This window comes from Perognathus longimembris, chromosome 28, assembly GCF_023159225.1.
Source record: "Perognathus longimembris pacificus isolate PPM17 chromosome 28, ASM2315922v1, whole genome shotgun sequence".
Lineage (NCBI taxonomy): Eukaryota > Metazoa > Chordata > Mammalia > Rodentia > Heteromyidae > Perognathus > Perognathus longimembris.
Genome location: NC_063188.1, coordinates 39,112,519 through 39,256,697, shown reverse-complemented (window position 1 = coordinate 39,256,697; position 144,179 = coordinate 39,112,519). Strand labels below are relative to the sequence as shown.

Below are 144,179 nucleotides of genomic sequence, written 5' to 3'. Positions count from 1 at the left end.
AACACATTTATAAAAATGATTTAAATACAAATGAATTAATGAAGTATTATGGACATCTGGCCTTCCTTTCTATTCAAGGATATTACCATTCAATCGCTATAATTTATTTTTCTAGAAATGGAGAGGAATAATCAGAGGAAACAATAGACATACTTGTTGGGCAGGAAACCTCAAATGTCAGTTTAGTGAAATATATACATTTTGTGAAAAGCCTTCCCATTTTATACACACACACACACACACACACACACACATACACACACACACACACATCCTTATATGGAAAAATTGTTACCTATAGGAAATCAGAACAGAAATGAACACCAATAGTCTAGGTTTGTATGTTCCTTTATCCATACAGTGAGAACTAGCATTAAAATTTTATAATTAAACATTATACATGGTTTTGAAAGTGACAAAGCAAAAACAGCATTCTGCTTTCTTGAATCACATATGTAGGTTCATATTGCAATGTTTTATTTTATGAACATATTAGTCTGTATGTTGGAACACAAAATGTGTGATAAGATGTGGATGTCTCTTCTGAAGTGTAAACGCTTTGGGAGAAATTGAGTGTCAGACAAGTGTATGCCATGTCTATAGGAACAAGGTTGGATGGCAGGATCTGTTCTCTGTAATCCATCTCATCATTGTTGCCACAGCTTACAATCACAAGAAGCCATCAGTATGTTGTTATTGCAAAAAGTTCTGTTTTAATGACATTGAAGTAAAAGCACAAACTTTTCTGCTTGAACCTTTGCTTTAAACATATACCACAGAACAAGAAAACAGGAAAGTTCCATTGATAGGATCACACAGTTTCCCTGTGCTTTGAATAGACCTAGGACTAGTTCCTATAACATCCTGCCAGACTTCTGAGGTCTAAGGGAGAAACTATTGAAGAATGAAATGTATTGCCAGGCTTTCTACTCAGTTTTTACCCTCAAATTAGAAAGGCCTGACACAAATACATGGAAAGAATGCATATATTTTCAATCCATATACATTCTATAGTCCTATAAACACAGCAAGACAATCATCAATCAGAAAATATAACAGACATGCAAGTTTTAATATACTGCAAATGCAATTTATGCCACAACTACAGGAAGGAGGCTGGGCAGATTGGGTACTGTAAACATATGAGGAGTGGGCATAGCCTAAAAAATCCTATATAAAAGGCCTTTTAAAAGTATCAATAGTCCTCAACTTAAACAGAAAGTTTTCTCTGAAGCTTCACCTGTACCAGGTCCTGGAAGGGATTTTCATCATGAGCCTTAGAGAAATAAAATATTTCTGTGGCTGAAGCAAAAACATGGCTGAAGCAAAAACATAGCTAAAGCAAAAGCCACATTTTATTTCCAAGAATGTATTGACTTTCCTCCTCTCCCTTCCTCTCCACTCACAACACTACTTTGTTCGAACAACAGTCAGTGCCAAATTAAACCAAAGACAGACATAGAAATTAATATTCCTATGACCACAACACCTTGCATGCACCACTGCATCCCACCCTGCAACACCCCCTTATCCCTGCATGACACTGCTACTAAATTCTTCTTATGAGGTCACTACTATGACTATCCTGTTACATAGAAAGGTTTACATGTTGAGAAGTTAAGGAACTTACTTAGGACTAAGTCTGGCCAACTTCTGATGCCTTCATTAGAAACAGGACCCATTCTAAGAAGAGAGCTGCTACTGTGCAAACAGTATCTTGGCTTGAAATATGCTCAGCATAGATTGATGTTGTTCAGATTCTGACATCTTCTTCCCCTCTCCCACCATGCCACCAAACCCAGAAAAAAAGGGGCTTAGCTCAAGCATGGGCCCAGTAGCAACCAATGTTGCTAAGCACCTATTATTGGATCATAATCACTACTGTCCTCATTTTACAGATGAAGGTTTAAAGATTAAGAGACTGACTTACCAAGGAGGAATTCTAGCCTATTCCTGTTTCCTTCATCAGAAACAGGAACCTTTTTGCGATGAAACATGGCTGCTGTTGTATAAATGGTTATGTTGACTTGGAATAACCCCAGAAAAGATTGATATTGTTCAGACATTTAGTTAAAAAAAAAAAAAAAAAACAAGATCTCTCCAAAGTCCGTAAGCACCAGGAGTATAGTGATTGCCCAACTTAATCCTATTCATGGAGTTTTCTGTTGCATTCTACTTTTACTTTTACTTTGCTAACTGCCTGTTTCCAGGGGCAAGATGGAGAGTTCAAACAGTATTGTGTTTTTGTGTCCTAATCTGTCCCTGTAATGAGTACATAAAACACATTGGACAACAAAAATTTAGGAAAACACTTTCCTTAAAGTACTTACCCCCTGTTTTAGAATAAATAGTTAATAGCTATTTGTGTCTCAGTCATATTAACTTCCTATTTTCTTCAAAGTTAGGTATAAATGGTTTGTGGCAAACACTAGACAATAGAAAATAAAAAAGACAAAAGCTCTCCCAACACAATACCAGCCCATCTCCTACTACTCAATGTGAATTTCCAACTCAACACCAGGTAGGTATGATTATTCCCACCCTACCTCCTTCTCTTCCATCAGTGCTCCTAAGCTGAACATACCCTTACACCAATTCAGGTCTTTCCTCAATTTCCACAGTACCTACTTTGCCTTTCTACTTACATATTCCACATCCTGTCCTCTATTCAGAAACTACTGAAGGGCTAGTGAGGCATGGCCTCTGTGCCTGCTTTTAAACTCCCCTGAGCACCCTGCCACATAATGCTCAATTGATTACCTCAGGAGTACTCAGCCAATCCCTGTGTAGCTCACTACTTGTGAAGGCCATAGCTAGTCTGTAGGAAGTCACATCATAGGATTATCCTGAAAGATTAAACAAAACTTAAATGTTTAACCCTGTATCAGACAGTGGTGAACAGCAAATGAAGTAAAGCTGCTACAAAACTCCATGTGACCGTCTTACTGTATGACTTAGAAACCAGTAAGACATCAACAATCTCACTCAGAAGCTATTTCCCTATATTCATGTAATAAATTTACCATTTTCATTTTTAATCATTTACCTGGTTGCTTGTGACTTCTTTCCACTTATCTTTGGCTAAGTACCTATTATAAAATTAAAAAGGACTTCTTACTTGGTGCTGGGAATATGGCCTAGTGGTAAAAGTGCTTGCCTCGCATACATGAAGCCATGGGCTCCATTCCTCAGCACCACATATATAGAAAAAGCCGGAAGTGGCACTGTGGTTCAAGTAGTAGAGTGCTAGCTTTGAGCAAAAAGAAGCCAGGTACAGTGCTCAGGCCCTGAGTTCAAGCCCCAGGACTGGCAAAAACAAAACAAAAGAAAGGGCTTCTTACTTTTAAAATGTCATTTCATGTTGAATGCATCTAATAGTTTATAATTCATGGCTTAATTTTATCACAGTTTTAATACGAGCTTCTAATAAAAATACTTTTTCTCTCTATTATTGAATTTATTCCTGTGAAATTCTGTTCTGTATCTCCATTTCTTACTCACTTTTTTAATCCTCTGTAGGATTCTTCTCAAACCCTTCTAACCCTGATCTTGACTTCCTTAAAACTCACAATATACAGTTATTGGTAAAGAAATAAGAAAAACTTTCTAAATGGTATTAAGATTCACAACCGCAGCCAGGCACCTGAGGCTCATGTCTATAATCCTAGCTACTCAGGTGGCTGAGATCTGAGGATCACGGTTTGAAGCCAGCCTGGGCTGAAAAGTCACAGTGAGACTCATCTCCAATTAACCACCAGAAAACTGTAAGTGGCACTATGGCTCAAAGTGAGAGTGCTAGACTTGAGCAAGAGAGCTCAGGGACAGCATCCAGGCCTTGAGTTCAAGCCCCATGACCAACAAAAAAGATTCACAACCCCATTTCTGTTTTCTCAGGAGGTTCTTTCTAGCCTGCCTCTGTTTAACTTTACTGAGATTCCAGCTAGATAGTTTCCATATCTAACATTTTTCATAAGACCTATTGACTTTAGAGGCTTAACTGGTTTGGTCAAACATCAAGCAAACAAAGGCTTACTTTGACTCAGCCTTCCTTTCTGGTACCCCCATTCTCCAGCACTGCTACACCTCCCGACACAATATCTCCCCATGTCTCATGGCTTTCCAAATGGGAATTTTCAGCTTCACAACATGGGAATATTGATATTTTCACAATAAATAAAGCCTGGTAAGCCTTTGCTGCCCATCTACAGCTTCAGCATGTCTCCCACTGCTCACCTAGTTCTAGTGTAACTTAATGACAAAGATCTCTTTCCACACCCCTTCTCCTCTCCATCACTGCTCCTAGGCTGACCGTGTACTGACACTTCTTCAATTAGCACCATACTTGCTTTGCCTTGCTACTTACCTGTTCTGCATCCTGTCCTCTAGTTGTTCAAAAACTACTGAAGTGCTAGTACAGCCAGGCCCCCTATGCCTGCTTTTATCCTCTCTTGAGCACCCTGACACATAATACTCAATTGATGACCTCATGGGTGCTCAGCCAGTCACTGCTCATGAAAGTTATTGCTGGTCTCTAGAGGTTAACTGCATAGCATTTCTTCTACAGATTATTTAAATTAAATGAAATTCAATATCTAAGCTATACTACCATCAAACAAGTCATAAACAAAGAAGTGAAATATATCTCCTATACAAACTCACACAACATCCCCACTCTATGTCTCAGAAAACAGTAAAACCACATCTAATTCAAATTACATTTATCTCTTATTCATTCTGTTAGGAATGTCTTTGATTCTTTGTTGAATTTACATTTTGGCTAACTGCTTATCATGAGATTTAAAAGCATTTCCTATCTATTTTGTTTCACATGTTAAAACCATGTAATACCTTATAAATCCATCAGTTGATTTGTGTCCCAGTTTTAAGATTAGTCTAGCAAAATGAGTTCCTTTTTGCATTCTTGTTTCTTATATTTTCACCATATTCCTTATCTCAAATTCTGTCCTGGATATGCTTTTCAGTTATTTATTTATTTAATTTTGCCAGTCTTGGGGCTTGGACTCAGGGCCTGAGCACTGTCCCTGGCTTCTTTTTGCTCAAGGCTAGCACTCTACCACTTGAGCCACAACACCACTTCTCACCTTTTCTATGTATGTAGTAGCTCAGAGAGTCAATGAAGGGCTTATTTTAGAAAGAAAACAACCCTAGCACTCTGTCTCTGTCTCTGTCTCTGTCTCTCTCTCTCTGTCTCTCTCTTATCTCACTCTCTCACACACACACATTTCTGTACTAATGCCCAACATGAGTTTAGAATAAATGCCTGTTTGAGAACTTCTAACCCTAATCTATTTAATTTCATTTCCTATCACTCTTCTGAACCATTTTACCAACCAGTCTCACTCCACCCCCACTTCCAACCTCCTCACCCTTCTAACCTAGCAGTGAGCTCCTGTTTATATCATGTCCTTGGCCTAAGAGTAAACCAAAGCCTACTTCTTCTTGTGTCCCCTCCTTGGCTCCCTACTAGAGTCCACATAGACTATACTGTGGCTATTGGTTGTTTGGTTATTTATTATTTATTGCCAGTACTGAAGCTTGAACTCAAGCTGGATTTTTCCATTCAAGACCACTTAAGCCACATGTATAGTTTGGGGTTTTGCTAGTAAATTGAAGGAAAAGGTCTCAGAGTCTTCTCCGGGTGGAGTACAAATCTGGATTCTCAGATTTTGCTTAGTAGATGGAAATGTAGTCATTCATCAGACACCACTGGAAAAGAGCTCAGCAGTAATTATGACTTGCCATGCATATATCATTTACATTCACTTAAACAACCTCCCACAATTCTCTATACACATACTTTCCCTCCATTCTTAGTATGGGAAATCAGTCTTAATTCTTCAGCCAAGAAGTGCATGGGAATGATGGGGAGTAGCTCAGTGGTTGAGCACTTAATGGGTACATGCAAGGCTATAGGTCAGCACACATGCACCCACACACATGCAAAAGTACATGACACTTTTTTGTAAACCACACCATCTTATCACAAACTGAAATCTACAGAAGTTGTATCATTCATGGGAGTTTGTCAGAGTGTATCTAATCCTGTAGCCTATGGATTTCTAAGCAACTTGGAGTAAGGGAACTAACAAAATAGAAAATAAATCTCCAGGGAATGTCAATCAGATCTACTCTTTCCCTCTTTTTGAAGTTTGGGAGATTCCTTTTCCTTCACTCCTGATGTCATGCTGAGTCATAACAAGTAGTATTGTTCAGCAAGACACATCTCTGGAAGCACTTTAGCCAGCCTCTCTTAGTCATCACTATACTCATGGGCTCGAGGCCAATGCCGTTCATTCATACTTCCCCTCTTCTTCAGCAGACAGAGTTCCTCTAATCCTTCTGCTTCTTTTCCCCCACCTCTCACAAGACCCTTCTCTCAGAGAGGAACAACGATAGCTTTGAGGATAATATAGCTTTAAGGCAACTTTTGGCAGACGCGAATGTCCTGACATCTGGGAAGTGTTAAAAGAATCCCAGAATCCCGGAGGCCCGGACAGACCAGGAGCCACTCGTTCTAGGAATGTTAAAGAGGAAGGTTTTTTTTTCCCCCGACTGATGAGAGGAGCAGACAGCAAGGAGAAAAAGGAGCGAGAAAAAGAGCAAACACATACAAACAATAAAAGAGGTAAGATCTTCAATTAACCCCTCACACTGCACTACCCTGATTTCACAGCTGTGGAGGGGTAAAGAGACCTAGGACATAGATAACATGGCTATGGGGTAGAAGGGAGAAAGATGCTGTTTTATGAAATTGGAGCATAGGCTGTTTTCATTTATGGACCTGTCTGCAGACACATGTTCCCACTACCTCCTCGGCCCACACCTCAGAGTCAAGCTTTCAGTTTGAGACTGGGAGGGGTAGGGAGGTGAGCAGGTAAGAGGCCACAGATTCAGGCTATAGAATCTGGCAAATGAAACCCTTGCTCCAGAGAAAAGGAACTGGATTAAGATCGGATGTGAGAGAAGGGTCGGTGATTAATTATCTAGCTGTTAATTTTCCTAGTTCTTGCTTTCATCTCTTTATTTCTGTTTATGCTTCTTTTTGCTTTAATCTCTTTCCTTTAGCTATATCAGATTTTCTTTTCTTTCTAGCATTATTTCCACATCTTTTCACTTTACTGATCTTAGCTTTCCGACACAGTTTTCTCTATTCTATTTAATAGCCGCTGTCTCAATTAAAAAATTTAAAACCAAGTAGTGATTATTTGGAAAAAGAATGTTTGCCTTTCTTAGGCTTCTGATACCCCTTTAGTGACTTGAGCCATAATCTACCATCCTTTTGTTTCTCCTGTTTTGACACTGACTCCTCCTCTGAGCATGGCATTTCACTGAAATCACGTAGGTGAATGGTGTTTGCTCTAAGGTCCAGTAGCCCATTTATCCCAGTGGGCAGCAAATTTTAACATTGCCATTTATGAAGTACTTACCCACTGGGAACCCACCACAAAAAACTCTCCTCCCATTAGAGTACAGGCAAGATAGGAAGTGAGAAGGTAATTGAAGCCTGCTTACTCTCTCTTCACTTTTGTAGGTCCTCCCCAACCTCTCTGTCTTCTCACTGGCTTAGAAGTGTAAAACTGGGAGGTTAGACTGGATGTGGAAACCAGAAGCCACTACCAACCACTAAACCTCAAACCTCGAAGCTAGGAAAGGAACAAGGTATAGTTACTGCCTGGAAGACTAGGCAAGGGAAACATCCTCTCCTGACCAGTATAAAGTCAGTAGATATTGACTGCCCCCTTGTCTGCTAGGCAAGAATATATTACACAAAGTAGATACTCTTATTTCCATTTTTAGATTAAGATAGAGAGGCTCAAAGAAATTAAGGAATTTGTCAATTAAGGAATTGGTAATAGAAGTGGATTTGCATCCAAATTTTATAATTCCAGAGCTCAGGGTCTAGACTATCTATGCTAATGCTTTCCCAGATTAGTGGGTAGGAAATATGAGCTGAATGGCCAAACCCATTAACTAACAGCCTGTAGATTGTCAGATTCCCTCCTGGTTCTATGTGACCTTCCATTTGCCTTTTCCTAGTTTGTCTACTTAAGTGTCCCTCCTTGTAACTTGAACCATGCAACATTTGTATCTGATCCTTCAAGTCAGTTGAGGATGGATTATTTAGTGTTCCTCTCCTCTACCACCTTGGAAGAAAAGCAATCATACATTAAACAATCTTGTTATTCTGTAAAGTGGAAAACCTTTATGAGGGGGATGATTCAAGAAGCATTAATTAATTTTTTCTTCTTCCTCACAGATCCTGTATTTCTGCTTCCTCTCACTCACTTTTGGAAGTTCATAGATGGCTAATTTATGAATGTTACCTTCCTTTACCCTGATACTTCTGGCCACACACATCTATTCGTATCTCCCTAACCCTTCCTCTAGGATGGCTGCTCAACTAACTCCAAGAGGAGCCCTCTCTCTGCTACTCTTCCTAACTCCAGCAGTGACACCAACATGGTATGCAGGTAAGCTCTAGGAGTTGTTGTCTTTCAACTTCCAGAGAGGGAGGAGTTAGAATACATTGAGACATCCTTATTATAGACATGAAGAAAAGCTACTAAGCTTCCTGAAAACCATTTTCTAAGAACCTTTTATGAGACAAATCTTTATTAATATTAATTCTTTTATGAGTCAAATACTTTCATTAAGACCACAAAAATAGGATACATATCTCATTTGGGAAAAAATAAGGGAGAGAGGCAACCTATTTGGAATGAATAAGAATTTATCAGTGTTCCTTCCTTGCTCTTTCCCTCTCCTCCTCACTCCCTGTTTTTCCCTCCCAGACTTTGTGAAACTTGTATAGCCCCTTTATGCCAATGCTGTTACTGGCAATACAGATCATATTCTCTTAATCAGGAATTCCTCCAGTTTCTTCTGTCTCATTCTTTATTTCAGAAAGAAGCTTTCTGGATTCTTGAATGTTTTATCCTTCACCCCTGGAGACATAGGGAGTTGACAAGAATGGCCTCAGTGAGGAGAGGAAAAAGGGAAGGGGTGGGATGAGGAGAGGATATTGAGCTGGCATACAGATGTTTTTGATGGAGTGCCACTGGCTTTCCAAGTGCTAAGAATATTCTGTGGTCTTCAATGTCTGCCATCACAAGGTCTGGAAGAATGGAGGAATGAGACAGGCTCAACCAATGAGGTTAGGAAAATATCCAGAGATGAGTAAATAACAAACTGCTCCCATCACAGCCACAGTCTTTGCAGCTAAAATTTTCCACTTGCCCTTAGCTCCTAGTGCAAGCATTTGGCAATAGGTCTGTTTGTCTGGAACAGCTGCATCAAGCTTTCAAATATGCAAACTTCTTCCCCTCTTTGGCTTAACCTGGCTTTTTAGGGGGTAAGTCACAAGGGCTGACATTGAAATGAAGAAATTCCAATCAAGCCTTTGGCAAAGTCCACACTATTTGGGGTTTTAAAAAAAGCCCCAAGTCTTCAAGAGATGATTGTGCAGCTGTCCTCCCTAACCACTGCTCAGCTTCAGTTCAAGCACAGAAGACCAAAATCCAGGCAAATACCGCAGGAGTAAGGGAGTGGAGTGGAGATCAGATGTCCCAAAACCCAATTTTGAACACCTGTACGAAAACACACTGCATGCAGGATGAATACTTAAGCTATTGGAGTTCTGCAGTCAAGGCAGTTTTAACAAAAAAAGAACTTAAGATTTATTTGAGGTTCTCAAAGGGCTGTCTATATACTTCAGGAAGTCAACCCGTATTGGTCATCATATGCCCAGCATAAATGTCAATTTTAAAATAATCTTCAGCCATCAATTACATCTTCAGCTATATCGTTTATGCAAGGCAGTACTTAAAAGGTCCACTTTGCTAGATAAGTTGGAGGACTACTGTAGCACATCATATGATAACCAACCACTAACTGATGCAAAGAAACTGAGAAACTCAACTCCCCCTGACACCCCCCATCCTGCCTTCTTGTTGCTTAAGAGGCACAATAAAAAGGAATGAGGTGGCAAATCACCCCTCCGGTTTAATTCTTATACCACACCTCAGTATCCCAACATATGTATAAAATGATGGAAGGCAGGCAGAGAGCCGAAATGGAAAGGTTTAAAGTGGTAAGGTAGCTAGCTCAAGCTCATTCCTGGCCCAAAGGAGACTTGGCACAGATTTAACTACTCCATGGCCTGGTTGAAACTATAATTATCTGAATGGGTCTTCCCCTTCAGTTTTCCCACATCCTCTGTAATTCTGGAAAGATGTAAAATGTTTGGTGGCCTTCAATTCCCATCTGCCTTCCTATAAATACAAAGAATAAAAAAGGTGGGATTGCAAAAAAGACTTCATTATTTTATTTCTGTTGGGTATTATAAAAAAGATCCTGTATCACTATTTTAGGGTAATGGCAGAAATGTCTTCTCTGCTACTTACTAGCTAAGAGACCTTAGGCAACTCCTTTGATTCCTCTGGGCTGCCTTGGCATCTGTACATTGGAGAGCATTAATATTATCTACCCCATTGTGATATTCTGCTGGCATAATGAGATAGCATATGCTTCATACCCAGGAGGAGATGAGTGATGATAGCACTCCTTGCCAATACTGTTGTTGTTGTTGTTGTTAACCCAGCCCTAGGCTTCTGACACTCCTGTTTTCTCTTCTGGTAAACAGCTGTTTGCTCCCTGCTGAGCATTTCTTCACAAGCTAACACTGTAACAAACCTAGGGAGTCCTCATACTTTAGGGAATCACACACATATGGCCTCCTGTTTACAAGAGCTGTAAGGATAAATTTAAGGCTAACACTAAACTGAAACAGCTGGGAAGAATTCCTCCCATGTGGGAAAAGAGCAAGGCAAATGAGGTCTATGGAGAAATAAAGGGAAGTCAGAAGAACTGAAATGGGGAAAACAACAAAAGTGAGAATAAATGAACTCTTGCTTTTGGAATGAGAGTACACCAACAAGGACATGATTTTATAAGGCAAACTTTCAATTTGATTCATTGCCTTGTTCACCAAGTTGGAATGGTTTCCTGACCACCCCCCAACTCCCCCTACACACACAGCCTGAGTCTTTGGGGAGTAGAGGTGGTTTATCATCTACGCTTCTGCTCCACCTTTTATGCAGGGGCCCCTGTGCCTCTGCCTAATGAAAAAGCAACTAGCTTGTGATCTGATTGTTTACACAGGCTAAAGGGCTCCAGCATGAAAACCCAGCCTTGTCCTGGAATCACACCCTTTCCTGGACATGGAGAATTTTCAGACTCCAGCACTGCAGGCTGCCCTACTCCCGTGCGTGTATAGAACTGGAAGAAGGGCTTCCAGAAATTTTGCTCTGGAAAGCACCAACTTGTTTTCCAGTTGGCTGTATTCATGACCGACCTCCTGCTGTCTGGTGGAACATACTGTTTAGTTTCCCACACAGCCACAGTCTTGCAAGGGACTGGACCACTTAACTTAGTGGAAGTAGATAGGAATGTTCTTTAGCTCAGCAGCAAAGATCCCTGCTAAAGCTCCTCCTGTCCTCTAGACAGGAAATTTATAAAATGGCTCTGCCTTGGGCTGAGAATGTAGCTCAATGGCAGAGCACTTGACTAAACATAGGTAAATCTTGGAGTTTGTTTTCCAGCACCGGGGATTTTTTTCTTTAAAGACTGACTCCTGTTTTGCCAGGACAAAGTGTCAAGAGACTGTTCTTATTCCATTTTAAGTCTGCTGTCTCTGCCTTCGCATGCTACTCCCAGCCAGTAACAACAGTCTGGTGCCAAAAGTGCACATGACTTGTGGGTAGTGGGAGTTTGAGTTTTTGTTTCCCTCTGAGGCATTTGAACAAGCCTATTGCTAGAAGAAGACACTTAGATTCGATTTATTCCCTCTTATCTAGGATGACTGTTCATCCTCAGAGCTTGATCATCAGTATCTCACCCACCAAGACTCATGGGTTGGGTCAAATAAGCAGATTGACCACAATCCAGATTGACAGAAGTGATAGATGATCAAGAAATTCAATGATTTTTCATTTGCAAAAACTATTTAGTGCCATCCATGAGCCCCATCCCAGCCATGAGTTCACCCTCTATGCACTTCACATGCTGAGGTTCACCCATAGTAGTTCTGTAACTTTACAGGTCACTTGGTTCCCCTCCCCCCCACCCCGCCCAAGTACCATGGCTGCAGAAGACAAAGAGTTGCAGCTGAAATGACTTGAGTAAGAAACCGATATACAATATATCATTTTGATATAATCTTCTTCATTCTAGGTTCAGGATACTATCCAGATGAAAGCTACAATGAAGTATATGCAGAAGAGGTCCCACTGGCCTCTGCCCTAGACTACCGAGGTAACCCCCACTGTTTTTCAGGCTCATGAAGGCTCTTTCTGGCGTAAGGCCTATGCTCTTTCCCGAAGCAGCCTCAACCAGGCTTTGGTTCATATATACCAAAATGACAGTGTAGGTACTCAAAAGCTCTGATATTTTATTTTAATTTTGTTTGGGTATTTATTTTATGCTATTTTATTTATTGTTTGTTTATATGGTATCGAGAAATCAAACCCTGGGCCTCATGCATGCTATGCAAACACTCTACCACTAAACCACATTCTCGGCATGGATAATTCACTTTTTGTCAGTTATGGGGCTTGAACTCAGGGCCTGGGCACAGTTCCTGAGCCTCTTTGTGCTCAAGGCTAGCACTCTACCACTTGATGATAATATCTTTTATAAGACAAGTTCTCACCATGTAATTCAGGCTGGCCTCAACATCACAATTATCCTGCTGCAGTCTCCCCAGTACTGAGATTATAGGTAAGCACCTCCACACTTTACAGATGGCCAGTGATAACTGTAGCTATTGGCTTGCTATGTAACTTCACCTCCCTAGCCTGAAGGTTGTTCATTTGTGTTTTGTAGCTAAGTATTGCCTAATGCTGTGTAAGGCAAGTCTGTGATTGATAAAAAAAAATAGGCTTAGGGTTGAAAGGAGGATAAAATGAGCACACGTTACAGTCAAGTTCTGTGTCATGGGCCTATAATCCAAGCTGCTCTACTTGGGAGGTTGAGATAGAAGGATTGTAGTCCAAGGATGGCCTAGGCAAAATACAAGACTCTATCTTGAAACAGACTAAAAACAAAAAGATTGGATGTATGGCTCAAGTGGATCTCCTAGCAAACTCAAGGGTGTGAGCTCAATCCCCAGTACCTGAGTGGTGTTTTGACAGCTGGAAAGGGAAGGGAATGATATTTGTCAGAGAAAATGGCCAAGGACTCAGAGGTAAAAGAAAATCATTATAAGAGAGCAGGGTGCCTATGGCTCATGCCTGTGGTCCAAGCTATTCAAGAGGCTGTGATCTGAGGATTGTGGTTTGAAGCCAGGCAGGAAAATCCATGAGACTCCTATCTCCAATTAACCATCAAAATCCACAAAGGGGAACTGTGGCTCCAGTGGTAGAGTGCTAGCCTTGAGCACAAAAGCTCAGGCAGAAAGAACTAAGGAGAAACCACCTTGACTCCTGGAGATGATGGGAGATAGAAGTTGCAGCGAACAAAGTTGAATATAAAGAGATCGACTTAAGAAAGGCTCCATGATCTTCTAAGGAGAATCAGGAAGAATGTTGAATAACTTCTGCAATGAGTGGAATGTTAAACCAGGTGATGTCTCATATCCCTTCCATTTCAGATTCTGTGTTTTCTATGCTTTTGCAAGCCATGTGAAAGAGTTTAGCTGTTGTTCTTGGAGCTAAAAGGATCCATCATTTATTTTTGCACAGGAATATGAAACTAAATGTGCACTAACCTGGTTATTCTGTTCAGAAAATATGGGTTACAGTAGAGCCTGAGTCAGAAAAACTCTTCAAGTACAAGTTAAAGGAATGTTAGCCAGATATATTTAAGGGTAGTGGCAAATAAGTAGAGAGTTAGGATGCACCCCAAAGGGATTGGAAGTATAGCACTGTGGTAGAGTGCTTGCCCAGCATGATCCCCAGTGCTGATAACTAGGAAATTGAAAGGGAACACCAAAATCGAGAGACACAGGGTAAAAAAAGACAAACAAACTACAAAAGCAATACTTGTAAAACTGTTTGGTGTAAGTGAACTGAACACCTCATGGGGGGAAAGGGAAAGGGGGAGGAGGGAGGGAGGAATGAGGGACGAGGTAACAAACAGTACAAGAAATGTATCCAGTGCCTAACATATGAAACTGTAACCTCTCTGTACATCAGTTTGATAATAAAAATTTTAGAAACTAGATTCACACAAAAAAGCAAGTGCCCCATATATGTTTCAAATAGAGAGATGACAAGACAGATTTGATGTATCATGAAGCTAAGACACTGATATCTGAAAGCATTCTGTCTGAATACCTGAAGGGATTATAAAAACTCTCCAAGAAAGACAAGGCTAAAAAGAATTTGTTTGGTAAAGATAGCCCATAGGCAATTGAAAGAGGGTGAGTCTCAGCTTATATGGATGGGCTGTCTAAGAAACTAGAAGGCCAAGATCAAGGCCTGGGATTACATCCTTAGATGTGTGTAAGAGAATAGAAGTCAGTAGGGGAAGAAGACTTAGTGGCCAGACATATGCAAGGAGATTAGGGTAGTGCTTATCATATAACAAGAGACACTGAATAAAAGAATTCAGGAAACTTCAAAAGATAAGAAACTGAGTTTTTCAAGTTTTGCAAACATATCCTGTTATAGAGAAAGCTGACATTTTATGTGATAAGAAGGAAGTAAATGGTGACCTTTGAGAAAATAATTTCCACAGAGATACGATAAAAGCTCTTGGTTTTCCTGTGCTCCTATCTAATTGCCTTCTCACTGCCAGTGGTCCACACCCACTGCTCCTATCCCAGTGCTCATTAAATCCTAACCTCCCTGCAGTTTTTTTCCCACTTATCCACAAATCTCTACGCTGAGACCACATCTCTTTGAAGACCACAGTTCTCTCCCAGTGTGTCCTCACTCGCTCCAACAACAGTAAGCACACTTATTTCTTATTGACTCTTCTTTCTTGGGCTCCATGGCATTTCACTATTATGATTACACCTGAAGCCAAGAAGGGAGATGGCTATCTGGTTGAGGACAATAGAGAATGGGCCAGGGAGCAACTTTGGGCACACCTGACTTTTTGAGCTTCCAGATATCTCTATCTGCTCCTCAACACTTTCATTTGGAGATATCTAAAAAAAAATTGTTTTCATCTTGCTTGAAAAATGTTGGACTAGCTGAACTTCCTACTTCTTTTTTATCCCAGGCCTGAGGCTTGAACTCAAGGTCTGGGCACTGTCCCTGAGCCTCTTTGTGCTCTAGTACACGAGCCACAGCACCTCCCAGCTTTTGCTGTTTGTGTAGTACTGAGGAATCAAACCCAGGGCTTCATGCATGCTAGGCAAGCACTCTACCACTAAGTCACATTCCCAGTCCATGATTTTCCTACTTCTAACAATGGTATTGTCATTGTCTTATACTTACTTGGATTTCAGAATATTTCAGTGTCACTTCAAATAGCCCTCACCCCCTTTCCTCACCATTTCTCACACATCATTCATCAAGGCCTGTCATTTCTTTATTAATCCATGGTATTAAAATGATTGTTTCACCCATGCATAAAGGTAATTGTCTACTAACTGGATTGTCTGACTCATATTTCTCCATTCCCAAAGCCTAGTGACACACAACAAACATTTTGTCTTATTTTACTTTAATTGTTTTTCAGTTTTGGAGCTTGAATTCAGGGCCTGGATGCTATGCCAGAGCTCTTTTTGCTCAAGGCTAGTGTTATACCACTTTGAGCCAAACACCACTTCCAGTTTTCTGGTGGTTAGTTTGAGTCTCACAGACTTTCCTGCCTGGTCTGGCGTTGAACTGCAATCCTTAGATCTCAGCCTCTTGAGTAGCTAGGATTACAAGCGTGAGCCACCAGTGCCCAGCTACTACAAACATTTAAAATTAGAATCTAGCATCATTCTAGCTTCCCATCTGTTGGGGTTTTTTCTCTGCCCCTCCTGGCTCGGACTCTTTCTTCTTTCTTTCCACCCTCCTTATCGTCCTCTCCCCTAACCCTCGGCCTGCAGGTAAGTTAGAGTGGGACGTGGGGGTCGCTCCGACCTGACGAGCATGTGACCTGCCGTAGTTATGTGTCCGCCTCCTTTCCCTGGACGCTGGCGTACATATGCTACGGGGCTAGCTTCTTAGAGCGAACTAACTTTATTGAGAGAAGGACAAGGGGAGATGATTTCGAGGGAGGGGTTTGGCCAGGATGTCGATAGGCTGAAAGGTATCACCTGACCCCCAAGGGCTAACATCACTCGAGCGCGCCGGGCTGGCTAGAAGGTTGGGGGCTGTTTGCCCAACCGGTTCCTCTGGATTCCAATCTAGAGGGGGTAGAAGGGCCGCATTCCCCAGGGCTGGGGGAGGTGCATCAAGCCCCTTCCATCAAGGGGGAAGATGGATCCCAACACCCATCAGGGTGGTCTACTCTGTTTCCCAAATGCTCTAGCCCACATACAACTGTCCCTCTACCCACCCATTCTCCTATGTTAATCTGAAATCAATGTTTATTGTCTAGGCTACTCATTTGACCTTCATTGGGAGCTGCCTCTTTGGTCTATCATTTATTGCTCTCAACAAAATGATTGTATATTTGACAAAATAAGATCCATAAATGTCATTCTTGCATGTAAAAACTAGATGCTCAATATTTGATTATAGCCTATACAAATGCATACTTCCGAAGCAAAGGCTAAGGTTTATTATGTGCCACATTATATACACACAAGTGGGATTTCCTGTTCATTAATAAAGTCTAAAAACTTATCAAAAGAAAAAGTCGATGCTGACTTTTGACATCCTGGAAAGAGAAGTCAGACTATAGAGTATGGTAAACGGGAATCGTGGATAGTAAAAACCAGCAAATACAGAAGGTACTCTTTTTATTTTTTGCAGTGCTAGAGATTGAACCCAGGGCATTGCACATGCTAGGCTAGTGCTCTACCACTGAGCAAAACCCTGAAAGTACTTTTGAAGGATCTAACTGCCCTATGAGTAACATCAACCTGACTTGCAAGTTATTTTTTAATTAACATAGAGCTCTTTAGAAAATTGTAAGTTATGTAACAGCCTTGCGCCTTGAAAGTTAGTGTCTTATAAGTGTAACTGAACAAGGTTGTCAATGATGTATGGGAATGAGTGGTCAGGAAAAGTGCAACCTGAGATCACAGCCTCCCTGGCAAGGCCTTAGTGAGCTCATAACCATCAACTTTCCAACTGTCATGTTTAAGAACTTCCTGTAATTTGGAGATTGTGTCTCCAGATGGCAGTTGTGTCTCAGCCACATGAAGAAAAAGAAGCCACAGCATGTTGTTGCTTGACAACGGATGAGACAGTCACTCAAACCCAGACACTGATTTAGGGGCTAGCATCCATAGAACTAGAAATTTTCCACATGCAATTGCATTGGATTCTTACCATAGCCATTATTTTTTTAAATTTTTTTTGTCAAACTGATGTACAGAGAGGTTACAGTTTCGTACGTTATGCATTGGATACATTTCTTGTACTGTTTGTTACCTCCTCCCTCATTCCCCCCTCCCCCTCCCCCTTTCCCTTTCCCCCCATGAGTTGTTCAGTAGATTTACATTAAACAGTTTTGCAAGTATTGCTTTTGTAGTCGTTTGTCTTTTTACCCTGTGTCTCTCGATTTTGGTATTCCCTTTCAGTTTCCTAGTTCTAATACCAGTATACATGGTTTCCACGAGGTTTCCAATGTACTCAGATAAGATACAGAGATAGTGCAGGTACAACCACAGGAAGGGGATACAAGAGGGTCATCAATAATAGAAGCTACGGTTTCACATCACATGTTGAAAGTAATTACAACAGTGATATAACAGTCGTTTCCGTAACATGGAGTTCATTTCACTTAGCATCATCTTAGGTGTTCATAAGGGCATAGCTATTGGGCCTTGTGATCCTCTGCTGTGACTAGCCTAAACCTGTGCTAATTATTCCCTATGAGGGAGACCATAGAGTCCATGTTTCTTTGGGTCTAATAGCCACTATTATCTTTCATTTTACAGGTCAGGAAATTAAGCACAGGGAAGGTAAATTTAGGGTGACAGAGGAGGAATTTAACTCCAGGTGTGTGTGACTCCAGAACTGTGCCCGTCTCACCTCTTTCATTAAAAATGGAACTGCTTTTGAAATGATACAAAGTGGTAACAAGTAAAAAGCATTTTATTTGAGAGAAGACTGTCTCTGTGGTTTGCTAACATTTTTGTGAATTTTGTGCTTTCTATTAGAGTCAGAAACCCTTCTCAGAGATGGGCACTCATTGTCCTGGCAACTCTTTCCTTATGACTTGCCTCAGCACTGCACAGGTAGTCACTACCTGTGGAACTTTGACCCCATTGTCAGAACTTTGTTTTCTTTATATGCTCTAAAAAGAGAATGCTTCCAGTGCTTTGACTCTGGAAAACATCGACCTTGTGTTAGTCACTGTACTAAGTATTTTTAATGTTATTTCTTTTAAAATATATTATACGCTAGCTATAATATGATATGGAAAGATTTCTAAAATATGCCAGTTTATTTTTAGTGGTGGGGGCTTTAGCTCAGTAACAGAGCAATCACCTAGCATGAACAAGATCCCAGAACCACAAAAATAATTAAACAACAGTAGGCATCATATACTCTTCTCTGTGTTTAAAATGTCAAAAGTTTACATTATAAGGAAAATATTCGCAGTGGCTCTCTGGGGAGGCACTAAGTAAGGATGGGAATAGCAGTAGGATTGGGAGGGGATATTTTGCTGTGTAGCTTTTCTCTGGTGTAGTACTGTAGTTGGAACTAAGGACTTCATACTTGTTAGGCAAGCTCTCTGTAGTGGAGCCACATTCCAGCCCTTTTTACACTGTTGTTTTTGAGATTGGATCTTGCTTGTGCCCATATGTGCACATGGATCACAATCTTCCCAATTTTCATTGCCCATAGTAGCTGAGATGACAGGTCTGTGATATCACATTTAATTTCTTGCATTAAAGATGGAGTCTCATGGACTTTTGGACCCAGCTTGGTATACAGCTATGATCCTCTGAATCTTAGCCTCCGGCATAAAAAGTGCATGCCTCCATGCCTCACTATTGGTTGAAAAAGGATATATTTTATATATGCTCGAGTTGGCCTTAATTCTCCTTATTCCAACTTCCCTAGTAGCTACTATGTAATTGTGTATATTTGGGGGAGTTTTAACAATGTGGATTTATTGACTTATTTTAAAAGGTTGATATTTATTTCAAAATATCAGCTACAGTGGCAGATTTAGTGCTTAGAAAGAACATGGGTTTTAGAGCAGATACAACTTGGGTTCTAATCCTAGACTTGCTCCTACTTGTGGAGGGACTTGAAAAAGTACTTCTTTATCTGAAGAATGAGTATAAGCACCTACTTACCTCACAAGGTTGTCACGAAAGCTCTAGAAGATGATGTATCTGAACAGTCCTGATCACTCAATAGTAGCCCATTTTCTAGCAGATATTTTCTTTGTGCAGTATTTTCTTCATACAGCATATCTCTTGTTCAGTTATTTGTTGACATTCTTTGGGTATAGTCGTTCAGGCAGTTATGAATCTCTGATCGTATAACCTATCTTGTACTACTTCATGTCATCCTCATCACTGGCATGAAAAGCATTCTCTCATGCCTCACTTACTTCTCCATAATCTACCTACCTTCCTCTTGTTCTACCAGTCTAGCAGCCCTACTAAAAATGAAAATGAGGTTAGTCTGGAATGACTCATTCTTGAGACCTCCTAGGGATCATCACTTGTCTGTCAAGCTGTTTGTAAGCCTTACTTTTTGTTTTGTTTTGTTTTTGTTGCCAGTCCTGGGGCCTGGAGTCAGGGCCTGAGCACTGTTCCTGGCTTCTTTTTGCTCAAGGCTAGCACTCTACCTCTTGAGCCACAGAGCCACTTCCAGCTTTTTTCTATGTATGTGGTGCTGAGGAATCGAACCCAGAGCTTCATGTATACGAGGTGAACACTTTACCACTAGGCCCATATTCCCAGCCCTGTAAGCCTTACTTTTAAGTATTCCAGAACACCATGCTCTGTGCTGTCAGTGTCACTGTAATGTCCCCAAACTACTTTCCTCATTATTTAAAAATTACATTTGTGTTTGACCTTTACAGCCTTCCAACATTTTTGTCTTTATCCCAGGATTTCCCTGGGCCACCAAATTTGAATGTATTGATAATAATTGCTCATCTGCTAGTGTCTCAGCATTTGCCGTGAGCTTTAATTTCCTTTTACCATTGCAGCTTCTTTTTCCCATCAGTTTCAATCTGATGGATATTTTACTTGACAGAATGTGAGAAAGAAACAGAACTGATGTGATTGTTAAGGTCCCAATCTCCCATGTTAGGTCTTGGTGATATGTTCTGTGGCCTTATCATCCATAGCCCAACTATAGTGCCTAAGAGACTCTGTAATTTGGAGATGATGTCTCCAGATATCAGCCCTGTCTGTGTCACAGGTGTAAAACTAACACTAGAATTCCCTGGATGAAAAATCATTTTCTCGCTGTCACCTGTTTTCATTTTCCAGCTGCACCCAAGCAAAGGCTCTAACCTTTTTTAGTTCCTTTAGCTCCTGACATGATCTGCTCTTGTTAAAAGTTCCCCCTTTTGTCACCAAATTCGGGATTCAAATCAGCTCACACAGCATTCTGACTTCCCAGCCCTAAACAACCAGATCTGTACTATAACTGTGTAAACATCCTTAGGCAGGTGGCCCTCCATTTGTTTATATGTGTCTCTTTCAGATCTGAACCAGATGAAAGATGATTTATTTTGTATCACCAATGAGGCATCTTTACCAGAGCTTTATAATTTAACAGCCTTATTTTCTTTTTATTGTTTCTTTCTTTTTGAACTCAAGGCCTTATGGTTGCTCAGCTTGCATGTTCAGTTGACTTTCTACCACTTGAACCACGCACACAGCTCTTTTTGCTGATCATTTTGGAGAGAATCTAGTGAACTTTTGACCTTGGGCCTCCAGACCTCTGTTTTTGGAATAGTTAGGATTATATTCACAAGCACATGGCACCTAACACTAGCTTATATTTCAATGTTTTAAATTTACAGACCAAAGTCACTTTTTGGTATACCATTTTGTGAGTTTAACAAATGCTTAGGGTGAGAGAACTACCACCACAATGCAAAACTGTAACCATTGTTACATCACCTCAAAAATTGGCCCTGTGCTGCCCCTTTGAGGTTACTTCCTATTTCTACCCTCAATATCTGGCAATAACTTAACTGTACTCTGTCACTACCTTTTGCCTTTATGTGTTCCTATATATCTATCATATATATAATATAATATAAATGGAATCTTTTTTTGGCAGTACAGGTTTTGAACTCAGGGTTTTGCGTTTACAAGACAAATGCTCTACAGCTTGAGTAATACCTACAGCCCTTTTAGTTCGAGTTGTTTTTGAGATAGGGTCCGGCTTTTCACCCAGGATACTCCTATTTATTCTACCCACCGTAATTGGGATGACATGAATATGCAGCTGTTTCTGTTGAGATGGGGTCTCATAAACTTGACTCACTTGGCTGGCCCAGAACCCCATCCTTCTGATCTCAGCCTCCCAGGTAGCTGGGATGACAGACACCCAGTTATTTAAACAGAGTCCTTTTGAATATCTGACTTCCTTCATTTCTAAAACATATGTGAGATTTATCTATGTTGCTAAATGTATCCATACTTTACTCTTCTTTTTTTTTACTCTATAAAAATTATGTTTATTTTATTTAGCATCATCTTATATGTTCATATGTACAGAGCTATTGAGCTATTGTGATCCTCTGCTGTGACTAGCCTAAACCTGTGCTAATTATTCCCTATGAGGGAGACCATAGAGTCCATGTTTCTTTGAGGTCTGGCTCACTTCACTTAGTATAATTTTTTCCAAGTCCTTCCATTTCCTTATGAATGGGGCAATGCCATTCTTTTTGATAGAGGCATAAAATTCCATTGTGTATATGTACCACATTTTCTTGATCCATTCATCTTCTGAGGGGCATCTGGGTTGGTTCCATATTTTAGCTATGGCAAACTGCTGCGATGAACATAGTTGTGCTGGTGGCTTTAGTGTGGTCTTGCTTGTAATATTTTGGGTAGATGCCCAAAAGTGGGGCTGCTGGGTCATAGGAGAGTTCATTTAGCCTTTTGAGGAACCCCCATACTCCTTTCCAGTTTACTCTTCTTTTTTTTGCCAGTTGCGGGGGGAGCCTTGGATTCAGGGCTTGAACACTGTCCCTTGCTTCCTTTTGTTCAAGGCTAGCACTCTACCACTTGAACCACAGTGACACTTCTGTTTTTTTCTGTTTATATGATGCTGAGGAATTGAACCCAGGGCTTCATGTATGCTAGGCAAGCACTCTACCACTAAGCCACATTCCTAGACCACTTTATTCTTCTATATAGATAAACCACAGTGAGTTCAAACATTCACCCACAGAAAGACATTTTTGTTGTTTCCAGCCTTTGGAAAATATGAATACAAATTCTTTCGACATTAGGGCACAAGATTCTGTGTGGGCCATGTTTTCATTTCTCTTGAGTAAATAAAGTGGGGTGACAGAATCATGTTGTATGCATACCTTTCTTTACCAGAAAGCATGATATTGGCTTTATAAAAAGTATCAAAGTATTTTCTAAAGTAACTAAGTTTTCCCATCTCTACCAGTATTGTGTGATATTTCTAATTTCTCCTCAACTTTACCAGTACTTGATATTTCTATTTTTAAAGAAATAAGCATTCTGGGCTGGGAATATGGCTTAGTGGTAGAGTGCTTGCTTAGAGTGCATGAGGCCCTGTGTTCGATTCCTCAGAACCACATAGATGAAAATTTTTTTAAAAAAAATTTGAACAGAAAAAAGGCATTCTAATGAGTATGTTAATGGTATTTCATTGTAGTTATAATTTGCATTTCCTTAATAACTTAATGATGTAGATGTCTTATGTTTACTTACCAACAGTATATCCTCTTTGGTAATATGTCTGTTCATGTCTTTTACCCATGTTCTAACTGGATTGTTTGCTTTTGTACTGTTGAGTTTTGAGAATTATTTCTATATTCTACATATTTAGCTGCTTGTTGGACATGTGTTTTACAAATATTTCTTTCCATTTGTTCCTTGTCCTTGATCTCTTAATAGTTCCTTTTGGGGCTGGGAATGCGGGTTAGTAGTAGAATGCTTACCTAACAGGAATGAAGCCTTGGGTTCAAGTGCTCACTACCACATGAACAGAAAATGCAAGAAGTGGTACTGTGGCTCAAGTGGTAGAGTGCTAGCCTTGAGCAAAAGAAGCTCAATGACAGTATTCAGGCCCTGAGTTCAAGCCCTAGGACTAGAAAAAGAAATAGTGCCTTTTATGCAACTTTAAAAAAAATTTTGGAAATATCCAATTTATTGATTTTGTTTTAACAATTGTGCTTTCAGTGTCATATTGAAGGCCTGTTTACCTATCCTTAGATCTCAAAGACTTTCTCCTGTCTTTTTTCTAAATGTTTTATATTTTTCCTGGTTACATGTAATTCTAACATCTGAGATATATTTTGTATATGTTGTAAGACAGGTTGTGTTTCTCCACCTCCTCCTTCCCCACTCCATCTCCCCCTCCTTGCCCCATTTCCTCTCCCCTTTCTCTTCCTCCTCTCCTCCTCCTTTTCTTCTTCTCCTCATATGAAAGTCCAATTGCACCATTTGTTTGAAAGACTGTCTTCCTCTGTTGGATTGTTTTTGCATGGTTGTCAAAAATCATTTTGGCATATTTGTGAGTCTATTTCTGGGATGTGTGTTCTGTTACATTGGTTTGTGTCTGCTCTTTCGCCAACACCACTCTATCTTCTGTACTCCTAGCTTACTTTTTTTCTCTTGCTACAGTCCCCAGATGGTGTTATACATTAAATATCCAGGATGGAGAAGCTACATGCTACTCACCAAGGGGAAGAAATTACCAAAGCAGCCTGGGCACACGGTGTGAAATCTCCTGTGACCGAGGTTTTCGGTTGATTGGTAGGAGATCAGTGCAATGCCTGCCAAGCCGTCGTTGGTCTGGAATTGCGCATTGTAGGCGTAAGTTATATGTGTGCATATGCTGATGTGTGTGGAAGAGAGAAGACAACCACTAAGGGTATATGAGTAGAGTCCTTCTTTCAAGTGAAAATGGGACTTCTCCATAGGCTTCCAACAGAGATTTTCCTCATCCTAACATTCTAATTTATTTTCTCTTACTGTGGTTATTGTCCAAGAAATACAGTAATTTAAGTAGCAACCAGTCCTCCAGACCCAGGAAAACCAAGAATGCATGTGGGAGGCTAAGGCTTGGCTCTGGGGCCTAATGTGTGTCACAGTCTTCTTCTGGCACTCCCAAGGATATATAACCTAAGACTCTTTCCCACTTGTGGTCAGGAGCTAAACTGGCTTCAGCTTTATAGATCTTTCCACTGAAGCTTATGAAATATCTGGTATTCTTCATTTTCTTACACGAATAAAAAAGGAGGGTCCCTGAGGCTAAAATATAGGCAGAATCATATACACATACAACACACACACACACACACACACACACACACACACACACACACACACCAAATTATGTATAGTTTTAAGTTCCTTACTTGTTACTCAAGCAGTACAGCATACTTCCTCTTAGCAGCTGAGCTTTGTCTACCCATATGGTCACTACAGAATGATATGTTTAGGACATACCTGTGGGCAATGCTCTGTACCAGTCCTTTCTGAAGCTTACTCAGTCACCAGAGGCTGCTTGTAGACTAACAGGATAGCAACCTACATGCATGCACATAAATGTCATGTATATGGCACCTTAAATATGTCATAAATACATACTTGATGCAGAAGTACCACTTATTTAGAGGTAAATGAGATTGGTGAGAGAAGATGCTTCTGGAAAAGAGAAGAAGGAAGTCACCACAACCCTCTAGGTAACTACCATTATGTTCTTTCAGGATTTAAAAACACTTCCAAAGTGAATTTAGTTAGTTAGTTAGTTATTCAGTCATGCGGCTTGAACTCAGGACATGGGCACTGTCCCTGAGAGCCACAGCTCTGCTTCTGGCTAGAGATAAGAGTCCCATGGACTTTTCTGTGCAGGCTGGCTTTGAACTGCAATCCTCAGATCTTAGCCTCCTGAGTAGCTAGGATTACAAGTGTGGGCCACTGGCACCTGGCTCCTAAAGTGAAGTTAAATTGGCCTGACAGAATTGAAATATATATACAACCTATTACTTAAAATATTTAAAGCAGTTGAAAGAATGAAGAAACACATATATTCAAGTGCATAGAATAAATGCTACATTTGCACACTGAATCTAGCTTTGAACTTCCTCATAAGAGACTAAAAAATCAAACACTTTGAATATATTATTTTCACTGTCATATAATGCTAAGCTAATAGAGTCATCTAAAAAGACAAATAGTTTTTCTTAGCTTAGGTTTTCCATAACAGATACCGGAAAACACAAAGGTAATAAGCATCAAATCTAGCCAAGAAACTAAATGAACAAAGATCATAGAGAGTCTTTATCAAAATTCCAACAATTAGGGGCTGGGGATATGGTCTAGTGGCAAGAGTGCCTGCCTCATATACATGAGGCCCTGGGTTCGATTCCCCAGAACCACATATACAGAAAATGGCCAGAAGTAGTGCTGTGGCTCAAGTGGCAGAGTGCTAGCCTTGAGCAAAAAGAAGCCAGGGACAGTGCTCAGGCCCTGAGTCCAAGCCCCAGGACTGGCCAAAAAACAAAACAAAACAAAAAAAAACAAAACTCCAGCAATTGAACTTTATGCAGAATTAGAGCTTAGACAACCTAAAAAAATATGGCCTACTTATATCAAGTATCTCAAACAAGACTTTGACAAATAAGAATCACAAATAATTTGTGGTGGCAGTCATTGATGTGTATGTTGTCTAAAGCACACAGATTGCTCCTTTGTTAAATACTATCTGGCCCTCCAGGGATTTGCCTGACCTGTACTGTCACATGAACAGAAAGCCAGCCTACTCTGGCATGTAAGTGACCTCAGCCAATCAGTGTTTGTGCAAGCAATAAGGTTATACTCAGCTTTGAACATGCTCAACTTCAGATAGCATCTGAGGAACAAGAGAAGAAAACTAGCTCTGTGCTGGTAACTCATGCTTATAATCCTAGCTACTCTCAGGGCTGAGATCTGAGGAAAGTAGTCCAAAGCTTGCCAGGGCAGGAAAGTCTGAGAGACTCTTATCTTCCATTAATCACCAAAAAAAGCCAGAAGTACCCTGACTTCAAGTTGTCAGAGAGAGAGAGAGAGAGAGAGAGAGAGAGAGAGAGAGAGAGAGAGAGAGAGAAGAGAGAAGGGGAGGGAGAGGGGAGGAAAGGAAAGGAGGGAGGGGGAGGGGGAAGCGAGAGGGAGAAAGAGAGATGCTAACTGCTGAAGCACAACAACCCTATGAGATATCCACAAAAATACTGAAGCACTGAGAGAGGAAACAAGTTCAAGCCATCAAACAAGTCGAGGTAGAGCTAGTATGCAAACCAAGGTCTGATGTTTATATACTTGGAAAAGTAATTTACTTTTCTGAGACCACCCCTTCTCCACCAAGATTGCTTCTACACATTTATAATATGAAAATAAAAGATAATTAGAGGTGGAAAGGCAGTTAAGTACAAAAATATATGGGCAGTGGGGCTGACTTTCTGTATTTTCAGTTCTCTAATATGGTTCTTCCTATGCTAGATATCTAGCTAGTCTCACAGGGCCACTGAGCTTGCCACTTGGTTCTCTCATAGAAATGAGATGCCATGCACTGCCATTCATCACTAGTGGCACCTACACTTGCACAAATGGGGTGCTTCTTGACTCCCGCTGTGACTACAGCTGTTCCAGTGGCTACCACCTAGAAGGTGACCGAAGTCGGATCTGTATGGAAGATGGACGATGGAGTGGAGGCGAGCCTGTATGTGTAGGTAAATGCTGCTTGCTCCCAGTTTTCCTGTGGCAGTTATTTAAGCCTAATTTCTACAAAAGATGGGGTATATTAATTGCAGAAAGCATTCTTACTTGCTAGGGGGATGGCACTGAGGGCACAATTATTTCCTTGGAGTCAGGTATCCTTGAAAACCTCAATTTAACTATCCAGTTTGGGGTGCTATTTTTTTCAATGGATTCCCTCCAGAAGGGCAGGGGGGCCCACAAATCAATGGTTGACTTCATTTTTGAAGACATAGATCCTCCCAAGATTCGTTGTCCACACTCACGTGAGAAGATGGCAGAGCCAGAGAAACTGAGTGCTCGAGTATACTGGGACCCACCCTTAGTGAAAGATTCCGCGGATGGTACCATCACCAGGTAAGCTTGAGCAGCACATGCCTTCTGCCCCTCCACCCTTCCCAGATCCTCAGGCAGCCCACACTGAAACTGCAATGTCCAAGGCTACAGGGATGAAGTGCCTCTGACCTCAGTTCTAATAGTATTTTTCCGCAGTAGCTCCTTTGCTCTTCTCTCATTCAGGGTGACCCTTCGAGGCCCTGAGCCTGGTTCTCATTTTCCTGAAGGAGAGCATGTGATTCGGTATACTGCATACGATCATGCATACAATCGGGCCAGCTGCAAGTTCATTGTGAAAGTACAAGGTCAGAAAGAATTCTTCAGTTTCCTCATTGCTCATTTTTCCTGCTCTATCATGACCTTCTAGCTCACGAAAACACTCCCCTCTCTGTAAATGAAACACATACAAATACACATCTCCCTTATACTGTGGAATGGAAAAAGCAAGTTCATCAAACAAGCTCATTCAGGAAGTCTGTAGAGCATGTTCATGCATACGGCACAGAAGCTCTGGCTTGCCAATGACTCTTTTCTGATTTTCCTGACACTAGATAAAATTGACAGAGACTCTGTATCTATTTCTCTTTGGACCATCAAAATGAACAAATCTAATTAGTCTTTGTTGTCAGTTATTCACCAAGGCCTTTTCCCCTTTGCCTTGTCTTTTTTTTTTTTTTTTTGCCAGTCCTGGGCCTTGGACTCAGGGCCTGAGCACTGTCCCTGGCTTCTTTGGGCTCAAGGCTAGCACTCTGCCACTTAAGCCACAGCGCCCCTTCTGGCCGTTTTTTTCTATATATGTGGTGCTGGGGAATGGAACCCAGGGCTTCATGTATACGAGGCAAGCACTCTTGCCAATAGGCCATATCCCCCCCCCCCCTTTGCCTTGCATCACATCCTTTTGTTTTGCTTTTCTTACTATAAAAATAACATATATTGCTAGGCATTTGAAAAATAAAAATATTAAAGAGGAAAGATATTACTCCATTGTTCAGAGGCAATTGTTGTTAATCTCTCAATGATTTTCTTCTGATCTTTTATCTATGCATACTTAAAAACATACTGCTAACTCTACCGATGTTGGTGATGTTGTTTAATGGATCTTAGAGCACATGTCCATTAAAACTATTTTTTATATATAATGTCACATGCCTGTAATCCCAGGTAGGTAGAAATCATATATAGGAACAGTTTAAGGTCTACTCTGAGGAAAATCACAAGACGCTACCTAAAACTCAGTAGGTTGGGTGCCAGTGGCTCATGCCTATAATCCTAGCTACTCAGGAGGCTCAGATCTGAGGATTTCAGTTCAAAGCCAGCCCTGGCAGAAAAGTCCCCATGAGACTCTTACCTCCAATTATCCACTCCAAAACCGGAAGTGGAACTGTGGCCCAAAGTGGTAGAGCACTAGCCTTGAGCACAAAGAGGCTCAGGGACAGCACCCAGGCCCTGAGTTCAAGCCCCACAACCCACAAAAAATAACCTAAGCAAAAAGTGGCTTAAGTGTCAGAGAACATGCCCAACAAGCATGAGGCCCTGAGTTCAAACCCTGGTACTACCACAAATAAATAGTTGAGATTATACAATATATGCAATCACAAATCACCCATTTTTATCTTTTATTAAAACTTCAATTTATGCATGTCCTTTAAAAATTCTTCAGAAAATTAATGACAGCATATCATTCTCATCTAAGATTATGTCAAGATTTGCTTCATCCTAATGATTATGGATATACTACTCTGACTTATTTACAATATTAAAAGTGATTCTGACTGGGTGCTAGTAGCTCATGACTGTAATCCCAGCTTTGCTTGAGACTGAGATGGAGAGGATCACAGTTCCAGGCCAGCCCGGGGCAAATTATTTATGAAACTCCATCTCAGTAGAAGAAACTGGACATGGTGGTATTGTGCCTATCATTCCTATCTATGGTTAAAAGTATGAAATAGGTGAGTCATGGCCCAGGTACATTCCCAGTCAAAACTTGAGAACTTATCACAAAATATCCAGCACAAAAAAAGGAGTGGAGGTATGATTCAGAGGTAAGAGTGCCTGCCTACCAAGTACAAGGCTCTGAGTTCCACTACCAATACCCACAAAAAAGTGGTTCAGGCTAAGTGTGGTGATGCATGCATGCCTGTAATCCTAGCAACTGGGAGGCTGAAGTAGGTAGATCACAAGTTCAAGGCCAGCTTGGGTTGCATTCTAAGTGTAAAGCCACAATGAGCTGCATAGTGAAACCCTATATAAACATAAAACTATTGTTATTGTTTTCTGTGTTTCCATTTCCATCATCTTCCCCTTTAAGCAGGGCTGATACACATAACTATGCAGGTTGTATGAACTGACTCTGGGGAGCACCCCTCACAGACACTATGGACTTGTATCCATACCAAACACAGAAGACCACCTGGTTAACTCTGCAATGTAGCTACGAGTCTGCAGTTTTCTTCCTCTGAATGTTTCTAGTTTCTACTAGGCCTCGATCCTTCTATCCCTACTGAGAATGATATATAGGCAGATATTGTTTCTACAGTAGTGAGCACTTATGTCTTTACTGGCCCTGAGTGTACACAGAGGCACTTAAAGTCCAGTAATGGATAATAGAAAAGTGAACTTCTACCACCTGTTACCTATAACGTCCATAAAATCTGCAAACAGAAATGACAATGTTTTCTTTTAAGAATTTATACTCTTTTTAAAGGATTTATGCTCTTAATGATAATATATGTGTATTCACTTGTGTTTTCAAATTTTATGAGCCTCTATCTGCATTTCAAATTTAATTCCTTAGGAGAGGAAATATTTCTATCACTAGCCACCATAAAAACAGAAAAGGCATTCATATGTATCATTCCAAGACTCCTGCTCTAGAAAACCCAAAATGTGCACCTGCTTAGCTTTCTCCTGCTAATAACAGACACTGTAACTCCTAACTTGAGCTCCTCCCTAACAGTGAGACGCTGCCCTATTCTAAAACCACCACAGCATGGCTACCTCACCTGCACCTCATCAGGAAACAACTATGGCGCCACCTGTGAATACTACTGTGATGGTGGTTATGAGCGTCAAGGGACCCCTTCTCGTGTGTGCCAGTCCAGTCGCCAGTGGTCAGGATCACCACCTATCTGCACTCGTGAGTGAAAGCAGGGAATAGGGATGGTCATTATGTTGATCAAAGACAACTTGGAATATCCTCCTCATGACACAGGGGTTTAATAAAAATGTGCATGACATGGGAATGAGGGATTCTAAGAAAGGGTCTATTTTATGAGCCAAGATTCTGCCCACAAAACACTCTTACTCCAAGTTTTACCTTTTTTTTTTTAACTGTACTTTTTTGTCTCTTCTTTTTTGGTACTGGCAATCGAACCCAGGACATTGCACTTGCTAGGCAAGTGCTTTGCCACTGAGCTACACCCCAGCCGCCAAGTTTATCTTATCTCCAGGTTTCTTTCAGGAATGCCATCCAACCACCCCAGAAAGGGAGATACAATTAGAATAGCTAACCTAGAAGATTAGAACTCATGATGTTAGGGTACCCTAGCAGGGTAAAGAAGACAGATATACTCTGACCTCTTGTTTCTACCATAGCTATGAAGATCAATGTCAATGTCAATTCTGCTGCTGGCCTTCTGGATCAGTTCTATGAGAAACAGCGACTTCTCATTATCTCTGCTCCTGATGCTTCTAACCGATATTATAAAATGCAAATTTCTATGCTGCAGGTGAGACTCATTCCCCTCATGAGGATTTCACTACTATTCTACTTCTGACTTTTTCCAAATGAAATAGTTGCTCTCTACCACACAAACCCTGTTAGCTCAAAGTAACAGGAGTGAATAGTATTTGATTAGCTTTGCCACAAACATTTATCACATTGTTTAAAACTGCTATTTGTTGTTTTTTAATGGAAAGACAATAAGTCCTCCATTGGAGTGGTAGATGTGCCTTGCACAGGACTGAGTGGGAGATTGGGAAGAGCACGAGATAGAGTACTCTGGAGAGACTTATAAAACAGTTGTGCTTAAATGTAAATGCTAGGAATTTACTACCTTTGCATTTTCATGGAAGAATGGAATTAATAAACACTTCTACAAATAAGGGTTGTACAAGTACTAGTACTGATACATGCTTTGCACATGCTTATCTAATTCTCACAGCTACCCTATGAGAGAGGTACTGATAGAATGCTTCCTTAATAAACAAGGTGTTTTGCCAAGGTCACTAGCTAGTAAATAGTAGAGCTAGGAATGAACGCAGGTAGGCTGATTCCTAGACCTGTGCTAACTACTACCAGTAGTAGAAGTTCTTGATATCTCAAAGTAAAATGAGAAAGTTGCATGGTGATTTTTAATATGTTAAAAATACCTAACCCAAACTACTGGTGGAAAAGAGAGAGGGGAAGTTTGAGAAAATAAATACAAGCATGAGGACTTATAAAAAGAACAGACTAGATTGATGCAAACAATCAGGTTGTGCTGACAGGACAAAAAGGAAGAGCTCTAAGCAGCTCCAAGGGGCTAGAAACCCAGAACATTAAGAAATAGCTACTTGGCTAGGGGGTGGGTAGGTGGGTAGGTGGGTTATGGTGATTAAAGGTTGAATAAGCAAAAGGATGTGGCACTGTGGCTCAATTGGTAGAGCACTTGCCTTGAGTTGAAGAGCTCAGGGACAGCACCGAAGCTCAGAGTTCAAATCCCAAGACCAACAAATAATAAATAAATTTCAACCTGGTAACTGGCTAATAAGACATCCTGAGGGCAAGGGAGGACAAAAACCAAAGGAAAGTAGAGTCACAGGACATGCTGCCCAATTCAAGGAAGCAACAACTGGTAAAAAGAAGAGCCCAGGTGTTTTGTTTGTTTTCTGGGTGCCTAGGACTGAGAAATGTCCCTGAACTATTTTGCTCGAGGCTAGCTAGCACTGTACAATTTGACCCAAAGCTACACTACCAGCTTTTTGGTGGTTAATTGGAGATAAGAGTTTCACAGACTTTCTGCCCTTGCTGGCTTCAAAGTATGATCCTCAGATGTCAGTCTACTGAGTAGCTAGGATTCCCGGCATGAATCACCAGCACCCTGCCCTGATAGTGTTTGAAAAAAGATTGAGAGAAGACCCTGGGAATATAGCCTAGTGGTAAAGGGCACACAGGAGGCAGGCCTCGTCCACCTTCTATTTGAATGTTAGCTTCACATCTTATTTTCATGCTAAATTGGACAGTTGTGTCAGTTTATTTCCTACAGAATAAGAATGACACTATAACCCTGTGAGAGTTGTTATAAGGAGTAGATTATTTCTACAAAGCTTTGGCTATATAAATAAACAAGGAACAATAACCACCATTATTATACCACAATAGCTATCTATTAAAAACCTATGCAGTTTAAAACTTGTGTAGATTAATGTAATGATTATGGTCCTATAGGATATGAATTAAGTTTCTTTTCTTCTCCACATGCTATAGCTGGTTTCACATACTTCAGTAGAAGGAAGGAAGCATTTGGGGCAATTGCTTCAGCAATGACAGAAGGCAAAGTTTATATAGGCCCCAAAGCAGGTGCAGAGTTAATCCTGTGATTGTGGGAAGATTGCAGAAGCCTCTCTTTTCCCATACTGCCTCACATGGTCCCAGAACAGAGTCAACTAGCTTTGGATTTGAATGCAAAGGGCTATTTCATTAAATGTTCTCTCCTTGTCCCAGCAATCCACCTGTGGACTGGACCTGCGGCATGTGACCATCATCGAGCTGGTGGGACAGCCACCTCAGGAAGTGGGACGCATCCGTGAGCAACAGCTGTCAGCCAGCATCATTGAGGAGCTCAGGTCCAAGCTGGGAGGTTGCAGAACAGGGATGGGCAGAAACCATAGGCAGGACCCTGATAATCAGGGATTGTGGCAGAATTGGCAGAGATTATACTTCGGGAGGGGAGCATTTCCTTTGGTACTAGAGTTGAGTTAGGCAAGACCGGAGAGTGACTCTTAATTCTAGCAGGGGATGAGAAGCAAATGGAGATTTAAAATACAGATTACCAGGCTCTACCTCAAACCATTTCAGGAGTGTGCTTTTATAAATGACCTGAGATGCCTTTGAAGCATAGCCAAGGCTGAGACAGACCCCTATAAACCAGATTCTCTTACTTCATGGGTTTAACTGGTTACTTTCAGTTTCTAATGGAGCAAAAGACAACTTTAGGCATTGAAATCTAAATCCTATGTGGCTGACCCTGGAGCAACATTATAGTTAGCAGGTGGTAGAAATTCACTTTTCTATTATCCATTACTGGACTTTAAGTGCCTCTGTGTATACTCAGGGCCAGTAAAGCCATAAGTGCTCACTACTGTAGAAACAATATCTGCCTATACATCATTCTCAGTAGGGATAGAAGGATCGAGGCCTAGTTAGAAACTAGAAACATTCAGAGGAAGAAAACTGCAGACTCGTAGCTACAATGCAGAGTTAACCAGGTGGTATTTATCAAACACAGAGCTGCCATATTTGATATGGATACAGGTCCATAGTGTCTGTGAGGGGTGCTCCCCAGAGTCAGTTCATACAACCTGCACAGTTATGTGTATCGGCCCTGCTTAAAGGAGAAGATGACGGAAATGGAAGCACAGCCTGGTTAAAAAAAAAAAAAAAGAAAAGAAAAACAAGTTGCTCCCGCTAGGGTGTCTTTGCAAAAGGGTTTGATCCAAGCAGTGTGGTATGGCTGGGGACATAGGAAGGGCTAGGAAAGGATTTAGTCCATAAGTGAAGCTATGGAAGGTCAGAGGGTAGTAGAGCTTTGTGGGACAAATATCCAGACAAGGTCTCATGACTTCCTGGGCTGCTCTCTCTAGGCAATTTCAGCACCTCACTCGCTCCTACTTCAACATGGTGTTGATTGACAAACAAGGTATTGATCGAGAACGCTACATGGAACCTGTCACCCCAGAAGAAATCTTCACATTCATCGATGACTACTTGCTGAGCAATCAGGAGCTGACCCAGCGCAAGGAGCAAAGGGATGTATGCGAATGAACTTGAGCCAGGGCATGGTTGAGGTCAGGGGCATCACCTCTACTCATGTTAGCTAAAACTGAAACCTAATAAAAGGAAGAAATGGTTTATCTATCACAACTCTAAGGACAGAACTCTGAGATGGGTAAAATTTGCCAGTTCAGGGCATTTCACATACTAAGGGCTATGTAATAGTTTCCCTAAATAAGAGTCTGCTTCAGAAAGCACTAGAGGAGCATGACAGCTAGGTAGGGACTGAAGACAGGTCCTGAACAGCAGATTGGAGGTAGAGGGGATAAGTAACCTAAATTCATTTATTCACTGGTTGTTTGCAATGGTTCTCTACCTCAAGGTGACAGAAGAGGGCAGCACCATCACAACAGACAATCCAGACAATTTAAACAAGTATAGGTGGACTTACCTTTAGATTAATTATGTCAGAGGCCAGGAAGGTTTGGCAGGGATCTATCAAACATTCTTGAACTTGCTTGTCATTTTTCTCTTCTCTGGAATTGGGTTAAAATATGAACCACCACTTTATCCAAAGTTAGAAAAACATTGCATCGGAAGGGAGTTTGACAGGAAAAATCTAATCAGAACAGAATGGTCTCTCTTGGCCCTTCCAGCCAGCTCATGGGCACGAACTGCCTACTGTGTCCTCCAGTCTCTAGGGCAAAAGGAAGATAATGCTGTCCCTTCATTAAAGGAGCCCCCTAGCCTGTGAGCTAGAGCACCACTCGAGATTACAGGAAAAGAAAACAGACCTGGTCATATATTAACTTTGTAGGATATCCCCTTTAAGAGATGAATACAACACAAGTCTTCAGAATCAAGTGTGAAAATGTGAAAGTACATTGGAGGTTGGGCTATTAGAAAGTAGAGAAACTCAGATCTCCTTCCCTCTGCCCTCTCTCACCATCCCACCCTCCCTCCATCCTTCTCTCTCTCCTTTCCTTCCCTCCCTCTCTCCCTTCTTTCTTCCTTCCTTTCTTTCTATCTTTCTCTTGCTCCTTATTCTTCCTTATTTCCTTCCCTTTTTGATAAAAATGGTTTCTGGGTAGAAGAAGACAAGAAAGAAATGATCAAACTTGGAGGGAAAGACTTCCTTCTCCAAGTACCCTCCAGGGAAATATAGAAGGCTAAAGGCAATTCATGCACAGAAGGCAAAATACAGAGGGCTCATGTGGGAAATTTCTGGTCAAACACAGTCTGTGGTTCCAAAGGTGAACATTGCATATTGGCAAAGACAAATGTCCTTCCTTGTCTGTCTCACTAACACTTCAAGTGGCCAGCCTAGACATGCCAAAGGCCTGAAAGATAACACAGGTGTCCCACTACATCCTGACCAGAGTTCCCACCTAAAATTGATTCCTCCAGCTTAAAACAACAGAGGAACTCTGGATTCACAGTAGTCAAGGTAATTCAATTTTGTTTTCTTAGGTTTTACCTAAGAAATTTTACTTTATAAATTATGACCCCCAAGAAGTCCCAACTACTCTCCAGCTCCAATGGCTTCTGCATATACTCTTAGCTACTCAGAAGGCTGAGATTTGAGACTCACAGTTTGAAGCCAGCTATGCCAAATTCCAAAGACTCTTATCTCCAATTAAAAAGCAGAAAGATGGAACTAGAAGCATGGATCAAGCTATAGAGCATCAGCCATGGGCAGAAAAGTCAAGAGAGATCTTATGGCTCGGAGCTCTAGTACTGACACCAATGAAAGAAAAAAATGAATCCTAATTCCTAAGGTAGGGGAGGCAGGAGCAGAATCAAACCCACAGCAGCCCCACCAACATGGTGAGCCTGACTCTCCTCCATTCCTCCCATCCTCCATTTTTTGGCCTTCTCCTCTCTTCCTTCAACAGCTTTTCCCCTTCTACTACCTCAGATCCATACATATACAAACACGGTCTGTACAACTAAGTTGGATAGGTAATGTCAAAGCATTCTGATTGCACTACTGTGTAAATTAAACCCATTTCTCTAAGGTATTTTAGAAGAGGCAAGTCATCCATTCTTTTGCCTCTTTGCCCATAATACACATGTCCTTGTAAATGGTAAGAGGCAGTGTGGTACAGGTGAGTTAGCCCTTGATTCAAATCCCAAATCTGTCACATGGCAGTGGGCTTGTTTCCTCATCTGTAAGAAGGGAAGATTTCTTACTGCATAAGATGGTTGGAGAGTTTAAGGAAATAATATATAAAACCTGGTACACATAAAGCATTTGATATATATTAATGTCCTTTTGTATAAGGGGTCAAGAATCACTCGGGCTCTATATAATTCTCCAGAGCCTTGATTCAAAGATAGCTTAATTCCAATGCGTTATTCAGCTCTCAAAATTAAGTAATAATAGAACTGGAGAGAAAATTCTGCTTCCCTCAGCAAAACAGGATTCCAGTGTGAATATCTCTCTCTCCCCTCCCATAAGAGGAGGGGAATCAACAAAGCTAAAGACCAACTTGCCTTAATGTTTGACAGAGGAAAATGTGGTAGCACTTTTCGATACCAGAAATGCAGGACAAGAGAGCCGAGCTCAGCACAGGTGTCAGTAACAATGTGGGAAAAGACAAATTGTCTTCAAGTCAGTACAGGACAGTTAGGGAAGGGCATTTATCACTCGGGCTCTTCTTTAAGACAAGCAGTGAAGTCAGGACATTAAAGAAAAGAGTAACTTACAAATGCAAATATTTGCAAATGAGAAAGCTTTATTGAAGCACACATGTCAAGGGGTAGAAAGCAAAAGAGCAACTTAAAACCCAGGATTTCAAGTGATACTTCCCATTACAGTACCAATCCACAGCAAATAAATCTTTTAAGATCATTCTTCCATTCAGTTCACACATGTAGCAGAAACCACACTAGCTGCCCTCAGTGTACTAGGCTTGTAGAAAAGTCAACTAGCAGCTGGCTCTATTTGAAAATTTCTTCTCGGAAATAGGCTCCTTCCACATACCACTCTGTATAGAAACCCTTTTAAGGATAAAATGATTAGTTTGAAAGAGAGAGTAGCATGGACACGAAGGTTGGCTCATCAGACATTTTTCTGAAATGCTTGAACATAACACACCATTCCCAGGTTGCATGTAGGTGAAGGTCAGGAAACATCAGAAAATGGGAATTGAAAACATTATCAGGTAGGATGTCAGACTAGCTGGGAGACTGTCTGTTTCCATTCAACTAGAGCAATAATAGTTTCTAGTCTAGGGTGATAATTAGGCTCTTCTGGCTGACACCAAGGTAGGTAGGAAACCATATTCTGTTTGATTACACAGCCTGACACAGGGAAGGATGTAGTGCCTGAGCCTGAAAAGTGTCTCATCTTTTATTATTGAAATAAGGAGTTCTCCCTCCAACAACTGCTGTATGCATTTAAAACGCACCGAATTCAGGATGGGCTGTGAGGTACGTTAGCTTCCATCACTTAAGTCCTCTGGGATCAGTAGAAGGTCTCACTGGGCACATTTGTGATTCAGTCAGAAAGCCATCATCTGACTAGAGAGCTGTTCTAAAGTGACTCCATTATAAGGGTTTCCCAAAGGTCTAGTACTGGCAGAAGCTAGAGACTTTCTTAGCATTTCAAAGAAAATGATTATACTTAAGCAAAGTGGAAACTGCTTAAAAAAAAAAAAAGAAAAAGAAAAGCCAAAAATGTATCAAGGTAGAAGATGAGTTAAAAGTGTAAATTGGAGCCAAAGACAGGACCTACTTATCTCTCTTCTATAACCTCCCCTCTACCTGTAGCAACCCAACCCTGCTTCCCAGAGCCTTGGTCCAAGATCAGGCATACCTTGAACCACAAGCTAGAACTAAAGCCAAAAGTTGCAGGGGCTTCCTCAAGAAGTAAGAACAAGGATAGCAAGGAAAGAGGAGAAATGTTGTTTTAAAAATTTTTCCTTCAAAGTTGATTAAAGCTCACAAAGACACAGGAGAGAATGAATTCTGAAAATGTAGTAGGTTATATACAAATAAAAATATATTGAAGAGGCCCTTACTTATACTAGAACCTACTTTCAAAGGGGGAACAAGTCTCCACCACTCTACCTAGCAATATAAAATTTGCAGGAATACATGCTTGTATGTGTGCGCGCGCACACACACACACACACACACACACACACACACACACACACCCCACATATTAAATTAAAAATCTTTGCCCTTGGTTCCCTCACTTCCTCTGACTTGCCCTGGCTAGGGCTGGACGTGCAGAGGATGAGAGGGACTCATATACCAAGTTTCTGTTTGGCCATCGAGGAACGGAGCTGCAGAGTCCCTTCTGCCCAAGACCCTGGGTACTGTCGCATCTTCTGCCACAGGCTCACTTCTTCCCCAGTCGAATCCATCCAGTCCACCACTTCCCCATTACTGATCCCTGAGGAGAAACAACGGAGGAGGCTGAATAGGGGCTCCATTCCTCAGCTCATCCTGGAAGATGGGTTATATAGCAAGGGCAGCTGCCCCATAAAAGACTATACCATCAATATGGGCTAAGGAAGTGCTTTTTGTTAATCCTACAGATATTTTGTGCTCTGAGACTATCAGGAGACTTCAGGTAATGAAAAGGGACCCCAAGTAACACATCGTCACTACAAACTTCTTGTTCAGAGTGCCAGTGTCTGATTTCTCATGCCAAAGGGAAGATTCCAATCCTTCCCCTATTGGCAACCTGACTTGGAATTTAAAAACAAAAACAAAAACTTCTGCGCACCTGTGGCTTATGCCTATAATCCTGGATACTCAAGAGGTTGAGATCTATAGGATCTTGTTTTGAGGCCAGCCAAGATAGAAGTTTGTTAGACTTCGTCTCCAAAGTAACCAATAGAAAGCAGCTCTGGAGGTGTAGCTCAAGTGCTAGAATACTGGCAAAGAAAGTGTGAGGCCCTGAGTTCAAATCCCAGAACCAAAAAATTAAAATAACTAAACACTTTTTGCTCTGAGTATAGACTCCTATTCTTCAATACATTCAGTCATTCATCCAACAAAAATTGATTGAGTGTCTACTATGTGCCAAGTACTCTCCTAGACTCTGGAGATACAAGTGGTGAACAAAGCCCTCAAGCAGCTTATATTTAAATAGGAAAGACAAATATAACAAGCAAACTTTCATAGAATTTCACATAGTAAGATAAACATTACAAAATAAAGAGGGTGATTTGGAGGACCTGGATTGTGACCCACTGTAGATGGAATGGTCTGAGGGACTCTCAGAGATGGAGACTTTGAGTGACAACCTAAAGGATGGAAAGAATCCAGCCTTTCCAGACAGAGAATAATCACTGTATAGTTCTTGGAGTGGGAATGGGCATAGTCTACTTAAGAGAGCAGAGCTAAAGTCATGGATGGAGAACCATGAACAAACTGGAGAGTGAGCCAGAGGGATTGAAAAGGAACAGAGGGATTGAAAAGGAACAGAACAAATTATGTGAGGGTCTGTAGGTTTGGTAAGAACTTTAGAGTGTTTTCTAAATAGAACAGCAGTCATTGTTGGGTTTTACACAAAGAACTAGCTTACAAGTGTTTAAACATAATTCTAGATGGTTTGTGATAGTTATTGGTGAACATAGAGACTGGAGACTCTACAAAAAAAGAGAACAAGGGAGAGAATACAAGACTAATCCCATAGAAGCACCAACATTTAGAATTTGAATACAGGACAAGGAGCCCACAGGAAACAGTAGAAAGTAGTGAATAGTGGGTTCAAATGGAATCAGAGTGTACTGTGGATGGAAGCTGAGTATCTGAAGAAAATGGAGTGTTCTGCTACATCAAATAGCACTGAGAATTCTTTTTTGTCCAATATTCTTTTAATTATCACATGTGCAGATCTAAGGTGAGAGGGTATCTATTAATACTAAATCAATAGTTTATTGAATATAACTGTACACAGAAAGTTAAATACAGTATGGTTTCACTCAAAATTGTAAGAGAAAAATAACATTTTTCCCTCCATTCTTCCCACCACCTCTTCCAGTACAAGCATTCATTTATTTCATGTAACCTTGAGAGAAAATCAAAATACTTCTTGGTATTCTGCTAGCTAGAACAGGTAGCAATAAGAGGCCTGTTTGCAAAATTCTCTTGCTGTGAATTATATAGCCTGTATTCTGATCAGACTCATCAACGTCCCTTGCTTTGCTCACCAGGATGAAGCAGAACTGGCACTGAGAATTCTTATGAGATAAGAACAACACTTTGGCATGAGTATTTGGTCAGGTGAGTGTGAGATAAAAGTCAAATTGCAGTGGACTTGGTACCAAAGGAGAAGTAAAAAATAAGTAGACCATTCTTTTAGACATATTGCAGCAGGGGACTTGTAGTCAGGGAAGATTTTAAGATTGGAAGCACCAAGCATATCTGTACATATCTTCAGTAGGTAGGGAAAATAAAACTGATTTTATGGGTAGAGATTGTAGACATAGGGCCACTGAGAAGGGGAGGGGCAAATCTGAAACACCTCACATGAGATTGGCCCTTATTATCCAGGACCATTCATATAACAAGATAAAAGATGAAAAAAATATTTGTACAGATATATTGGCATATCTGTAGTTTTTTCTGTGGAATGATGATAGAATTCATGGCTATCAGCTTCACATAACAGTGTATACATTCAGCCTGCACCTGGGCCTAGTACATCTCAGGTACTCAATAAATATTTGTTGACTGGTAACTTAAAGGAAAGAAGACAATGTCTGATAGAGGAACTTTGTCATGGGCAGGAGATATTGAGAGTGAAAGTAGACAGGAGGTTTTAAGACAAAGGAGGATGAGGAGAGACTCACCAGTGCCAACACCCAGCCTGACTCCTCCAAGGAAGTCATTGCTGGCCAAGGGCTCGCGATCCCACACAGTCAGTTCGAGGCACATGTGCTGTAGATCTTCCAGCCTCACAGCATTATAGACAAATGTGTGGTTGTAGTGAGGATTCAGGGTCTTCTTCATCACAGGAGTTTTACGCTTACTGGCCTTGTTCCTCATGGGAAGGAGGTATCTGGCAAAGGGCAGGAAGCAATCAACATATTCAAAGTTGCCAATATCTGTCTAAATTCCTCTTTCCCCTACCACAGGCCTAGCCCAGGAAGATGAGTCAATGCCCAGATCTAGTGCACACACACCCCTATGAATCTTCTGAAGCAGACTCCCCACTTCATCATTCATCATATTCACTTCCTTTAACCTAGACAGAAAATGAATCTATTATTAGTGAGGCTGTTGTCTAGGCTCTACCAAAAATGAGTTTTAAATACTGGAACAGATTTCTCCAAAGATAAATAAGAATAATAGGAATATTTCTTGGCTTAACCAAACATGATTTGCTAGAGAGCTTAAGCCAGTGAGACATTTATAAACTGGAGAAAGCTAGCTGTGCTTCATAATTATAAAGAACAAAGCCCTGAGTCAACAAATATAGTCCAATGATACAGACTGAGACCTGGGATTAATGACAAACCTGAATAAGGAAAAAGTCTTAACCTGTCTATCATCCTCCTTTGCTGAAATTAATACCACAGCCCAGTCCAACCTGAGTTCAGACCAGTGCCAAGGTGGTGCTGGAGGTTTTTCCATTACCTAATTTCAAGAACAAGGAGGGTTGCTGAGGGTGGTAGGGCACACAAGGATAGGCTCATTGAATAAGGTTAAACTGGGTTCCTCTGCTAACTCTATAGTCCTGAAGCTGGTTAGTTTGGTGCTGGTTCAGGGACTCACCCCTTGACAAAGCTGTCTGAAGTACCTCCTGATTTGGCAGCTGTCAGATTCTTGGCTTCTTTGATCCACACCTGCAGTTCTCCTCCATCTCTACCTTTACCTATAAGGGATGTCAGTCATAGCAAGTGAGCCCCACACCTTCCAGTTTATCTTGAGCTGTATCTATACAGTGAAAGCAACAAGCTCCATGACAGTGAAACCATGCCTGACTTGTATCCTCAGTTCCTAGCACAAAACCGAGCAGTACACCATAGGTACTCAATTAATAACCTCGATAGCATTAAATGCTATTGAAAACTGACTAGGTATCTGACATTGCTTTAAGTATTTACTAAACTTATGAGATAAACACTATCATTGTCATCATTTTACAGATGAAGAACCAAGGTTAGAGAAGTGCTATTTGATTAAAAAAACAAAACCAGAAACTATACCTGAGTTCCTGCATCCTCACATATAGGACTCAACAGGGAGCATCAATTTGAATCTCACATACCATTTTTATTATCTCCTTCTCCACTGACCTCTTTCGCTTTTTCTAAATATAGGCTAATTTCACCTTTAAAAAATTTTATTGTAATGGTGATGTACAGAGGGATTACATTTGTTTTCAAATATTGATACCTGCCCCCTTGTTTTCTTCTGCTTTCCCTCTCTCCCAGTCCCCTCCCGCCAAATTGTAAAGTTTATTTCTAACATAGTGTCTTGTGAGTGTCACTGTTGCATTGGTTCACCCTTTGTCCCACTGTTTCTGTGATTCCCCTTTCCTTTCCAAATCAGATAAACTTATATTCAAGACATAAGGTAATGAAATCAGAAACATTGCCCACAGGGAATAAATCAGAGGAGAAAAAAATACAAAAGAAATAACTGCAAACAATACTCTATAAAAAGGAAAAACAACAATAACAAAAACCTCTTGTTTCCAATGTCACGCAGGTCATTTTAATTACCATCATATGTATATATGTACATAGCTATCCGGCTATTGTGAACCTCTGCTAGCACTATCCTAAGCATATAATTTTTATTATTCAGGGAAACCATGGATCATGTTTCTTTGAGTCTGGCTTATTTCACTTAATATGATTTTTTTCCAAGTCTTTCGATTTCTTTATGAATTGGGCAATGTCATTCTTTCTGATGGAAGCATAGAATTCCATTGTCTATATATACCACATTTTCTTGATCTATTCATCTACTGAGGGGCATGTAGGTTGATTCCATATCTTAGCTATTCACCTTTATTGTTTAAATCAATTTAAAAGAAGATATCCATTTAATCGTATCTATTCTTCTATCTATTCTATGTCTCTCTTTCCTTTTAACATTAATTACCCTAGAAAAAGGTCACACTTAAGAGCTCTTCATGTTTTCCCCATTCACTCAACCTACTTCTTACAGAAGCCTGGATTCTACCTCTACTGACAACTGAAAATGCAATACAACCAAATGTCAGTGCGTTATGTCTTCTTATACCTCATCTGCCCTTGACTTCATACCATACTTCCATATAGTTGAAAACCTCAGCCTTCTTCTTCTTGAAGTTCTTTCCTGGCATTTCTCTCTCCTAATTACCCTCAACCTCACTGATGAAATTCTTCCTCCCTTTATCTTTTAATGTGTTGCTGTTCCCTATGATTCTGTCTTTGCCTCTTCTTTAACTAGTTTGTACACCCTCTTTGGGATCCTATGGATTCTCCTAGTCCTCTTGATTAGACCTTCACTGAAGGCATTTTTTAATTTTTATAATAGTTTATATAATTCATAAAACAGTGCTTGACTCAGGGGGAAGACGGCGGAGGAGCGGCTGAGCCCTGCAGAGCTCCCTCTGATATCGTAGTTTTCTCACCTCATAGAAACTGTTTCTCCGAGAAAGACAGCCAAAGAAGGTTCTAACAGTACAGGGATTCTGAACAGGAAGGAAAAATCGACTTTGCTGGTCTGAAAACACAGTTTTGAGCTCCGGGCGGCGTCCCGCCGCGGCGCCAGCGCCGGCTCCGGCACAGTGCCGGGCACAGCCCCCCCGCACTCCGCGCAGCTAAAGCGAGAAATACTCCAGACGGCAGCCGAGCACGGAGGACCTGACATCGCAGAGATAGCGTGAGTACCCCGCAAAAAAAAAAAAAAAAAATTATTCTCGCTGGTGCCCACAGTCCAGCTTCTGGAAGGCATCCCTGTCCCCACCACCAGAGCAAAGCGCCATCTTTGCCACTGGCATAGGGTCAGACCAGACTGGAACTGAAGCGAGCCTGGGGAAAGCGAGGTCAAAAAAGCCATCTTTGAAAAGGGCAGGAGGGGCGGAATCAGTGAGAACCAGCTCCGCCCAGAAGAACGCCCCCTGCCCTGGCGGGAGGCGAGTCCGGGGATTATCCAGAGATGCCCCGCCCTGCCCGCCGGAACTTCTAAACTTAAAGCAAAAGCTGCGAGCAGCTACCAGGGGCACGGAAACAACAGAAGGAGGAACAAACAGTTCTGGGGACAGCTAAATGGTCCCGTCACAGAGGAAACTAATTCCCAGCCCAAAACGGAGCTGCATTCCATAGCTACCTATGCCAAAGAGGCCGCCTCCCTCAGGCAAGCAACTCTTAGTGGAGCAAAACAGGCCAGAGGCGCCACGCTCTTCTGAGTTCACAGTCTAGTCAAGTCCAGGCATCAAAGGCAGCGGCCCCACAGCAGACAGAGGAGCCACAGTTCCTGTGACTGCCCACGTCCCCATCGACAGAGGACGCCCAAGGCCTGCCTGCAAGCTGTGCGAACCTCAGAGACCCACGATTGCACCAACAGGGGAGAAGGTCAGAACAGATCCACCCCTTGCCAACTGAAATCAAGTCAAACCAGCCAATCAGGAAAATAGACTGCAGTCCATTGCAGGGAATCCAGAGACTGGTTTCTTTTTCTTTTCAAACATTTTTTTTTAACTTTTCTTTTAAATTTTCTTTTTAATTTTTTCACACCTGAAACATCATTGGCTGTTTTTTTTAGTTTTGTTTGTTTGTTTGTTTGTTTTCCATTTTTACTGGTTTGTTTTATCAAGTTTTTTTTTGTGTTTGTTTATTTGCTTGGGTTGTCCCTTTTCTGTTATTTTCCTTTTTATTTACTTATGCTTCCTTGTTAAATAATTTTTCTCTGTTTTGTGTATCTGTCTTCCAGTATTTTTACTTCATTTCTCTCATTGCGTCCTCTTCCTTTAAAAATTACTTTCCTATAAATAACACCTACACCCTTTTCTGCTAACTCTCCAGTGTCTGTCATTTTATCAATGTGCTTTCTACTGATTCTACTCTTCTCCACATTTCCACGTCACTGAAACTAAACCAAAATCACCACCACCCCCCCCCAATACACTTTACTCTATTCTCTTTACTACCTCCAACTTACCCTCCTGACTTACTGCCTGGACCTCCAGGCTCCATTGACTCCTGGTTATTGGATAGAGGATATCCCAGCTTAATACGAGTAAATCAAAGGGGTTCATAGAGAAAGCCAGTCCTAAAAGAACTTAATATAAAAACAAGAATTGCGTATAAGGTTGTAACAGTAAATAAGTAACTACTGAATACAGGGCCCAGGATCAGATGTTATATTGAAATTGTATTCTTTAGGAACACCAAATCTAACTTTATAGACAGGTATACAAGTTATCTGTATACAATTGTGAAATTGTAAGATTTACACAACAGTGCTTGGTAAGGGCTGCTTTGGGTCTTAAACAGTGCTCACAGGTGCTGGTAGACTGGCATTCCCAATTCAAATGGGCAGAAGAAACACAAGAAAGATGGCAAATAATGAAGTCTTATCCCCCACCCAAAACAAGCAGGAAGCAGAGCAGTCAATCAAAAACATAGAAGAAAACCCCCAAAATGCTCTACAAAGTTTACTGATAAACATGATAAATGAAAAGTTTGAATCTCTTCAGTCAATTATGTTAGAGCGTGAGGAGGCAAAGCAAAAATGAATGGAGAATTTCATGGCATCCACAAATAGAAAGATAAGTGAGCTTCAAGAGTCAAATGAAAAGATAGCTACCCAACTTAAAGATCTAAGAGACAACACTCAAAACCAAAGTAATGAAATTAATGAAGTAAAGAAGTCCATACAGGACCTAAGAAATGACATGGAAATCATCAGGAAAGACCAGTCAGAAGGAAAAGAGATTAGAAATCATGTAGCTAGCCTACAGTCCCGACTAACTGAAGCAGAGGATCGAATCTCAGGAGCTGAAGATTCCTTAGATTCTATGGAGAAAGATAAAAAATCAATACAAATCCAGTCCAAGCAACAAAACAGATCGCTACAGGAGATTCAAGACACAATCAGGAAGCCCAATTTAAGGATAATAGGTATTGAGGAAAACTTGGAGAAAGAGGTTAATGGGATAGGCAACCTATTTAACAGAATATTAGCTGAGAACTTCCCAAACATCCAGAAGGAAAGGCCTATACAGATACAAGAAGCATTTAGAACCCCAAATCGACCAGACCAGAATAGGACTTCCCACCGACACATTGTGATCAAAACAGCTTCAGCAGAGTGCAAGGAAAAAATACTCAAAGAGGTTAGGGCAAAGAAAACAATCACATATAAAGGAAAAGCAATCAGAATTACCCCAGACTTCTCAGCAGAGACCATGAAAGCAAGGAGAGCCTGGAATGAAGTATACCAAACTCTAAATAAAAATAACTACCAACCAAGAATTCTGTACCCCGCCAAACTCTCCTTCATAGCCGAAGGTCAAATAAAAGTCTTCCACAATAAGGAAAAACTGAAACAATATATCTCCACCAAACCAGCTTTACACAAAATCCTTAAAGATGTACTATACAGGGAAAATAATCAAGATCCCAACACAGACAGAGAAATGAACCCTAATTAGTAAATACTAGATCAAGAAATGGGAAGACACAGCTTTAAACAAGACAGTGATAATGAGAGGAACAAACGATCACCTCTCAATCCTAACTGTCAACATTAATGGACTTAATTCTCCAATCAAACGACATAGGCTCATAAGTTGGATCAAAAATCAAGATCCATCTTTCTGCTGCCTCCAAGAGACACATCTATCCAGCAAAAGTAAACATCTTCTAAAAGTGAAAGGCTGGAAACAAATCTATCAAGCAAATGGCCCCCATAAGCAGGCTGGAGTTGCAATCCTAGTATCAGACAAAATTGACTTCAAATTAAAAAAGGTAAGAAGAGACAAAGAAGGTTACTACATACTAGTAAAAGGATCTCTCCAGCAGGAAGAAATAACCATCCTAAATATCTACACGCCAAATGCAGGAGCACCCAACTTCATCAAACAAACACTACTGGCTCTAAAAACATTCATAGACCCAAAAACAATGATAGTGGGGGACTTTAACACTCCACTATCACCTCTGGACAGATCAACACGCCAAAAACTGAACAAAGAAACCACAGAACTAAACAATTGCATAGACCAACTAGACTTAATCGACATCTACAGAATATTCCACCCAGCAAGGACAGAATACACATTCTTTTCGGCAGCACACGGAACATTCTCCAAAATAGATCACATCTTAGGGCACAAAGAAAATCTGTACAAATTCAGAAGTATCAAAATCATTCCCTGCATTCTTTCAGACCACAATGGAATAAAATTAGAGCTCAACTCATTCAGCCACCACAGAAAATCCCACAATTCATGGAGACTAAAGAACACACTGCTGAACCATCAGTGGATCATTGAAGAAATTAAAACAGAAATTCAAATGTTTATGGACTTCAACCAAGTTGAGGGCACAAAGTACCAGCTCCTTTGGGACACAGCAAAGGCAGTACTCAGAGGAAAATTTATATCTCTGAGTACATACATCAACAAACTGGAGAAACAGAAACTCAGTAATTTAAGGAAGCACCTTAATTTTCTGGAGAGAGAACAGCAAGCCAAACCCCAAGTCAATAGACGGAAGCAAATAATTAAAATCAAATCAGAATTAAATCAATTAGAGACGAAAAAAACCATCAAAAGAATCAACAAAACAAAGAGTTGGTTCTTTGAAAAAATCAACAAGATAGACAGACCCCTGGCAAACCTGACCAAAGAACGAAGGCAGCACACTCAAATAAACAAGATAAGAGATGAAACAGGTAGCATCACCACAGAAATAACCGAAATTCAGAAAATAATAAGGGACTATTTTGCAAACCTTTATGCCAACAAATTCGAGAACTTGGAAGAAATGGATGATTTCCTAGAAAAAATTGATACCCCCAAACTCAACTATGAAGACTTAAACCTTCTAAACAGACCCATATCCAGTATTGAAATAGAAACAGCAATAAATGATCTCCCATCCAAGAAAAGCCCAGGTCCAGATGGATTCACCGCAGAATTCTACAAGGCCTTCAAAACAGAACTCACTCCAATATTTCTCAAACTCTTCAATGAAATTGAAAGAGAACGTTCACTTCCAGACTCATTTTATGAAGCCAGTATAACCCTCATCCCAAAACCAGGCAGAGACTCATCACGGAAAGAGGACTACAGACCAATCTCCCTGATGAACATAGATGCAAAAATTCTCAACAAAATTCTGGCCAATCGACTTCAACAGGTCATCAAAAAAATCATACACCACGATCAAACTGGATTCATCCCAGGGATGCAAAGCTGGTTTAATATACGCAAGTCAATTAATGTAATCCACCACATCAACCGGAGCAAGGTAAAGAACCACATGGTTTTATCGCTGGGTGCGGAAAAAGCGTTCGATAAAATCCAGCACCCATTTATGCTAAAAGCCCTGGAAAAACTGGGATTCCAGGGAACATTCCTGAATATAATCAAGGCAGTTTATGACAAACCAACAGCAAGCATAACTCTAAATGGTGAAAAACTAAAGCCATTCCCTTTAAAATCAGGAACAAGGCAGGGATGTCCACTCTCTCCCCTGCTGTTCAACATAGTACTAGAATTCCTAGCCAGAGCAATTAGGCAAGAAGAGAATATAAAGGGGATCCAAATAGGAAAAGATGAAGTTAAACTTTCTCTCTTTGCAGATGACATGATCCTATACCTAAAGAATCCCATAGACTATACCCCCAAGCTACTAGAGCTGATACAAAACTTTGGCAAAGTTAATGGAAAAACCTCCCATGCTCCTGGATTGGGAGGATTAATGTAATCAAAATGGCAATATTGCCAAAGGCTATCTACAAATTCAATGCAATACCCATTAATATCCCAACACCATTCTTTAATGAAATAGAGGAAGCAATCCAGAAATTCATATGGAACAATAAAAGACCTAGAATAGCAAAAACACTCCTAAGCAGAAAGAACAGTGCTGGAGGAATTACAATGCCCAACTTCAAGCTGTATTATAAAGCTATAGTAATAAAAACAACTTGGGGCTGGGGATATAGCCTAGTGGCAAGAGTGCCTGCCTCGGATACATGAGGCCCTAGGTTCGATTCCCCAGCACCACATATACAGAAAATGGCCAGAAGCGGCGCTGTGGCTCAAGTGGCAGAGTGCTGGCCTTGAGCGGGAAGAAGCCAGGGACAGTGCTCAGGCCCTGAGTCCAAAGCCCAGGACTGGCCAAAAAAAAAAAACAAAAACAAAATAAATAAATAAATAAATAAAAATAAAAACAGCTTGGTATTGGCACCGGAACAGGCCTGAAGACCAATGGAACAGAATTGAAGACCCAGAATTAAACCCACAGAACTATGCCTACTTAATCTTTGATAAAGGAGCTAAAACAATAGTATGGAAGAAAGATAGCCTCTTTAACAAGTGGTGCTGGCAAAACTGGCTCAACACATGCAACAAACTAAAACTAGATCCTTATATATCACCCTGCACCAAAATCAATTCAAAATGGATTAAAGACCTTGAAATCAAAACAGGCACCCTGAAGACACTAAAGGAAGGAGTAGGAGAAACACTTGGGCTCCTTGTCACAGGACAGAACTTCCTTAACAAAGACCCTGAAAGGCTACAAATCAAAGAAAGGTTGGACAAATGGGACTGCATCAAACTCCAGAGCTTCTGCACGGCAAAGGACATAGCTCTCAAGATAAACAGAAAGCCCACAGACTGGGAGAAGATCTTTACCGGACACTCAACAGACAAAGGCCTCATCTCTAAAATATATGCAGAATTAAAAAAATTACCTTCTTCCAAAACAAAACCGCAAAGAACCAATAGCCCCCTCATCAAGTGGGCTAAAGACTTACAAAGAAACTTCTCTGATGAGGAAATGAGAATGGCCAATAGACATATGAAAAAATGCTCTACATCACTGGCCATAAAGGAAATGCAAATCAAAACAACATTGAGATTCCATCTCACCCCAGCAAGAATGTCATATATCAAGAAAACTAATAATAACAATTGTTGGAGGGGATGTGCCCAAAAGGGAACCCTACTTCATTGTTGGTGGGAATGTAAACTGGTTCAGCCACTCTGGCAAGCAGTATGGAGATTCCTCAGAAGGCTCAATATAGAACTCCCCTATGACCCAGCAGCCCCACTGTTGGGTATCTATCCAAAAGACCACAAACAAAATCACAGTAATGCCACCAGCACAACAATGTTCATCGCAGCACAATTTGTCATAGCGAGAAGCTGGAACCAACCCAGATGCCCCTCCATAGATGAATGGATCAGGAAAATGTGGTACATTTACACAATGGAATTTTATGCCTCTATCAGAAAGAATGACATTGTTCCATTTGTAAGGAAATGGAAGGACTTGGAAAAAGTTATACTAAGTGAAGTGAGCCAGACCCAAAGAAACATGGACTCTATGGCCTCCCTTATTGGGAATAATTAGTACAGGTTTAGGCAAGCCATAGCAGAGCATCACAAGGCCCAATAGCTATACCCTTAGAAACACATAAGATGATGCTAATTGAAATGAACTCCATGTTATGGAAACAAGTGATATATCACAGTTGTAACTACTTTCAACGTCCTATGTGTATGTGTAGTTTCTATTATTGATAATGTTTTGTATCACCCTCCTATGTTTGTACCTACACTATCTCTGTAATCTTATCTGAGTATATTGGAAACCGTGTTTACTGGTATTGGAAGTAGGAAATTCAAAGGGAATACCAAATTCGAGAGACACAGGGTAAAAAAAGAGAAATAACTACAAAAGCAATACTTGCAAAACTGTTTGGTGTAAGTGAACTGAACACCTGGGGGGGGAGGGAAAGGGGGGGAGGGAGGGGGGCATGAGGGACAAGGCAACAAACAGTACAAGAAATGTATCCAATGCCCAACGTATGATACTGTAACCTCTCTGTACGTCAGTTTGATAATAAAAATTTGAGAAAAAAAATAATAATAAAAAAAAGAAACACATTTTATACAGAAAAAAAAACAGTGCTTGAATAAAAATTCACCCAGTTCTAGAGAGCGTACAATTTCCCAAAAATGTCCTGTACTCAAATAAATGGTAAAATGCAAAGATAATGTGATATTTCATTATTTTTGATCAAACTCTTCTCATTTTGTCATATATTAAGAACTTTGATTTCCCATTGACCATTAAATCAAATTAAACTTCTTATATTCCAAGTCTTTTTTTCTCAGTTGGGCTTCACACTCATCTCCAATCCCAGCCCCAGTCCTCATCCTCCTTTCTTTTCTGCTTGGTAAAATCTGTAGAACCAGTTTCAACATTACTTCTTCAAATCTCTCCCCAAAGTAATCAGGAAGAAGTCATTGCCCTCATATTTAGGCCCCTTGAGGATATGGCTATCTTTCTTGCTGAACTAATCTCCTCAACAGAGGGCAAGTATCATGTCTTACTCATCCATATATCTGTAGTCATAAATGAAGTGCTTGGCATATTGAATTACTCCTCCTCAGCCCTCATCTTTAACTTCTCATTCCTCCTACTTTATCACTCTTTCCAAACACCCTCCTCAGCCCTAAAGTTTCTTTTCTTTTTTACCCTTCTAGTAGCTTGCTACAGCTGAACCCAGATAAAGTCAGTTTAATACCCTAAAGTACTTTAACAAAGGAATGCCAACTCTAAGGCATCCCACTCTGGTTGAGAAATGCAGAAAAGGCTTAGTTAGTAAAAATCTCTTTCCATGAGGATATCACATTCTAGCAGATCCTATGTAGATGACTGAGAGCTAAATTCAGGGAAACAAAGAAAACTCACTCTTTTTCCGGTCACCTCTGGTGGGGAGTTTGGAGGGTGGGATATATTTCAGTGAGACCACCAACTCGCCTTTGTGTGATGGCAAGCCAGTCAGAAACTCGGCACTGACCTGAAACACAGGGAAGCACAACAAGTCAAGCCAAGCCTTCAGGCACTGTTGGGACCTCTCCTAAAGAACAGCTTCATGGTTTCATGAGACAAAAAGTTCTTTCTCCGGTATGAAGATTCCTCAGAAGACTAAATATAGAGCTCCTCTATGACCCAGCAGCCCCACTTTTGGGCATCTATCCAAAAGACCACAAATAAGAACACACTAAAGCCACCAGCACAACAATGTTCATCGCAGCACAATTTGTCATAGCTAAAATATGGAACCAACACAGATGCCCCTCAGTAGACGAATGGATCAGGAAAATGTGGTACATATACACAATGGAATTTTATGCCTCTATCAGAAAGAATGACATTGCCCCATTCGTACGGAAATGGAAAGACTTGGAAAAAATTATACTAAGTGAAGTGAGCCAGACCCAAAGAAACATGGACTCTATGGTCTCCCTCATAGGGAATAATTAGCACAGGTTTAGGCTAGTCACAGCAGAGGATCACAAGAGCCCAATAGCTATACCCTTATGAACACATAAGATGATGCTAAGTGAAATGAACTCCATGTTATGGAAACAAGTGCTATATCACTGTTGTAATTACTTTCAACATGCCATGTGAAACCGTAGCTTCTATTGTTGATGATCTTCTTGTATCCCCTTCCTGTGGTTGTACTTGCACTATCACTGTATCTCATCTGAGTACACTGGATACTGTATATACTGGTATTAGAACTAGGGAAGTGAAAGGGAATATCAAAATCGAGAGACAGAGTATAAAAAGACAAACGACCCCAAAAGCAATACTTGCAAGACCATTTGGTGTAAACCAACTGAACAACTCATGGGGGGAAAGGGAAAGGGGGAGGGGGAAGGGGGAGTGAGGAAGGAGGTAACAAATAGTACAAGAAATGTACCCAAGGCCTAACATATGAAACTGTAACCTCTCTGTACATATGAAACTGTAACCTCTCTGCACATCACTTTGACAATCAATAAGAAAAAAAGTCAAAAAAAGAGCAAATGGTCTATGGGTCAAGTCCATGAATAATATAATAGGTCAGATTTTGTGTATACAAATATAACTGTAAATATGTATATGCGAGCTGTGTTTCTTAAACTTTGGTATGATTAAAAAAATAAATGTTGCCATTTTTTTAAAAAAAAGGTCTTTCTCCTATGATGGCATAATTTCTTCAGGAGATATAGAAGAACCAGTAGATTCTTCCACAATTCCCACTATTATGCCACTTTGGAGATACAGTTCCTAGACTGAAAATATGCTCAAAGGTCTGCCAGTAAGCTTGCCATAGAAATTCACAAAGTACTGATACCATACTATCAGCATTGTTGATACTAGCCCAAAGTAGAAACAATGAAAATACCAATCAACTTAAAAACTTAAAAGGGTTAAACAAGGGATTTTAATGCCTCCCTATGGCATATGACATGCGATCATTAGAAAGAATGTGGGGTTTGAAGATGAAAACTATCTCTGGCAGCCAAGTAAGGAAAGGAGAGGGCCAAGGCTGGAAAGAGGCCATTGAGCTTTCTCTTTGATAGCAACCTGGAAGGTGGCCTTCCAGACACAATGTGACAGATTAATGCAATGCAGGAACTGTTTGGATGGTTCTGGCTACAACTACCCATCTTGTATATGTGCCAATTGTTTTGAGAAATCATTTTTAATTTTGGATTAGTTGACTGTAATATTACTGAACTATATGCCTGCAAGTTTACATCTGCTGAATAAAAATCTAATCTGTGGTTTCATATTTATCCTAAAAAAGAGAATATGATAAAACTGTACCTTTTAAAATTGAAAAATATCCAGGTTATAATGTTAAGTCAAAAAATCAAGATGTAGAAAAGGTGACTTAGTAAAATATCCATGTTTTGGAAACAATTGTTATAGCACAGTTGTAACTACTTTCAACGTCCTATGTGTATCTGTAGCTTCTATTATTGATGATGTTCTTGTATCACATTCCTGTGGTTGTACCTACACTATCTTTGTAATCTTATCTGAGTATATTGGAAACCGTGTTTACTGGTATTGGAAGTAGGAAATTCAAAGGGAATACCAAATTTGAGAGACACGGGGTAAAAAAAGAGAAACAACTACAAAAGCAATACTTGCAAAACTGTTTGGTGTAAGTGAACTGAACACCTCCGGGCGGGGGGAAGGAAAAGGGGGGGAGGGAGGGGGGTATGAGGGACAAGGTAACAAACAGTACAAGAAATGTATCCAATGCCTAACGTATGAAACTGTAACCTCTCTGTACATCAGTTTGATAATAAAAATTTGAAAAAAAATAAAATAAAATTATACACTTAAAAAAATCAAGATGTAGAAAAGGTGACTTAGTAAAATATTCATAAGCAAATCTATATGCAAATATATTATGTAAATAGTGATTATTATCTTTATCACTTATATAGTACTTACTCTGTGCCAAGAATTATTATAAGTATGTTAAGTGTATCACTTTAATACTCAAGGTAGTCCTTATGAAAAATGTATTATTGTCTCCATATTATGGACAGTGGGATAAGAACAGAGAAGTAACTTTCCCAAGATCACACAGCTACTAATTAACAGAGCCAGGATTCAAATTCAGATGGACTGATTCTAGAGTCCATATTTCTTAATAACCACTATATTATACTGTACAGTAAATCCCAAAAGCACATAAATCTAATGTCTTTTTCCTTTAGAGAGGAAAGCAGAATGGGGAAAGGAAAGACAACTTTCCCTTCTTACTCTATATTTCTAAACACCTACAGTATCTTTTCTTTTGTCAGTATCAGGGCTTGAACTTAGGGCTTCAAGCTCTCACTTGGCTTTCTTACAGGTGATGCTCTACTACTTGAGCCACACCTCTACTCTAGCTCTTTGCTGTTTAGACATGAAGTCTAGGGGTCATAGTCATGGATCTGTTTGTAGAGAAGCAGCCAGTGAGTAAAAGTGTCAGGCACCGTTTTAAGTCCCTGTCTCCAACAAAAGTAAAGAGATGGAGTCCAGTAGAATTTTCTCCTTAGGCTGGCTTTGAACCATGATGCTCCAGATCTCAATTTCTGAATTAGAAGCATGAGCCACTGAAACTTGACTTATAGGATTTGATTTATGAAATTTAAATATATTCTGTGATTTTAAAGAGGATTTTTTTTAAAGATTTAAGAGCTAGATGATAATGTTTCATCAATCTGAATATGCCAGAATATGCCATGATTTCTAATGTTTTTTTTTTTTCAGTGTTCAGTGCTGGGGATCAAACACAGGGCTTCACACATGTGAAGCACACACTCAACCACTGACATATGTATTCCTTAGCCCTTTGTTTATATTACTTTTAATTAGTAGATGTCTCTACCACTAAATCTTAGTTCCAGGATGACAGTAAAGTCTTTTCCCCACATTCAGGGGCTTGAACTCTGGGCCTGGGCACTGACCCTGAGCTTTTGTGCTCAAGCCTACCAATCTACCACTTGAGCCACAGCTCCACTTCAGGCTTTTTTTCTAGGTAACTGGAGATAAGAGGCTCACAGACTTTCCTGCCCCAGCTGGCTTTGAATCTTAATCCTCAAATCCAAGCCTCCTGAGTATCTAGGATTACAGGTGTGAGCCACTGGTGTCCAGCTCAAGCTTGTTTTTATTCACCCTGTACACTCACCAATTAGCAAAGTGCCTAGTATGGAGTAGGTACTTCACAAATATTTACTGAATGAATATAAGTGTGAATGAATGAATGTTGGGGATGAGCAGCAAATGACATCATATTTGGCTCTGGGGAGGAAGAGTGCTTCCTTCTCAGCTCTCTTTGTATGGTACTCAAGCATGAGCTGTATAAAATAGATATTAATATTATGTAAGTGACTTTTATTATCTGTAAAATAGCTTCAAAATTGATTAATCTCTAGGTTGTCAACTGTAGTGAACTCTTAAAAATTGGAGGCTGGAACTGCCATAGTTGTTCAGTAGCATGTTTTCATCCCAGCTCAAAGTATTTGCAAGGAGCTAATATCTCCATTTTAATGTAGTTCTTATGACCTAAATAAGAGTTTTTGTTGGCACCTGTTCATAATGGTTTGCAGTCACATTTTTAATGCAATTATATGAAATGCAAGCCACTGGATGAATGATTTTCATGCCAAGTACTTAGACCTAAAATGATAATGGTAACAATAATAATGATAATGTTCATGAGTGTAAATCAAAGGTTAAGTTTCTAAGACCTTGTTTGGTACTGTTAATATTTGGTACTAATTCTTAGTATTTAAAAGGACAAATTCAATGTTTTCACACATTTAGATGGCAACTATAAAATTCTTGGATATAAACTTTCCTTGACTCCACAACTCCACCATTAGGAATTTCTCTGACAGTTACAGGACCAAAAGTAGGTATAAGGGCATGGTTCTATGATAGAGAACTTGTCTAACATGCATTAGGCGGATTCCCTACACTTATAAGTCAGATGATTCATCTAGTTGGCAAGTGATACAACCAAGATTGAAATCCAGGTTTGTAATCAGATGCCAGCCATGAATAGGCCACATTGTTACACCATCACTTCAGATAAAAATTTCTCTGGCAAGGGAAAATAACAAGAATACAGTCACTGGAGCTCTGAAAATTGCTTTGCTTCCTAATTTTGTAGCCAGAAGCTGAGCTTGGAAAAAGGATACTGATTGGGATATACCTACACTGTGAAAGACTAGGAGGAAAGCTTGACACATGTATGAAAGAGTTTTTGAAGCAAAATCATGATTTCATACTTTTCCCAACTTACACTAAAGGAATTTATGGACACGATATACAGAAGCCTCGGAAATTGCTGTTAAGCTCAGAAATGCCAGTAGGGTGAGCTAGAACTCTATCTAAGATTACATTCAAAGCTGCTATTCAGACCAGATAGTTCTACACTGATCCAAGCTGTGAAATAGGCTGTTAACGCAGACTACCTTTCCATGTAAAGGGAGGCAATGATCCAGTTTCTTTTCAAGCTTCCAGGAATCCATCTGGACCTCTGCCTCGCCAAGGAAAGTGTTTCTGCCAAAACGACCATGATGCCAAACTGAAAACTGCAACGTCCTCTGGGCCAGGAGAGATTCTGGAACCTCATACTGTGAAAGGCAAGGAGATATCCACAAGGATCATTTTGGAGCAATTCTTCCAAAAATATTCTTCCAAAACACTTATACACAAAGCCCATATCACAGAACATCAAATTAGTTTAGTTTCCAAATACTTTGAGCTTCCTTACTCAAAGCTTCAGCTAGCTTACTTATGCCATTTTACTAGAAACTACCACAATCCAAACCTGAAAAATTGATTATTTTTTCTTGAGTGGGTGACAGGCCTTGTAATGTCCATGAATAATTGTCAATGAGATTCTTTATCTCTTTATCTTTATCTTTATTTAAAATATTTGTGGCTTTGTGAATCTTCAATTCCACAACTGTCCAAGGAAGCCAAATTACCTTATTCTGTCCACTTGGAGGAGGTCAAGATGTGGACAGGACCCAAGAATGAATCCTTACACTCAGACATGGCTCAATGAAACTCAGTTTAACCAGCCATGCTACAGAAACATATTCACAGCTTAGAGCACAAGACCTACCCTAAAGATCTCATCATATAGTGGATTGATGGTATCCCGTTTAATGCTGGTTTTCCTTTTACCTTGGCGGGACTTGTCAGGGAGAAGATAAGTCTTCACATATCTAGATTCCAAAGAGAACACTGAGTAAATTTTTGTCCTTTCTGAAGGTGTTTCTTCACATCGCTGCTCAGAATATAACTGTGCCCTTATGAAATACAATGTTAAAAATGTCACACTAAATCTTGTTGTATATACTATTCTTTCTTTTTCCCAATTCTGGGTTCTTTTTCATATCACACATCCCTGTACCCAAGGAAGTAATAAGCTTGCTTTGAGGGTACCCAGACAGATGCCCAGGTCTGCTGTTTTATCTTAGAGCATCAGTCAGGTCCTAGAAACACTTACGGGTTAGAACGTTTCTTAGCTTCATCAGCATAGGCTAGCTGGTGACACTCCTTCACATGGATGACCAGAGTTTGTGTTGGCTGCTCAAACTTCAGGGAAAAGACAATCTTGCCTGTCACAGAAATATTCCCGAAATCGCCAGCTTCACTATAGATGCTCATCATGCTGCCAATAGTACTCTGAAGAAAAGACATCCATAAATGTCTTAGTAAGGCATATTTCATCATCCACATTGCTCCCCTTTTCCATTGTGACAAAACTAGAGTTACTAAGACAAATTTTCAGAAGCTCTTTCAAGGAGCCAATAGTTCCAACAGTCCTTTACTGAGAGGAAAAGACAGAACTCGCAGTACATTACTAGTTGTTTAGGTTAATAAGTCAACTCATAGCTCACCTATGCTCTTAGCTTACCTTTTCCCATCCTTTTGTTAATTTTCCCAGAAGGCATGCAAAGAGTAGACTAAGGTACAGTTATGTCCATTTGTGGTGTTATATATGATGAAACAGGGATGAGAAACAGCTATTAATTAAAACAAGATGCCTTAGTTTTCTGCCTAACCGTTATCAAGACATATAGAGAAAAGAGTTTAGCTACAATAGAGGCAGGAGGATGAGGGAGACACCACTAGAAGTGAAAAGCCACCTTTCTCTCTGACAGTGATCAGCTGTGTAAATTTACCATTCTCTTTCTGGGTATGAGTGTGAAACTCTAATCCCCCTTATTTTCAACCCTGATGCTCCTAAACATCAATCTTTATACATATGATAGCACTATACCTGATTCTTAAATGTCCTTTTAACTTCATGATTTTGACTGGTATTGTTGATGTTTAATCATATTTTGATGTCAGTTAACCTAGTGAGATCCTTCTTATGACCCTCCCCCCTCCACTTCCTTGTAATATGAGAGTATAGAGTGGGCTATGATCACAAGGAATCTGATCGTGCTCACTTCAAGGTCAGGTTGACCTTTCAAAGAAGTATGTTATAAAGAAGTGATAACAAATGTCCCTAGACCTAATTACCTAATGTACTAACCTCCAGGGGAGATACTCAGGTAGTAGTCTAGAAGTACACTAAGCAACTGTGGTCTAAATTGAGGACATGAATAAAGAAATGCTCCTCCTTATCTTGAAATAGTTAATGGAATGATTTCCTCCCATCTTCAGTCTACTCTAGCGAGACAGTCTTTCCTTTCTGATGTCCAATGTGTCTTACAAGCACAGAACTAATACAATGTACCATGGAGGAGCCACTTTGCATGCTGCTTCTGGCTAATTTCTGGCGATGCAATTTCACCAGGTGATCAATGTCTTCTTCCTCTTCTTCTTCCTCTTCTTCTTCCACTTCCTATAATAATATAGAAAGATCCAGAGTTAATAAAATAAGAAAATAATTTTCAGGAACTAATGTCTTGCAAAGATGGAGAACATTTTTATTTATGACATCAGTTATGGGCCATACAAAATCATACAGGCAAGCTGACCACAGGCAACCAATGAGAAGCATATGAGAAGAATACATGTTTGTCTTGTCCTATACCAAATGATTATACAGACTTTATGTGGACCACAGGTTGCATGCTCCCCATCTCCCTTTATTGAGCACTGTAATTGTTGCTCAGCTCTAAGTATTTATGTAAAAATGCATGTACATATCCTTGTTTTTCTGGATTCCCATTTCTGGATTCCTAACTCTTCTGAAACCCTCTTTCTCATATATAAAAAGAACGAAGCAATATTTTTTTTTTTTGGCCAGTCCTGGGCCTTGGACTCAGGGCCTGAGCACTGTCCCTGGCTTCTTCCCGCTCAAGGCTACCACTCTGCCACTTGAGCCACAGCGCCGCTTCTGGCCGTTTTCTGTGTATGTGGTGCTGGGGAATTGAACCTAGGGCCTCGTGTATCCGAGGCAGGCACTTTTGCCACTAGGCTATATCCCCAGCCCGAAGCAATATTTTTGTACAAACTACAACTCTTTTCCATTTGCTTCTCTTAAACCAGCCATCTGTTTATATTTTAATCAAAATAAGTGATTTATTTGAGTTGCCAATCATATATTCAACAACTCAAAATAAGAGACAATAGAGTCCTTTCCTCTAAGCAAATCAGGAACTATATTTACTTCAGAATTTGGGGAGAACCAAGAGTCATATTGCTTTCTCCTCAAGAATTAGGTTGAAAATATCAGGTTCTAATCCAGGCACCTATGGCTTACACTTGTAATTCTAGCTTTTCAGGAGGCTGAGATCTGAGGATTCGGGTTCAAAACCAGCCTGGGCAGGAAAGTCCATGAGACCCTTATCTTCAGTTAACCACCAAAAATCTGGAAATAGAGCAGTGGCTCAAAGTGATAGAGCATTAGCTTTGAGCACAAAAGTTCAGGGGCAGAGCCCAGGGCCTGAGTTCAAGCACTAGGCCCCAGGATCAGCAACAAAAGAAAAAAAAGTGTACAGAAAAAAGAATATTATCAGGTACTAAATCATAATTCTAATTTAAAAAGATTGAATGTCATCACCAAGTGAAATAGAAGAGCTCTTACCATATCCACACTGAGGCCTGGGACAGATCTGCTTCTGTCTCCCAAGGAGCCACTTTCATGCCCCGTATCTTCAGGGCGAAGATCAATCACAGATTTAGTGTATTCTAAATGGGAAACGAAAAAAAACTCTACTCACAAGAGATCCACTGTATTCCAGACAAAAGAACCCAACAAAGGTACTCAGAATTTCAATCCCAGAAGGCCATGAAAAGAATCTGGCTACCTGAGGGCCTGTGGATTTTTCTAGTGTTCTTCTTGAATAACATTTCACTCTCATCAACAGATATTGCATTTTGACTTCCTGGCTGAATTTCCTAGGAAAGTATCAGGGCAGAAAATAGAAAACATTCTGTAAGTGGAAGGAGTGAATAGGAAATATAGCACTAAGGGCTAGGAATATGGCCTAGTGACAAGAGTGCTTGCCTTGTATACATGAAGCCCTGGGTTCAATTCCCCAGCAACACATATATAGAAAATGGTCAAAAGTAGCACTAAAACAAAAAAAAGAAAAGAAGCCAGAGACAGTGCTCAGGCCCCAAGTCCAAGCCCCAGGAGAGGCAAAAAAAAAAAAAAAAAAAAAAAAGGAAAGGAAAGGAAATATAGCACTAAGCAGAACAAGACAAAGATTTTCATCCTAGTATATCAAACTTTAAGGAAACATTAAATGCCTAGAAATAGTATTAATACCTATTTTCCCTCACATTTCAACAAAAACCCTAGAAAATGCTTCCAAGTGAATCTGAAGTAAAATTTGCTCAACTAAATTACTGATTTAATTTCTTACCTTGATTTTTTTTTTTTTTTGGCCAGTCCTGGGGCTTGGACTCAGGGCCTGAGCACTGTCTCTGGCTTCTTTTTGTTCAAGGCTAGCACTCTGCCACTTGAGCCACAGCACCGCTTCTGGCCGTTTTCTGTATATGTGGTGCTGGGGAATTGAACCCAGGGCCTCATGTATAGGAGGCAAGCACTCTTGCCACTAGGCCAAATCCCCAGCCCCTCTTACCTTGATTAAAAGGAAAGAAATGAGGGAATGAATGATGGAGGGGGAAAAATGGGGAAGAGAGGAGAGCGGAAGAAAGGGAAGGTGAGGGGGAGAGAGAGGAGTTAACAGGGATGGGAGAAAAGAGGAGAGAAGGAGAAGAAAGGAGAGTGAAAAGGACGGGAAGAAATAAAACCAATTACTAGAGTTTTACCTTTTCTACTTGATATTTGGGAACAGACATCTTTTTCCATTCTGGGAAAAGTCCAGATTTATCCAGAGAATCTCTCCTATAGGTAGATTAAGAAGTTACAAGTCATATCTGCCCCTCTATCTTCTATCTAGGACTGATACCTTTATCAAAGAAAGAGTGTCCCTACTTTGGGTGTTATTACAACAGCCAAATCCAGAAGCTAATTTCACATCTGGCTTAGGGTGAAGGAATGCAAAAGATCAGGTAAGCTACTTCACACTGACATAAACACTCACACCCCAATTCCTAGGGGACAGCAGCAAAGGAAAAAGTCCTCCAGTGTGCAGCAGCCTGACCCCTTTAACACACTCCAGGATCTGTGACCAGAGCCAAATGCTACTGTTACTGAGAGACTCTGGTGAAGTCAGAGAAAAGACTCCATTCAGTCTCCTGAGGATATATGGGGAAGGCTCAAGTCATAGGAGACCTGCATCCTGGTGCTAAAGAAAAAAATGAGACCTAAAATTGAGCAGAGATGAAGAAAGTGGGGGAATCCCACCTGGAAGTGCTATCTGAGTCAGCTGTGTAGCTATCCAGACTCTCGCTCTCAGCCTCCAGTGCACTCTTTCCACTTTTCAGCTTTGGCACTTCGAATGGCACACTAGAATAAAAATCAAACACCATCATTGTAGAGGAAGTGAGTTCTCTTGCCTCTACTTGGATCCCTTACTAACCCAGTCATAATGGCAACCTATTAGAATTCCTTTAGTGTTTCCCAATTCTGTCAGGAGTTTTATCTCCTTAATATGGCAAAAAAAAAAACCTTATACATGAGCCCCTGCTTACCTCCTCAGCCTCATATTTCCACCTCTACTCCTCCTCACATTCTAGAAAACTGAAGCTCTTTGGGGTTCTCAAATACCTCCTTAAACTCTCCTTTTTTTCTGTCTGAGATAGTTCTTTTTACAATGGTCATTTTTCCTCACCTGGCTACATCTATTTCTTAAAGTCAGCCCTTTATGGGATGGTATTGTGATTGAACTCAGGACCTCTCACATTTATTAGATGAATGCTCCACCACTAGAAAGACATTCCCAGCCCTTAGAAATCTGTCCTTAAATGTCATTACCCCATATATCTCTGACCACATGGCAAAGTGGATTAATAATAATATTCACAAAGTACATTGATTTTTTGGTAGCATTTATCACATATGTAATTATTCATGACTTTAAAGAAATTTACTTTGCTCAATCATTTAAACAATGTTTCTTATCTATTAAACAAGTTTTCTGAGGTCAGTAGCTACATCTTTTATTCATTGCTGTGTTCCCATTACCTAGAAGACAGGCAAAGAGTAGACACTCAAATTCATTAAATTTCTGAATAAATTCTCTCTTTGTGGCTTAGATATGTCCAAAAATAAGTACTATGTCTTAAAGGAAACACTGAGAAAATGATAACTTTTCTCAGATTAAGCTCCTTAGTGACCAGTGGCCTTAGGCATTGAAAACATCATGCTTTTCTCTAAAAAGGAAAGGCATTTTTCCTGAGCTCCTTGTCTCAAAAAATTAGTAAAAAAATAGGAAAAGGAAAAATGTTTTTCAAGTAAGTTCACTGTCTCCTGGAATGCCACATTCTACTTATCTCCTCCTCTCACCTCCACACTAGTCTCCTTCACATAAAGCATGGCCACATTTTGTATGACTCTACTATACACAAATAGACAAATCCATAGAGATGAATATCATAGTAAGGGCTGAAGTAAATAAGGATTGCTTAATGAATATAATATTTCTTTTTTGATTGACAAAAATGTTCTGAAATTAGAGAGGGGTGGCAGTAGCATAACATTCTGAAAGAACTAGCAGTTACAGAATTGAACAATTTAAATTGTTCAGTGACGGTTTATATGTGATGTGAATTTTTCCTCAATTAAAAAAAAAAGAAAAACTAAAATCATGTTACTCATTCTGAGCCATCCTTTTCCCTCAGAACAGAAAACAAACCTTTCAAATGTCAACAGTGTCTTACATCTCTATCCTCACCTCCTATCTCCCTGTCATCCCACTCAGTTCCAAATTACTCAAAAGTGTCAAACACGAATTCACTTTCAGGTCCATATCCTTGCTGTTGTTTCTGCCTACAATGCTCCTCCCCAAATATCCTCCAGGGTTGCTCCTTCCTTTGCTTCATGCTTTTACTCAAATGTCACCTTATTTTTTTTCTTTTTAGGACTTTCCCTCACTATCCTAAAGAAAACAGTGCATGTCCATACCTTCCCAGTACTTCCTAGCCCTTCAGTCTACAGAATTTTTGCCACTGCACATATCAACATGTGCTATACTGTATATTTCTTTGAGTGTTTGTCCGTTCCCTACTCCCAATCTAATGTCTAAAAGGAAGAGACCTTTTCATATCCACTAGTATACCCCAGTGCCTTAAGTAGTACCTGACACATCAAAGAAACAAGAGACTAAAATGTATATCACAGCCAGTGAAGGATAAACTTCCAGACTGTCACATGATCTTTAAGAGAGTTCTGTGAAAACAAACAGCAAGGGGTGAAATCCTAGAGGTGAAATGGCGGTCATTCCTTGAGAATCACATTAACTTTATAGCACAAGACAGAGTAAGGGACTTGATTTTATTCTTATCTTTAAAAATCATTCTTTTCTCCTCTTTGTTCCCAAGAAAAAATGAACTCCATTAGAATCATTCCTCTACAGAGTTTGTTCAATAGTAGCCCACAGAGACTGCTTTTTGCTTGTATGGTTTTATTCCCCCTAAAGATTAACATGTACAAACCCAGAGCTGATACAAACAACCCTGAGGCAAAAAAATCAATTATTTGACATCTGTGCAGTAAAAATAAATGAAGAGATAGGAGTCCTGGGCTCTAACTGTCTGTATGATCTTAGGTAAATCATTTATCCTGCTTTCTTTTCTGTAAAAATAATGAGGTTGAATCCAATTATCTCTGAAGCTCCACAATTTTATGGAAAAGATCATTTATGATCTCTTAATGTTTACAATAAATAAGAGTCTTCTTGGTCCAATAAGACAAGAGGTTACAGACAGCCAGAAGTAGTAGGTCTTAGAAATTACATTCTGACTGATGATGTCAGATGTGTTAATCAGGTTCAGAAAATAAAAGACATTTTTGTCCTTACCCACAAAGAAAAAAGGGGGCCTCATCACCTGGAACAGATGACTCACCCACCCAAGGCTATGTGGATAAAATCAGAGTATATACACACAACAAAACACCATACACATGTTAAAAAGTGAAGTAGACTCTTGTGCTAATAGGGAATTATGTCTTACTTTCTATAGTACTTTATAACACATATTATAATGGACATAAATAAGCTGCATATGTTTATGTGTGCAAGTTGATGAGTTCTGATATATGTACACAGTAATAAAAGCATTACCAAAATTTACTTAACAAGTATATCTGTCACTCCTAAAAGTTGCCTTATGTCTCTTTGTAATTCCTCCCTTCCACTTTATCCCTAGACAAGTACTGCATTACTTATTTATTTACAGGACCAGAGGTCAAACTTTAGTGGTTATTTTAGAGATGGAGTATTGTGAGCGTTTTTGCCTAGTCTGACTTCAAAACACAATAAAATAATAGAGCAGAGGCAGTGAGGTTACTGGAGGATTTAATTTATACATTTCTATATTGTTTGGGGGTTTTTCAACAGGGTCTCAGTATGTCACCCAGGCTGATCTCAAATTTATGGCCTTGTGAGTGTCAGGGATTATAGGAATATGCAACAACAACCAATTCTATAGTTTCTTTTTGACAATCATATGAAATGTGATAAAAAAAATTTCCTTTGGTTAAAGAAAAGAAGAAAAAAATCACACACACATGCACACGTACATACCCACCTAAAATTCAGCAGCAGCAACCAAATGAGACAAGGTATAACACCCCAAAAGCAAAAGAAACAAAAGCAAAATGCAAATGGGATTTTATCTGACTAAAAAGCCTCTGCACAGCAAAGGAAATCATGAAAAGAGTAAATATACAATTTATACAATGAGAGAAAATATTTTCAGACTGTTTGACTAGATTGAAAACCAGAATATACTTAAATAAATAAATCCGGTAGCTGCCTAGCAAGCAGACAGCTCTGAGTTCAAAACCCTAGTTCCATAAAAAAATTCAAAGAACTCAAACAACTCAATACCAAAACAAAACAAAAACAGAACTAATCCAATTAAAATGTAAGCACTAGAGCAAATATGAATTTCTGATCAATGTGTACTAAGTTGTAGGTAAATAGAAATAAGCACTTCTAGTGTTCTATTGTACATTGGAGCTATGGTTCAAGTCCCAGAATACCAACTGTGCACTGAGGTAAAGCCCCAGAACAGGCATAAATAAATATATAAATAAATAAGTACATTTTAATGAAAAGAAATAGTCACATTCTACATAAGATATTTTAGTCAAAGGAGGACTGCATGTATTATCATGTAATGATTTTGTCACCATGTTTGTTCAGATGCATTCTATGTTGCTTGCACTGTCATGAAATTACCTAACAATGTATTTTGCTACATGTATCTCTGTCATTAACCAATGCTTGATTATATAGAAAGTAATATTCATTCTTCAAGTTGAAATATGAAATAAGAGAACTATGTTTTTCAAATTTATATACACTATATAGAACAAAATATATAGACCAAACATACCTTATTAAAAATGTATAAAATGAAATAAAATGGTCTAACAGACAAATAATTGGCTATGGAGCAGGGAGAAAAGAGAACCACTAGTATGATGGACAAAGTACCTAGACTGGAGCAAACTGTAACCTAAAAGATAAGCAGGCTTCTTGTGAATGCTTTACACTATAGGGAAACTAAGGGATCAAAGAGATTAGATAAAGCACAAGAGCTCTAATAAAAGATGATAAGACCATAAAATCAGAGAAAAAAAGATTGAAAGCAAACAAAAATCAAATGCAGGTGAGGTAAGTTACTCAATTTATTAAATTAAAAATAGCAATAGAAACAAATGAGGGAGTGAAGAATAAAGAAAGAAAAGGAAGAAAACACAAACTAATAGCATGGAAGAACAAGTTGAGATAAATCATGAATAACTGTTTTCAGCTTTGTATTTTTCTTTTGCATTATCCAGTAACAAAGAACAGATTGAGAAGGTAATGAAATAGTTGATCCCTGAAGTGGTAAACTTAATTAATTAAAGATAATAAAAAGTTCAGAAATAGGTACAGAAAATTTTTCCAACAATGAAGAAAAACTGAAGATTATACTACATAACAGGAAAAAGGATATATAATGATAATTACTGAGTTATACTCTTGTTAAGTTACTGAATTTCAAGAAAGAAAAGAAAAAAAATTTTCCAAGCAAATCCAATTACAGATACACACACACACACACACACACACACACACACACACACACACTCGTGCATGTACATGTTTACATATGAAGGAATACATACAAAGTAATGTAACTGTGCACTGTTTAAGCAACTAGGAGAGAGGATGGAGGAAAGAGACTGATAAAGGTTGAATGATATGGATATACTATGTAACTACATATGAAGATGGCATAAGGAATCTCAATAATTAAAAGCTGGTAATCAATAGAGGTGTGGGTGTAGTAAAAGAAAAAGCAATAGAGAGGATTATTCTGACTAAAATATAATACATGCATGTCTGAAATACCACATCCTTGGTATAATTAATACAAAGTTTAAAAGATAAAATGACGGAAAATGAAAGAAAAATAGGTGTTACTGTGAGGGCAGATATCAGCAGGCATGAAGCAGGCAAACAGAGGTGGTAAATGAGAATGAAATGGATGTTCATATATTTGCATATATGAAGATAGAATAATGAAACCTTTTAATATTGTTTAGAAGGAGGGGTATGGAGAGTGATAGGGTGAGTTTGATCAGAATACACTATATGCATTTATGGAAATATCACAATGAAACCAACCCCCTTTCATACAAATAATGTATGCTAATGAAAATCTTTTAAAGAAGGAAATTAGTGAAAGTAAAGAATTCAGGAAGAGAAGCTATGGTAGAAAGCCTGGTTGTAGGCATACAATACATTTAAAAATGAAACTAAAACTAAAAATGAAACTAAACACATAAAACTCAAAACAAATGTACATATTAGGATTACTCTTAATAGCAAAATTGTAGAAGTAATCCAAATGTCCATAAATAGATGAATGGACAAACTATTTCACATGTTATTTAAGAATAAAAAGGGAGGGGAGGAGTGACATTGTCACGCAAGAAGAAATGCACTGTTTACCTGATTTATGTAACTGTAACACCTCTGTGTATCACTTTTATAATGATAATAAATGTTTAAAAGAATAAAGAAGATTTTTGGTTATGTTATAACATGGGTAAATCTTTTTTTAAGAAAACAAGCATTCTGTTCAATGAATGAATTCAGACACAAAGGACTACATAGTGTATGATTCTACTTATATAAACTATCCAGGCAAATAAAAGTTGGTTAAGTAGATGAGCAGTTGCTGAGGGATGAAGCATAGAGAGGGTGGTGGAGAGGACAGGACTAAAGGCTACATGTTTTCTTTTTAAGGTGATAAAGATGTTCTAAAATCAATTGAGTTGATGGTCATACAGCTCTATGTATATGCTACAGCTATTACATTGCACATCGTAAGTGGTTAAATTGTATGTTATTTGAATTATATTTTAATAATGCTGTTACAAAAAGACTTAAAATGTGACTAACTACTCAGTAGTTTTCAAAATACTTTTCTTAAGTTTAGGGGGATGGTGATGATTAAAATCTTTTACAATGAAGAGACATGTCTCTGAAGATTAGCAATTCTCCCTATCTATATTAGTTTTATATAGTGTTCTCTTCTGTTAGCTTTAAGTAAAATTAAACAGAATACTGCAAAGTTCTATGTAGTCACTTCTATGGATATAATAGTTATCTCAAATGATTCTCACCTAATATGAAAACTGTAAGAGTAGAGATTTGAATTATATGCTGCTTTCTTGTTTCCTATACTGGTTACTTTTTCCCTAATCAGTATGTGTTATTTTTATTTGTTTTCCTATTGCTTGTAACAAGAACAAAGTAAATGCACCAAAATACTGATAAACATGTGGGTGACGGAATTGGGATTTTTTTCTTCTTTACTGTTTCCTCTACTTTCTAAATTTTCCTGTAATGAACATCTGTTATTTTTAAAACAAAGTTATAAAAAAAATTTCCAGGTACTGGTGGCTCATGCTTGTCTGTAATCCTAGCAACTCAGGAAGCTGAGATCTGAAGATTGAAGTTCAAAGCCAGCCCGGGCAGAGAAGTCCTCATAAGACTCTTATCTCTAATTAACCACTCCAAAGCCAGAAGTAGAACTGTGGCTCAAAGTGGTAGATAGAGCACTAGCTTTGAGCACAAAAAGGCTCAGAGACAGCACCAAGGCCCTGAGTTCAAGCTCCATGATGACAAAAAAATAAAAGGTAAAAAATCATAAAACAAAAGGATGTTGTAGGGATGTTTAAAAATGACAACTTGGTTCTCACCTGGGCTCCTTCTGTTGCTCCTGAATAATCTTTCTTCCTGGCCAAACATCTCCCATCTGGGTCTGATGAAGGAGGGACTGTCCCACTGTCTCTCTTTTATTCACTTCAAGACAAACAAAAATATGGCAGGAAAGGGAAAGCAGCTCTTACACCATCTCTCCCCGAAACCTACCACACTTGCAGAAAGGAAGGAAATAACCTTTTATATTCCCCCAAACTTCCTGAGTAGATGAAGGTAAGATTCCAGCAGTCAGATCACACTAGGATTCCCCATGAGCAAGTCTCTCACTGAGATAAAGCCCTTTAGGGAACCCCTTCCACACAAAACAGGTCTAGTACCTGCAGGCTTGCGGCGCAGAGACATCCTGATTATCTCACTGCCTGTGCGATAAGCAAAACGATTCACCTTCTGGTCATAAAACCAATCTCCAGTTGCTTTCTTCAGCTCTCTGGGAAGAAATAGAAGATCATGACAGAAAGATTAAACATGGCTCTTGTCATTCAGCCAAAAAAGACTGAGGAAATACAGTCAGGCGTCATCTCATCTTTCTACTAAGTCATAAGTGACACTCACATTTCCTTGGAGCACACCTTGCATCTCCAGGAACCATTGCTGTCCTGGATGCGGCACTCCCGACACACCAGGTGATTACAACCCCAACAAGTGTTGGTCTTGGGAGTCAAACGGCCCAAGCCTTCCTGGCACCGGGCACAGGTCCGATCACTGTAGTGTTGACTGCCTCTCTTGGCCCCTTTTCTTTTTATCTCCAGTAGTTCATTCTTCAGTCTCCTGCCAAGACCAACAGAGAAACACAAATGGATTCTGCATAGGTTGGATGGGGAAGTGCTAAGAAGCAAAGACAGAAAGACTATACAGTTCTGTGAAAGCAACAAATTCAAAGCCCAACTAACCAATAAGGAGTAGTGAATATCATATACAAGTGCTTCTGAAAGTCAGAAGACAGGCATAGGTAAGGCCTAAATTGTATGGTCAAAGGCTGGGGCTGCCTACTTTTTCTGGGATTCTTACCTAATCCTTTTCTCATCTGCTTTCCTGAGCTCCTCATCTCGCTGCAGGACGTTGAGAATCAAATCTCTTTCTATCTCAGATAGAAAAGAGAGATCTAATATCTCTGACATGATGTAGTGTACGTTTTTGTTGTTCTTCAAAGCCTCCAGATAAGGACAGCTACAAGTCTCCTGAAATGAGAGAACAAAGAATTCCACATAGATAAATTACTCTAAAATAGGCTCATAATTCTACAAGCCTATGAGCCTACTTTTACTGTTTCCTTTGATTCAAGATAGAGAAACAAAGCAGAAGAATCTAACCAATTTACCACTCCTACCACCACTGGAATTATACCCTGAAAATGAAGACATTAATATTTCAAGAAATTATTCAAGACTTCAGGAAGGGGTTGAATTGCTTGGGATAAGCATTTTAGTTTGGAAAGACCATAGAAGAACTGAGTCAAATTCTCCCTCTACCATGTAAGTCCTCAATCATTCCACTGTTACTACTTTAAATGTTCTCAAGTCTCAGTTCTATTAACCCAAATAATCATGCAGTTGGTTTCTGTAGTAGAGGGGAAAAGCAAATGAGAACAGCCAGTTTCAGCTCATTTCTCCATTCCTGACCAGATCCCATGTTCCTGGCATTAAGTCAGTTTGCTATTATGCTTCAAAAACTTCCAGCAGCTACTGTATCTCCCAAAGGTCTTGTTGAACCAGTGCTATACCTCAGGAATAGCTGTCCTGATTTCATAAGCATTTATTGAGCACCACTATCAAGTATTTGTACAAGTGCCAGGGGTCAAAGATGAATAGGAAACACTTCCTGTGCTTAAGAAAATTGCCGACCGTCAGTGGAAACAGACATGCATGAACATGGCTGAGTGTACTAAGTGCCACCAGGGGGACTGTAAATGAAATACTGTGGGAAACTTGGGAAGGAAGAACTATTTCTTTCTTACATAGAGAGAGAGAAAGGTAGACAGAGAAATCTGTATGCATGGGAAGGTTTTACAGAAGAGGTAGATTTTGCCTTATTGAACAGAGTCCATATTTGTTGGTGAGAGAAAACAGTGTGAAAGATAAGTTGGGGCCAAGTACATAACTTAAATATTATTGAAAATAGGAAGTTTTGGTTGCATAGACATTGGGGATCCATCAAACACTTCTTGATGTTGGAACATTATATGATCGGCATTCGGTAAAGATCAGGTGGTAACATGAAAAATTGGTATAAAGAAAAATAGGAGGGGAAATTGGTAGTGCATTCTAAAATAAGCATATTCTACTACTTCTAAGAATCTGTCTAATAAAAATATTCATAAAAATGTACAGGCAGCTGGGCACTAGTGGCTCATGCCTATAGTCCTAGGTATTCAGGAGGCTGAGATGTGAGGATCACAGTTGGAAGCCAGCCTAGGTAGGAAAGTCCGTAAGACCCTTAGCTCCACTAAACTATTCAGAAAAAGCTGGAAGTGGCATTATGGCTCAAGTAATAGAGTGCCAGCTTTGAGCAAAAGCAGCTCATGGAAGAATCCAGGCCCTGAGTTCAAGCTCCCCAAAAAAGTACATGCAAAGGTGTTATCTCAAGAATGTTACTGCATTGGGCTCCTTGGAACAGGTAGAAATTTTCTTAATACAGGCCCAGAAACACAACACATCAAAGAAAGATTGGACAAATGAGATTGCATCAAACTGCAGAGCGTCTGCACAGCAAAGGACATAGATAGCAAGATAAATAAAAAGCACCCAGGCTGGGAGATCTTCACTCTCCATATGACAGACAAGGGCCTCATATCTAAAATATATTTAGAACTCAAAAATTAAGTTCCCCCAAAACAAATCCTCAAAGAAAAAACTACCCCCTTAAAAATGTGCTAAAGAATTAGAGACTTCTCTGAAGAGGAAATGAGAATGGCCAAGAGACACATGAAGAAGTGCTAGGCATCTCTGGCCATAAAAGAAATGCAAATCAAAACAACATTGACATGCCATCTCACCCCAGTAAAAATGACTATTATCAAGAAAACTATTAACAACAGATGCTTGCAGGGATGTGGCCAAAAGGGAACCCTACTACACTGGTGGTGGGAGTGTAAACTTGTTCAACCACTCTGGAAAGCAGTATGAAGATTCCTCAAAAGGCTAAGCATAGAGCTCCCATATGACCTAGCAAACCTGCTTTTGGACATTTACCCAAAGGATTGCAAGCAAGACCACACTAAAGCTACCAGCACAACTACGTTCATTGCAGCACAATTTACCATTGCTAAAATATGGAACCAAATCAGATGCCTCTCAGTAGATGAATGGATCTCGAGAGAATGTGGTATATATACACAATGGAATTCTGTGCTTCCATCAGAAAGAATGACATTGCCCCATTTGTAAGAAAATGAAAAGACTTGGAAAAAACATTAAGTGAGCCAGACTCAAAGAAACATAGACTCTATGGTTTCCCTCATTGGTAATAATTAGTCCTGTCTGGGATAGTCCTAGCAAAAGGCCACAGTAGCTCAATAGCTAGTACATATGAACACATAAGATGATGTTAAGCAAAATGAACTCCAAGTTATGGAAATAAGTAGTTTATCATTGTTGTTATTTTCAACATACCATGTGAAATTATGTTTTTTCTTTTGTCTTTCTTCCCCATGGTTTTATCTAGTTATTCTGTAACTGATGTTGGTACTCTGGATATTGTGTATATGTTTATCAGAACTAGGGAAGGGAAGGGGAACATCAAAATGGAGAGACAAGGGGGAAAGGCAAACCAATGCAACAGCAATACTTACAAGACAATATGCTGTAAACCCACTGTACATCTTGGGGGGGGAGAAATTTGGAAGTAAGGAAGGGGGGAGAAAAATGAGGGAGGAGGTAACAACAAGTTTGATAAGAAATGTACTCACTGTCTTACATATGAAACTATAACCCCTCTGTACATCCCTTTGACAAAAAATAAATTAATTTTTAAAAAGAATGTTACTGCAATATTATTTATAAGAACAAAATAGATGGTTTTGTAATAGAGCTTCTGACTTTCTAGGCAAGTTCTCTACCACTTGAGCCATGCCACCAATGCTTTTTCTTTTCATTGTTCTTCAGATAGGGTCTTGATGCCCATGGCTATTCTTACTAACTTTTTTTGTCCGGGCTGGCCTCATACAGTAATCCTCCTATCTCTGCCTCCCAAGTAGCTGTGATTACAGGTATGAGTCACTATACAAAGCTACAGAACAAAAATGATTAGTAAGCAAAATACAACACTACATAACAGATAATACAGCCATTTAAATGTAGCTATGTACATACTGACATGAAAACACATGTATGAGCCACAAAAAGCACTACAATACAGAATGATTTCTTTCATAAAGTGTTTGTCTAAATGTATTTGTGCATACAAGTATCTAGGGCAACAATAAACCATTTCTCATTTTATCTAATTCTGATTTCTTTTTACATATTTCTTCTTTATATTTGAAAAAAGAGAAAAAATTAAGAGAAATAGAAAAATATTGCGATGTTCAGAGAAAAAGACAGCTTAGGTTTACTAACAGTGCTTGTAACCAATTAGACAAGTAATTTTATTTCTGCTACCCTAGTGTTTCTCATATGTAAAATGACCTACTTCACAAGTTTGTTAAGAAATTTAATGTTTGTAAAGAACCGATCATGATGTTGGAATACAAATACAGAACCAGCTCAAATGATAAAGGTCTGTGTTAGGCAACAAGAAGAAAGAAGCAACAAGTTTGAAGAGAACTAACAGAATGGAGTGATTCAGGGGAGAGAATGTGCCCAGCTCACACCTCTCTGTCTCTCTCTGTCTCTCTGTGTCTCTGTCTCTCTCTCTGTCTCTCTGTCTCTGTCTCTGTGTCTCTGTCTCTCTGTGTCTCTGTCTCTCTGTGTCTCTCTGTGTGTCTCTGTCTCTCTGTCTCTGTCTGCCTGCCTGTCTGTCTGTCTGTCTGTCTGTCTCTCTCTCTCTCTCTCTCTCTCTCTCTCTCTCTCTCTTTCTTGCTGGTGCTGGTGCGTACATTCTGGGCTTGGGCCTTGTCCCTGAGCTCCTCTTTACTCAAGACTCGCACTGTACTGCTTGAGCAACTGCTCCACTTCCAGCTTTGTCTGTGGTTAATTGGAGATAAAAGTCTCACAGACTTCTCTGTCCAGGATCGCTCTGAACCATGATCCTCAGATCTCAGCCTCCTGAATAGCGAAGATTACAGGTGTGAGTCACTGGCTCCCAGCTCAACTGCATTTCTAGGGCTCCATAACTGACTGGACAGTGACAGTCCTTATAGTTCAGGAGACAGAGAAGAAATGCATTTGAAACACGGCAGAAAGTTTGTGTTAACCATATTGTGTGCGTGGTTCATAAAAGATAACTGAGTAATTAGGCCCCAGAAATCATTAGAAACATGGCTAGACTGCAGGAAAATACATAATCTAAGAATACATATTTAGTCAAGAACACAGGGCAGACAGTGTGAGAAAGAAACTAATGATCCTATTTACCTTCTTTGCTTTCCCCTGAAACTAGACAAGCTCCTTTTACTTTATTATTTTTACTAAATGCCTCCAGGGTAATAGGAAACATAAACAATACAGAAAATCTATTTAGGCCCCTAAAGTCTCAATATTTTGTTTCTAATGTATTCTTCCCTTGTCTATTCTCTGATCTTTTTCATCTATAAGAGGGAAGCCTCCTGACAGGCTCTTTCTCAGTCGCTAGTAAGTCTTTTTAGTTTTCATCCCCAAGGAAAATATATCTTCTCCATGAAAATGAAACTTTTTCAATAGTCTATTGTGAATCTGGTCTAGCATGTGCCAAATGTCTTGTATACAAGGGTGCATATGCTGCCAACATTAATGATCATCAATAACATTGTCAGCACACCAGAACAACTTACTGAGAACATCCCATATGCCAAACAAACTTTACATAAAAAGTATTAAGTCATGTGACTTTCAACACACCAAGAGTAAGTGGCTATTGCCCCCATTATATAAATGAGAATCATGTCTACAATTCCAGCACACACGCAATATTTACTACAAGACCTGACCATGAATAAGACTGTGATGCAAGTCTCAACATATTATTCCTTAAAATGAATTTTCACATAGACCCGTCTTTGACTCCAAGGCAACTAAATAAGAAATTAATGATAATTTTAATTATTTCTAAAAGTTTTAAAGATGCTTCTTTTTAATTCCTTTTAGTATATTTAAGTAGTATACAAAGAAGTTTCATGTCAGTTTTTGAGTACAATGTATCTTGATCAATGTTACCCCTTCCATTATTCTCCCCCATCTGTCCCAACCCCATCCATACACTCAAATTACATGGCTGAATATTAAGACTGTTTTTGTCCAACTTTCCTCTCTGTCTGTCCTCCTTCCTCTGATCTTCACCCATCCTCTCACAAAACATTCTGAGTCTTTAGTACCTTTAGTTCCTTACCTCACCAGGTTGGAGGCAACAAACTACTATGAGGCAGGTGTCCTGGGGCAATTACTTTGTGTGCTGTTTCATGGAGGGATATCACCACACTCATTGCATCTCCCCTCACATACTCACCACCCACATGCCACCACCATAAACAGAACATTTGCTGCTCATTGTGACATGTCCATATATGCAGACAATGTGCCTTAATCAGGATCTCCCCCTTTCAGTTTCCCTCTTCCCTCCTCCCCTTACCCCTACACAAACCAACCTCACCAGGTTTAGCTGTTCCATTTTCATGCATGTACATAAAGTATTCAGATCATAGTCACCCTCCTTTAACCTCTCTGTTTGTCCTCTCCATTCCACTAGTGCCCACATCCCAGACAGAACCTGTTCTTTATGTTTCACCATTGTATTTCACATTTATATACAGTGTTTTAATCATATTTTCCCCCATTTGGGGAGGGGAACTACCACACCTCTAATAGCTTTGCTCACCTGGATCTCCCTACACACACACACACACACACACAGAGAGAGAGAGAGGGGGGGGGCATCCTTTCTTTCTATGGGGTGAAATGCTAAAGTCCTCTTCCTTCTCATCTCCTATTCCTCCATATCTGGTTCACTGTGCAGCTGTCGATTGGACAGCCACCCCCCAGAGGACTCACATCCCTCCCTTCCCATTCACCCTTTCTCCCCTTTCCTTCCTTCTCCCTCCCCACCATCACAGAGCACACAAAAACACATGTGGGGGCATCTGGATGGATTTTTATTTCCATTATCCTGTCCCCATTAGAATAACATGTGCTGGCACACAGCAGACCACCTGCCAGCGGTCAGGGCTATAGAGACCTCAAGCATGGTCCCAAGGTTAGTCCCCGGCCTGGTACTCACATTAGTGGCTGCCTACTTGGACATTGCATGTGGTGGACATTTCTTGTTCTTCCGGCCCTTCACTGGCATATGTTTACGCAGCTGCTTATTAGGGAGCTGACCACAGTATGGTGCTGATCTTGTCCCTTTCTTGGGAGTGAGTAGAAACCTGATCTGCTTGAACCCTTTTGGTTCCACTTGCCCTGCTGTCCGCCCTGCTGTCCATCTGGCTGGCGGCCCAGCCATCCGCTGCGCCTGGCACCCTTCTTTCTAAATCTCTGGATCTAGAATAACAAGTGGGAGTTCTTGGAAGGGCGCTTGTTGGAAAGAAGAGGGTGGAAGGGGGAGATGGGAATAGGGAATTCACAGGAAGCAATCAGGTCTGGGGACATTTTGTATAGGTGGAAGACACGGGAGGTTTGGGAAAAAAGAGCAATGAGATCAAGGGAAGATCTTGGGTGGGTCACCTCACCTTTCCTTTAGATACACGTTCAGGAAGAGTCTTCCTGTTGTTTTTCCTGCATTTATTCAATTCCCCTTTCCTATGTGAAGTACCTTCTTGGGCAGCATCAGTGGGTTTGTTCCGGGTAAGCAAAGCTCCCACCATCCTTTCTTCATTGCTGCCTGGAGCAGTCTGACCTCCAGGCCTCAGGAGGCTCAGATATATGCCTATCATGACAGGGTGACCAACGCCCTAGTCTTTGTTAAGTCAGCCAGCCAATCCCTGGCCAGAGAGATGTTAATACATCACAAAGCACCATCTTGACTCTTTGGGGGATGGGGGAGGGAGTGCAGAAGGAAGAAGGTTCTGGGAAGGGAGGTCAAGAAATTCCAGTTGAAGAAACAGAGCTTTGCTTTACTACTCCTGTTTTATAAAATTACTATCATTAAGGAGTTGTACAGAGGAATTTCGATTTACCATGCCAGTTTATGAGTTCAATGTCACCTCTTCCATTGTTTTCTCCCCATTTGTCCCAACCCCCACACACCATGTTAGTCGGTTCCATTTTCACATATGTACATTGAATGTTATTACTATATTTGCTAAAAAATAAATTTCAGGTCAAACATCATGTCTTAAGAACTAAATGCACCTATAACGCCTTAGCAAACAAATCTGCCTTTTGTCTAACCACCATCACTGCTGAGTTAAGTGACATCTTTTGTGTGTGTGTGTGTGTGTGTGTGTCTGTGTGTGTCTGTGTGTGTCTGTGTGTGTGTATGTGTGTTTATGCCGGTCCTAGTGCTTGAACTCTGGGCCTGTTTGCTTTCCCTGAGCTCCTTTTGCTGAAGGCTAGCACTCTACCACTTGAGCCCCAGTGCTACTTCCAGCTTCTTTTGTGATTAACTGAAGATAAGCATCTTACCAGGACTTTCTTGCCCAGGCTGGCTTCAAACCAGTATCCTTAGGTCTCAACCTCCTGAGTAACTAGGATTACATGTGTGAGACATCAGCACCCAACAAGCGATACCTTTTGATAGTAGACAGTAGTACACCACATTTTGAAAACTTGAACTCAGAAAAAATAATAGAGGCATAATTACAAAAAGAAAATCAGTAAAAATAGGATAATAGTCAATTGAATCAATGTTAACATCTCTTTTTCTTTCTTTCTTCCTTTATTTACTTACATAGGCCATAGGGTTTGAACTAAGGGCATGGGGACTGTCCTTACGATTTACTCAAGGCAAGTGCTCCACCATTTGAGCCACAGTTCCACTTCAGGTTTTCTAATGGTTAATTGGAGTTAAGAGGCTCATAGACTTTCCTGCCCAGGCTGGCTTCAAACTGCAATCCTCAGATCTCAGCCTTCTGAATAGCTAGGAATACAAGTGTGAACCACCAGTGTCCAGAGATTTCACTAAACCTGAAATGCAGCACATGATCTTCACATAAGAGCATGTCACAACTGGTAAAGCAACAACTACATTAAACCACAGAGCTACAGGAGCTACAGGATCATTGAGTGGACTTCAGGTACAGCCAGACGTTAACATAGTTGGTTTCCAAGAAGAGATGGAAAGATTTGCCTCTAATAACAAAGTTCAGTTTTGAAAATTAAAAGAGAAAGTATGGGATAATGAACATATTAATACAAAGTAGAGGTGGAATAATGAACATAGGAGTATAATGTAGAGTTAGCTGCAAATTTTAGTTCTGCTACTTATTATGGCCTTGGGCATTGGCCCAGAAAACAATGATGTTATTCAATTACTCCTATAAACTTATAAATAGTAAATTATATGATAGTTTCAGGTATATATTCTAATGGATTTTCAATCGTGTTTCACCAAAATGTTATGATACAATTATTCTGCTGTTTACACATAGATTAATAAAGAATTTGGGTAAAATGTAGACAATATTGAACATAAAAAAGTACACTAGAGTCTTTCAAAGGATGTTAGTTTAACTAAGAAGCCCTGACACAAACTATTTTTATTAAGCAAATGATCATATGTTGTACACAGAAACTGATTAGTGATTAGATTTACACTGCTAAATTCTGTCAGATTCTGTATATATTTAAGCAGTTACTTAGAACTGATTTAGTTCTGTTAAACAAGGAATTATAATAGTGTCTACCTGAGTGAAAAACAAGAATGAGAATTGGGGGCTGGGGATATGGCCTAGTGGCAAGAGGGCTTGCCTCGTATACATGAGGCCCCAGCACCACATATACAGAAAACGGCCAGAAGTGGCGCTGTGGCTCAAGTGGCAGAGTGCTAGCCTTGAGCAAAAAGAAGCCAGGGACAGTGCTCAGGCCCTGAGTCCAAGCCCCAGGACTGGCCAAAAACAAAACAAAACAAAAGAATGAGAATTGGGCTACAAATTATAATTGGTTATAACTTTGTAGTAAAAATGTCAGAGGACTTCTGATTTTGCCAAAGATTAAGTAACAAAAAATTAATTTCTTGCCACGCACTAGTGGCACACACCTGTAATCCTACTGAGAATCTCAGGAGGCTAAGAATCACAGTTCAAAGCCAGCTCAGGCAGGAGAGTCAATGAGGCTCTTATCTCCAATTAACTACCAGAAAACAAGAGGGGGCACTGTGGCTCCAAGTGTCAGAGTGTTAGACTTGAGCAGAAGAGCTCAAGGACAGCACCCAGGTCCAGAGCCATCACCACTACCACCACCAACAACAACAACAATAACAAAGAATTTCTACTGTGCCAACACAATAACAGCAAATTGACATGATACATAGAGCATTGGCTTTCAAGACACCAAATACCAGCACTATGAGATAGAAATGTGAGGAACAAATGAGATTGGTCTTATGATTTTTCCCAGATCACTGCCTTGAGTTTTTAGGCTATGGTACTGGAATGAAAAATCCAGAGATAGCCTGCTGAACTTTTTTTTTTTGTGGCCAGTCCTGGGCCTTGAACTCAGGGCCTGAGCACTGTCCCTGGCTTCCTTTTGCTCAAGGCTAGCACTCTGCCACTTGAGCCACAGCGCCACTTCTGGCCGTTTTCTGTATATGTGGTGCTGGGGAATTGAACCCAGGGCCTCATGTATACGAGGCAAGCTCTCTTGCCACTAGGCCATATCTGCAGCCCCCCTGCTGAACTTTTTTTTTTTTGCCAGTCCTGGGCCTTGGACTCAGGGCCTGAGCACTGTCCCTGGCTTCTTTTTGCTCAAGGCTAGCACTCTGCCACTTGAGCCACAGCACCACTTCTGGCCATTTTCTGTATATGTGGTGCTGGGGAATCGAACCCTGGGCTTCATGTACAGGAGGCAAGCACTCTTGCCACTAGGCCATATTCCCAGCCCCCTGCTGAACTTTTTAATATAACTGCATATAGGTGGTCTAAGGAAATCTGTATAAGGTCTCTATTAAGTATGTAGTAAAGGACTGATCAGTATGAAATATCTGTTAGGAAACTTTTCCAGGACGAGGGATTAGAAAAACAACATCTGAAAGAATTCAAAAGAATGATAGCTACCACTCACATAGGGCCAGGAATAGAACTTACTCCCACCAGCCAAAGTAGAAAACCTCATGATTTGTTAATGTGCTGGCATGAGTACTAAGAGTCTTACCTCAGTTATGGGAAATAATTAAATCTAGACTATGTAGTACCCTGTTTCAACCTACCAAATCTAAACAGAGAAACCCCAAAGGGCCAATGTGTTTCCAAAGTGCGTCCCAGAACAGAATTCAAGAATAGTTAGAGTAATACAAAAATCTGCAGCCTCCAACAAGGTAAAATTCACAATATCTGGTACCCACTAAAAGTTAACAGACATGCTCCAAAATACAGGAAAATACAATCCATAATAATGAGAAAATGCAATATAAAATAATCAACCAACATATCTATTCAAATGATCGAAGTCACTAGATTAGTTACAATCAAATTTCATATGTTCAAAAATTAGATAAAGATATGCAAGATATAAAACAAAAGTCTGAATTCAAACCTAAAGATCAAAACATGTCTAACATGAAAAATATAGCAGATGCCACTAACAACATACTAGACATTATAGTTGAAAAGATTAATGAACTTGAAGATAGAGTAACAGAAGTTATCACAAATGAAGCATAGAATAAAACAAGACTTTAAAGAAGACCAGAGATATATGAGCTATGGTATAACTTCAAGCTGCTAAATGTAATTGAAATCATCAAAGGAACTGGGGACACTGAAAAAAAAATATTGGAAGAAATGATGCCCTAATTTGATAAATGCTACAAACCCAACAAGTTCAATGAACTCTGAGCACAAATCGAGAAACAAAGGATAAAAAGACAAACGATTCCAAAAGTAATACAAAAACATTTGGTGTAAACCAACTGAACAACTCATGGGGGGAGAGGGAAAAGGGCAGGAGGGAGGGGGTAAATGAGGGAGGAGGTAACAAATTGTACAAGAAATGTACCCATTGCCTTACGTATAAAACTGTAACCCCTCTGTACATCACTTTGACAATAAATAAGTAATTATTAAAAAATAAAAACATTTGTAACCCCCCCAAAAAACTATACCACATGGTACAACATACTCAAATCACTGAAAACCAGAAATACTGAGAAAACTGATAAAAGAGCAGGAGGTGGAGACATATTACATACAGATGAACAAAGATAATGATGAAAGCAAATGCATTATTTAAAACAAATTAAGTGTAAAGACAGTGAACACACTATTGAATGGAAAATATATTCCATCAATATAAAACCCACACTCAAAATAACATTCAAATTGATGTGAAATACTTTCTCAGACAAATAAAAGTGGAAATTAATCACTAGAACAGAACAAAGTACAAAGATAAATTATTTTATAGAGTCACTTTATTGTTTAATGAAGATGCAAGAGGGTTTAATGGAGAAATTATAGTATTTTCAACCAGTAGCACTAGAAAAACTACACATCCATATGCAACAAAATGCAAAGATTTGTATATGAAACCTAATATATGAAACAGAACTTGATATATTAAACCTCATCAAACTTAAATTTTGGCTATTGTAAATGTAATGATAATGAATAAAAGAGAAATCATGTATTCAAAGAAATTGCCTGCAGACAGTAGTTCATAAGAACTCTCACAGCGAGGTGCTGGTGGCTCAAACTGTATCCCAGCTACTCAGGAGGCTAAGATCTGAGGATCACAGTTTGAAGCCAGCCCATGCAAAAAAGTCCTCAAGACTCTTATCTCCAATTAAATGTAAAAATTCTGCAAGTGAAGCTATGGCTTAAGTGATAGAGTGCTAGCCTGGAGCAAAAAACTAAAGGACAGTGCCCAGGATCTGAATTCAAGCAACAGTCTTGACATAAAAAAACCTAGATTTGAAATTAATTAGATATGGACAAATTGAAGAAGATACACAAATAGAAGATGAGAAAACTAAAACATGTTCAATATCTTTAACCACTAGAAAATACAAACTGAAATCAAAATGGTTAAAAAGTAAAATATTAGCAAGAATTTGAACTAACTGGTATGCTCATGAACTGTAGCAACATGGAAAAGATATGGAATGGAAAGTGGAAGAAGCACAATAGGAAACAGCTTAGTAAATCCTTAAAAACATAAACATACATATACTATTTAAGCTAGGCTTTCCACTTTCATATATTTTCCCAAGAAAAGCTAAACATACATGCCAATGAAGCTATTTGTATGTAAATGTTAACAACAGCATTATTCATAATTGCCAAAACCTAGAAATAACACAAATGTCTATTGAGGTAAATGAGTAAACAAACATCTACTACATGATTTCTCTTGCATAGATAATAAATATTCAGCCTTATAAATGAATGGTGACTCTCAAGATAATCACGCTGATTAAACGAAGTTAGACAAAAGTTTGCATACACTGCATGATTTTATTTAAGTAAACTCTAAGAACATGCAAATTAATCTCCAATGGCAAAAACAGATCAGTGATTGGGCAGTGGCAGTAATATAGAAAGAGACAGTAAGGAAAGATAACAAGTAACAACAAAGAAATCTCTGGTAGTATGCTATAACAGAACACTAGAGATTGGATAACTTATAATGTATTTAGCTCAGCTCTGGAGACTGGGATTTCCAAGGTTAGGTTAGTCAGGAAAGACCAGATGTTTAGCTTTCATAAAGCACCAAAAAGCTAGAAGTGGAACTGTGGTTCAAGGTAGAGTACTGGCCTTGAGCACAAAACCTAAGGGACAGTGCCCAGGCTCTGTCCCAGGCAAACGTATAAATAAATACACACACACACACACACACACACACACACACACACAATTCTAGAATACATATATAAGGCCCTAGAAGACTTGAAACAAAACAGAAAAAAAGTCAAGGTTTTTTTTGCTATTGATGATAATTTGTTTTTTAATCTTTTTATTATTAAATAGTTGTACAAAGAGATTTCAATTCCATAAGTCAAGTTATGAGTACAATGCATCTTGATCAATGTCATCCCATTTCCCCTATCTCTACCCTCAAGTCACGTAGTTCAATTTTTACATAATACAATTGAATATAATGACTGCATTTGCTCACCCTTCCTCCCTCCATTCATGTGCACTCCTCCTTGTCTCTACCCACCCCCCACCATAGGTCTCTACTTCTTGATATTCACTTTGTTAAACAGTTCATTCATTGTTCACAGAAATTGCACCTTTGGACTACTCAAGACTTTAAGTAAAGAATAATAGAAAATGGATTTAAAATATTTCAAATACAATTTTATTGTCTAAAATATGTGCTTTGCTTTGTAATGCTCCCAAACTTACATTTTCCGTGAGTTTTAAACAATTGGTTAAAATTGGAAAGTACAGAATATGCTGAGTAGAAATAATCGAATAGCAACAAAACATTTGTACAGATGATGCCTGGAACTATAATGTGAATATGATTAGTAAGTACATCCAACAATGCATTTCTTTTCATTTTCAGATACATTTTGTGAATAGTCATTAAGCAAGTGGATACCAGTGGATCATGCCTATAATTTCTAACTTCTCAGAAGGCTGAGTCCTATTGTTTGAAGCCAGTCCAGGCAGAAAAGTCCACAAGATTCCATTTGTAATTAACTAACAAAAAGCCAAGCACAGAGATATGGTTTAAGTGGGAAATTATCGGCCATAAGCAACAAAGCTGCATTCTAACCACAGTCCCATCACATACATGCAAACAAAAATAAAGAAAAATCAGAATTAAATTTTCAAGTAACTGTAGTATATATCAAAATTTTTGTTTAAAGCATACTTATTAACTATTAAGCCACTACCATATATTAAAATTAATTTTAAACTACATTCATTTTTCACTCTTCTCTTTCTACTCTTGTACATGTTTTATAATATACTATTACTGCAATGATAAATGTACATGTATAGTTTATGAATAGGTGTTTACTTAGGAGTAATTAAAACTTTGAATAACAATAAATAATCAAAATAAGTAATCAAAATAATCTAAAATCTCTTAGCTTAAAGGAGACTTGAAAACCATTTTTACAAAACCGCCATGTTTTGATGGTTCTTTTTACATGCACATATATTTGTTAATTAGGGGAGAATAAGTCATTCTGCTGATTGTAATGTGGTTGCTCTGAGGCAGGTAATGCAACAAGCTAAGGATTTGTGCTACCTCAAGACACATTCCAGAGTAGATTCTATTGTCACCAAGATACTGACAATATCTGAAGCAGACTAGTCTAAAATGCTATTATAATAAATACCTATTATATGTCTGGGTTGAATTTAGTAAGCTTTAGATAAGAGAAAGTTGGTTTTACAGCATGAAAAACTAAAACCAAGTCCAAGGTATATGGTGAATCTATGGAATTTGAAGGGGAAAAGAAAACTCCAGAGAGAGAAAGCTTGCTTCTACTTGGCACTTGAGAAGCTGAAGAAGGGTATTCATGAAGGGAAGAGAGGGGAGGAGGAGAGGAAGGGGAAGGGGAAAAGGGAAAGGAGAGAAGGAGAGGGGGGAGGGAGGGAAGTTCTTTATATATTCCAGATATGAGTCCCTTTTCAGATGGATAGCTGGCAAAGATTTTCTACCATTATGTAGGTTGTCTCTCCTCACTGGTATTTGTTTCCTTTATTATACCACAACTTTTTAATTTGGTGTGATTTAATTTGTCAATATTCTTATTTCCTAAACTATGGAGTCCTATTTATGAAGTGATTGACTATGTCTATATCTTCAAGTATTTTCCCTATGCTTACCTCTGGTAACTTCAAAATTTTGATTCCTCTTGAGACCTGCCTCTGTTGTCCTAGTAGTAATCTCTGGATGTCCGTGTTACTTCTATTTTGTTCCCTGAAATGAACCTCTGTATTCTGTACTGTTTACTATGGAATGCTCACTAGTTAGGAGGACCAACTAAGTGCTAAGGCCTATAATAGCTGGCTAAGTATAAAATAAAGAATAAGTTCAACAAAATAATCCCCAGGAAACAGGTACTTTGAATGGGGTGGGGTGCTGTTAAGGGGAAAGTGGTGGACAAATGAAGAGAAGAAGAGAGGGAGAATGTAGTGAAGAAATTAATATATGTCCTACAAAATTAAAAAGAGGGGGGGAAGAGGTGGTAAGGAAAGAATGGGTGAGAATTTTGAAAGGGATAATATTGACCAAGATATCTTATATTCACAAACTGCTTTAGTGAAAAAAAAAAAAACAGGTAACTCCTTTATAAATCTACATACTAGTGGTTCAGGCCTATAATCCTAGCTATTCAGGAGGCTGAGATCTGATGATCACAGTTTGAAGCCAGCCAGGGAAACAAAGTTCATGAGACTCTTATCTCAATTTAAGCACAAAAAAATCCAGAAGTGGAGCTATGGCTCACATGGTAAAGTGATAACTTTGATCAACAAAGCTCATAGACATTTCCCAGGCCCTGAGTTCAAGCCCCAGGACCGGCACCCTCCCAAAAAAGATAATGCAAAATAGTCTATGCCCACAAAGGGCTCACTGACTACAGAAGGAAATACTTAAACATTAATCATTAAAACCAAAAGAATAGCTGGGCTCTGGTGGCTTGTGCATGTAATCCTAGCTACTGAGGAGGCTGAGATTTAAGGACCACAGTTCAAAGCCAGGCCAGGTACGAAAGGCCGTAAAATTCTTATCTCCAATTAATCACCAGAAAACCTGAAGTGTTACTGTGGCTAAAGGGGTAAAGCACTAGCCTTGAGCTGAAGAGGCCTAGGCCCAGAGTTCAAGCCCCATGACTGACAAAAAACAGAAAGAATAACAACAAAAAAGTCAAAAGAGTGCAAGCATGGAATTCTATGAGAATACATAAGCGAGACACCTAATGCATTCTGGGGAAATAGAAATAGGATATCCATCAAGAGCTCATGAACTGAATATAAACTAATGTGCAATCGTTTTCTTTTTAAAGAATACTGTCCAAGAAGTGTGCATAGCATTTATGAAAGCATGGAGGAATAAAGCAATGTGGTACAAGCAAGCAGTGCAGTGATACTGGGTGGTAAATTGAAAGGGACAATATAGAAAGGATGGGTAAGTTAGGGGATCTTGATATGTGATGCTCAGAAACATAATTGATTAGCTTTTGACAACACTACTAAAGAGCTTTAGGTAAGGCAAAGACTTGTTAGAGCACTCTGATGGTTCTGCAGAATATGAACTTGAGAAATAAGTAGCATAAATCAAGGGCAAAATGACAAGAGCCAAGGGTAGAGGTCAGCAGTTAGAGAGGAAAATGGGCATACTGCAAACACAGCACTGAGGTAAAATCTGCAGGACCTGTGAATGTTCTATAACACAGGAACAGCCTCTTCTTCTAGGACCTGGAGTACTGATGTACTAGATTTCTAATTAAGGGCAGTAGAGCACAGATTAGTGCTTTAAAATACTGTTCTGGGGCAGGCTACCTGGGTTAAAATTGCAGCTTCATTACATTTTAAGCTGTATGAATTTTGGACATGTTATTTAACCTGTTTGAGACTTAGCTTCTCCATTTGTAAAAGTAGCAATTATAAGAATTCTTACCTGTGGGAATTAAGTATACATCATATCTAAAATGCATAGCCTAGTGCCTAGCCTAGAGTAAGTACCCAGTACTGGTACTGGTAGCCATTTAGTGTTAATCACTATTAACCATATGCTTTGGAAAATATGTGAGCATATGGCTGTTTTGACATCTTTCTATGAAATCTGAGAAATCTAATCAGTATTCTCTACCCAGATGGAAAGTCACTTTACCTCTCTGCATGGAGGTAGGCTGACAGGCATAAATATTAAACACATGTTAGTAATTAGATATGATCAGTTTAAATGATATTTATTTATCCACTGTTCCAGACAGGATTTAAAGTGACTTACAAAGATACATAAAACATAACAAAATAGCATAAATTAAAAAAATAGAACACATGAAAAGAAAATCAGAAATGAAGACAAAGAGAATCCAAATAGAGGCTTGAAAAACAAAGGGCAAAAAAGATTCCCAGTGATCGACTGAGGTCCAGACCTCGACAAGCCAGCCCTTCCACAGAGCACATCCATGACCCATATAATATGTCCCAGGCTGCCCTCACTGGATCTATTCTCAAAAAATTATGATAGCATTGTGTATCTACTTAAAGGGAATAAAACCAAAACAATTATGAGTACATAGCTGTATTTTTTCTTAACATTAGGAAATTTACAACTAGCTAATAATTTTTCAAGATTCTGATTTGTGTTTATGTGTATGTGCTAGTCCTGGGGCTTAAACTCAGAGCCTGGGCAATGTCCCTAAGCTTATTTGCTCCAGACTAGTGCTTTATCACTTGAGCAACAGCTCTACTTTCAACTTTTGGGTGGTTAATTAGAAATAAGAGTCTCCTGAACTTTCCTGCCTGGACTGCCTTCAAACCAAGATCCCCAGATCTCAGCCTCCTGAGTGTCTAGGATTACAGACATGAGCCACCAGCACCAGGCCTGTACTAGTTTTGTACTAATGTTTTGGCAGCCTCCAAAAAAAAATCCCTCTCAAAATAGACTCTAGAAAAATGGGGTTTACATGCACTAAGTCATTTTTAAGTTTTAATTCCTTTTTTGATGTGTACCAACTAAATAGGATAATGGTGACAATGGTGGTGATATTCAAAGACTATCATGGGAATCCACTCCATATATAGTACTGTATGTTAGTCATTTTGATCATGTATATATGCATATGACTCTTTATGTGTTTTCTTTCATTTTAGGTCAAAGTTTATTCATGTTTACACATATGATTGTATTTTAGGTCTAATATCTATATGTAAGAAAAAGCATGCATCTTTTATTTCTCTAAGAAGTTTTTTTTGTTTACCATATGGGGTGGGGAACTTGAATTCAGGGCCTTGTATTCTTGCTTAGCTTTTTCACTCAAAGCTATAGCACTCTACTAGTTGAGCCACAACTCCACCTAACGCTTTTTGCTAGTTAATTGAATATAAGTGTCTCATGGGACTTTCTGCTTGAGCTAGGTTCAAACTATGATCCTTCATTTCATCATCCTGAGTAGTTAGGATTATAGGCATGGCTACCACTAGCATCTAGACTTGAGGTATTTCTTTTTCAAGTCCTTAGCTACTAAGAAATCAATGTTTATCAGTCCAGGAGCCTCTTCTCTGAAAAGGCCCCATTCTTTCCTACCGAAAAGGCCCCATTCTCTTTATCCAGGACATCTCTTCTAAAGGTTAGCAGGACAATGCTGGTGGTGGAAGGACAAAAGTTACTAAAATACTATTTCCTTAGTTCTTGGACTCATATGCAGGGGCCTGAGAATGTGGCTCAAGTGGTAGAGCATCTGTCTAGCCAGTGCAGATCCCTGAATTAAAACCCTAATATCACCAGCAGTATTGCCAAATAAAACCAAACAAACAAAAAAGAATTACAGTCACATGTGGAAACAATTTCAGCCAGATGGAATCTGCATAGTTACCTCTTAGTATCATCAATATCTGTTCAAAAATGGTTTGAGGAAATTCCCACATCAAACAGCATATACTTCTCTAAAGTCCTAAAGGGAAGCGGATATCAGGATCTATGTGTTATTTCTATAAAGTGGCTGTTTGGAATATGTGGAAATGTTTTCTTATTTTCATGATTGCATCATGTACTTTGTTCTACTCCTCAGTAACTCTATGACTCTTAAACCTCTAGGCACCACCAGTGCTAGAAGGTAGATCTCCAAAAATAAGGAGCTGTAGAAGTAAAAATATCATAAAAATGATATCATGAGTACAAATGTCCCATCTAGCAATAGGAAAACTATATATTAAGGAAAATTACAGTTAGGCACTATAATCCTAGCTACCTGAGAGACTGAAATTGGAAGAATAGTGTCATGAGACCCCTTCTCAACAAAGAGTTGGATGTGGTAGCACACATACATGGGCAATGCCGGAGTAGGAACTCAGAAAAATATCTGAATAATAAATATCTGAAAAATAAAAATATCTGAAAATAATAAGCAAAAAACGGTGTAGGAGTTTGGAGGTAAGGCTCTGTCAGAAGAGCACCTGCTTAGAAAGCACAAAGCACTGAGCATAAACATCAGTAATGCAAGCAAGGGAGGGAAAGAGGGAAGGAGGGAGTGAGGAAAGAAGGAAGGAAGGAAGGAAGGAAGGAAGGAAGGAAGGAAGGAAGGAAGGAAGGAAGGAAGGAAGGAAGGATAAAGAAAGGGAACAAAATAATGAAAGGAAAAGAGAGGAGAGGGGGAGAAGAGGAAGAGAAGGGAAGGGGCGGGGAAGGGAAGAGAGGGAAAGGGGAAAGGGTGGGGAGGGGAGGGGAAGAGGAATTGGAGGGGAGGGAATGGAGAAAGGGGAAGGAGGAAAAAAGAAAGGGAAAAAAGAGGGAAGAGAAGGAAAAATTATATTTACATTTCTGCTTTAAAATGTACACCGGAAGTTCCTCTCATATGAGCCCGGGCAGCCTCCACAAGAGCCTCATAAGATTGAGGGGGGAAACTGACCAGTTCATCCTCTTCTAATGTGTAAGTCCCTTTTTCATAAGAACCCAAGTATTCATAAGATCTTAAATTCCTAAATAACCAAGTGTGATGGTACATGCCTGTAACACCAGCATTTAGGAAGCAGAAGCAAGAAAATTGTGAGTCCACTATGGCCTCCCTTATTGGGAATAATTAGTACAGGTTTAGGCAAGCCATAGCAGAGCATCACAAGGCCCAATAGCTATACCCTTATGAACACATAAGATGATGCTAAGTGAAATGAACTCCATGTTATGGAAACAATTGTTATATCACAGTTGTAACTACTTTCAAAGTCCTATGTGTATGTGTAGTTTCTATTATTGATGATGTTCTTGTATCACCTTCCTGTGGTTGTACCTACACTATCTCTGTAATCTTATCTGAGTATATTGGAAACCGTGTTTACTGGTATTGGAAGTAGGAAATTCAAAGGGAATACCAAATTTGAGAGACACAGGGTAAAAAAAGAGAAACAACTACAAAAGCAATACTTGCAAAACTGTTTGGTGTAAGTGAACTGAACACCTAGGGGGGAGGGAAAGGGGGGGAGGGAGGGGGGGCATGAGGGACAAGGTAACAAACAGTACAAGAAATGTATCCAATGCCTAACGTATGAAACTGTAACCTCTCTGTACATCAGTTTGATAATAAAAATTTGAAAAAAAAGTGGAAAAAATGACATATTTAGAAAGAAAAAAAAAAAGAAAATTGTGAGTCCAAAGCCTGACTAGGATACACAATGGGAACTTGTGTTAAGCACCCGTTGTCACTGTATTTGATTTTCGTATCCTGAGTATTGTATATATGATTATCTGAGTTATAGAAGGGAAGGGGAACATCAAAATGGTGCGTCAAGGAGTAAAAGGTGAACCAATGCAACAGCAATGGTAATAAGATCATTTCTGTGGGGGAATTGGGAAGGAGAGAAGGTAGAAGAAAAATGAGGGAGGAGGTAGCAAGTTTGACAAGAAATGTACTCACTACCTTATGTATGTAACTGTGGCACTTCTGTATATCACTTCGACAATTACAAAAAAGGAAAAAATTAAGGGCTGTGGATATAGCCCAGTTAATAAAGCATCCAACTAGAGTACACAAGGTCCTGGGTTTGACCTTCAGCACTATTAAAAAGAAAGATTCCTGCTAAAAGAATGAGCTTGTAGCTCATTGGTAGAGCAATTACCTATCATACCCAAGACCCCAAGTTCAATTTCTGGCTCTGCAAAAAAAAAAATGAATGTTTTACAATCCAAGCCAGTTTTATGCACAAAAATTTATTAAAGTCTAACAAGAGCTAACATGGTTATTTTTCAATACATTCCATCACCAAATAGAAGCCTAACATTCCTTAATCACAAGCTTTGATAAGGCATGCCTCCCACAGCAAAGACCCACTTCTTTCGTCAGGGTCACATATGGTGGTAGAGATTTCTAACTGAACTCTAAGTAACATCTGATTGTTTCTTGTATGCCACATCACCACATAATCCCCTTAAATGAGAAATCAGAATGGCTCATGACTAATCCAGTCCATGTTCACACATAACTGTGATTTCGTGCATTTGGTTTCTTTTTAATTTTAGGGATACTGTGATCTAGCCATGGCCACAGAAACCTTAAATGCAATTAAATAACTTGAATTTGAACTTAAATTGAGCTGTATACATGACAGGCAAATTTAAAAGTGTAAAGACCCTCGAGACACTAGATAAATACTAATTTCTTTCAAGTAAAATATTAAATATGTATATGAGCATATGTACATCAAAATTTAGGTATAAATTAAAGAATAATATAGAAGAAATGTCATATATTAATTTACTGTAGGCTTTCATTCGCTCCTAAACTGTTCAACCATAATTACTTAACACATTACCTCAAATCCCAGTACAAGTCTTGTACACACACTGCCAATGTCTAGTCTACAGCTAGAAGCAATGGTGTAGCACTTAAAAAACAATAAATAGTAAAACCACTAAGATTCTCAAATTAGATTAGTATATATTAGAATACCTTCAAACTGACATAGGCATAAAAGTTCCTGCTAAACTCTATAAGGGGAAAAGTATGAATTTTCCTAACTAAGTTAGAAATTAAGACAAAACAAAACACTCAAAATGTCTAGTACTTTCTTAGTTCCATCTTTGTAAATATTTGATCTAAGTATTATTTTTTGTGTGCTGATTCTGGAGCTTGAATTCAAGGAATGGTCACTGCCTCTGAGCATTTGTGCTCAAGGCTACCACTCTACCACTTGAGCCATAGCTCCACTTCTGGCTTTTTGGTGTGTAATTAGAGCTAAGAATCTCACATACTTTCCTGCTTGGAATGGCTCTAAACCATGATCCTCAGATCCCAGATCCTGAGTAGCTAGTATTACAGGCATGAACCACCAGCCCCTGCCAGTGATCTAGGTATTACTAGTTCTACACATTCAGGATTCAACCTAGCAATAAGGATATCCTTTTATTCTACAGAATGAGTATTATCTAAAATAATTTAAGCTGGGCATTGGTGGTTCATGACAGTAATCCTAGCTACTTAGGATGCTGAGTTCTGAGGACTGTGATTCAAAGCCAGTCCAGGCAGGAAAGTCTGTGATACATTTTTTTAAATGTTTTCCTTTTTTTCTTATTTATTGTCAAAGTGATGTACAGAGCGGTTACAGTTTCATTCGTTAGGCATTGGATACATTTCTTGTACTGTTTGTTACCTCCTCCCTCATTCCCCCCTCCCCCCTCCCCCTTCCCCTCTCCCCCTATGAGTTGTTCAGTTGGTTTACACCAAACAGTTTTGCAAGTATTGCTTTTGTAGTCATTTGTCTTTTTATCCTATGTCTCTCCAATTATCCCTCAAGTGGTAGAGTACTAGCCTTGAGCAAAATCTTCAGGAACAGACCCCAGACCCTGAGTTCAAGCCTCAGGGAAGACACAAAAGCCAAACAGTAAAGTAAAATAATTAAATATTTTAAAGATGAATTATCTCCCCCACTAGATTGGAAGATGTATGTAAGAAGTGATGTGGAGTTTGGGGGGGGGAAGGAGGGAGAAAGTTGTTTTGTCTATTTCTGTAACTTTCAGTGCCTAGTGTACTGCTTAGCTCATAATATGCACACAATCAATATTTGTTGAATGAATGATCTGGCATGAATACGATGTATTATTCGGCTACACTCAAAAGTTTATCACCCAGAACTTCTCCACCTTTGACATCATTAATTCAATAGTCTTTCTGATTTTAACCCCCCCCCCCCATTCCTCTGGACAGTTTACTCGGTGATTTCCCCCAGGGCTTTATCAATTCACAGAACTCATGCAAGGTAGTGTTCCATCTACCCTCTAGCTCCCCGTTGCCAGGTCCTTCCTACCTCCATTTCTTTCCCTAGACAGTTTAGATTCTATCATTTCAACTATACTCGTGTCAATATCCTCATTAACCCATAATTTCATTACAACTGCCAGATTTAAAAAATAACCTTACTGTGCCCTGTTGTGTTGTTTTGTGCCCACCTGGGGACTTCTGGGATCTAGAGAAGAAAATAATCATTCTGGTAGATTATTATCCACATAAATTCTTGGTCACTAAGTTCAACTCTATATTGCCTGGCACCACAGCTATGTTTCGCCGGTCTTCGTTTGTCTCTTATTCTCCATAATAACTATTTCAAACCTTCCTCGAACCCATCCTGGTGCTATCTCAATTCCTGCACTATGAGGCTGGTCTCTTACTTCCTAAATTATAAAGAAATAATTCATATTTCACATTCCTGCTGCCAAAACTCGAAACATTTTCATCTATAATCATTCACAATAATACTCCACCTCATTCTGGATCCTCTCCCATTGGGCATAAGGACTGTACCCTATAAAGACTTTGTTCTATCAATTATTCCCTCCTTTCCATTTCCTTAAAGATAATAAAGACTCTTCTAAATTAAAAATAAAATCCCTGGGGCTGGGGATATAGCCTAGTGGCAAGAGTGCCTGTCTCGGATACACGAGGCCCTAGGTTCGATTCCCCAGCACCACATATACAGAAAACGGCCAGAAGCGGCGCTGTGGCTCAAGTGGCAGAGTGCTAGCCTTGAGCGGGAAGAAGCCAGGGACAGTGCTCAGGCCCTGAGTCCAAGGCCCAGGACTGGCCAAAAATAAAAAATAAAAAAATCCCTGGACCTCAACCCCTCCCCTGATATTTCTCTCTGATGTTCAGGACCAGAATTACTCACATTCACTGCCTCAAATTCCTAATCTCCCCAATTATTTCTCAACTCATCAATATAGCTTTCCACCTTATACTCCCACAGCTAAGGGAAGATAGATGGAAAGAATGAACAGATGATTCTGTTTTGTATGGTGGTACTAAGAGCCTCACACTTGCTAGGCAAATGATCTACCATTTGAACCACACCCCTATCTCTTTGTCCTTTATTTTTTAGAAAAGTTCTTGTGACATTTTCCCCAAATCCATCTACTTGTGCCACCCATGTAGCTGGGATGACAAGTATACACACCATGCTCAACTTATTTGAGGTGAGGCTTCTCTAATTTTTTGGTCCAGATGGTCTGAAAGCATGGTTCTCAGGATTGCTACTTCTGAAGAAACTGGAATTACAGGCATGAGCCATTTGACCTCCAAATAATTCTTAAAGGAAGAAAATCAAATGGCTAATACATGTCAAAAAACAAAATGCTGCCTGGCGTGGGTGGCTCACATCTGTAAGCCTAGCTACTCAGGAGGCTAAGATCTGAGGATCATAATTTGAAGCCAACTGGGGCTGAAAAGTCCCCATAAGATTCTTATCTCTAACCACTCAAAAAGTAGAAGTGGCGCTTGTTTGAATGCTAGCCCTAGAGCACAAAAAGGCTAAGGCCCTGCAGAGTTCAAGCCTCACAACCCACAAAAAAAAGAAAGAAAATTCTTCACCCTTTCTGAAAACAAAAGTTATTTTTATGTCTTCTTATCAATTTAGCAATTTTAAAGACAATATTCAGGATTTTTTTAAAAAGGAGAATGTCAAAGGTACATAAAACATTTCTGGCAAATGTAAATTGGTAAAAAAAAAACTGTTAAAAAGTAATGTGATGAATTGATTTTTCAAAAAACAAACTTTAGAGGCTGGGAATATGGCCTAGTGGTAGAGTGCTTGCCTTGTATACATGAAGCCCTGGTTTTGATTCCTCAGCACCGCATACATAGGAAAAACCAGAAGTGGCACTGTGGTTCAAGTGGTAGAGAGCTAGCCTTGAGCAAAAAGAAGCCAGGGACAGTGCTCAGGTCCTGAGTTCAAGCCCCAATACTGGCAAAAAAAAACACACAAAACAAAAACCAAACTTCATAGAACTGACCACAATTGCTCTTAACTATATAATAAATTATTTAACACATGCCTCCTCTCCTGAAATGAGCTCCACGGGAGAAAAAGAGTCTATCTCATTCTCCACTATAACCCAAGTGCATGCATAGAGAGATACAATATAGTGTCTAGGAATATTTAGGCCCTAAGTTGGAACATATGCAGTCTGTCATCAGACTAATACATACTTTCTGATAAGTTGCTGTCAATAGCTTAAAGACTCCCATACTAAAGCAATTTTAATGACTGAATTGACAGAGCTGTGAACAAAAAACAGTGTAGATACACTTAGTAAATTTCCATGTCTTAAAAATAACTCAAGTTCAAGGTAGGTTCAGATAGTCATGTTACAGGGTTTGAGGAAGGAGATTCCATGTCCCTCCAAGACTCCACCACTCAGAGACAGTCTCAAACAAAAAGATGGATTTATTTGGGGAAGCATAAAGCGAACTGACCCGATGCATCACAGACTCGAGAGCTGGACTGTGACAGTGAAAAATGGGCTGACTGGCCAGGCACACAGTGCAGTCCTCGAGCTGGGGTTTATAAAGGTAAAAGCATAGCACAGATGTAGGGGGTTGACACAGGGGGTAGAGCAAGCAACAAACAAGTTAAGCAAGCCATTTACAGAAGCAGAATTTTGGGGTAAGTTTGACCTAATAATCAAGATGGACTCAGCTCTACTCCCCCCAACATTTCCTACCATGTTTCCCTAGTCAAGATGGAGTCAGCTCTGCTTCGTAAAACAGTCAGAGATGAAAATCATAGTGATCCATCATTTCAACCCTTCCATTGCCAATACTTTCCAATATCCTGCCTCCTCATATTTCTATCACAACCATCTAAACTAATCCTCAAACCATTTCTACACCTGGGCTTATAGCATTGCCAGAGGGAATGAATACAGTGTTCTCTTACTTGAGGCAGAGAAAACCTTAAGCTATTAAGACTTAGTTTCCTTTTCACAGTTCTATGGAGAGATGGTTAAACAAAAAATGTATGCAATTGCAATGAACATTTCTTTGATATACATATGTAGATCATACATATCATACAGAAATCTTTTTTCTTTCTTTCTTTCTTTTGGCAGTCCTTGGGCTTGGACTCAGGGCCTGAGCACTGTCCCTGGCTTCCTTTTTGCTCAAGGCTAGCACTCTGCCACTTGAGCCGAAGTGCCACTTCTGGCCTTTTTTTTTTTTCTGTTTATGTGGTACTGAGGAATCTAGCCCAGGGCTCCGTGAATGCTAGGCAAGCATTCTACCACTAGCCACATTCCCAGCCCAAAACTCTTTTTTCTTATTCTTCTCAAATACCATTTCAGCCCCAAACCACTCTCGTCAGGGAAGACCAACTTCAAAATCCTCTCTACAGCTCCATCCTTCACAGCTTCAGCAGTCTTCCCCTCTCCCTCTCAATGGTGGTGCTACTTCTCTTTCTCTTGGGCAGTCTTTTCTCCATTTCATTCCCCACCTTGCAACGCAACCAGCTTTCTCAGGGACCTTTTATCATAAATCACTATCCCCTTTACACATAAATGGACTCATCTCCTATATTTAAAAGCAAAATAAAATTAAAAGCTTATTAGTATCCCCATGTGTCCTGCCTCTTTCCCATCACAGCTGAGTATATGTGTGCCATATTCTTTCTGAGACCTTTCAATCCTCACTCCCCAACCCTCTATGATCTTTCTTCTCTCCTCTAAACTGATGTCATCATTGACCTCCTAATTGTCAAATCTAATGAACATGTTTTTAAAATGTTTTATAGTGTATTTTATCTGATTACAAGAGAGTTAAACATCATGAACAAAATTATGACATATGACAGACCAGATCTAGAGGAAAAGAACTTGTACTATATAATGTGCAATTCGTAAATGTCACTCATAAATATAGCATTCTTATAAGCAAATGAAATAATTCATAAGAAAGCAAAATTGTGTGCAAAAGATATGAAATAAGTCTCAGGAAAACTGCAAATACCTAACACACACACAAAGATGTTCAACCTCAAGAGTGAGCAGAGAAATTACAAGTTAAAATAATTCAATACAACTTCACATCTATTATATTGGCAAAAATTTTAAAAAAGATTAATCTGATGTAGAGTGTAGCTCAGTGGTAGTGTCTGCCTAACATACATAAAGCTCCAGCACTACAAAAGAAATAAGAAAAGCATCCTCAGAAAAAAAGGACTTCTAAGTATGAAAGTGTAAATCCTCTTGGAGGTCACCTTGGTCATATCTCTTCAATTTTTTCTTAAATTTTCTAGGTTATTTTTCATACATTTTAATGAGTTACACTGTACCAATTCCGCGTGTGTGTGTGTGTGTGTGTGTGTGATGTACTTTGATCATATTACTTCCCATTGCCCCTTCGTATTCACCCTCCCAACTACCACTAGTCCCCTTCCTCTTCCCAAATAGTCTTGCTCTACTTTTATGCACTTCTTTTTAGAAGCCTAGATTACATGAAAGAACGTATTTGCTTAACTGGATCATCTCCAGTTCTATCCATGTTGCTGCAAATCACACAATTTTGTTCTTTTTTATGGTACATATATCATATTTTCTTTATCCATTCACTGGTTGGGACACCCAGATATGGTGAATGGTGCTCCTGTAAACACATGTGTACACATATTTCTGGTATATGCTGACTAAGATTTCTTCAGTTATATACTCAAGTGGTATAGCAGAATCATACAAGCTTTATAAATTTTATTGACTTTTATAAGCACTTGAATATTTTTATCATTCAAATTAGCCTGTAGGCCCCCTCTTCAATTCTTTTCTTAAAATATTTATTGCAAAGGTGATGTACAAAGGGGTTACAGCTACTTAAGTCCAGTATTGATTACATTTCTTTTTGAACAATGTAACTCCTCCCTCATTTTAACCCAGTTCTTTTTCCCCCTGACCCTCTTCCCCTCAAGTTGTATAGTTCATTTCTAACATAATGAGTATCACTGATTCATAAGAGCTTCTTTCCCCCATATCCTAACCAGCAACTATTGTTTTCTTTGTGACAATCTATTTGAAAAATAAATATATGTACATATATATATATAATTTATTTTTTGTGCCATTCCTGTGGCTTGAACTAGGGGACCGGGCTCTGTCCCTGAGATATTTTACTCAAAGGTAGCTCTATACCACTTGAGCCACAGCTCTACTTCCAACATTTTGCTGCTTAATTGGAGATAAGAGGCGCATGGACTTTCTGTCCTAGACTAGCTTTGAGCCTTAATCCTCACTCAGCCTCCTGAGTAGCAAAGATTACATGTGGGAACCCCCAGTACCTGGCCATTTATTTATTTTTAAATGACCATAATTATATTTATGGGTAATAATGTAATGTTTTGATCTGTATGTACACTGTAGAAAGATTCAACCTAGCTAACTGACAGCCATCACCTCATCAACTCTATTTTTATTATGGTGAGAATGCTAAAAATAAATCCAGTCTTAACAATTTTACAGTATATATTATTACTTGTGGTCACCATGTAGTACAGTGGATCACTAAAACATTAAGTCTTTAGTCTAACTGAAACTGCACTCTGGTCAACATCTCCCTGATCAACAATTCTTTTACTAGAAAGCAATCCCACAGAATCCCACAGAATTGTGTGTGTATGTGTGTGTGTGTGTGTGTGCGCGCGCACACGCGTGCATATCCTTGAGCATGGTGTAAGAATGTTTATTGCAGCTTTACGGTGGCAGGCAGAGAAGATGGAGATATGCAACTGAATACATGATACAGTTTGAAAGTCATGTCAGTGGGATTTCCTTAAAAATTGAACATGGTAAGATGGGAGTAGAAAAAGAAATAAATGAAAGGTGACCCTAAATTCTTGATTTGAGTAACCAGATAGATGATGGAAGAGAAGAAGGGACTAAGGAGGCAAAGGTAATCATAAGTCCTATTTATTCGTACTGTGGTGGAGATAATCTATTTGGTAGAAAAGAAACTGTGACACACAGGTTACTAAGAATATGAGGCTGTAGCTTAGATAAAAGGTTTAGACCAGCCATAAATTTAAGAATGATCAGTATGTCTGGATAGATGTTAACTGGATAAGAACCTTTAAGAAGATTTTGGATGCATATGTTTTTGAAGTGCATATGTTGAGCTCTAGATCATTCCAATATTCAATGTTTGGAGAAATAAACTTAGTCTAGGCATGTTTTTGCAAAAACTTGAGTTTCAAAGAAGATTGAATGGTATTTTTAAAAGGTAGAATGGAAGAATAGGAATGCGGTGGAGGGGTGAATTTGTTTAAAGTGCACATTGTGCAGATATGGAAATACCACAAAGAAATTTTCTCATATTACAACTATATGTTAAGTAAAATAGAGGGTATAAAAATAATTAATATTTAAAACTTGCCATGTATTGAACAGTAAAAATCACAGATTTATCCATTTTCCCAGGGCCAACTCCTTCCAAGACGGTCTTCAAAATTATCCTAGCTCTTTTCTCTGTCTGAACATTTCAAAAACACAATTAAACAAAATAAAACTGTTTTATTTGGACTCATAGTGGTTTCCTCACTCTGAATAATCCTAGTATTAAACCAGTCAAGTACTATTAACACACAGCACTCAGCTATAGCTTTTCTATAAAGCTCAAAATCTAAATAACCTCCTCATACCTAGAACACTAATGGTGACTTGAGGCCTGGTTTGTGGCATCTTCTATTCTTTTGAGCTAGTTCTCCAACCTCTCACAAAAGACTTCAGCATATTTGATAATCCACAGCATCCTTCCCCACTGCAGTCTCTCTAAGAAGCATCGAGTATAATATCTTTATATGTTCCCTTTTAAAATTTAGAAGTTTCTGCTGAGATCACTGTGAGAGAGAGAGAGAGAGACAGAGAGAGAGAGAGAGAGAGAGAGAGAGAGAGAGAGAGAGAGAGAGAACATGTCCAAGTAGGTCAAAGTTTTCATCAGACATGCAATCTTAATGCAAAAATCAGCAGAAGGAAAGCCAGGTGAGAACTGGACCTGGGGCAATCTTACACTGTAAGGTGACAGACTGAATAGGCTTAGTTTTAGGCACAGGAGAGTACAAAAAAGGTACCAATTCCTAGAATGGTCATTAATTCATTTAACAAGTACTTGTGAGGTACCAGACACTGGTTCCTAGGACCAGTCAGAAACTACAGCAAACAGTAGTCTCTATGAATATGGATTATGTCTGGGAGTGAGGGAAACAAACAATAAGCTAGAAAAAATGAAACGAGGTAAGACAGGGGCATAAAAAATGTTCAGGGGGGATGGCAAGTTTAAATATGATGATCAGTGAATGCTTTGCAATTAAAAAAATAACATTTATATGGGGCTGGGGATATAGCCTAGTGGCAAGAGTGCCTGCCTCTGATACACGAGGCCCTGGGTTCGATTCCCCAGCACCACATATACAGAAAACGGCCAGAAGCGGCGCTGTGGCTCAAGTGGCAGAGTGCTAGCCTTGAGCGGGAAGAAGCCAGGGACAGTGCTCAGGCCCTGAGTCCAAGGCCCAGGACTGGCCAAAAAAATAAATAAATAAAAAATAACATTTATAGGTAAACTCTGAACTATGGGATTTCAAGTACCGTAGGGTAATGCCAGTTGCACTTCAATCCTACTAACACACCTCAATCCCTTGAAGGTATGATGTCACCAATTCCTAACACAAATATTTGTTAAGCTCCTACATTTAAGAGGATCTAACCTTCCAAGTGGGAAAACAATTAAGAATGGTGTTAAGGGCTTTATTGAGATGTAGACAAAGTGCCTTAAGACCCAGAATAGTAAACTCATAGGTCAATTACCCCAAAAACAGGCTTCCAAATTCCATTTCCCCATCTGATCTAGAGTAAAGTGCCTGAAATTGTGTTACCAGAAATGTTCATCTGCTACCCAAAGAAGGGCCTCACAAGACAAACTGGTGAAGTTTTCCTACTAAGGATTTCTACAAGTGCTTGTGCAAGTATACACTATCTCTCTGTCTCTCTCTCTCTCTCTCTCTCTCACACACACACACACACACACACAGTCACAAGAAAAAAGCATCAGTTTCACAACTCTCTAAGTCTGGATTAAACATTGTTCTCTCTATAGTGGGTAAACCTTTTAGGTGATTAACCCTTTAATAGTCATGGATTTACCAATGATGGAAGATGGGAATCTGGAAAAAGCAGAAAAGCAGCCAGTTAAAAATAGAAGGTCCAGGATATACTGAAGAATAATTTCTACCACAAATGTGCACAGGGTCTTGGGTCACCCCTGCTAAAAGCAGCAATGTGGAATGCTAGGTCTTATGATCCTGAAGCCACAAAGTACAAGGAGGGGTGAAAGGGTGGGCTAATGTAAAACATAACTTGTTTTGAAGGCACTCAAATGTATAACCAAGTTATTTAACCACTGTAGCCCCGTTTTATCCAATGGTACAAATTCGATGAATACATTTTTCTACCACTTTGCAAATCATCACAGGGGATCAAAGGGAGAGTATGCTCCTTCTGAGGGCTCTATGAACCCTCTTTCTGAGAGCAAATCCCCATAGCCTGCTTTGAAGGAAAGCAAGATAAAGTAGTTCAGTTCCACCACACCCTGCTAGGTCCCCAGCCGCAAGCAGAAAGCCATACAGACAGAAAGACAAGACTAGGGATTACAAGGGACCTCCAGCTTTTTTTCTTTCTACCTGTGGCTAATGAGCCAAGGCCATGGAAAGCATGGAAGCTGATGTCTGGAGAGCCAAGTTGGTGTGTGAAGCAATCCCGGGTAGAGACCTGGCGCGGTGGCGAATGCTGGAAGAAGATCCCAGGAAAAGGTGCGAAGACGTGTCTGCAAGGACCTGGGCCCCACCCTCGCCCGCTAAGCCGGCGCAAAGAGGGGCTCCAGCAGGCAAGAAAAGTCGGGACATTCCTGGACAGGAATGACAGCCATGAGACAGCAGCGCGAGGGGCAACCGGTCAGGCATTACTAAGGGAAATCGAAGAAACTGCTCAGAAGAAGCCTGAGATAAACGAAAAGTGGCAAAGAAGGACAGCCCTGGGCAGACACGGGTCCAAGCGTTAGGGGTGCAGGAGTGCGGTCCGGAGAAGCGAATTGGGCCGACCGAACAGGTCAGCTAGAGAAAAACAGACAGAGGCAAGGACCGGTAGACTAGGACCTCGGCTGGTCCCGGGGATGGGGGTGGGGGCGAGTCAGCTGCTAAAAGGGGCCAGGACCTCCCCCAAAAGTCCCACATCGAGAGTGAGGGGACAGCATTTGGCTGAGGACCTACCTGTCACCAGCAACAGGTTGTGGGAGAAGACTAGAAGTCCTGATGCAGGATTGGAGGGAGGGTCTCCGGTTTTGGAAAGACCATAACTCCGCTTGGCCAGTCGGCCGTTTTCACCCTCTAGAGAGGCGGAAAAAGCTGCAACTTTCCCTGGAGTGGGGAGGAGCTGGACTCTTAAAGGGGCCGTACACAGCTCTGGGATCCCTAGTAGAGGGCTGCTGAACACAAAAAGAGAGTGCTGGTAGCCCAAATCTTCAGGCACAGGAAGAATGTCTTCCTCAGTGAAAAGAGAAAGCTTAGGGGCCTTAATGCTACAGGTGCCAGCTGCCTGCCCCATTCCCTGCCGCCATCCCAACCCCCAGCCTTCCACAGTTTCTTCCAACTGTGGTCACTCTCTTACTCTGTAAAGTCACCTGCCTCTTCTGCTCAGCTAAGCCAAAAGTTGTCAAAGTGCCAAAAACTTCTACGAAAATGAAAGAATCAAAGCTGTGTTGCTAGAAGATATGTATCATTCTGACTGCGACATTTGACTCAGTATGGCAAATTAAAATGTGTATAAAATAGAAATGTTTTAGGCAAAGGACATAGGCTCAAAGACATAACTAATCAAAATATTCAATTCACAGGAATCCAAAGAAGAGCAAATCAATACAGTAATGACATTAGCACCTTTGTGGGTTTTTAAAAACTAACATTTAATGAGGAAAAATTGACCACCAAATACCATAGTTGCTAGCTAGTAGAAGTGTCTGTTTGGTTAAAAACACTTTTAGAGAGGGAACAAAGGAGTGACATTATGCAAAAGGAAAAACATTCTTTGCCTGACTTAGGTAATTATAACCCCTCTATTTTTGGTATCCTAAAAATAAAATAAAAAAACTTTTACAAAGCATATATCAATACACTTTAAAATGTTTGTTTGTATCTGCCCACTAATTACAAACCTCTTGGTTCTCTCTCCCTCCTTCCTTCACTTAAGCCATTAAGCATGCAAAAATCTCTCACCAATTAAACCTGCTCAACTTTCTGTGCACACACACACACACACACACACACACACACACACATATATCCCATGGGGTCCTTCTCCAGATCCTTATTTGGTTGAAAATATACTTTAGCCAAGTACCAGTGGCTCATGCCTTTAATCCTAGTGACTCAGGAAGTTGAGATCTGAGGATCATGGTTCAAAGCCAGCTTGGGGAGGAAAGACCATAAGATCTTATCTCCAATTAACCACCAGAAAACCAAAAGTGGCTCTATAGAGTGCTAGCATTGAGCTGAAGAGCTCAGGGACAGTGCCCAGGCCCCGAGTTCAAGCCCTATGACTGACTGGAGAAAAAAAAGAAGAAAGAAAGAGAAGAAAGAAAGAAAATATACTTTGCAGGTGTGTTTGGAATTTTTATTTTCTTCACATTCAATTCACAACCCCTAGCTATCTGGGAGACAAATGAACCAATGACCTCTTGGTGAATACATCACAAATAATAAATAAATAATAAAATAAGAATTGTCCGTCTTTGCCTTGCTTGACTGCTCCCCTACATTTAACACTATTAACCTTTTCCTTCTTGAAACACTTCTTGTGGTATCTATAATATTAGATTCTCCCTTTCCTCCCACTCCTATGTCCTCTGCTTTATAAATTCCTCTTCTGCTGTCTGATGGGTGCAAACCAGACATTCTCAGAATGAGAATGAACATATTCTCTCCCTAACTAATTCCTTCACTCACTTGGCTATGATTGCCTTCTATACAGCCATAGGTATAATTATATAATTCTACCTAGACAGCTTCATTGAGCTCTATTTTCATTACATCTCTGGTTGGGTGTAGATTCCATCTTGTATTCAGCCAATATCTGGGTATCTTCTACAACATTGCCATTTTGGACAGGATAACTTATTTATGGAGGGCTGTCTGGTAGTATGTTGAATAACATCTTTGGCATCTATCCACAGTAGCATTTCCCCAGTTTTAACAACAGAAATGTCTCCAGGTATAGTGCCAAATGTTCCCAGTTGAGTGTATTGAAAGCATTTCAAAGGATTTTAGTAGATGCCATTAGGAGACAGAAAAAAATGCTCAAAAGAAGGCAATTCATTCAGAGATAGGTACTGAGCATCAACTACATACAGAGAACACTGTGCCGGGCACTGAAATTTCAGCAACCCTTTCCTCAGAGAGTTCTTGGTTTATTGAGTGGGGGTGGGGAGTGGGAATACACTTAATTTGTTAAACTTAGTTTAACAAATTAGTTAATTAGTTAAACTTAGTTTATTGAGTGGGTATACAAACAAAATTATTATAAGGATATGTATGGAAATAATTAGGAAAGCCACTTACAACAGCCTGTTGCTCCCAACAGATCAGTCAAGTGTTCTAAAAAGAAGCAATAGCGTCTCTAAATCTTAAAGGATAAGTAGGAATGAGATAGACCGAAAGAGGTAAAGAGACATTCTGGGAAGAAGGATTGCATACACTCAAAGCAAAAAGGCTAGAAACATCTGATATGTACAAAGAACATACAAAGAAAGTGTGCTCCTAAACCATATAGTGTAAGAACAAAGTGATGATAGATGAGACTGAAAATATGGTGTATGTACAATTCTTTAGGGCTACTAAAATGAAGTGTCACAAACTGAGTGACTTAGACAGCAAAACCTTTTTGTGTCACTGTTTTGCAGATTACAAGTTGGACATCAAGCTGTTTGCTATGTTACTTCCTCCTGAGAGACATGAGAAAAAAACTGTTCCATCCCTCTGTCCTAGCTGTGGTGATTTGCCAATAATCCGTGGTATTTATATGCCTATTGAAGTATTACTGTTATGTCCTCCTTCACCTTCACCTTCACACTGTGTTTCTATATCCAAAGTTCTCCTTTTTATAGAGAGAGCAATTATATTAGGGTCTAACCTAAATTATGTTACTGTACCTAATTACACTTGCAATGATACATTTCCAATTTAGGACACATTCTGAAGTATTGGGGATCAGGATTTTTAACATATGACTTTCAAGACACACAATTCAGTTCATAATAGATGGTAGGGGCTAGAATTGCAGAGGCCTTATAAGTCATGTAAAGAATTTAGCTTTATACACTAGATAATTACAATCATTCACAGAACCCTGATGTCCCTTACTCTTCCATTTTGTTTTAAATCACTCAAGCTGTTTTCAGTGTTTCACAAGCTAATAGATATTTGGGTATTTTGGCTATTACAAATAATTTTCAAATAAATACTCATATATGAAGTTTTATAAACCCTTGTTTACAAAAACACCTGTATATGCATCTAGGAATAGAATATCTAAGTCAACATGTAACTTATCTTTATCTTTTGACAGAACATCTGACTGCTTTCTCAAGTGATTGTCTCATTTTATATCCCTAAGAGCATTGTATAAGGGTTAGAATTTCTCTATATCCTCAGTAATGCCTATTGTTATGAGGCGTTTGATTATAGATATCCAAGTCAGTGGGAAGCAGTGGCAAAATATGGTCTTGTTGCATTTTCCTAATAACTACTTAATAATATAAGACATCTCCTTACATGCCTATGAGCCATTAGTTTATCTTCTTTGAAGAAATGTCTATTCTGATCCTTGGTCCAATTTTTCTTGGTTTCTCTTTTTAGTACTGAATTATAAAAGTTCTTTATATAGTCTATCTATAATTTTTTGAAGGAGATAGGCTAGGGGTTCAAACTCAGGGACCGGGCCTTGTTCTGATCTTTCTTCCCTTTTCCTTTCTTTTCTTTCTCTCTTTTCTTTCTTTTTTCCTTCTTCCTTCCTGTAGGGCATGCCTGCCCTGATGCCTTGCATCATTAAGAGGCTGTTCTAGCTGGCCCCACCTCCCAGCCTTGGGACCACGTGTAGCCAAGATGGCGCCTGGTGGTGAACCCGGAGGCGGTCTTGTGGGCTGTGATGTAGAATTAGGCCGCCCCTTATGGAGGTCCCTCGGAGCTCCACCCTGACACAGCCCCTACATAGGTGCACGTACCCCTCACCTTCTGCTGCCCTCCAACCCCTTAAAAAGAACAGCTCATTGTCGCCATTAAACAAGTCTTAGCGCTGACTGGCTCCCGAACTGTCTGTGTGTCCTCCGTCAAGAGGGAGGCTGGATGGCAGTCTGTCAGCCCTCTTATCCTCTTCCTGGACCCCTCCGTGTGGAGTGTGCTATCCTGTCTCTCCTGCAGGACAAGAGAGCACGGGAGGCTAAAAACCCCCGACACTTCCCTTCCTTCCTCCCTTCCTTCCTTTCTTTCTTTCTTTCCCTTCTTCTTTTTTACTTGAGACAGCTCCACTTCAGCTTTTTGGTGCTTAATTGGAGATGAGTCTAATTCACTTAAGTGCCTGGGCTGGCTTTAAACACTGATCCTCAGATCTCAACTTCCTGAGTAGCTAGGATTACAGGCTTGAGCCACCAGAACCTGGCTATTTACTTTTGAACAAGGATAAAAGGAAGATAGAAAAGCATTCTTCCAAGTTTCATGTATGTACACATAAACAGAAGATTTTGTTGTTTGATTCAAGAAGATGAATTGGGGTCAGGGAAAAACATACTGAATTGTATGTAGGATAAGCTATTTGAGGTTCTGGCCAAGACTAAGTAAGTGTAAGACAGATTTGTTCTTTGGAGGTTGGCAATGCTAAGCTAAAAACTCTTAAATCATATTTTCAAAGATTTATTCTGAGTAGCCATTCATTTTACTAAGAACACTTTTCAAGAAAGATAAACTTAACTTACAAGGATAGCAAAAGATGGGGTTCCTCAAGACAAAATGTAATGATTATATTTTAGTTTTATTTTCTTTCTTATTTGTAATTTAATTTTATTGTCAATGTGGTGTACAGAGGTGTTACAGAGAAAAATGAGGGAGTAACAAGTTTAATAAGAAATGTACTCACTACTTTGTATATATAACTGTAACCCCTCTTTAGTTTTTTTTTTTTTACCCTTTTCTCTACCCTTTTACCTTAAGTTTCCTCTCCTAATGTTTTCTCTGATACATCACAGCCTCCTGGTTTACCTTTCTCTCTGGTTATTCTTTGCTTCTTTCTTCTGGGGGGGGCGGGCAGGGGTTGTTATTGGAGTTTGAGCCAAGGGCCTCATACTTGCTAAGCTGACATTCTACCACTGGAGCAATGCTTCCAGCCCTCCTTTCAGTTGCTTACTTTGGACAAAGAATCTTAAATTTTTTTTCTGCTTGAGCTGGCCTTCAACTACAATCCTCTGGATCTTTGACTCCTGAATATTTAGGATTTAAAAAGTAAGTACTAAACTAGTTATCATGCTTAACCTTCCCAAGTCCCACTTCTTTGCCTATAGATTAACACTGAAGGTTTCAATGTCATATTCAGAAGTCTAAGACACTGGTATTTACTATTATATAATTTTTTTTCAGAACTATAAATGCAGCAGTAAACAAAAAAGTTCTTTCATACATGGAATTTACATTTTAAGGAAAAAACAATAGAAGTAATAGCACATACATATACTAGTTACTACTATACTAAATAGTATTCTAATATACTAATTCATGTTACAAGTGTGTTGTGCCAAGTTGCAAGACCACCCCCAAGAAGACCACCGAAATTCAGACACTCCGAAATGCAAAAGCAAGGCAAGGCTTTATTTAACGAGCTGCCAACTCGGGCCTCGTCCTACCCACCGACACAGCGGAGGTTAGGAGGAAGCCCCGAGCTGTGATTACACAGGGCTTATAAAGGCAAAGAACAAGGTTACAACAATCAGCTGTGCAAGCAAGATTAGCACACAGGTACAAATCTGATTGGCTCAGGGTTCGATTCTAAAATGGGGTTCACGTGGTGGGGCCTGACTTCAAAGTCTGGCACCTCATTTCCCCCTTTTTCTTTTTGGTACCTTGGGAGCCAATCATGGCTCCATTCTGTCCATTTCAATGGCTTGCATGTCTAGGGGATGATATAGAGGTAAGGCATGGGCCAGTAGGACCCAATGTAGTAACCAAAGGGCCTGTCACCATTTCTTACAAGAATATTCTCTGTACCTCTGTTCTGCATGTCTCTAGTTTATCCTGCCTCATCTTCCCAAAAACAACTCTGGTCCCTTGATTTTAAAGGGGGGCTGATGGGTGAAGATCATCCATCTTCTGTAATTTCTTCAGGCTGACTCAGGGGCGTTGACCTTACCTAGCCAGGAACCTATAACCTTAGTCTACTTTTCCAAGGGACTGCAGGATTGCTGCAAACTGAAAATTAACTTTCAGCTATACAGACTTACCATTAGCTCTATAGTGTTTAGTATCCAAATGTAAGCAACAAAATAATACATAAACTTCTCAACTGTGCTCTAAGGGTCGGGTGGCTATACCCGTATTCCTGAGCAAGCTCAAAACTACCTAAAATAAGGGGGTCACCTCACTTTGGAGTGAGCTGCCAAAATGACATCAACACTAGCCAGGGTAGTAAGGAAAGAAGGCAAAAAGAAAATTATAACAATATTCAGTCTAACTTTCTTTTCTTGAGGCGAAGGCGAAGCGGCTGAGTTGGGTGCTTGGAGACCTCCCATGTTCCATCACGGTAGTTGTCATCCAGGGCAAAGGGGTCAGCTGGCCTGGCATGGAAGCAATGAACCCAAGTGGTGATGCCGTCCAGGGTCCCCTCCACCGTGGTTAATCTGTTGATTGGGGGCATTGGCAAGCTGACAGGCCTTTAACAGATCTCAATAAGAACACAACACAATCTCAGGTCTACAAGCTTTCTTTCCTAAACAGATGTATCAACTTAAAATTCTTACTGCCAATCAGAGCTTTTGAGTAAATGCGGGGGGGGGGGAGGGTGAGATTTTAATCTATTCTCTCATTTGACAAACTTCCCCTTACTAACCACTATCACAGATGACTGGCAAATTCCTGCCCAGTAGACAGACATGGGCATTGGAAAGGCATGCTTATGAACTATTCTTCTAGGACTTCCCGGCTTTAACTTTTGAAAGGCCAACAGTAGTGACTCTAGGATCTGACACCATCTCTGCCATCCAAGCAGTGGCTTACTGCCTCTGGATGCTCCATCACTTTTGTCCCAGGAGGAGTGACTTTCGACTTGGACTCAGGGCCTGAGTGCTGTCCCTCAGCTCCCCAGCTCAAGACTAGCACCGTACCACTTTTGAGCTCCACACTACTCCATTCCCAGCACTCTGCTGGCTGATTAGAGACAAGCCTCTCACAGGGACCTTTCTTTGCCCGGGCTGGCTTCGAACCGCAGATTCAGATCAATGAGTCTTATAAGGGGCCACTTTACTCCAATTATAAGCAACAAGGTGGTCCACACAGAAGTAGTTTTTAAGCATGCTCTCTTACCTGGAACTTATTAAGGGTCAGTATTAGATCTTGACAAACTTGTAGGAATCACCTGTGCTTCTCTGTGGGCCTGCTGGAAACTGTTACAAAAAAACCTACAAAGAAGCTGGAATGGCAATTAAACATCTTGGTAGCCATAATTCTCCTTTTCTCACTTTGCAATAATTATTTAGGACAATTTTACTTCCAAATTTCTTATCTAGAAATGTATTCTTGATTTCCAAAGCCTTTTTAACACTAACACAACACTTTAGCTTTTATCTGCATCAGAAAAACTGAAGCTCACAGGCAATCTGAAACCAGGTGCCGCCCTTTGCTTACGTGCTGCTTGTTTCAAAAGAGCCTTTTTTTTTTCTTCAGTCCCAGTTACTGCATGGCATGAAAACCTTTGAATTTAAACTTAGTTTTGCATCATACTGCAGTCTTGAACATGTTCACACTCACACATGCACACACACATTTTCAAAAGATCTTAAAGCACGCTGAATAAGCATCGGCCGTACATTTTAAGACAAAAACCTTTAACAAATGATTTTAGCATTCTCCAGCCTCATTTTCCAGGGCTTGATAGTTTTAGTAAAACATTTTTAGTCTTAGTAAAACATTTTAGCGCACCAAACAATTTTCTGCTTAAGAAGGCTGGGTGGGGGTCCCCCTAGAGTTCTTTCTGTGGACACTCACACTCTGATTGTGAACCATCGCCTGTACATCTTTCCAATGAGCTATGCAGGTTTGACACAAAAGAGACTGTTAGACTTACAAACAACACAGAGATGACAACGCAGCATGGTGAGGTCACTCCCTGCCACCTGTGGGTGGCTTGGGCTGGCCCTACATCCACCCCGTCGGCGGCTGCGGGTCAGGACTTGGACTTGGAGCTGATGCGTCCGTGTCCTGGGCTGTCGGTGCCGTTGAGTTGACTGGGCAGGACCCTCCGGAGCGGAGGGCACAGCTGAAACATTTTCCTCAGAGTCCTCCTCTTGTAGAGTTAACTGGGGTGGGGAGCATGGAGCGGGAAACATTTCCTCCTCCGTGCTTCCTCCCTATGTCAAAGCTCCCTCAATTTCCTCAAAGGTGGACCATTCTGACTTGCACAGGGTGATCCACTTTTCCTTCTTAAGGGCCATACCTTGGTTCTGAGCTATCTCCTTCTCCCTCCAGTGAGCTAGGATCAAGTCTAGGGGGCTAGATGGAGGTCCTCAAGATAATACAAAAGGAGGAAAACACACAGGCCTAAGAAAAGCTACGAGTTGGAGATCTCCCAAGCTGGCCCACAACCTCCTACAAGGGTGCAGAAGGAATGGACCCGAGTTGGCCCACAACCTCCTGCAAGAAGGAGTGGACCCGAGTTGGCCCACAACCTCCTGCAAGGGTGCAGAAGGAGTGGACCCGAGTTACGAGTTGGAGATCTCCCAAGTTGGCCCACAACCTCCTGCCAGGGTACAGGAGGAGTGGACCCAAGTTGGCCCACAACCTCCTGCCAGATAAGCAGAAGGAGCAGACCCAAGTACAAGGTGGGCGGGTTGAGTCTCGTTTAGGAGGCCCTCCTGGTCAGTTCCGGCCAAAAACCAAACTGACTCGCGCCCTACAAGTATAAGCAAAAGCAAAACAGACAGACAAGACAAATGAACAGCGCTGTTTTCTTACCTTCGGAGTCTGGGATCTCGGGGTCTCTGGGGCTATCCCGGACGAAACCCCAAATGTTGTGCCAAGTTGCAAGACCACCCCCAAGAAGACCACCGAGATTCAGACACTCCGAAATGCAAAAGCAAGGCAAGGCTTTATTTAACGAGCTGCCAACTCGGGCCTCGTCCTACCCACCGACACAGCGGAGGTTAGGAGGAAGCCCCGAGCTGTGATTACACAGGGCTTATAAAGGCAAAGAACAAGGTTACAACAATCAGCTGTGCAAGCAAGATTAGCACACAGGTACAAATCTGATTGGCTCAGGGTTCGATTCTAAAATGGGGTTCACGTGGTGGGGCCTGACTTCAAAGTCTGGCACCTCAGTGCCAGTGCCTCACTTCTTTAATCCTAGCTATTCAAGAGGCTGAGATTGAGAGGACCGTGGTTCAAAGTCCAAGCAGAAAATTTTGCAAGACTCCATCTCTAACATAATCAGCGAAAAGAAGGGCTGGAAGCCTAACCTAAATGTTAGATACATATATACATATACATATACATAATTAGTCCTCATAAACACCCTATGAAATAGAAACTAATATTGCTCATACAGATAAAGAAATGGATGCACAAAATGTCAAATGTTTAATTCTAGATTTGAAGCCAGACAATAAAGCTTCATATTCTTAACTAGTGCATATTCTAGAGCCCATATCTTAACTAGGTCTCTATAGTACTGCTCAGAAATAAACTAATATATCATAAAGCCTTATACACATACGTATCCATGCACAGATATGTGTACCCATGCACATTTATATGTGTGTATATATATGTATATACATATGCATATGCACTGCTACATATGTATGTAAAATAATGGTCAATAGAAGTTTTACCGTTTTTTCCCAAAGTTTTGACTGAGGCCTTAAGACTGACAACATGAACTTTAAGAATAAATCTACATTCTCAAGAGAGATGCTATAGAGATTCCCACAGGACTTGCTAAGAAGTAGCCAAACTGGTATTTCAATTATTAATCCCCACCATTCACCTCCAGCCTATATAAGATATTTCTAGAGATTAATTGAAAGGACAAAGAGGATTTTTGAAGGAAATTCTGGGGAGTAGAAAAGAACTATGATTGCCCTGCTTAACCCGAGCAACTAAGTTCCCAATTAAACCTTTCAAAGTGAGGACACTGACATCTTATTCCCAGACTGTAAACTTGCCACATTACATAAATGTTCTGGTCCACCTGTGTTGCTACCGTAGCAAGAAGTATTCACAGGGATCCCTGTACAGATGGCTCACTCCTTTAATCCTAGCTACTCAGAAGGCTAAGATCTGAGGGTAACCCAATCAGGGACTAGAAAGTCTATGAGACTCTTATTACCAATTAACTACTCAGTAAAAGCTAGAAGTAGAACTGTGGCTCAAGTGGTAGAATGTTAGCCTTGAGCAAAAGAAACTCAGGGACAGGGGCTGGGAATATGGCCTAGTGGCAAGAGTGCTTGCCTCGTATACGTGAGGCCCTGGGTTCAATTCCTCAGCACCACATATACAGAAAATGGCCAGAAGTGGCGCTGTGGCTCAAGTGGCAGAGTGCTAGCCTTGAGCAAAAAAGAAGCCAGGGACAGTGCTCAGGCCCTGAGTCCAAGGCCCAGGACTGGCCAAAAAGAAAAAAAAAGAAACTCAGGGAAAGAGCCTAGACCCAGAGTTCAAGCTTCAGGACCAGCACAGAAGCATAAGCAAGAGCAGGAGTGGGAGCAGGAGCAGGAGAAGGAGAAGGAGCAGGTGCAGGAGCAGGAGCAGGAGGAAGAGGAAAATGAGGAGAGTACGAAGAGGAGGAGGAGAAGGAAGAAGAAGAAGAAGAAGAAGAAGAAGAAGAAGAAGAAGAAGAAGAAGAAGAAGAAGAAGAAGAAGAAGAAGAAACTTGCAAAACCATTTGGTGTAAACCAACTGAAAAACTTATGGGGGAGAGGGTAAGGGGGAGGGGGGAATGAGGGAGGAGGTAACGAACAGTACAAGAAATGTACCCAATGCCTAACGTATGAAACTGTAACCTCTCTGTACATCACTTTGACAGTAAATAAGAAAAAAGAAAAAAATGGAAGAAAAAAAAAGAAGAATAAAGAAGTATTCACAGGGAACCTTGAATAATGTACACTCTGATGTTTAGGGAAAAATAGAAAGTTGTAGTTGACTTTTATTTGAAGAAGTCTGAAGCAGGATACTGACTGAAGGTGCGCATAATGGCAAGCAAAGAAAGAGACGAAGATTTACAATGAAATATGTTTTCTTCTCCGTGTATCTGGTAAATGTAGCATAAACTGAAGATCCCATGAGAAGAAAGTTATGTAGTTGTATAGAGAAGAGCCAAAGCAAAAAGTTAAAATTGTGCATTGCTCTTCTTGGGGGATAATATAAAGTGGAGGTCATTGGAATGATGTGGAATGAGACTAGTTTCTGAATAAGCAACAAAAGCGTACCATGAGAAGAGGCAGTATTTGGGTATCTACCTCACAAATGATGATAGCTAAATTATACTAGCACCAGTCAATTAAGTTTATTCTTTTTTGGTTTTGATATGAAGAGTTCCTCCAAAAGGATTTTGTGTTGATTGCTTGGTCCTAGCTGATGACACTATTGAAAGATGATTGGATCATGAGGGTACGAATTTCATCAGTGGTTTAATCCATTGATGACTTCATACTATAGGGCCATTAAGAGGTCAGACATAGTTGGAGGAAGTACCTGTAACGGGTATATGTTATTCCTGGCCCCTTCCTGTTTTGTTCTGTCTGCCACTTGCTCAACACAAGATCAGATACTAGCTCCACCTTATATTTACTATCTGATATTTTGCCTCATCACAAATGAGCCCAGAAGCAATGAACTCAAGTGTCTGTGGTCTGAAATCTCTGAAACCATGAGCTAAAATAAATGTTACCTCCTTTAAGTTGTTTTTCCTCAAGTACTTTGCCACAGCAGTGAAAAGCTAACTAATGACAGGGTCTGGTGTCTCATGTCTGTATCCCTAGCTAGTCAGGAGGCTGAAATCTGAGGATTAAGGTTCAAAACCTGCATGGCCAGGAAAATCCATGAGACTTATCGCCAATTAACAGCCAAAAAACTGGAAGTGGAGCTTTGGATCAAGTAATATAGTGCTAGGCTTGAGGGGAAAAAGGCTCAGGGACATAGACATTGAGTTCAGCCCCAGGACCAGCACCTAAAAATGCTAATTATCACACTCATCATTCACTTAAGGCTCCCCTGACCCTACCCTCAACTTTTATTTGGAGTCACAAGCAGTAAAACAACTAAAGTATGAGGTAAAGCCTGGATAATGAAAGAACAGATCGAATCACTTTTGTTTTTCGGGCTCTCCAGGCAAGCTGCATCAGAGGCTAGAGAAGAAATTTTGAGTTGCATATGAGTTTCAAGTTTGATTTTGAGTACCGGAGTCTTTAATGATTTCAAATTAATCTATTGTAAATATCTTACTGTTACCAAAAGTTCAGTACTAAAAATACTGAAAACTAAACTTACATAAAATAGTATGCATAGTGATATTTCACACAAAAAAAATTTAGGGTAAAAGAACAGAGACCGATAAGGATAATATAGTATATATGTTAACGTGTAAGTCAGTTTTTCCACTGACATAAAATATTAGAGTCTGGGTATTTTATAAAGAAAAGTGATCATTTAGCACACAATGCTAGGGGTTTATGAGCTTGATGCAACCATTTGCTCAGCTCTAATGAAGGCCTCCTGGTAGAATTACAGTGGTAAGAGCATATGCAGAGAGAAAGAATATATAGTAATATAGAAAACCAAAATGAGGGGAGGAGCAGGCCTTTTCTTTTTATGAAAGTTCTCACATAATCTCTAAGTCAAAAATCCAAAGAGAATTGCCTTGATTTCTTCTAGGTGAAATGTCCCCTAGGACCTACAATCTCCCCATTAACCCTCATTTCTTAAAGGTTCTTCCATCTTTTAACATCATTACATTGAAGACCAAGATTCCAATACATGAATCCTTGAAGGACATGCTGAAATCATATCCAAGGCATAGCAGTTAGATAAAGAAAACCTATAAAGGAAGTGACACCAATGAAAAAGTAAGTTATGGGAATATCTTTGGCCCTTCTTTTCATTACACACATTCTCTTTGAATGGTTTCATGCAGTTCTAAAGTTTCTAATTCTCCTTTGGCTCTCAATCTTCTGTCTTTAAATCTTCTCATGGCCTTCAAGCTCATATGTGTAATATAAAGTATCATTCCATAGGTTCATATGTTGAAGGTTTGGTCTCCAGCCAAGTAGAGTATGCAGGTCTAAAAATGCCTCAACTATTCAATCATCAACAGTTGCTACGCCCCAATGATCACAGTCATTTTAACTTTTTTGCCTAACTTAACCTTCATCTTGCTTCCAAACCTCTTCTGTTTTCCATCCCAGTGAATAGCATTATCATCTGCTCAGTACCATAAGCCAGAAACAGTGTATATGCCTAATAGTCCTCAGATCTTGTTGCTCTCAACAAATTAAGTATTGAATGTCTTCCTGTTGGGGCATCGGCTTGGCATTTAGGGGAGTGGTCCTGAGAGACCGCCCCCTTCTCCTTCCCTGGGGCTGTGTGGCTGTTATTCACTCTTACCTTTTCCCCAGGTCCAGAACCAGAAAGGCGGCCCAAACCCGCCCCGCCTCCCATCTGGCTCAGAGCACATGGATGTCATAATGGCGCCGAGCGGAGCCCAAGGGGGCAGTTCTGTGGGCTGTGATCTCAGCCTCTGGGGGAAGTTCGTGACATCACTGTGATGGACAGCTCATCAGCCTACCACTAGTATCCAGTTAGTCCCTCCTCTTCCTGCCGCCATTACTGTCATATAAACCCCTCCCCTGAGTAAAACCGGTGGAAGTTCCAGAAGCTTACCCCGAGAAGCCCGCGCATGTCCCGTGTCGTTCTTTAAGTGTGCGAGGGGAGGAGGGGCGTCTCACGACTACACACACCCCAAGGCTATCACGTAGACCTCACTCCAGCTTTCCCACTTGCAGGATGGGCGGCTTAAGCATGAGGGTGAAAGTGGACTACACAGGAGGTAATAAGGCCCAACACTTCCCACTGTCATTACCCTAACTCAGGCTATAATCATCCCTTACCTACATTATAAAAGTAATCTTCTGATTGATCACATCACTTTCAATCTCTCTGCACTGCTGCAAAAATAACCTTCATGGGCTGGGAATGTGGCTTAGCAGTAGAGTGCTTGCCTAGCATGCATGAAGCCCTGGGTTCAATTCCTCAGCACCACATAAATAGAAAAAAACAAAAGTGGTGCTGTAGTTCAAAAGGTAGAGCAAAAAGAAGCCAGGGACAGTGCTCAGGCCCCAGGACTGTAAAAAATAAAAATAAAATAACCTTCTCTAAATGCAAACTGTATCATGAAGAAACTCAATGGCTCCCAGTACCTCTTAGAACTGAGTCTTTACCATGGTGTAAAGAAGCTTTTGTGCTGTGATGAACATAGTTGTGCTGGTGGCTTTAGTGTGGTCTTTCTTGTTGTCTTTTGGGTAGATGCCCAAAAGTGGGGCTGCTCACTCATATGGGAGCTCTATGTTTAGCCTTCTTAGGAACCTTCACACTGCTTTCTTTCCAGAGGGGTTGAACAAGTTTGCATTCCCACCAACAATGTAGTAGAGTTCCGTTTTGGCCACATCCTTTCCAGCATTTGTTATTATTAGATTTACTGACAATAGACATTCTTACTGGGGTGAGGTGGAATCTCAGTGTTGTTTTGACTTGCATTTCTTTTATGGCCAGTGATGTAGACCACTTTTTCATGTGACTCGGCCATTCTCATTTCCTCTTCAGAGAAGTCTCTTTTTAGGTCTTTAGGCCTTTTCTTGAGAGGGCTGTTGGTTCTTTGATTGTTTGTTTTGGAGGAATTTAACTTTTTGAGTTCTCTGTATATTTTAGATATCAGGCCTTTGTCCATTGTATGGCTGGTAAAGATTTTTCCCAATCTGTGGACTTTCTATTTATCTTGGAAGCTATATCCTTTGCCCTGCAGAAGCTCTGCAGTTTGATACAGTCCCACTTGTCCAGCCTTTCTTTGATTTGTTGGATTTCTGGGCCTTTGTTGAGGAAGTTTTTTCCAGTGCCAAGGAGTCCTAGAGTTTCTCCTATTTCTTCTTGTAGAGTGTTCAGGGTGTCTGATTTTATTTCCAGGTCTTTGATCCATTTGGAGTTGATTTTGGTGCAGGGTGATGAATAGGAATCTAGTCATTGCTAAACATGAAACCAACCAAGTTGCCCCTCAGCAGACGAGTGGATCAGGAAAATGTGGTACATATACACAATGGAATTCTATACCTCCATCAGAAGAAATGGCACTGCCCCATTCTTAAGGAAATGGAAGGACTTGGAAAAAATCATACTAAATGAAGTGACCCAGACCCAAAGAAACATAAACTCTATGGTGTCCCTCATAGGGATTAGCTAGTACATAAATGGGTTAGTCATGTTACCAGACCAAAATATCTCAATAGAGACACCCATATGACCACATAAGAAGATGCCAAGTGAAATAAACTCCATGTTATGGAAACAAGAGTTATACCACTTAGCGTGCTATCCTAGGATGCATGGAGCTCTGGGTTCAATTCGTGAGCACCACATACACAGAAAAAGCCGGAAGTGGGAGCTATGGCTCAGGTAGTAGAGCTCTAGCCTTGAGCAACAGAAGGCCCAAGACAGTTCCCAGGCCTTGAGTTCCAGCCCCAGGACTGGCAAAAAAATAAAAATAAAAAGGAAATGTGATGCTCAGGAGGGTATGTTGATGACAGGACTGTAAGTTCCTGGTATGTTTACAAGTCACCAGGAATTGTTCAGCTCCACTGATGATGTGTACATCATAAACATGGCCATAAAAAAAGAGTTATACCACTGTTGTAATTATTCTCCACATGCCATGTGAACTCGTACTACCTTTTTTTCTCTTTTTCCTTGTCTGTTTGTTTGAATGATTGGTTTAGTTTTGTTTCTCTTGTACTCCCTTCCTGTGGCTATACCCTCTCTACCACTGTATCACATCCGAGTACCCTGGATACTGTTTAGACAGGTATTAGAACTGGGGAAGGGGGCAGGGGATATGGCCTAGTGGCAAGAGTGCTTGCCTCCTATTCATGAAGCCTTGAGTTTAATTCCCCAGCACCACATATATAGAAAACAGCCAGAAGTGGTGCTGTGGCTCAAGTGGCAGAGTGCTAACCTTGAGCAAAAAGAAGCCAGGGACAGTGCTCAGGCCCTGACTCCAAGCCCCAGGACTGGCAAAAAAAAAAAAAAAAGAACTGGGGTGCCAGGGGTTTTTAGCCTCCCGCGCTCTCCTGTCCTGCAGGAGAGATGGGATAGCACACCCCACGAGGACGGGTCCAGGAAGAGGATAAGAGGGATAACAGACTGCCACCCAGCCCCCCTCTCAATGGAGGACACACAGACAGTCCAGGAGCCAGTCAGCGCTAAAACTCATTTAATGGTGGCAATGAGCTGTTTTATTAAAGGGATCAGAGGGCGGCAGAAGGGAAGGGGTACATGCACCTATGTAGGGGCTGGGATTTGATGCCTGAGCTGTCCATCAGGGTGGAGCTCCGAGGGACCTCCCTAAGGGGCGGCCTTCATCTACGTCATAGCCCACAGGACCGCCTCCAGGTTCACCACCAGGTGCCATCTTGGCTACACGTGGTCCCAAGGCTGGGAGGTGGGGCCAGCTAGAACAGCCTCTTAATGATGCAAGGCATCCGGCGGGCGTGCCCCACACTGGGGAAGGAAGAGGGAATAGCAAAATCGAGAGACAAAGACCAAAAAGACAAACCATTCAAAAAGCAACACTTACCAAACCATTTGGTGTAAACCAACTGCACAACTCTTGGAGGGAGAGGGGAATGGGAAGGGGGGAGGGGGAGGGGGAGAGTGAAGTGAGGGAGGAGGTAACAAGTAGAAAAAGAAATGTACTCACTGCCTTTCATGTGAATCTGTAACCCTTCTGTATCACACTTTGACAATAAAGAAAAAAAGAAGCTTTTGTGATGCGTTTCCTATCATCTGAGTTTCATCTACCATTTTCCGTTCTAAGTTATTGGGCCTCAAGCTAATCCAAATGATTTACATTTCCCTTTAAACACCAAATTCTCTCATGTATCTTTCATACTTCTTTTATCTTTTCTAGGTTAATTATTCTTCATTCTTCAGGTCAGTCGACCTCCTGTGGAAAATCTTGGTGACTCTCCTCTGGGCTCCTACTCACTCCCTGCTAACACGCTTCACTTATAACATCTCAATCACTTCATGATTATTTTCATTATTTACTCCAATGGTTTCTTCTCAATTGAAGTATAAACTTATTGAGAACAAGGCTTACATCTCATTAATCTCTATATAGGAGGCCTATAATTGTCTCTCTACCTCTACTCTTTTCCTCAGCATTCACCTTGCCCTTTGGATTTCTAATCACTACCAAAGATTCAATTTTCTCTACCCCTACAAAGTACTTGTAGGTCAACAAAATAGTTCTCAATGTTTCTCAACCAGGGACAATGCTGTCCCTTTACCCAGGGGACATTAGGCAATATTTCCATTAGTCTGGAAATATTTTTAATTGTCACACTCAAGGCAAAGGCACTACTACAATCTAGTGTGTAGAGGCCAAGAATATAGTGGGTATAGGACAAGGGTGCTACTACAGGGCATTGTACAGAATAGCCTCTCACAGCAAAAAAAAAAAAAAAGGTTTCCACCCCAAAATATTCATAACAATAAGGCTAAGAAACCCATTCTTAGGGAAAGCAAACTCTTCAATGTTTATGTACTGTTGAGACTTTTTTTTATGTCAAATTTCTGAGCTGCCTATGAAATTCAGTCCTGTCTTCTGGAGTCTAAGATAATGAAAAGGAGGAAAAAAAGAGTCATGAAGATAAAGTGCCTGTGGGCTAGGCTTCTGCATGGGCTTTCTGGATGAGCACAACACATTTGAATGTATACTAAATCCTATATTTGGAAAAACTCACAAAGTGATAGGCCATTTTAAAAATAGTCCAAATGTTTTAAGTTTAGATAACTCTAAAGCTACTACCTTTGACTCAAGCTAAGCACACTGCACAAAGTGCTGTATAGGTGGAAAAGGAAAGAGAAATTACTTGCATGTGTCAAACATTTTATAAAATGGTTTATGTGAATTAGCTTATTAAATCTTCATAATAACACAATAAACTGGACATCATCATTTTTACTTTACAGATGAGAAAAAGATGGCTTTGGGAAGTTAGGAATCCATTAATACTAAGGGAAGAAATAAAAGCTTTAATTCAATGTCTATTAGATCCTGCTAGGATGATTCACCGCTCAAAGCATACAAAAATCCATGTCTCAAAACAAAAGATAGCTTCTAATACTCTGAATATTTTCAGTGGCTATGTATGTGGCTCAGTGCTAGATATCCACCTAACATATGTAAAGCTCTGGGTTTAATCTCCAGCATTGCAAAAAATTAAAAGAATAACAAAAATTGTAAAAATCAGGTTAACATCTGCTCTGTATCTGACTGAACCATGGTTTGATTGTTTGCATATTGATAGGTCCCATATTCCTTTGATATATTTCCATTTCTCCAAGTGCCTGATCTGGAAATCAAAAGACATGAACTCAACCATATAATCATCTGTATTGTGGCAGTTATCCTAGGTCTTTCATGATAAGGTTTGAGTATTATAATCATAGAGTATAATATATGTGATAGATGCTATATATAGGTCTTTTTTCCTTCCTTCCTTCATTCCTCCCTTCCTTCCTTTCTTTTTTTCTTTTCTTTCTTTTGTTCTGGTCCTGAGGCTTTAACTCAGGGCCTGGGCCTGAGTATTTTTGCTCAACTAGCATTCTACTGCTTGACCCACAGCTCCACTTCCAGCTTTTGGGTGGATTATAGAAGGTAAGAGTTTCCATAGACTTAACTACATGAGTTGGCTTTGTATCCAAATCCTTAGATCTTGGCTCCTGAGTAGCTAGGATTATAAGTATGAGACAACAGTACCTGGCAAAGCCTTTCAAATATGTGGCTTCAGAGTGGCTCTTCAGGCTCAGATACACTACATCCATCCTTCATAGCCCCACCCTTCCTAGAACTCAATACCTTTTCTCTTTTTTATCCTCTTGTATCCCCTTTCTGTAGTTGTACCTGCAGTATATCTGTATCTTATCTGAGTACATTGGAAACCATGTATACAGGTACAAGAACTAGGAAATTGAAAGGGAATACCAAAATTGAGAGACACAGGGTAAAAAAGACAAATGATTACAAAAGCAATACTTACAAAACTGTTTAGTGTAAATCTACTGAACAACTCATGGTGGAAAAGAGAAAGGGGAAAGGGAGAGGGGGGAATGAGGGAGGAGGTAACAAACAGTACAAGAAATGTATCCAATGCCTAACGTATGAAACTGTAACCACTCTGTATATCAGTTTGACAATAAAAATTTTAAAAAACTGCTGCCACTTTTGGCTTACAGTTCTGCTCAATACTCTCTCACCTCTATTCTACATTAAGGGTCCTTTTTCTGTAGCCTGTTATAAGACTATTAAGCTTTCCTTTACAGGAAGTGACTAATTACATGGACAAGAATCAGAGGAAAACTTGGTCTGTTCACATTTTCTACTATGATTAACAACACAATCTAGTACCACATATAGAAATATGGTCACTGCAGTGGAGTGTGCATGTCTTATAATGCCTCAGTTACTTAATCATCAACACCCTAATGGAAATAATTGGTTTGCTAATGCTGTAAAATATGGTCTGGCATTTCACCTGATAACTTGCATTGTTAGTACTTCCTCCACTCTGCTTCTATCTACTTTAATATCACAAGCTTCATCTTGAAAGATCTTTTTTTTTTTGGCCAGTCCTGGGCCTTGGACTCAGGGCCTGAGCACTGTCCCTGGCTTCTTCCCGCTCAAGGCTAGCACTCTGCCACTTGAGCCACAGCGCCGCTTCTGGCCGTTTTCTGTATATGTGGTGCTGGGGAATCGAACCTAGGGCCTCGTGTATCCGAGGCAGGCACTCTTGCCACTAGGCTATATCCCCAGCCCATCTTGAAAGATCTTACCATTACATTCTCTACCTACCTCACTGTTACTGTTCCGTTTTTAGTAATGTGGCTCATAATCTCTCTTTTTAGATTTATGAGGGAGAACTATCTGCAGGTCTCTTCATGTGGATTTAACCCAGCTTCCTTCTCCTAAAATGCTATTTAGAATTCTTCCTGCAATTCTAACCTGACTATCGAGGCTGTTCTTAGTAGCAAAAGGCATTTGAAACTGAAGTTTGACAAAAATAAGCTGCAATTAGATGTCCAGTCATCTACTAGGAAGCTTCAGCAAATTTGTTGTGTCTTAGCACTCATTTTGAGCAAATAAAGTTATTAAGAGTCTACCTGCCAAGATAATTTTCTTATACTTATCACACCTCAGCAAGATCTGAAAGGTGTAACAAGATTCCTGAGATAAATGTGTTTGACTAGCAAGATTAAAGTACAAATTCATTTCTTTTAAGAATATAGGGGCTGGGAGTGTGGCCTAGTGGTAGAGTGCTTGCCTTGTGTACATGAAGCCCTGGGTTCGATTCCCCAGCACCACATATATAGAAAAAGCCAGAGGTGGTGCTGTGGCTCAAGTGGCAGAGTGCTAGCCTTGAGCAAAAGGAAGCCAGGCACAGTGCTCAGGCCCTGAATTCAAGTCCCAGGGCTGGCAAAAAAAAAAAAAGAATATAGAGTTCAATAAACCTACGATTGGCCTATGATATATTTTTACATTGATGTCTCTTTCTTTGGGTTTTTAAGACAGCAGACTCATGAATAGGATCTTTTTTAAAGTGAAGATAAGGATGCAAAGTATAAGAAAAGAAAGGACAAGCAAGAAAGCTAGACTATAGATTTCATACTTCCATGGATATTTTTAACTGTCCAGAAGAGGAAACTGATAGGAAGACTACAGTTCAGTTCCTCTGAAGATGTAAGGCAAGTATTCAGATTGGACGTGCCCTGCCTTTAACCTTGGAACACTACACAGGCACCAAACCATTAGCCCCCAGACTACCCTCTAGCTTCCCTCTCCCTGGGGTCTGTTATACATACCTAATGTATAAATTTGATGACAAAATGACTGATTATTTTTGTCAGCATAACACTGGAAAGTGAAAAGCAAGTACAGGGGACAAGATGTTCCACATATACATAATAATGCCATTTCATTTGAGAGACACTGGAATCAAATAGCAGAGATTTTTGTCTTGTTTTGGTTTTTGTTGCTCTTCAAATTCTGAAGGAAAACAAAATAACCTTGGCATCTACCAAATAAGCTCCAGTTCCAAAGACTGAAGTTGTTACCCACGATAAGATTAGATTCTTCCTTGTGGAAACACATTTGTGTTCTGCAGTCAATTTGGGATTAACCTTTTCAGGGCTCTTAGAGAATTAATTGGCTCTTAACTTCTCTCTCTGGGCTGCCTTAGGCTCCAGAAGTTTTCATGTATTCCAAAGGAGCTTTGTGCAGGACAACCAGCTGTGCAACTATGGATTATTTACCCATTCTTCTGGCATAGATTCCTTTCTGTGTGAGAATTGGAAAAGGCAGCCCCTCCCAAAGAGCACACAAGCCCAACCCAGAACAGCAGGACTCTGTGTAGGTGGGGCTCAAACAGGGCATCAATTATGACAGCTCAGCCTTGGGTTGTCTATAAGACAGGTCTACTTCCTCTCCTGCTGTATGTTTCTTTCCTTCACTTGCTCCTGCTTTGTCCACAATCACAGATTGAGGCAGTTAATGGAGACTCCCAAGGCCCAAGATTTGAAGCTGGCACTGCCTCAGGACTTGTAAGTGTGTAAAGAACTGTACAACATAGACATGTGTGGTTACAAAAAGATATTCATCAAAATGTCAAATCGTGTGTATTGTTATTGAGTGGGATTACTGAAGATTTCTAATTTTCCTCTTTGTCATTTCCTAAATGTTCTGTTATGACCATGTATTATTTCTGCACATTCTTGAAGTTCTTTACAAAAGAAGGTAACCTTCCTAAATGAGTCATGTTTTTCTTTATTTCCTTAGTGTTCTATCTCCACGTACTGTAGAACAGTCCTGAAAGACACAGCAAAATACCCAAGTAAGAAGATTTCCACTTCTAACACTATTGTTCTTTAAAACTCATGGGGACACAGTAAAAAGGAGAAGACATAAACAGACTTTACTGGAAGGTGATTGGCAGGAAAATAATCCATTCCATGTGGTTCAGGGGAGCAAGTTTGTGAACACACTGTTTGCAAGAATGGACATGGTTACAGAAAGAAATGAGGCTTGAGTAGTAAACCATTACTATCCCTACTACCAAATAGTCAGAGGAAGAAATGAGAGTTTTCAGGATCCAGAAAGTTTGAGAGTCCTTGGTGAGTAGTTACCCAGAGGGGACTACCATTGTGCAGCAATGAAGCTACTGCCCCAGCAGCATGAGAGAAAGAGAGAGAGAGAGAGAGAGAGAGAGAGAGAGAGAGAGAGAGAGAAACACCCTGCCCCCCTCTCCTCCCATTACCCCAGTTCCTACCATTTTCTACTCCTTTACCTAAAACAAGTATAAGCCAAGAACATCCAGTTCATAATGGTAAATCTCTTAAGGAATAGAGGAGGACCAGGAAGAGTAGAAAATGGTGAGGGTATGGTATACAGAATATCCAGTATAATTGATTCCTCTTAGGTTTACAAACTTCATTTTATTGGAGGAGGATGACATCCAAGAATGTGTATATATTTAATGTATACCATTTAATGAGTTTGGACAAAGGTATTTCCCATGAAACTACTGCTGTGCTCTATATCATAAGCACATAATGAATAATGAAACATGTGGAGGTTCCTGAGAAGGTGTACACAGAGGGCATAGCTGCTCCCCTTCTCTCATGACTCCTAGATGTGAGACAAGTACTCTACAAGAGCACAGCACAAGGACAGGTTTGAGGGAACTCTGATTTATAGATGGTCAGTTAAGAGCATAGTAGAAATGACCTGAGATTTTAAACTGGCATTTAAAGGGAGCATGGTCATAGATTGGGACCATGGTCTATGGCATGTAATGGTAGAGTGTCAGAAAAAAAATTGGATGAAAGGATACCCAATCACTATCTATAGCTGCAGCATTGCTTTTTTAGTGGATGTAGAACACCCTGCCCTCTTCACATCTGGTATCAGAATCATGTTATTTGGTATATATAAATGTAACTGAGATTGAGTATGGTTTTTTTCCCAGCTCCTTTGGTGACAGTAAAGTAGGATTGACTAAAAGAGTTCTGGCTCATGGAAATATGCAGTTTGTGAAGAAAAAGGGTGAAAGGTACAGGATGAGAAACCTTTGAGCCTTGGATGGCTACTTAGTCACTCATAAAACAAAATTGCTGCTGTTCTGCATTCAATTTCAAAAGGTAGAAGTCACCAATGGAATTCAGAAAAACTGGCAGACCCAACTACTAAGGAGATGGCTGATTGGCTATGCAAGGAAATAAAAAATATAAAGAAGCATGATGAACAAGTAATCCCTGTACTATGGCTAACTGTAATCATTGAAATCAAAATTAAAGAGGGCTGGGAGTGGTGGTATAAACCCATCATCCTGGTAATAAGGAGGATCACAAATTCAAGTACACCCTTGGCTATATAGAGAGTTGAAGACCAGCCTGGACTACAAAGGGTGCCTGTGTCTCAAAAAATAAAGGAAGAAAAATTAAAAGGAGTCTTGCGTCACAACTTAAAGGTGGGATAGGCTGAGATTTTGTACTTTAAGCTAAGTCTATTAGCCTAAATGCTATTCATGAAAGAAAAAATTATGCCAGGTTAACATAAAATACCTGTAGGATCTTTGGCCACCAAGAAGATAATGTAACAGAAGGGCAAAAACAGAAACTATTAAAACTGAAGTATATGGTATAAAGAGCTCTTATCACTTTCATCAGCTCCCTGAGGAGCCTTTACTGAAATATAGTCTGCAAGTAACTAATTTTAAAGTGTATCTTTAATTTAAAGCTGTAGAGTATAAAGCATCTTTAAGATGACATAGGACCCCTGGCTCACTGTGTAACCATCACAAGTATCAGTATGCTTTACAGCCACAGAAAGTTATTCCTGAAGAAAAAGCTAGGTTGGTAGACTGGATGAAAGCCACTCTAGGGGCTGTTTACCATGATAAAGGGAATTGCCTATCTCTACCTATAAATGTCCATTGGAATACTCCAATAATGCTTTGAATGAAAACTATACGGCTCTGGCTTTATGATGAGCCACTGAATATGCCTGCCCCCAGCTGACAGTAAATGCTATGGCTATGGGGCCCCTTTAATGTAGACTCCCCATATGACCTAACTGCTGCAAAGTAGAAAGATAGTTCAAAATATCACATTAACTTTGCTGTCTCATGCTCTCCTCATGGGTCTTTTGTACACTGGTAGAAATATTAGATGGGGATTGTTTTATAACTCAGTAGCAAAACACTTGTATAGCATATGAAAGGATCTAGGTTTGATCCCCAGAACCACAAAATGAAATAAAATGAAAATATTAGGTTAATTAATAAGAGAATGGAACAAAGAAGAGAGTTATAGGTCATATCTCAAGAAGGTAAAAAATATAGGTTAATACGGAATTAGATGAATAAAGAAAACATTGTCATGCACTGGTGGTTCACACCTGTAATCCTAGCTACTCAGAACACTGAGATCTGAGGATCAGGAGTCGATGCCAGCCTGGAAAAGAAAGTCCATGAGATTCCTATCTCCAATCAACCACCAAAACACCAGAAGTAGCATGGCTCAAGTGGCAGAGCACCAGCTTTGAGCCTAGTAGCTCAGGGATAACACTCAGGCCCTGAATAGGACTGGCACACAAAAAAAAATTTAAAATAAAAATAAGCTAAACCTTGATAGGACTGGAACTAAGGAAAAAGAGGCGTGGGACTCCTCTCTGATGAGTGGAAACCATTAGTGACTATTAAGAAATTGGATAAATGTAATCGAAAGTGATCATATTTAAAGGAAAGGTTTTAATTTCAGATGGAGAGTTTGGCAGAAAATTAATTACAGAGCATAAGCTGGATATAACGGGACCTGACACAGATATGGACCATAGCATACATGAGGACAGCTTCCACCATAACTAAAGCCCTAACAGAAAAAGTAAGGAGTTCATACAGAGGATTAACCTAGCATGGAGCACTGCCACTCAACTAGGATCAGAAGAGTTGTCCAAAACAGAAAATGATACAGTACATGGAATCATAATCAGTGCAGAGAAAAAGAACCCCTCCAAGAAGAAGAGGACTATCATGTGATATCAGACACCAAAGATGATGAGGAAAGCAACCACATGCACTAAAGGGGACATCTTGGTGATCAGAGCCCAAATAAAGTGAAGAGGATATCCTTCCATAATGAGTTTCCTGAGATCAGCATGTCAGAATCAAAGTGAATTGAGGAAGATGGCATGTTGGAGTATGACTTAGTATGACCCAAGCGAAAGAAGGTATTCACACAGAGATGCAACTGGCTATCAAACTCAGAGCACATGTGTATTTTAGAAGATTTTCCATGAATGTGGGCAGACTCATATCAGGTTTCAGATTCTGAGCAAAATGAAGAATGCGGGTTGGGAATGTGGCCTAGTGGTAGAGTGCTTGCCTGGCATGCATGAAGCCCTAGGTTTGATTTCCCAGAAGAAAAACAAGAAGTGGCATTGTGGCTCAAGTAATATAATGCTAGCCTTGAGCAAAAGAAGCCAGGGACAGTGCTCAGGCCCTGAGTTTAAGCCCCAGTACTGGCAAAAAAAGATGAAGAATGCATGCATGAAGCAAGGTGACATCCTAACGTGAAGTGTCAGAGCTTCAGCCAAGCAAAGAAAATATACATAGAGAGGAAAGGCCTGGCATGGAGTATCAAACCTAAGGAGAGTAAGAAAAGTGCCAATGAAGGGGAAAGACTTCCTAGAGTAGAGTATAAGAGCTCAGTTGGGATGAGGAATAGTGTTCATGCTCAGAAAGAACCAAGAGAATATCCCTTGGCAGAGCATCCTCATGGAAAGAAGAGCAACCTGGCATTGGGTCATAGCCTGAGCAGGACAAGGTAAGGAAAGCATCCCTGTTCAGGAGTGGCCTGGCATGGAATATCAGAGCTCAGATATACTTTAGAGGACATTTACACAGTGGAGACAGGATGAGGGTGAACAGTATGTAGTACTAGAAACTGAGTGGGAAAGACTAAAATTGTTCAGCAGCTATGGCGTGTCAGCACCCAAGAAAGATGAGGATGGCATCCATGTAGAAGGGTAGCCTGACATTTTGTATCACATCAAAAGTAAGATGATATCTCCATAAGTGAAAAGGTGATAGAGAAGATGGAAATTAATTATATATAAGAGGCCTAATAAGACCAGGCACCAGTGGCTCACACCTGTAATCCTAGCTACTCAAGAGGCTGAGATCTGAGGATTGCGGTTCAAAGCCACTCCAGTTAGGAAAAGCCATGAGACTCTTATCTCGAATTAACCACCAGAAAACCAGAAGAGCCTTGAGCTGAAAAGCTCAGACACAGCACCCAGTCCCAGAGATCAAGCCCCAGGATGGACAAAAAAAAAGAGGCCTAATAAAATTCTTACTGTTAACTAAAGCGAGAGTCCTCATTGTCAGAGAAGGGATTTACCAGTATGATAAGGACAAAAATAGACAATCTGTGTTATTAGTTTAGAATTAGATACATCAAGGAGAACTTGTGATCTTCATTATAAAAGCAAATATATAGATATTCCAATAGAGAATTAACTATACACAAACATGTACATATATTCCTACCTCTGTTTGGTGAGAATACCTAGAAACAATGACACCACTGTAATATGTCACATTTAACACTCATATTTTTATTTCTTTTTCTTTTCTTTTCTATTTATTTATTATTTTATGTGCTAGTCTGGCTTGAACTCAATGCCCAGGCAATGTCCCTAAACTTGTATTCTCAAGGCTAGTGCTCTATCAATGGTGTCACAGCTCCATTTTTGGCTCTTTGGTGGTTTATTTAAGATAAGTGTCTCACGGAATTTCCTGCCTGAGAAGACTTTGAACAGTGATCCTCAGATCTCAGCCACCTGAGTATCTAGGATTATAGACATGAATCATCATCTTCCAGCTATACCTTGGTTTCTAAATACCATTCTTTGCCAAAAGAAATCAGAGATCCTTGGAAAAATACTTGATTACTGGGCTGAGACAGGAAAACTAAGCCAGGAATACCTTTTGTGTGCCAGAAGGCAAGGAAGCAAGTATGTGCTCAAGAATGGAGGCATATCAAAAGGAAAAACAAAATCTAAGGGATACCCATTGACCAAGCAAGTGACAGTCTGAGAATCAGATCATAATAGAAAATTATTGAGTTAAATAGGAAACTATAAGTCCATGTTGATAAATAAACATCAACTTTGTTAAGGAATTCATGTATATAGTTTGTACATATATCTGCACAAAGTATTTATTACTGTAGATTAAAAGAGTCAGAAGGGATTGTGGCTGAAATGGTACAATGGTTACCTAGCAAGTCCAAGGGCCTAGATTTATTTCCTAGGACTGTTAAAAAAATGACATGATTCAAATCGTACAGCAATCGCCTAAAAAAGGAGCAAATGAGGCCCTGGGTTCAGTCCAGAAGCTGAAAAATAAATTATCATGTTTAGCAGGGGGAACTAGAGTATAATTCAAGTAGTAGACTGCTTATTTAGGAAGCATGAGGCCCTGATCCCAGTCCCAAGTACCACAAAAAATAAAGAGAGTAACTTTACTCTTGGAGTAAGAGTAAGAAGCCTGACAGCTACCACCTTAATCAATGGTCAAAGTGAGCAGTCATTAGTAAAAGGGAAAACAGCAATTATTTACCACCTAACAGTATGTAATGAGAATGCAGCATCACTTCTTGATGTTCCTGACAAAAATGCTATAACAGAGTTCAATGAGAGAAACAATGTAACTAAGAATTTGTTACAGAGTTGAACTCCTTTAATTCTGAGAGATGGTTAGGCCATCTATATATAAGGAAGTTTTCCTTATGTTTGATCTTGGAGCTTGAAGTCCAGTTGGGCAGTTAGAAAGGGAAGATAACTGTAAAGTGGAACACACTATACTCCACAGGCATAAGCTTCACGTTGTGTTACCTCTCACCTTAGTATGGATATCCTGTTGTACATACTCGGAGTACAAGGAGAAGAAGATGGAAATTGAGTAAGATCTTCTTGAGCTCTCTCCCCACAGAAATACCAAGAAGTTTAACAGCTATTCATTCATTGAACCACTGGTATACAGGTCAAGGAAATGAGATGAGAGACCAGAATGCCTGATTTTAATATAAACAAATTGAAAAGACATATTAAAGAAAGCAGGAAATAAAGAGTTGCTTGTGTCACCCTTTCCCCACTTCAATCAGTCCAGTTCTTAGACTCAAAACCTAGTACCTAGACTCGAAACCTAGTACCAGGCACTCGATGATGAAACTCAGTTCTGAGCAAAGCTCTATAATCCTTGTAGTCAAAGTCTACGTTTAGATGGAGCCAGTTGGATTAAGTTAGGTTAGGAAACAATGAGAATGCCTCTACCACCCCTCCTCCAACTCTGGCAGCAGAATAGAGAGCAGGTTCTACCTCTTGGGAAACAGAGCACAAATAGAGTTTATTTCAGAGCCCAGGTTCAGGATTGCCATGGTTCGAAAACATCGAAGAAAAACTGAAATCCCCATATACAAGCCACAAGTCACAAACAGACCATTTAGACCAGTTCCAGCAACCACACAAGTGGTGACCTCTATGCTTGTGAAACAGACCCAAATTTCAGCTATACTAGTTTTGAAGTGTTCCAGAGTACACCTGTCCTAGTTGCTATACTCTGAAGGCCATGGTGACTGAGACTCACATGTGTTCCGGCTTAGTACCAGCCTACTTGTCTCCATCACCAATGTGCAAAATTGAGTAGTACAGTTATCAATCACTAATCCATTGCTTACAGATGATGTTCTAGGACAGCTCTGGCACCAGAGAGAGACATGTGCCCCATCTAGTAGGATAAATTAATGCTTTGGCCTGTATCATCATGAGCTGTACCATGGAACTTAGTGTACCCATGGAATTATACAAGTCCTTGGATATTTGAAATATAGCATGGTCCAAGGTGACATTTTCTAGGGACATAAGAGGGCCTTGCTTTATGACTTAGTGATGAGTTGGTGAAACATAACAGGAAGATTCCAATGGGCCTATCCCCAGGCCTGACATGTGGACAAAGCCTACATTACAGTTCCAGGGAAGGCATGTAACTCCACTCTATTGGAATTTATTCCAGCTAGCATTACCTGTGATGGGTTATAGTAATCATTGTGCCATAATTCTACCTCAACAATAGTCAGCCTATTAAATTTTTTTTTAAATTTTTTTTATTATTAATTGAACAAAAAAAATTTTTTTACAAGGTGTTGTGCAAAGAGGGTACAGTTACATAGTAGGGCAGTGTGTACATTTCTTGTGATATCTTACAACCTGTTTTTCCATCCCTTGTCTATGTCAGGTAGACCCATATGCAATATACAATGTATCAAGCACATATACAGTGTTCACAGACTTGGTCTCTACTGTCTCTCCATCTCCCTTTGTTAACAGTCATATATCAGGGAGATCATGCCCCTTTGTTTTCTGTGTTCTAGGCTTGTCTCGCTCAACATTATTTGTTCGAGTTCTGACCATTTCCCTGCGAATAACAATATTTCACCATTCCTAATCGCTATGTAGTATTCCATTGTGTATAAGTACCATATTTTTTGGATCCATTCATCTGTGGAGGGGCATCTGGGTTGTTTCCAAATTTTGGCTATTTTGAATTGTGCCGCAATAAACATGGAAGTACAAATGTCCTTTTGATATCTTGGGTTTTGCTGTTTAGGATAGATGCCTAGGAGTGGTATGGCTTGGTCATAGGGTAGGACTATATTGAGCTTTTTGAGAAACCTCCATACTGTTCTCCAAAGTGGTTGTACTAATTTGCACTCCCACCAACAATGGAGAAGGGTTCCTCTTTCCCCACAGCCCCTCCAGCATTTGTTGTTTCCTGAGTTCAGAGTATAGGCCATTCTAACTGGGGTGAGGTGGTATCTCAGGGTTGTTTTTATTTGCATTTCCTTTACTAGCAGGGATGTTGAGCATTTCCTCATGTGTTTCTTTGCCATTTTTATATCTTCTCTTGTGAAGTCTCTCTTTAGGTCTTTTGCCCATTTCCTAATAGGTGTATTGGGCTTGGAGGGGCTTAGTTTTTTGAGTTCTCTGTAGATGACCGATATCAGGCCTTTGTCTGTTGCTGTGCTGGTAAATATCCTTTCCCATATCGTTGGCTGTCTTTCTATTTTGGTGGCTATGTCCTTAGCTGTGCAGAAACTTTTTAATTTGTAGTAGTCCCATTTTTTGAGTCTTTCCCCTATTTGTTGTGCCCCTGGGACTCTATTCAGGAAGTTCCTTCCTGTGCCTATAAGTTCTAGTGTCTTTCCTACTCTGTCCTTCAGTAGTTTCAAGGATTCAGGTCTGATGTTGAGGTCCTTGATCCATTTTGAGTTGATCTTGGTGCATGGTGATAGGCTTGGGTCTACTTTGAGTTTTCTGCATATGGCTGCCCAGTTCTCCCAGCACCAGTAGTTGAAGAGGCTATGTTTATTCCATTGTATGTCTTTAGCTCCTTTGTCGAATATCAGTTGGCTGTAAGAGTGCGGTTTTATTTCTGGGTCTTCAATTCTAATCCACTGGTCTTCCGATCTGTTTTTATACCAATACCATGCTGTTTTTGTTATGATGGCCTTGTAGTAGAGCTTGAAGTCTGGTATGGTGATACCTCCTGCACTATGTTTTTTGCCTAGAATTGCTTTGGCTATTCTAGGTTTTTTGCTGTTCCATATGAATTTATGGACTGGTTTCTCTATTTCAGTGAAGAATGTGGCTGGGATTTTGATAGGTATTGCATTGAATTTGTATAACAATTTGGGCAATATGGCCATTTTCACTATATTGATTCTGCCTACCCATGAGCATGGGAGGTCTTTCCATCTCCTTGTGTCTTCTTTGATTTCCCTTATTAGATTTTTGTAGTTTTCATTGAATAGGTCCGTCACGTCCTTGGTTAAGTTGATCCCTAGGTACTTTATTCTTTTTTTGGCTACTGTAAATGGAATTGTTTCCATAATTTCCTTTTCTGTTTGTCTATTGCTGGTGTACAGAAAAGCTGCTGACTTTTGTGGATTGATTTTGTATCCTGCTACTTTGCCAAATTGGTTTATTAGATGTAGGAGTTTGGGTACTGAGTTTTTTGGGTCCTTGAGATATAAGATCATGTCGTCTGCGAATAGGGATAACTTGATTTCTTCCTTGCCGACGTGGATCCCTTTGATGTCCTCCTCTTGCCTTATTGCTATGGCTAGGGATTCCAGCACTATGTTGAACAGAAGTGGGGAGAGTGGGCATCCTTGTCTTGTTCCTGTGTTTAGGGGGAATGATTTAAGTTTCTCTCCATTTAATATGATATTAGCAGTTGGTCTGTTGTATATGGCTTTTATTGTTTTGAGGAATGTTCCATCTATTCCTGTTCTCTCCAAAGCTTTTAATAGGTATGGATGTTGTATTTTGTCGAAGGCTTTTTGGGCATCAACTGAGATAACAATGTGAGTCTTGATTTTAGTTCTGTTTATGTGGTGAATTACATTGATTGATTTACGGATGTTGAACCATCCTTGTGACTGAGGGATGAAGCCTACTTGGTCATGATGTATGATATTCTTGATCAGTTTCTGGATCCTGTTAGCTAATATTTTATTGAGAAGCTTTGCATCTGTGTTCATTAGTGATATTGGTCTGTAGTTCTCTTTTTTTGTTGGATCTTTGCCTGGTTTGGGGATGAGTATGATATTAGCTTCATAGAATGAGTTTGGGATTTCTCCCTCCGTTTCTATTTCGCGGAAGAGTTTGAGGAGTATTGGAATTAGCTCCTCACTAAAGGTTTTGTAGAATTCGTTGGTGAATCCATCTGGGCCTGGGCTTTTCTTAGTAGGGAGGTTCTTGATTACCTCTTGTATCTCACTGTAAGTTATTGGTTTATTTAGTTGATTTATTTCTTCTTGGTTCAGTTTGGACAGTTTGTACTTCTCTAAGAATTGATCCATTTCTGTAAAATTATTGTTTTTTGCTGAGTAGAGGTTTTGGAAATAGCTCCTTATGATTGTTTGAATATCGTGTGTACTTGTCGTAATTTTTCCTGTGGAGTCCCTGATTTTACGAATATGAGTCTCTTCTCTTCTTTTTTTGTGAGTCTTGCAAGGGGTCTGTCAATTTTGTTTATTTTCTCAAAGAACCAGCTTTTAGTCTTATTTATTTGTTGAATGGTCTTTCTATTTTCAATCAGATTTATCTCTTCTTTAATCTTTGTAATCTCTCCCCTCCTAGTCGTTTTAGATTCTGTCATTTCTTGTTTCTCCAGTTGTTTTAGTTTCATCGTGAGGGTATTCACCTGCTCTGCTTCCATTCTTTTAATGTGGGTACTGAGTGCAATGATCTTGCCCCTCAGTACTGCCTTAGCTGTGTCCCATAGGTTACTTTGTGATGTGTTTTCTTTGTCATTGTGGCTTATGAATTCCTTGATTTCATCTTTAATTTGATCTGTGGCCCAAGTGTTGGATAGCAGCGTGGGGTTTAGCCTCCAAGAGTGTGTATAGGCTCTGTGGTATCCTTTGTTGTTGAGGGTTACCTTTAATCCACTGTGATCAGATATAATACATGGGATGATGTCAATACTTTTGTATTTGCTGAGGTTCTTTTTGTGGGCTATGACGTGGTCTATTTTGGAATATGATCCATGGGCTGCTGAAAAGAAGGTGTATTGGGTCTCTGTAGGGTGGAAGGTTCTATATAGGTCTGTTAGATCCATTTGGGAAATGGTGTTATTTAGGTCCTCAGCTCCCTTGCTAATCCTCTGGGTGTTGGATCTGTCTCTTGGAGAGAGAGGAGTATTAAAGTCACCCACTATGATTGTGTTTGCATCTATCCTGCTCTGTAATTCTGTGAGAATTTGCTTGACATATGTCGGGCCTCTTTTGTTCGGTGAGTATACATTTATCACCGTGATGTCTTGATTCTGGATTTTTCCTTGTATTAATATGTAGTGTCCTTCTTTGTCTTTTTGAGTGGACTTTAAAGAGAAGTCCAGCTTGTCTGAGATCAGAATGGCTACACCTGCCGTTTTGGTGGGTGCATTTGCTTGGTAGATCTTGCTCCATCCTTTCATTCGAAGCCTGTTTTTGTCCCTTGCTGTAAGGTGGGTCTCTTGTAGACAGCAGATGTCCACTTTTTGTTTGCGGATCCATTCTGCCAGTCTGCTCCTCTTAATCGGGGAGTTTAAGCCATTTATATTTAAAGACATCAAGGATAAGGGTGTTTTTTCTCCTTCCATTTTCTTGTTGGGCTGTTTTTTCCTGTTTTTTGTTTTTTTTTCTTCTTGTCTTTAGTGAGCTGGTCTTTCTGCTGGACTTTGGCTGTTGAAGTTTCTTTCTGATTCTGTCTGTGTGTCTTTTACGATCTCTGTTGGGTGGGCTTCCCCTCTTAATATTCGCTGTAGGGCTGGTTTTTTATTCACATACTCCTTTAGCTCCTCTTTGGTGTGGAAAGATCTGGTTCTCCCTTCGAATGTGAACTCCAGTTTCACTGGATATTTGATCCGAGGTTGTAAATTGTTATTCTGAAGTACTTGGATAGTGTTCTTCCACTCACTTCGAGCTTGGTAAGTTTGTGTGGATAAGTCGGATGTTATTCGAATCCTCTTCCCATTGAAAAAAGTTTCCTTCTTCGCTTTGGCTGAATTCAGAATTTGTTCTTTAATCTTGAGGTCTGTAGTCTTGAATATTATGTGCCTTGGGGTGGTTTTCCTGGGGTCTGGCCTGCCAGGTGTCCTATAGGCTTCCGTTACCTGGATGGGGTCAGCCTATTAAATTTTGAGCCTTGGTCCTAACTCAGTGTCACATGGTCTTGGTGAACTCTGGGCTGAAGTTGTGACACATATTACTGGCCTTGAGGGTCACAGGTGTGACAGAGGATCTTAGAACTGGTCTGTGATGGCTCTACCCAGAGCCAGGTAGAATCGTAAACTGTCTCACCTTTAGCCAGTAACTGTGGATGAGGCATATAGGATTATCTTGCGCTTGAGGAGAGGCTTGTGAGACTGATTATTCTCTCTAGGTATTCTCCTGTTTCCTTTTGAACAGTACCACAGCATTGAACCCAAAGTGGGCTTGAATTGCCCTCTAGTACTAGAACAGTAACAACACATGAATGGTGGATTGACAAATTCAGATTTGAGTGCCCTCTAGTACCCAAAATGAAAGTGACTACAGGTTCGGAGAAATTAAGTGGTCTCCTTAGAATTTTGTGAACCATGAGCACAAACAAACCAAATTAGGGAGTCTAGAATGCATACCTAGTCCTTCTAGGTTCATGAAGTCACATGCCTACAAGTATTACAGCTTTCAGGAAATTGTGATCAAATAAGATTCTAGAAACTGACCAGGCAATAGTCAGCATAAGAGAATTCTCAGAATTTAAAACAGCCGTTTGAAGAAAACTTAATGAGCTTGAAGAAAACATAGATACATTTCAATACTCTAACACAAAAAATTAAAAACATGAAAACAATTTTTAAAATCAAATTATTGAACTGAAAAACATACTCTATGAAACTGAAAACATGACAAGGCATTGATAGGAGAGATTAAATGAAAAGAAAAACAATTAATGAACTCAGACAGGTGATTTGAAAATGTACTATTGGTAGGGAAAAAGAATGAAAAGGGAAAAAAAGCTTATAAGAACTTTGGTAAAGTGAGAGAAAACAAGGAAGGGGGTAACAATGTTCAACAAGAAATGCACTCATTACCTTACTTAAGTAACTGTAACCCCTCTGTGCATCATCCTTACAAAAAAAAAGAACTTTTGTAAAGTATTAAAGGAGCAAATATTCTAGTTACTAAGTATCAAGAAGGACTTCATAATGCCATAGGAGTAGAAAAATTACAACTAAGAAATAATAACATAAAATTTTCAAAACCTGAAGAAAACTATAAATATCCAGTTACAAGTCACCAATCAAATGTAATTCAGACACATGTCTTCCCTGTCAATAAATCTCTCACAGGAGAGAGATAGGAAAAGAGTCTCAAATCTATAAATTTAAAAATGACACATAGGGATGTGACAGCCAACTTCTCAGCAGAAACTTTATAGACTAGGAGAATAGCATGAGATTTTCAGAGTACTAAAAGAAATAAAATTGTCAGCTGACAGTACTGTACTCAGCAATGCCATCCTTTAGAAATGAAAGAGGGATAGTCTTTGCTAAACAAACAAAAGATGAGAGAATATGTCTCCACCAGACCTGTTCTACAAGAAATGCTAAAGGAAGTTCTTCAAACTGAAAGAAATATTAATGAGTAAGTGAACATGCAAAACTATAAAACATAGCTATTTAGAGTAAGTATGCAAACAAATCCAGAATGCTCTAATACTATAAGCATAGTTCATAAACTATTCATATCTTTAGCATGAAGACTAAAAGAGAAAACTAAAAAGATCATGACAGACATTTAAGTGGTAGGCAACATTAAAGCATGTTAATCCAAGTATCAAAAATTAAATGTAGAAAGGAATTAAATGCAACTGGAGAATTTTCTTTTAAGTATATTTTCTCTTGTCCTTTTGTTTGTTCATCCTTGTAGGTATGATAGGTTAAGTTGTTGTCATTTTTTGCTGTGTTATAATTAAAAGATACTTTTAAGCTTCAAATAAAAATATGTAACAGGAAAACCAAATAATAAGCAAAAAAACTAAAACATGCTACTAGAATAATTAAACCTACAACAAAAAAGACCATATTAGAGGAAGAAACAAGAAAGGAATGTACAACAAAAGCAGAAAACAAATACATCATTTCTCAAAACCTTACCTATTAATAATCACCTTGAATAGAAATAGATTCGAGTATTCAATTTAAAAAAACATGAACTGATGAAGAGACTTTTTAAAAATAGATGCAACTATATGTTGCTTATAAGGAAGTTGCTTTATTTCTAAGGGCACAGAAAGACTGGAAAACGAACCAATGAAATAAGATATTCCATGCAAATGGAAATCAAAAGAGTGGTGGAGTAACCATGCTAAGATTAGATAAAACAAACTTTAAATTCAAAGCAATAAAAAGAGACATAGAAAGTTTTTAAGTAATTATAAATGAGCCAATTCATTGACTAAACAAAAACTCTAAATACATATGCATCCATTAGCATAGCACCTAAGTGTTAAAAGCAAGTATTAATATACTTAATGGAAAGGATAGAGTCCCACATAATAGTTGAGCAATTAGAAGATCACCAAGACAGAAAATCAACAAACCAGAGTTTAATTTGCATCCTAGAACAAACGGATCATCTCAATCCTTCCAACAAATGCTGAAAACATATTTTTACCACAAGTACATGGAATATTCATCAGGATCGATCATATGAGATGCTACAAAAGAAATTCTAACCATTTTTAAACAGTAGTGGGGTTTGAACAAAGGGCCTTGAGTTTCCTAGGTTAAGAGACTATTACTCTAGCCATGTTGTTAGCCATTTTTATGTTCACTGCTTTTCTTTATTTCTTATTTATTGTCAAAGTGATGTACAGAGAGGTTACAGTTTCATACGTTAGGCATTGAATACATTTCTTGTACTGTTTGTTACCTCCTCCTTCATTCCTCCCTCCTCCCTCCCCCTTTCCCTCTCCCCCCATGAGTTGTTCAGTTGGTTTACACCAAATGGTTTTGCAAGTATTGCTTTTGTAGTCGTTTGTCTTTTTATCCTGTGTCTCTCAATTTTGGTATTCCCTTTCACTTTCCTAGTTCTAATACCAGTATACACAGTTTCCAATGTACTCAGATAAGATACAGTGATAGTGCAGGTATAACCACAGGAAGGGGATACAAGAGGATCATCAACAATAGAAGCTACGGTTTCACATGGCATGTTGAAAGTAATTACAACAGTGATATAGCACTCGTTTCCATAACATGGAGTTCATTTCACTTAGCAACATCTTATGCATTCATAGGGTCATAGCTATTAGGCTCTTGTGATCCTCTGCTGTGACTAGCCTAAACCTGTGCTAATTATTCCCTATGAGGGAGATCATAGAGACCATGTTTCTTTGGGTCTGGCTCACGTCACTTAGTATAATTTTTTCCAAGTCCTTCCATTTCCTTATGAATAGGGCAATGTCATTCTTTCTGATAGAGGCATAAAATTCCATTGTGTATATGTACCACATTTTCCTGATCCATTCGTCTACTGAGGGGCATCTGGGTTGGTTCCATATTTTAGCTATGACAAATTGTGCTGCGATGAACATTGTTGTGCTGATGGCAATGTTCGCTGTTTTTCAAATAAGGTCTTTTTTTTACCCCAGTTTGGTCTGAACAACCATCCTTCTATTTACACTTACTATATGCACCATTGTCCCCAGTTTTTTTGGTTCGGTTTTACTTGTTTATTTTATTGGTGAGATGAAGATCTTGTAAACATTTTGCTAAAACCAACTTTGAACCATAATACTTTCAATCTCAGCCTCCCAAGTAGCTAGAATTACAGGTATGAGTCAACATGCTTGGAGAAATCTCAACAAACTTTTAAAAATTGAACTCATATCAGAAAGGAAGGCAAGACAAGATGGTAGATTATAAACATTCACTGTTTTGACTTCATAAATGAGAAGAAAAGGGTGACATTGACCAAGATGTATTGTTCTCACAAACTTAGATGTTGAGTTGAAACTCTTTGCACAATCATAATAAAAAAGTAAATTAGAAATAGAAAAGAATGCTCATTGCCAGTGGCTCATGCCCTGTAATACTAGCTACTCCGGAGGCTAAGATGTGAGGACTGAGGTTTGAAGCCAGTCTGAGCAGGAAAGTTGAGGATACTTTTATCTCCAATTAAGCACCAAAAAGGATAGAAGTGGAGCTGTGGTTGAAGTAGTAGCGTACTAGCTTTGAGCAAAAAGGTTCAGGGACCGTTCCCAGGCCAAGTTCAAGCTCTAGGACTGGTACACAAAAAAATAAAAATAAGAAGGAAATAAAATAGACAAATCAATTAAGAAAAAGAAGGAAAAGGTCCAAATAAATAAAATCAGAAGTGAAACAGGATATATGAATCTGACACCACAGAAACACACTAGAGATTATTATGAATAACCATATACCAAAAATTTAATCATAATTTAGAGAAAACTGACCAATTCAAAGCTACTTCTTCATGACTTAGTCATAGTATGGAGTACATATTTAGGGATTTTTCCTTACCAGATGTAAATCATAATGAAATTGAAAACATGAAGAAACTAATAACAAGTAAGAAGATTTAATCAATAATAAAAAGCCTCCTATCAAAGAAAATGCCATGACCAGGTAGCTTCATTGGTGAGTTCTACCAACTCTTGAAGAATTAATACCCTTAATTCCAAAAAATAAAAGAATTATTCCAGATATATTTTATGAGTTCAGTGTCACCCTGATATCAAGACACAATAATAATACAATAAAGAAAATTACAGGCCAGTATTATTGATGAATATACAAAGTTCCTCAGCAAAATACTACCAAGAAAAATGCAACATGGTCAAGTGGAATTCATCTCAGGGATAAAAATATGATTCAACTTTTATACAAATCAATAAACAGACATCATATTCATAGATAAAGAACAAGTTAGACTAAAGGCATAGCTCAGCAGGCCTGAGTGCAAAGTGCAGTACTTTTAACACAAAATGGCACACACACACAGACACAGTCACACAAATGGAACAAAAAACATATGGCTATCTTAGTTGTTATGACATTTGACAAAGTTCAATGCCCCCTCATGATAAAATTACTTAACAAATTGGGCATATAAGGAATGTACCTTAACATGTTAAGGGGTTTTAATAATAAGCTGGCAATGAACACTCTTTTGAATGAGGGAAAGCAGAAAGCTTTCCAAGATCTAGAAAGAGATAAGGATACATACTTTCTCCACTTCTCTATTTTCATTCAACATAGTACTGGAAATCCCAACAAGAGCCACCAGGCATGAAAAATAGTCTACTCAAAGTGGAAGGGAATTCAAATTGTCACTGTTTATAGATGACATCATCCTCTATATAGAAAACTCTAAAAGTTCCACCAAGAAACTATTAGAACTAATAAATTAGTATCTCATATTTATAAGATACACAATGTACAAAAATTAGAAGCAATGCTATCTGCCAATACAAATTTAAAATACAAATTACAAATTAATAACTTATACTAGGTATGGAAATAAAATCCCTATGAAGAAATTTATCCAAAGAAGATAGATCTAAACAATAAAAATAATAAACCACTGATAAAAGTAATTGAACAGGTCATAAAAAGTTGAAAAGATATCCAGTATCCATAGATTCAAAGAATCAATATTATTAAATTGTCCATATTACTCAAAGCAAATTATAGATCAAAGCCACCAAAAATCCAGATAGAGAAATACAATTTTAAGTAAAAAAAAAAAAAAGAACAAAGCAAGAGGTGTTATGTTATCTGATTTCAGAACATACTACAAAGCAGAAATAATCAAAACAGAGAATTAAAGAGACCTGCACCAATGGAACACAATAGACAGTGTAAAAGTAAACCCACCCATCAGAAACTACTACCTTGAACAAAGGTGCTACAAATCAAGGTTATCACTGGTCTCTGGTCACAATCTCCACGGTTTCCATCGGTAGTACTGCAGCCGCTTTGGTAGTCCAGTATGCAGTACTGGAGCTCCCCCTAGGATTTATCTGTGATACTGCATAGTCTAGTGCACATTAATCTCTTTTCAGTATCCTCCAATTTGGCACCCCATTCTTACTAGCACTAGCTTTAAGCAAGACAGAAACTAGTCTCAAGGCATCTCCTCCCACAAAAGAAGAATTTTGATTATGTTTCAGTGTCCATTTTTCTTCCTTACTAAGAAATAGAGACTTACGAGTTTCATACTAATTGCTCTGTTGTTCCAGGAATACAAACTCTACTATTGTTTGTTGCAAATTTTTCTACCAGATTTAATGGCTCTCATTGGCTTCTGGTACAGAAACCTCTTAACCAATTTCTGGATTCCTTAAAAGACCTGTATTCCTCACAAGCCTCTGTACTAAATCAGTGTCGTCATGGAGATTAAGTAGGGCCTGGGGCTTCGAATTCTGCCATCTTGCCAATGTCACATCTGAGAATTCAAGTTACTCTTTTTTAAGTTTTATTGAGTGATAATTCAATTGCCATATAATTCATCTATTAAAGTTTATAATTCAATGGGACACACACACACACACACACACACACACACACACACACACACAAGTCAATTTAAGAAACAGCCTCATCACCCCCAAACAAAAGCCTTGTCCCATTTAGGTATCACCTACTTATCACCTCCATCCTCCAAATCCCTAAATAATCTCTAATGTATCTTCCCATTTCTGTATACTTCTCTATTTAGGACATTACATATCAATAGAATTATACAACATTGTCTTTTTCACTGTCTTTGTTCATTATCATAATATTTTTGTTTTTCTTTTTTATTTTATTGCCAAATTGATGTACAGAAAGGTTACAGTTTCATACGTTAGGCCTTGGGTACATTTCTTGTACTGTTTGTTACCTCCTCCCTCATTCCACCCCCCCTTTCCCCCCATGAGTTGTTCAGTTGGTTTACACCAAATGGTTTTGCAAGTATTACTTTTGCAGTCGTTTGTCTTTTTATCCTTTGTCTCTCGATTTTGGTATTACCTTTCACTTTCCTAGTTCTAATACCAGTATATACAGCATGCAGTGTATTCAGATGAGATACAGTGATAGCGCAAGTACAACCACAGGAAGGG

General features: G+C 39.6%; 2 protein-coding genes across 8 annotated transcripts; one reads left to right on the top strand and one right to left on the bottom strand.

Annotated features, from left to right (window-relative positions):
* The first annotated feature begins 6,328 nt into the window (after positions 1 to 6,328).
* On the top strand, positions 6,329 to 34,502 carry Srpx2 (sushi repeat containing protein X-linked 2). Of its 4 annotated transcripts, none has more exons than XM_048336525.1 (12): positions 6,329 to 6,646; positions 7,553 to 7,680; positions 8,410 to 8,492; positions 12,253 to 12,333; positions 23,945 to 24,136; positions 26,854 to 27,030; positions 27,286 to 27,412; positions 27,575 to 27,696; positions 30,348 to 30,527; positions 30,986 to 31,119; positions 33,096 to 33,217; positions 34,235 to 34,502. In XM_048336525.1, exons 3-12 carry the CDS (start codon positions 8,411 to 8,413, stop codon positions 34,413 to 34,415), a joined length of 1,398 nt encoding a protein of 465 aa, XP_048192482.1. In that variant the 5' UTR covers positions 6,329 to 6,646; positions 7,553 to 7,680; position 8,410; the 3' UTR covers positions 34,416 to 34,502. The 4 variants fall into 4 exon arrangements, with proteins under 4 accessions (XP_048192482.1, XP_048192479.1, XP_048192481.1 ...); XM_048336522.1 differs by having other exon boundaries at positions 8,279 to 8,492; XM_048336524.1 differs by lacking the exon at positions 7,553 to 7,680.
* Positions 34,503 to 37,084: 2,582 nt separating this feature from the next.
* On the bottom strand, positions 37,085 to 103,217 carry Sytl4 (synaptotagmin like 4). Of its 4 annotated transcripts, none has more exons than XM_048336337.1 (18): positions 103,103 to 103,217; positions 84,215 to 84,219; positions 70,699 to 70,851; positions 70,243 to 70,458; positions 70,008 to 70,117; positions 69,669 to 69,771; positions 62,649 to 62,750; positions 62,111 to 62,186; positions 61,141 to 61,231; positions 60,918 to 61,021; positions 59,622 to 59,729; positions 58,380 to 58,558; positions 57,993 to 58,095; positions 57,334 to 57,495; positions 52,265 to 52,373; positions 42,105 to 42,204; positions 41,180 to 41,388; positions 37,085 to 38,769 (listed from the first exon to the last, which is right to left on the bottom strand). In XM_048336337.1, exons 3-18 carry the CDS (start codon positions 70,806 to 70,808, stop codon positions 38,621 to 38,623), a joined length of 2,031 nt encoding a protein of 676 aa, XP_048192294.1. In that variant the 5' UTR covers positions 70,809 to 70,851; positions 84,215 to 84,219; positions 103,103 to 103,217; the 3' UTR covers positions 37,085 to 38,620. The 4 variants fall into 4 exon arrangements, with proteins under 4 accessions (XP_048192294.1, XP_048192296.1, XP_048192297.1 ...); XM_048336339.1 differs by having other exon boundaries at positions 59,622 to 59,711; XM_048336340.1 differs by lacking the exon at positions 57,334 to 57,495.
* Positions 103,218 to 144,179: the final 40,962 nt, after the last annotated feature.

Excerpts from the sequence above, each read along its gene's own strand:
- Srpx2 (XM_048336523.1), top strand. The coding sequence starts at position 8,339 with ATGTTACCTTCCTTTACCCTGATACTTCTGGCCACACACATCTATTCG. Across the intron at positions 8,493-12,252 it reads GACACCAACATGGTATGCAG|GTTCAGGATACTATCCAGAT; the intron begins GTAAGCTCTAGG and ends TCTTCATTCTAG. Across the intron at positions 24,137-26,853 it reads TGGAATTGCGCATTGTAGGC|AAATGAGATGCCATGCACTG; the intron begins GTAAGTTATATG and ends GTTCTCTCATAG.
- Sytl4 (XM_048336337.1), bottom strand. The coding sequence starts at position 70,808 with ATGTCAGAGATATTAGATCTCTCTTTTCTATCTGAGATAGAAAGAGAT. Across the intron at positions 62,751-69,668 it reads GAGCAACAGAAGGAGCCCAG|TGTGCCATTCGAAGTGCCAA; the intron begins GTGAGAACCAAG and ends TTTTTATTCTAG. Across the intron at positions 61,232-62,110 it reads CCAAATATCAAGTAGAAAAG|GAAATTCAGCCAGGAAGTCA; the intron begins GTAAAACTCTAG and ends ATACTTTCCTAG.